At 38.5% G+C, this 144179-nt stretch overlaps 5 protein-coding genes across 7 annotated transcripts in view; 1 reads left to right on the forward strand and 4 right to left on the reverse strand.

Moving 5' to 3' along the window:
• Window positions 1–9224, reverse strand: part of elmod3 (ELMO/CED-12 domain containing 3) — an 18502-nt gene extending 9278 nt beyond the window's left edge. Inside the window, exons 1-6 of the mRNA XM_081349446.1 lie at window positions 9147–9224; window positions 7318–8013; window positions 4832–4903; window positions 4649–4729; window positions 4501–4570; window positions 4268–4330 (exon numbers count right to left, since the gene is read on the reverse strand). Of these exons, the coding sequence (XP_081205572.1) occupies window positions 4268–4330; window positions 4501–4570; window positions 4649–4729; window positions 4832–4903; window positions 7318–7353 (322 nt within the window). The 5' untranslated portion in view covers window positions 7354–8013; window positions 9147–9224. The remainder of the gene's footprint in view (window positions 1–4267; window positions 4331–4500; window positions 4571–4648; window positions 4730–4831; window positions 4904–7317; window positions 8014–9146) is intronic.
• Window positions 9225–12278: 3054 nt separating this feature from the next.
• star (steroidogenic acute regulatory protein) lies at window positions 12279–16099 on the reverse strand. The gene is made up of 7 exons (XM_081348219.1): window positions 15969–16099; window positions 15753–15860; window positions 14318–14445; window positions 13959–14117; window positions 13590–13774; window positions 13411–13504; window positions 12279–12928 (listed from the first exon to the last, which is right to left on the reverse strand). The coding sequence occupies exons 1-7, from the start codon at window positions 16030–16032 to the stop codon at window positions 12809–12811; spliced, it is 858 nt and encodes a 285-aa protein (XP_081204345.1). The 5' UTR covers window positions 16033–16099; the 3' UTR covers window positions 12279–12808.
• Window positions 16100–17514: 1415 nt separating this feature from the next.
• grk5l (G protein-coupled receptor kinase 5 like) lies at window positions 17515–81738 on the reverse strand. Of its 3 annotated transcripts, none has more exons than XM_081348393.1 (16): window positions 81009–81738; window positions 50704–50799; window positions 49329–49441; window positions 41889–41966; window positions 41697–41794; window positions 40347–40439; window positions 39416–39479; window positions 30402–30542; window positions 29952–30142; window positions 29808–29845; window positions 26493–26582; window positions 25629–25837; window positions 23795–23932; window positions 22759–22896; window positions 22174–22373; window positions 17515–20873 (listed from the first exon to the last, which is right to left on the reverse strand). In XM_081348393.1, exons 1-15 carry the CDS (start codon window positions 81058–81060, stop codon window positions 22185–22187), a joined length of 1728 nt encoding a protein of 575 aa, XP_081204519.1. In that variant the 5' UTR covers window positions 81061–81738; the 3' UTR covers window positions 17515–20873; window positions 22174–22184. The 3 variants fall into 3 exon arrangements, with proteins under 3 accessions (XP_081204519.1, XP_081204518.1, XP_081204520.1); XM_081348392.1 differs by having other exon boundaries at window positions 22242–22373; window positions 81009–81705; XM_081348394.1 differs by having other exon boundaries at window positions 17639–20866; window positions 22190–22373; window positions 81009–81705.
• A 1873-nt stretch (window positions 81739–83611) lies between these two features.
• Window positions 83612–86178, reverse strand: lsm1 (LSM1, U6 small nuclear RNA associated). The gene is made up of 4 exons (XM_081349365.1): window positions 85485–86178; window positions 85063–85131; window positions 84528–84643; window positions 83612–84340 (listed from the first exon to the last, which is right to left on the reverse strand). The coding sequence occupies exons 1-4, from the start codon at window positions 85528–85530 to the stop codon at window positions 84170–84172; spliced, it is 402 nt and encodes a 133-aa protein (XP_081205491.1). The 5' UTR covers window positions 85531–86178; the 3' UTR covers window positions 83612–84169.
• A 32-nt stretch (window positions 86179–86210) lies between these two features.
• On the forward strand, window positions 86211–101651 carry bag4 (BCL2 associated athanogene 4). Its single transcript, XM_081348288.1, has 5 exons — window positions 86211–86586; window positions 93866–93985; window positions 94074–94265; window positions 96238–96495; window positions 99058–101651. Exons 1-5 carry the CDS (start codon window positions 86449–86451, stop codon window positions 99535–99537), a joined length of 1188 nt encoding a protein of 395 aa, XP_081204414.1. The 5' UTR covers window positions 86211–86448; the 3' UTR covers window positions 99538–101651.
• The last annotated feature ends 42528 nt before the right edge of the window (window positions 101652–144179 follow it).

Genomic DNA, 144179 nt, shown 5'->3' on the forward strand with positions numbered 1-144179 from the left:
CTATAAACACGACATTGCACGATCATCAAACAGCAAAGTACATTTTGATATAAATAATAGCACACTCCCTTTATCTGTTGCTGGTTTGAGAGATGGGGAGTCACACGCTCATTCATTTAGCGAAGATGAAAAGAGACTTATGATGAAGATGAACAGTTTTGAGCAATGAAAGCATGCGCCTTAAAATCATTGTCATGTTAAAAAAAAAATCTCAAAATTTTTGGCTGCACTGACTGCCTGCTTCAAACATCATGAAAACACACTGCATATATGACACAGTAATTGTAAGAAATTCTTATTTTATATTTTAGAAAGTAGAATAGGGGCAATAGTCTGGAAACAGAAATATTTTTACGGTTTTCTTTTTTTCATATTATCCAGACTTACGGCCTGTTGCATAAACAGCCTCTATGTAAAGACTGTGTCTTAAGCTGGGCATACCCTGTGCGATTTTTATCCGATTTTGAGTCAAATTCCGACTGAGCGACTCTTTTTGTCACTGAAAGTACAGGAAATTTGTCACGCAGTGTACAGGAGGAAACGAGAGGCAATTAACCTCTCCCAGACATGACGGCTTAAAAAAAATCTGAAGTCATTCAACCCCCAGTCTTCAGTGTCACATGATCCTTCAGAAATCATTCTAATATGCTGATTTGATGCTTTAAAAAATATTTCTTATTATTATCAATGTTGAAAACAGTTGTGCTCCTAAAAAATGTTGTGGACACCATAAAACATCTCTTAAAAAAAAAAAAAAAAAAACTGATCCCATAATTTTGAACAGTAGTTTGAACAGTCAATTATGAGGATCCATATCTGTAAGAATGTCTATGTCGGGATTAGACAGCAAGTCAGATCACTGGATCTGGGAACAGTAAACGCTCCTTTAATTAGTGTTTGAAAACATATACATACAGGAGAGAGAAAAACAAAAACAAAGAGAGAGAAAACAGCTAAATATAGATATCGATATAGTGGTGTATGCAGGTACATTGGTAAGTAATGGGATATTTTAGTGATATAGGTGTAGATAGGTATAGAGGCAATTTAAGACAATCATAGTAATAGTAGTAGAGTTGTAGTGGAGGTAGTAATCATACTAATAATAATAACAATAATAATAGTAGTAGTAGTTGTAGTGGTAGTAGTAACAATGATAATATTCATGATAATAATAGTAGGATTAGCATTAGTGATTTATAATAATAGTATTAGTAATAATAATAATACATTTAGTTCAGTCAATAAAATTATTGTAGATTTACACTATACTCTAGGTCTGGGAGCTGCTTCACAACTGCCAGTGAGCACAAACAACAGACCCCAACATAGACACCTCCCTTCGATTCACTGATCCCCCCACCGCCGCCAGCGACACCCAACCCCAGCAGTTAAGCCTCTATGCCAGGGGTCGGCAAGTAACTTTGGCCGCGGGCCAATATTTTTTTTAGCCAGTAGATGGCGGGCCAGCTACACAGAGTAGGCCTATGGATACAAATTAAATACTCTTATATAGGCCTATAATTGCGGAATATGATGGGTCCGTCACCGTCCGTGGATCATTCATTCAATCGTTTTTTTTTTTTTTTTTTCAAATTAAAACCAAAAATAAAAAGATGAAAAACGACTTGTTTTTCCATTATTTATTTCCTAAACTGAAATGAAAAAAAAAAAAATAAGGACGGGTTTTCTGATTTTCTGATTGTGCTCAGATCAAAAATAGAAAAAATGAATTACTGGATTAGACAAATTTAAATTTTGATTTTTAAGTTTTAATTTAACACCTTATGCATATATCAAGGAAACCATTTTAAACAGATCAAGTAGGCTACTATTGTGGTAACATATTACAGCCATTTTAATAAAGGTGTGAATAGCAATCATGCCTCATTCCGTACAGTCCGACTTTTGAACTTTATTCCTTTTTTATTATTATTATTTATTCGGGGACACACACATACACACCTAAGGTTTAAGGAGGTCTGCGTGGGACTGTTTTTTTTCGTCCCGCTCCCACAAGGTTCTATTCAGCAACCGCTTAAAATACACTCGGTGTTCACCCGCTTTATTTCCCGACCTGACGGGTCCACAAAATTTAGATCTCGTTTCCATAATCTCACATTCAAATGTCTCTAATGGAAAGAAGGAGATTGGAGTAGCCTATAATAATTATAAATGCTATACAAAAATTGTGTTCGTGTCAGTATAAATATTAGGCTATTTTAACATTGTACTGTCAGCAGAGAAAAAAAATGTCACAGAAAAAAAATATGAAATATAAATAACATGAATTAAATAGGACAAAGCCTATCACTCAAGTTTCTAAGCAACATAAACGAAAATCATATTGCCCTACTGACGAAATGAAGTAGGCTATTTTCTGTCGAACTATTTCAAACATCCTTGCAAAAAAAGAATGTTGTTGACTGACAATGGTTTCAGTACCAAACAGCTCCTCAGAGCTAGGTGTACAGGCGGTCAGAATTAAGTGCGGATACGCTGTCAAAAGATGTCGGGAGTTGGCTATTGTCAGTCAGACCGCACGCTCCGTCCAAAGTACACCAGAGTTCTGACCGCTACTGTCTTTTGACGCGCGAATGGACACAAAGTGGTCAAGCGTATAACTAGACGCGGCAGGCGCGAATTTGACGCGCTATTCACGTCCGTTGTGAACGCACAGTTATACTTTAAAACGTAATCCCGCGCCGCATTATTCCCTATGGGCGTTTCACACAGTATGCGGCGGTGAAATCGCCGCGCGACTACGGCTTTTCTCAAGTAGTGGAAGAGTTTTGTACAGCATTTAGGACTGCCAAAATAATCCGGCGGGCCAGAAAATATTGCTGACGGGCCAGTTTTGGCCCGCGGGCCGCCAGTTGCCGTTCCCTGCTCTATGCTCTGTTGAGTCTTCCTCCACAGAGTACGCTAGGGCACCATAACAGGCACCTCCAAACCAAGCTCCCTTAGTCTGGTTGTGGTCTGACAGAACAAAATGTGATGTTTGGTTGCCCCCCCTTTTTTCTCTCTCTCTCTCTGTGGCTTGGACCATGGTGTGCACCGGTTAGCTCTTCAGCCAGAGACACCACATCCAACCCAGATATCAATCCAACAGTTATTTTACATGAGAGAAGGGATTAGGGCAAAAGTGGTAAAAGGGAGAGGCCAGTCAACCCAACAACCGAGTGTGTAATGACCATGCCAACAGCACATGCCAGTTGCACCCACCGACAGCACCTTTCTTCTAAGTCTCTAACTCCAAGTATCAAACCTTTTATTATTAATAAATTCAAAATCACCTAACATACAAACTACACTTAAACTTAGCTAAAAGTCTTTAGATTGGCTTAAAGAATCTCGGTAGGGCTGCATAATATATCGAAATTATCGAAATATCGCGAAATGCATATCGCAACAGCTTGCAATAACTGGGGTCATGAACAAAAGACAAAGAGAAAATCACTCACTGCTCTTGGCTGAATTACTTTTGTAGCTTTAATAAAAATCAGTATATATTTAATTCATACAGTGAAAACTAAGCAGTGCTTATTTTTACATTTGATTATTCAGTTTCTGTTGTTAAATAAACCTAATGTAGTATAATCTGAAACCCTAAACCCTGTGGTTTACACTGATGTTAAAATAACACTTCTTATGCTACAGTAAAACACTGATGTTCCCTTTCAGAAGTTGTAGGGGTGTTTTCTTGTCACAAAAAGAATGTGAGACACATATGTATGTTATATCATTTTAAATATATTTTAAAGATAATTTAACTTTATTTTACACACTTTGAGCATTATCGTATCGCATATCGCATTTTTCTTCAATATCGTGCAGCCCTAAATCTCGGTCACATTTTGAGAGTTTTAGAGCAGTTTATGGTTCAGTTTACAGAGCCTAAACAAGTCTGATATTTCATGACACCTTATTTACTGAGATCTGTCAGGGGACAGATATTTTGCTAAAATTATATTAAAATGTCTCATGTCATGAAAAGATTTTGGTCATATCACCCACTCCTATGTCTATATATAGTTATTGTGCAGTAAAATCATTGCCCATTTGTTGCCCACATATCTCACCAAGAGATGCTAATGCTCCAGATTGTATCTGACAGCGATCAGGTTTCGTAATGTATCTATTTTAGCCAAGGAGGTGATGCCATCTCTCCAGGGTAGGGGCGTATGCTTAGTCATGGTGATGTAATGTGCTCAGTATCCAGGCTGACAGGACGTTGTTTCCATGGTGACAAGGTAATTGGTCTCACCTGGTTGGATGCTCTCCAGGGCATCCCACTCCTCTTGTGCTCGCTCCACCTCCAAGCTCACCTCTAGACAGAAAAAAAAAAAAAAAAAAAATCACACACACACACACACACACACACACACACACACACACACACACACACACACACACACACACATATATAGAGTAAAGGATGTTGCTGAACTACTGACATCATTCTGTGTGTAAAAAGTTTCTGAGTGATGAAGTCTTTACCTTCTGTTTTAGTCTGATTGCCTCCTGCTGCCAGAGACTGTAAGAGTCCATTCTGTTTTAGTGCTGAGATCTACACAACCACAAGTTCACACCGTTACCGTTGCTATTCAAACCAGTAACATCATGTGACTTTAAGTGAAATACTCACTGGGACAGTTTTGAGATAAGGGTTGCCATTCACGTTGCCATTCTCTTTGATGCAATTACCTGGAGACAATCCATTTAGGATCTAAAAAAAAATCCAAAGCACAGCAACAGAAAGCAACCGTGATCCATGCAAATAGTGACAAGACCTGGTTTCACTGAACAAATTTTAGCAGTGTGTTCTCACAGTTGTGCATTTGGAGTGTCCATTGGTTAGGTCCTCTGTCTGTTTACATTCTTGTGGAAAACCATTCAAGCCCTAAAATAAAGAAGAAATTAAAATACATATAAATTTTTAAAAAAATAAATCTGTAACACTTTACAATAAGGTTCATTAGTTAACATTAGTTAACTACCTTAGTTAACATGAACTAAGAATGAACAATACTTCTAAAGCAATTATTAATCGTAGTTAATATTCATTTACTAATTCATTTACATTACTAATAGGCTACATTTACTAATACATTATTAAAATAAAAGGATGTATTTTTTAACAGTTAATGCACTGTGAACTAACATGCACAAACAATGAACAGCTGTATTTGTATTAACTAACATTACCAAAGATGAATAAATACTGTAACAAATGTATTGCTCATAGTTAGTTCATGTTAGTTAATACATTAACTAATGTTAACTAATGAACCATATTGTAAAGTGTTAACAAAAAATCTGTATTGGTAATATTATTCCTTTCCCCAATTTTTTCTGAAAAGCTGCCACAAATGTTTGAAATTCAGCTACATTTAAAATGTAAGTATGTCTGAAATGAATTCTATCATAGCATTTCCAATTGAACATTTTAAAAGGAATCGCAATGTCCATTTGAAGCTGCACTGATCAAGTCTAAATTATGAGCACTTTACAAATGCAATTACGACTACATTTGAACAGTGCTTTTAATTTACAATATATAATCTCCCTAGTCAGTGTGGTTTCCATGTTGTGAAATTCCCTCTGTATTGCCTGCTCCCAGAGTAAAACAAAGAGAGTTGGTGTAAATGATGGTATGCATCACCTGTTAAGAAATTTAAAATGCAGCATCAACTGGACATCTGTGTATATGCATGCCCCAATATTACAAAATCAGTCCTGAGCAGGTATACTATAGTACAGTATAGTTTGGCTTTTTCATAGATTAGCAGACTAAATGGACTTCTATGTTTTATTTCAGTTCTCAGTTTCGTTTAAAGATCTTTGACTTTCTTCATTAAAATCAAAAACACTTTGATCTTTCTCCAAAAATTCATTAGTAAACCAAATAATCTGTATAAAAATTTAATTAATACAAATTAAATTACTAAAAAATAAAAATTCCTTATTCCCAAATAAACTGTATAAAATTAGCAGTTCAGATTAGGGATGTCACAATATACTGGTATTAAAAATATAACCATATTATTTAAAGGAATAAATATTGATTTCATTTTAACACAACAGATCTGATAATATTGTAAACAATCTAGAGCAATTATCTATCTGTTTGTTCTCTCGCAAATATTTTGCGTCCCCCCAAGAAACCAGAACACACAGTTTCTCGTGGAACGTTTAAGTTTTTATCTCTTGATTTGTGGGTTTGTTATAGGTGAAAGTGCAATAATTCTGATGAAATGTAAAAATAAATTTCTCAAATGACAATGTGATTATAATTTTGAGCAAAATAATTGTGATTATCAATTCAACCATTATGCAGCATGACGAAAATGTGAAAAGTTTTCACTGACTTATAAACGTGCCTTAGAAAAAAACATCTTGAGACAAAACAATGGCACTGATATATATTAAGATATGCCAGTGCAAGTTGCTTTCATTTAAAACAGCTCAAACATGCATTTTTAGTCTGGGACTAGGTTTAACCCTTTGTTTGTGAAACCAGGGGTTAGTTGGCTAAAACTTCACCAAACAAAAACAGGACAAGACAAAATATGATAAAAACTAAAAATGACATTTAACACAGGACTAAGAATAGCTGACAAAACTAACACTAGTTAGTAGAGACACTGCACAGACACAGGTAATTCACACACACACATCTCTCTCTTGATAGGCTAATTAATTTAAAAAATATATATAATTCAATCAAATAAATGTAACCTTACCGCACTACTTTATTTGTCTGATTTAAAGCAGGCAGATGCTAGATCTAACAAGTCTTAGTTGATGAAAATAACCGTCATTTTAACCCTTGCCATCAAATTTAGCGCTACAAACATTAAAAACAGCGGGATCATTTATGGCTGGCTGTGCACGATTTTAATGCATGACGTGGATGCAAAGAACCAGCTAAACAATTTTTTTAATAGTTTTCAAATAAAAAAACTATCAAAATAAAACACTGACTTACTAAAAAATATATTTTATGTTTAAATGTCATGTGACCATTAACCATGAACATGCATTTGTGTAGTAAAATTGTTGAAATATTAAATTAAAATCTATATTAAGTAAACATTTTACATCTAAGAAGTTCTGCTGACAAAACTTTTGGGAACCCAACACTAGAAGAGACAAATGGGCCTTTTTCTTATGAGAAATATATATTTTGCTGTCTAATACCTACAGCTGAAATATTAAACAGATCTGATTTGATTTTTTGTTTTGTTTTTTACCTGTGGAAGTATAGTGTAGTGTAGTGGCTTGTAGTACTCTAGGTAAGGATGTCATACATACCTCTGTATGTACTGCGATAGCAAGAACCCCTTCCATGACATGAGTCCACTGTCTCGCTGTCCCCCTACTGTCCACCCATCCTGTGGACTAGGCCAATTGTAAACACTGCACACTGGACACACATGGTTCTAGAGCACTTTTAACGCTTTCAGAAGCACCTGCTCCTTGTCCTACAAGCGTGGATTAAGACTGAAACAGCAGAAGAGCTTTCAGTAGTGCATTGTTTAACCGTGCCACTTCTTGAGATTCAAAGAGGGGCTGGTAGAAACAGAGTTGGGCCAAGGAGCAGAAGCATAATTTCAGTAGTAACAGGCCTAAGGTTTTGTTCTAGTGGGACTGTGCAGCGAGTTGTGAATCGTGATGGCCTTGTTAGAGATGGATTTCTCAAGTCCGTCAAGTGCTAATTGTACCGGTTCAGTGGAACATTAATAGGTTAAAGTTAGGCTTGTTATAGGTCCACTTATGTGAGACTGGAGTGTTGCAAAAGGAGCAGAAATCAGGCATTGATTGGGTACAGCAGTGATGAAGCTGTATTTGACAGTGCCCGTGTTGATGACTCTGATGAAATTCTACTTGGAGGACTGAAGGCTTATTATGGAGATGTGTCGCTAAAAAGGGAGTTTAACGATGGATTTGAGGGTTACTAAGGGTCTCTTCAGAATCCTCCCTGTGGCCTTCTGATGTCAGCAACTGTCTCTGTAGGATACAATAATAAATATTAAAATATTAAAATATGCAAATTGTATAATATATAACATATTTCAAAAGGTATATACAACGCAAATATCACCGTGTGCAGAATATATAGTCATGATACACTCTCCAGTTTTCATTACAGAACAATGTAAAGGAGCGCTGCACAGAAAATAGGCATCCAAACGGGATGACGTCATCTTATCAAAACTGCATCCCTATGAAAACGAAATAGATGGAGTAATACGATCATCAATTACCACAGGTGAAATTTCAAACGGTTCTTTTCGTTTTGCAATGTCTTTAATGTGCAGACAGGCTTCATTCGGCGGATAACTGAATCTATTGCATTCATAAAAATAAAACGGATGAGGGGTGACGTCATCTATATCCTGACTCACAAAACCTGAACTAACTAAACATTATAATAAACATGAACGACAGACAACTCAAAAGCCAAAGTATTAATCGATAATTAACGCTAATTTGGATATCAGCGACATCAGATATGATGCATCAGTTCCAAATGCGGCACAGCATGAATGTATGACAGCATCCAGTGAACTGTCAAACACCTTTACAAAAGATACATTAACCATTATATAGATGCATGACGGTATTACTCTACACGTATTTTACTTCAGCAATCACTAATATAGCAACATATATCAAACATGAAAGATTTATCAGACGGCTAATCATGATAAAGACCAACAACAACAAAAAGACCAACTTACTCGCACAACAGTTAGGCTATTTCTGCCACAAATAACGGTACATTTCAGCCCCCTCCTCATTCTCTTCAAGTTAAATGAGCAACACGAAACGCTCACATTTACCTCAGCACTCAAAACCTGCCGTTAAGTTACTTATTTCAGTTTAAAAAATTGTTATTTAATGTCACATTTCAGTCAGTGACTGGTAACGCGTCTGTCTCGCGACCTGCTCGAGCTAACATTAAACTCAATCTTTTTGTACTCTCGCTTATAGCTTAGCTAACTTGCCTATAATTAGTCGTTTACAAGACAATGTACACCAAAACGTGCGAACAATGTAGCGTTGTCTTTCTTAGCTGCTAATTGCGCAATTATACCCTTGCTAGAATGATAGGTATTAAATATTAGTTTTATTTTTACCTCAGTTTCTCTCCCTCCAATCTCGGCTTCCCTTCCCCCTTTCCACAGTAACTGAAAACCCCGACGCCTTGTGGGAATTGTGGTTCTTCTACTGTAAATAGACTTCCGGTGCTGTAGGAGTGCTTAAATTCACGCTGTAAAGTTCTTTATTATTTTTTTTTAAAACATTTTTTACAGTATTTCAGCTAAAACAGTGACTGCAGTGCTTAATCTAAAAATATATAAAATAAAAAAAGATTTTTTTTTTATTATATATGGAATATATTTGTATTTACACAATAACAACAATAATAATGTAAATAATGGCATAGTTCATGCTTAAATGCTTTCGCCTCAACAGTCCTTCAAGTAACAGAGAAGTTCCTAAAACTATGCGAATGGCAAAACATAAAAAATCCACGCTTTTCTTAGTTTTTTTCTTTGTTTGTTTTCGTTTTGTTTCAAAGAGATAGCAGTCGGCTACTTAATCTGAAAGGATCCTTGTATAATTATGTTGTTTTATGACATTTTTAAGATTCAGCAATCTAAGATTCAATCAGTCCATATAAGTGCAGAACATCCAGTGAGTAGATGCAAACCAGATGGAATGAAGGCAGAAAAAGGATCCAGACACAAAACTGTAGACAAAAGCTATTAATTTTATTCCATCAAGGTCATCAAAAAAAAAAAATTGTGCCATACAATTCCAGTACACCTATGCATGTCATTTAATTTCTAGGACATTACTGTAACACAACAAATAAGGACGCTTATATATTTGTCATATGTTCAAGTGCCTATTTACAATCCATTTTCTACATTCTTATCACAAGTAAACCTTTATACCTTACATAACATAACAAGTTAATAAACAACACCTTTGGCAAACATGTAGGCCTATATCATGCCACAAAAATATTTTACAGAAAACAAATCATGGACAATTCATCATTCATTGGCTAGTCTAATATCTAGCCAATAAACATACCACGAGAGGGCATATTGATCAACGCGAAAACTTAAAACTACTCAAGCTCCATTAGCAAAATTGGCATGCCAAGTTGGCCTCTTTTCTAGTCATGACCTTGTCCACATTCTCCTCTTTCGGTTCTTCCTCTTTTTTTCAGCGCACTTATAAGCCACAAATGCCAAAGTGCGATTTATCTTGCACTATTTAACACTAGCGCAGACTGATGTCATTTTATTCCAACTTGTGTCATAGCCTACAATTCAATAGGTGTCATCATCGTACAGTCTACATACTGTACATGCAGTAGTACCCAAGTTTGTTAGATCCATGTCTAGCTCTGTAACAGGGGTTAGCCACTTTGGCCCTCAAGATCCACTTTCCTGCAGAGCTTAGCTCCAACGCAAGTCAAACACACCTAAACAAGCTAATCAAGGTCTTCAGGATTACCAGAAAGCAGGCATGTGAGTTTGGTCAGGGTAGGAAGAAACCTCTGCAGGAAAGTGGATCTCCAGGGCCAGAGTTGATGAGAAAAACTATGAGAGAAAAGAGGAGGATCAGAAAAAAAGTTGCACCAACCCAATCATTTGTTAATATATGCCAATGTTTATTATTATTATGCTTAATTTGTGTGGTGTGATGGTGCAAGTAATATAAGAAGGTTTATTTTTTTTGTCAATCTATGAGTTGCATTCCGCACCCTCTCCAGTGCATCATCCAAACTACTTCATAGGATATGCCCAGAGGAAACATTCCTTATATATTTTAACCTCTTGATATTCAAATTTAGAACATAAAGAACAAATTAGCTCTTCCAGTATTTGTTTTCCTACTATGGAAGTCAATGGGGTCCATCAACTGTTTGGTTACCGAACATTCTTCAAAATATCTCCCATTGTGTTCAGCAGAAGAAAGAAATTCATACAGGTTTGAAAATTAAAAAATACAATTTTCATACAACTACCCGTTTATCAGTACCAGCAAAGTGTAATGCAGCCAGACTTATAAATTACTTTTAAGTGGAAATAAAATTTGCATAAATCATTTTGGGTTTTGGATTTTGACACTCTTTCTGTTCCAACTGCTCATCCTTTTAAGGTTTAATTTCTGAATCCTATTTGCATACACATCTTTTCTTGATTACTGTCCAGTTACATTATAATGGCAAATGAGATAAAATGGATTTAAATTCAAAGAACAAACTGAGCTTGTATGTACAATGTCTAAGATCATAAGGTTGTTGGTGGAACCAAAAGTGTTCTGATCACACCTGGATAACGAATACTAATAATAACTTACTAATTTAAAGTCCCCCTGTCAATAATTGTATCATCTTTGATCACCAAAATTGGTGTTTGAAAAATTTTCTTCATGCCTTAAAATAGCTTGAATGTAACTCAAATTAGCCCCGCCTCCACTCACTCCACTCGTTGATGATCACACGGTGATGTGATTGGTTACAAACACCAGCGATTTCAAACCCCGTTTTTGAGACTGTCTTTGGTTCACTGCAGTTTTAAGGAGAAAATACTCAGCAATGGTGTTGACTTATGAATTTGTACATAGTTTGTCTCAAAGCATATTAAAAACACCACATAGGCATATAAACAACATATTCAACATGTGTCTTTCAGAGATCTCCCAATACCGCAGATGCAGAGGTCATTTACACAACTTTTGATTTGAAATTGATTTAATATAATCAGAAATGGCCAACTGCATCGGAAAAAATGAAAAACATTACAGAGGCAAATGTGGCCTGCCTTTGGCCAGGACATCAGTGTTGACCTCATTTCCTGCTTTGTGCAATGTTGGCTCAAACAGACCTTCAAGGAGCCGAGAAGTTCCTAAAACACATGTGAATGACCAAACACCTCCTTGCTTTGGCAAGCTCATGCTAATTCAGTCCAGACGACAAGACATTTTTATGGACTGAATATTCTGGCTTTAATACGAGTCACATTCCCTTTCCGGGGGCAATTTGCTTGAACATCGCTGAGACGCTAATGGGCATAACTGACTCAAAATGTTGTTTATGTAACTGGCTGAGTGGCTTGCCAAAGTATGTTGATGAAGCTATTTCCTGTATTTCCTTACTGCAAAGTCTGCAAAATGAGGCTTCAGTCATAATTTTTTATTTTTTCTTGTGATACAACCGTGAACAAAAAAGACTGATATTGTAGTTTGTCATTTTAATTGGTTTATTAAATATTCGTTTAGCAGACATCCTTTTCCAGGGTGAAGCAATAATAATATTAACTTAAAATAAATACTTTTTTTACACAAACAATGATAAAACATGAACTAATAAACCCATAAATTTATAGTCAGTGTGTTCAGCAGAAGTATACAGTATGAGTGAATAAAAGGAAGTTAAAGCCACAAAATGGAGGTGACAGAGGAAGTCAACTGAGTTTACCAGGTTGAAATCGAAACTTTCTAAGCCTCAATTACAATGACCCAGTAACCTACAGCATAAATGTTTTAGTTATTATAGTTCTGTGCATGCAACGTGAAAACATTTTAAATTGTGTGGCTTGAACAAAGAGCAGCATATTGCTTTGATGGACAATTTAACTTCTGTATCTGTGTGAAATGTTTAGGCCCACAAGTGTAGGCTGGAATGGGTGTGACATCTTTGGGTGGGAGGAGCTTGACCCTGAAAAGAATCTGCCTTTGCAGTGACATCTATGTTTTTAGGGTATAAATGTGGACATCAGCAGGCAATGGCTGCTTCCACGCTACCACTGGATGCCATTCTGTGCCTGAGGTGATTTGCGAAATCCACCTGGGTTTGCGAAAGTACCCGGTTGATGACAGTTTTCGGGATCCATCCCTGGAGAACAGGGACAAACCATACATTAGAACACTTATTAAGCTTATTTGGAAACATAGTGTGATACTACATTGAGAGTGACTTTACTTTTGTAGATCTTCCTTTTTAAAGACCATTTAAAGCATCAACTATCAATTATCATTTAAATTCACAGCTGCTTCAAAAGTAAACTGTGTCATTTTTAAAGCCATTACAAACACCAAATAAAACTGAAAAAATAACTTTAAAAATTGTTCTAACAAGTTTTGAAAACTCCCCCTATTGGTTGGGAAAGAGATAGTGCCGCCTCAGACTCATGCTATTGGTTGAATCAAAAACAGAGCAATGTTTTGATGGCACCAAAAGTGCAACTTTTCAGGGGAATCAGCATAGTTATGGCTTGCTTATACATATTAATCTGGAATAAGAGAAAGTAGGCTATTTAACATCCAAAAAATTGCATACTTCACTTCACCTTTTAACTGAGAGGGCAATTTACTTACCTTAAGGTCTAAACTGAGCAACCAGGTAAACTTTGTCTTATTGGGATCATCTGCACTTGGTCGCATCACAATACAGGTGGGTCCATTCTCAGCCCTTAGAAAATAAAAATGAATTTAATACATTGCAAGAGGTTTGTATTTTTATTTTTGGGTGGGGAGTGGTTAAAATTTTCACTTACCTAACAAATCCTTTCTTCTCAGGCATTCCAGGGTGCTGAGTGGACATTCCGGCAAGGAAGCATGTAGATCCCCTGCGCTTGGCACAGCGGACACTTACAAAATCTCGTGGGCCGACCACATTTCCAGGTGTTTCACCTGAAACCTCATGTGTGATCATAGTATCCTGACCGATCTTCTGAAGAATCTGAGAGGGACCAAAACTGTATTGAATACCAAATATCTCTAAGCAACAGTAGCTGTATGTTTTATTACATTGTGATGGAGGCTTGAGAGTAAGATATGAGAAGATAGGCAGTCCTTCAAAAGTGCAGTGACTAAAATGCATACAGCATAGGAATCTGGCAGTCAGTAGATCTATTTCTATCCACCTTGACTTGTTTGACATTGGGGTTCCACTCCCCCATTTGTTCCATGTTATTCACCAGCTCCTCATAAAGGTCATCTGTTTGCTGTTCAAGCATCACTTCCAACTTAAAAATCTTCCCAATGTCTGGTAATACTTTACTCATCACCTTATCTCCATTGAGCTGAGAGAGAAAAACCCACATAAAAAGACAGTTTTAATTATTATTATTACAGTATATGTGAGCAAAAAAATAAAAGGTTTGCAGCTCTAAAGGCCTTGGACACCAAAGTGCTGTATAAAACTGTATAGTAAAATATGCATGCATAAAAGGCATCTATACATGGCCTCATCAGAATGAATGATGATTATTATTATTATTACAGTTTCAATCTCAGTTTGCCAGCCGTCCTGGTCACTCAGGATGCTGATAGACTTCTGCAGAGCTTCCTGTCCCTGCTGCACATAGCACTGCTCAGCTTCACTGTACGTCTCTTCTGCAATCCGACTACCTGTGCAAAGAAACACACACATAAACATGATCATCTCCGTAAAGAAACAACAAATACACACTAGATTTATGAAGAAAATGTGCACTTCTGTGAATTTGATTCACCCCTTCTGCAAATTACATTGTTATGCCAGTAAGTGGCAATAAGAGACTGTCTTTATATGTTACTGAACCATTCACTCAAAAACACTGAATTATTTAGGAATCAAATAAGTGACTAACTGATAGCAAGAGTCCATCACTTGTGCATTTCGGAATCCTGTTGGCAGTAGTAGGTCTAATTCGAACACATGACTCATACTGTCAAATACTGTTTTTCGCCTACTATATGGGAAGTCGTAATATTGTGATGCAGAAACTCACTATCGTGTCGTTATGAGTGAGTCATTTAATCATTCACTCAACCAATTCGTTAAAAACACTGAATCATTCAGGAACAAAACAAGTGAGTAACTGTGTCCGAAATCGCATAGGGGTGAATTTAAGTAAATTGGGACATTTTTTCCCAGTCATCTCAATAGCAAAAAAGTGTCCCAATTTACTTGAATTCACCTGAGTAGGTACAACATATTATAAATAACTTCACCGTTAAAAAAAGTACATTCTTAGGTTGTAGTATGAATGAAATCCAGACATAGTATTGTACATCCACCATGTTGTCATTGTCATGTGACCTTCAACATCCATTGAGTTGCTTCTTTGCAGTCATCATATAAACACTTCATAATCTTGCCAGAAGTATTAGGTCACCCAGGTAAAAAAATGTTCACCTACTGTACTATATAAGGAAGTATGCAATTTCAGATGCTGTCTTTATGTCTTTATATTCACTAAACCAATTAATTAAAATACACTCATTTGTTCAAGAACGAAACAAGTGATTGTCTTTATGAGTAAGTAATTGAATCATTCACACAATCAAAATGCTGATTCATTTAAAACGATACCATTACTGTGTTGCTCACAGATGCACAATTCTGCTGTGGCTTTGTTCATAACTATTTTAGTGATTGAAGCAAACATAGATAAATAGCTGCAAATGCTGTCTAAATTGAAAGTTACTCACCAATAACTTTTTGTTTATATATCTTTTGTTCAAAAGCAATACCACACTCACTAATATTCAAAACAACAGCACACTGCTCCTGTAATATTGCTTAAGTTATATTTTGAACAGACAGTTAAACAGGACAATAACTGAGTAAATAATTTTAAGCATTTAGTTGGCTAATATTATTAGCTACTACAGCATCCATATTTATGTAATATAAATGTTGGAAGTTGTGAGGAAGTGAGGAAGTATCTTACTGAGAAGTGAGCTCCTTCTTCGGACATGGTTAATCCAAGCACCAGGTCCAGGTCCAGAAAGCTTTTTCAGCTCATGATGAATTGCAATCATCGCATTCCTCCTCAAACCTGATTGTGAAAGAAAAAAATATATATAAACTTGAATAAATACTATTTATTACTACTAATATTATAAATATATTTCAGAAAACCTGGATACATGAAACAGCTTCTTACCTGTCATGTTTCTCACGTGCCTGTAGGAAATGCCAGCACACAGTTTGACCGTTGCAGGCAACATTATACAATTTTCTAAACCGATGAATGAATGACTACACTTGAAATGTGGGCACGGTGAGTTAGAAGTGAAATCTGAGGAACAGCTGCCTGCTTCGCTCCCTTTATAGCCCCGTCAGACAAGGCCGCGTTCTCGTCACCTCGCAGATAAAACAGCACCATCACTCAAAGCACGGGGGTGACCCTGTGTGTCAAGGATGTGCATTGAACACGACAGCCTATCTGTTACCACTATAAACACGTTGTTACAGATAACGGCCAGTGCCTGAAGACTACCCACACAGAACACTGGTTTGTACACTTATGTTGTCTGTCTTTTTCAAGTCACAACAAACAGTGTTACCTATCTACAGATATATTTTAGCATATGATTAACCGGAAACTCTCAAAATTTCACACACGACTTGCTCTCCTGAGTCCTGGTTCCATTACAACATTAGTTCAGGAGGTCAAGTTTATAATGACAAATCATGAGCCAAATATTTTCAAAATCATCATCATCCTAACTCCAAGGGGTCAAATAAAATGACATCACCACCCCCCTCCCCCTCCTTTGTGTGTACTTTTAATGTGACTAATTATAGCTTTCAATAATAGAGATGTAAGCTGGGGTGTATTCTGCAAATCCAGGTTACATCTTATTACACGCTGTGCTACACAAACCCATATCAAAGCTGCAACGAATCCATTCTCAATCACTGACAACAATAAAAGGCCGATCTGGCAGCCTTGGACTCAACGGCAATGGAAACTTTCCTAGTTCTATGAAAATATTTGCTTAATGACTTGTGGTTTTCAGTTTGACGTAAAATCAACTTGTTCAAGAACATTGAAGCAATATCTTGTGGGGTAAAAGTGTCTTTATGAGTGAAAGCACCTTAACCCACAACCTTGTGTCCCTCAGAGTAATTTATACTTTAAGCCTTAACCTTTATCAGACAAACTTCTAATCAGGAGGTGTGGAACAGCCATGGACTGTTGAAATGATGCTGGAACAGGTGCAAACCATAGCTGTCAATGGATTACAAACTTTAATTGAATTAATTACATGATATTACTTTTTTTGGTAACACTTTATTTTAGTCCAACATGTACTTACCATAGTAATTATACTAAATTATGCATAATAACATGCAACTAACCCTCAACCAAATCCTAATCCTACCCTAACCCTATAGTAAGTTCATGTACTGCAGTTAATATTACTCAGTACTTAAATGTATAATTACATTATAACAATGACACCTTAAGTATAACCTTTTTTTTTAATTACTTATATTTCATCAATATTTCTATCAATTATATAAATTAATTACTATCATTAATTTATATAATTGATAGAAATATTGATGAAATATAAGTAATTCTATCAATTATATAAATTAATTACTATCATTAAATGTAATTTGTCTATAATCTCATTAATCTGAAAGGTTAAATTGACAGTCTTTTTAAAAAAAGTAAAACAATTTAAACCAAAATAATTCAGTTTTCCTTGCCATTTATTATTCAAATTTGACGTTTATTTATCGCTCATGATAATCACGTACGTTATCATAATACAAACACATTCACATTTCTAAAAGAACTACACAGTTATGTTCAGGCCAGCACAGGTTTTATTCAGAAGGACTCTGTCAGGTTTGGCTTCACATGCAGTCAGCGTAGTACAACACCTCTCTTTAAAACGTGTGTGTGTGTGTGTGTATGTATGTGTGTTTGTGCGTGTGCATGTTTACATTGTGTGAATGACTGAAGTGACAGACAAAGTGCAAACCGTATCATGAGCACTAACCTGGACTAGACTACTAAAAAGGAGGCACTTCATTGGGGTTTTCTATCTCCAGAATGACCTATACAAAAAATGAATCCAAAAGAAGCCATGTCCTCAAAACCTTATCTTCTCTAATTTCAGTTTTCACTTGCCAAATAAATATCACTTCAGTTCCCTAGTTTGGTCATTGTTTTAAAGGCAAAGTTCCCTTTTATGCAGCAATTACATATGTCACCACCAGTTCATTCATCACATTGTTGTACGTATGGAGGACATACAGGAAGTATACACAAGCAAAGCATTAACTCTTAGTCTGGGAAAAGTTCATTTTTCTAAACTTCCCAGCTGTTAAATTAGTTCAAGAGGATACTGTAAAAATATAAACCAATAAGTTTGAAGTTTAAACCACCAGGCCCTCAATTTACAACCCTTTTGTTAAATGAAAAAAAAAAAGAAAAAAGTGGCAAACCTTTCCTTTATGTTTCCATAGACCAAATCAACATTTACTTGCTGATATAGCACTTAATATCAGTTTAGATCAGTCCCTATTCATGATATAGAGTGCTAGAAACACTTAATGAACTATTACACAAATAATATGCAGTTTATCAATGCATACTTGGGGGGAAATTCTGCTTCAAATTCACTGTAAAATCAGTAACACGACTCTCAGATTCCAGAGCATCAAGTTAATCAAGTTTTATAGCAATTAATCAACTGTGGTTAGAAGATATCCCAATTTAGATACGCAACAAAGTGGCAAAAGTGAAGAATATTCCCTGTAATGGTAAATAAAGTACTTCCTAACAAACTGTCAAGATTGGTCACACATTTTTTTAAATAGGAGATATGCATTAACATGAATCTTTTCTAAATTTCACCTGAAAGTGACCATGAATCATCACAAGTATGTGGCGTATAAAGTCTCACCACAAAGAACAACAGCATGGCACTAGCATACACAGAGATCCGACCCCTAAACCATTAACCTTCTAACAGACACATTGGTCCCGCTTGATGAATAGTTGATTGACCATGCAGTGCAATTTATGTAACGTCATTATACAGTGCAATAACCAGTTATTACACACCCTTCAGATGAGAAGTTTGAAATGTTAGAACCTAAACTAAGTATACACTTTTTCGCTTTAAACCCTTCAGAGGGAATTTCTAGCAATGTAAATTAATGGCATAACTGATGCATAATTTGGTAAACACACATCAGTTTAATGATTGGAAATTACATGGCACTTAGCATACGTACTCGTGAAACAGCTTCAAGTCATCATTTTAATACACTTGATTTGTCTTGAGATTCTCTATTGAACTTTGAGGCATAAAAAAAACCCCTTGGAATGGTATTGTAAATGCAGGATTATGAGGTTGAGATTCATATTCTATTCCTTCTTGAGTCGCTCTGTTTGGTTACTTGTAAATTATCAATTTTTTTAAAGAAACATTTGAACACTCCAAAACTATCATGTATTCTCTATGCATGGGATATAAATGTATTTTTAGGGCTGTGTGTTCTGGATTCCCATGTCTATACAACTGAAATCCTGGACACTTTAAATGAGTACATTTACAGTTAGGGAAGATGAATGAAATGTCTTTCTACCAGTTGGCATCTGATTGGAAACTGCATAAATATGAGAAAACAGCTGCTGAGGTATGAAACTTCCTGTATTGTGTGTGTGTGTGTGTGTGTGCATAAAGGCTGAAGTGAAGTGGTGCAAGTTTCAGTCTATTAGTGGTTGAAATGTGTTTAAATGAAGGCATATTTACACACCGAATCTGGGAAAAAAGCGGTTTTGTTGTCCTAAAAAGTGAAAATGCTTTACTGTGTAGATGTATTATTAGATGGTCAATTCTATCTCCTCTTGGAGCTGCCGTGATACAAATTTTTAAACTTTTTCACATCAGCAAAATCTCACAGTAGCTCAGATTGAAGAGTCCAGCAATATCCTCTGATTCAATGCCAAATTGCCTCTGAAAAGCTGAAGTATTATACCTCTATTTTCTGCAAATCGGGTAAATGAGCCACTGAATAATGCGATGAAATGAGAAGAACTCCCTGACTGATTTGTTGTGCTGTGATTGGCTACCTACCCAAAGACCACGCCCACTGAGATGGCTCCGCCTTTCACTACAGTCAATGGTCTTTATGCACAAAGGAACTGATACTTTTAGCTTATGTTTGCAGACCATGTAGTGTCCGGCAAATGGAGCAGATGAGATTTTAGAGTGGACTGGAATAGGCGGAAGCTGCCAAATTGAGTTTGTTTTTCAGTGATATCACAAAATTTGCAGATGACATGGGAAGGAAAGAATATACAGCTCCAATGAGCTCCTATTTCCTTGTGCTTTTAGGCCTTTCGTCACTCTCTGCAGCGAAACATGGCAACGTTACTCAAATATGTGTCTTCCTGTAATAAGCTCTATCTTTGGCCTGAGAGGGTTGAGGTTGGAGGTGTTACATGTAGATGGAAAGATATAAGGGGTGAGTAGGCAGAACGAGAGGGATGGAGGAGGAAACGAGAGTGTGCGTGTGTTTGTGAGTGTGTGCGTAAGTCTCTTAAGTTCACTATATTAGCTTTCCTTTGCAAAAGAAAAATTAAAAAGCCCCCTTCCCATTCCCTGTGGAGGCCTCTCTTTGTCAATAAAATCCCCTGAATAATATGAGTTAATATTCTGTCATTGTCAGTGGCTCTTTAATGTTCCAGCAATCCTGAGGGAGCGTGAGGTGAAGGAATAAATGTTCTCCTTTCTGTCACAAAACGGATAAATAAATGTCTTTAAACAGGAGTTTTATTTTGTCTCCTGGCGGGGGCCGTGGATGGATAGTGTGGGCCAAGGCAAGGAAAACGGACTCTTCCACGCTCTGTCGACTGGTCTTTAAAGGGCAGGAGGAGTTCCTCACTCTTATTCTTTCCTCTCTTTATCGCTCACTCGCTTTTGTCCCCTGCAGTCCCGCAGCGATCTGTCCACTAGGGGGCAGAGTGTGACATGGAGTCAACAGAGTTGACACTGGAAGACGAGACCCGGCTTTGAGCGATGGTCACCTCTGGATGCTGAAGGATGAGAGAAAATGACAGAAAAATAATTCATGTTAGTTATGATTTATAAATTCTCTCTCACATATAGACATGTACAATCAGGGTCCAAAATTAACACTCGCCAGCAATGTTGGGGGGTAATGGACATTACTACTCTGTAAAAAATTATTTTCATGATTTGTTATGATTTGATTGATTTTGACATGATTTTGCTATCACAACTTTTGTCAAATCAACTTAGAAAATTAATGTGGTTCAGATAACAATATTTTGAGTTTCTATTTATTAAACCAATCTCTTTGTTGTATTAACTAAATTTTTTAATTTCAATTAACTCAAAAGTTTTAAGGCAACCAGGTAACTTAGTTTTTAAGTTAAACCAACGATAATTTTGTTGTTTTTTTATTTTGAGTGTACTGTAGTTATTTTTTCCTAAATCAATTGAAAAACTCTTTCTTTTCCATTTTTCTCCAGAAATGGGTGCTGAATGAAAATAAATGAGTGTGTTTTAGTTCAGTTGTGCTTGTTTATTTGTAGGCAAAATATCAGAATGTGGGTATTGCCTCACAACATAGATCTCTGCATGTGTAGCTGTCGTTTTGAGAATCACTTGCATCTTGGGCAGGAAAATACAATACAAAAGTAACTTAATGTATTGCTTTCCATAAAAAGTTATTAGTTATCTACGATGCCTAGTTATTTTGTAGTTTATTTACAAAACACTTACACTACCATTCAAAAGTTTGGGGTCAGCAATTTTTAAAGAAATAAATACTTCCATTCAGAAAGGACACATTAAATTGATCAAAAGTGACAGTAAAGACATTTATAATGTAACAAAAGAAGTGTGGAGTAATTCAGCTTTGCCATTACAGGAATAAATGACAATTTAAATTGTTAAAATGGAACAATGTTCCTTTGAATTGTAATAAAATATGCAGAATGCAAAAAGAGACTTAAATCAAAAACAAATCAAACACTTTATGATCCCAAACTTTTTGTGTAGTGCTTGTAGTGTATTTCTCACAGTAAAACAACAAAATCATGAGGTGTTAATGTTAGCAGTTTAACAGCTAAATATTACAATGTTCAATGTACAATGTACAAACTTCACTCTTTCTAGGTCATTAATCAAATAAGTAAATTTGTGAAACTGATCATGTGAATTCCTGTGTAGAGAGTGAAAACCCCCCATTACATTTTCTAAATCAATGTGGCAAAGTTATTTTTGGCCCCTGGGTACAATGCTTCAGTCTGATCCTTGCTGTTCTGCTCTACGTGTGTGAGCGTGTGGTGTCCTGATGGGGTGTTTGACCTGGTCTGTAGTTAACTATTGTGTTCTCTGGGGTGTTCCTCTGTGGTGGAGGTGGAGGGGATCCTCACATGTCTCCTAAAGATCCTGTCCAGCAGGCTACGCCGAGGAGGCTCAGGAGGCTGGTTCCAATCCAGGTCAGGGGGCCGTGTCCCCTGAGGCCCGAATACATTAAGGTCGCTGAAGCACTCTGTCTCGATCATCTGCAGGACAGAAAGCAGACAAAATAGCAAGAGACAGACAGAGAGACATACAGATAAACAAAAAGAGAGAAATGATGATAAGGAGGTCAATAATCCTTATTTTCTAACATCTTTACAGAAAGGACAATTATAGTTCTGGATGCTGATTGGTCAATACAGCCTTCCAGTCATGCTAATATACATTATTAACAGCTATTCACTATTAACACCTGCTATACACATAGGGGTCAGCAACCTTTTAATTTTTTTCTTGTTCATTACTGTGCCAAATGGAATATTAAAGATGATGCCAGGTTGAATGATTCATTATCGTGTTATCTGATTTTTTTTTTTTTTGTTGCCATATGGCATTACGTTGGCAGAAGATTTTAGCACAGCTTTATACCTCATTTTGCCATGGGATGGAGACGCTGCCAGTGGCAAACTTGGAGTAGAAATCATTGTCTGTTTGGTCCAGGTTGACACCCTTAACGGTGGAGAACTGCTCAATGTCCAGAACATCTTTACAGTAGACCGCCCTGGGCTATTAAACAAGAAAAAGAAGAGAAACAAAAGTGAAAAACAGTATAATAAGAGAATTCAACCCTATGCAAATTTCTAAAGCCTTGAAATGTTCAACATGTTCCTTAAAAACCTGTTATCTGATTGATAGTTTATACTTTTTTGTAAGTAAAAGGCCTTGTCGAATAATTGTAAAAAACACCTCCCCCCTTCAAGTTGTGGTTCACGTGTCTTTCTGCTGTGAAATCTTTCCTGATTTTTAAATGTAAATGTAAGAATAACTTTAATAGTGTAGGTAATGTTTCAAGGTAAACATTTGATTGGTTTTACTTTATTATCCATGCATCATTTTTTTACCAAAAATCATGTTAAAATGTGAGTATCAAATATGATACATCAGGATTTTGAGGAAGGTTTATTTAAACATCTCATGTTGAATGTCATTATATTGCATTGCATCATATGTTTTGCCCTAAACAACTACAGAGCTTTAATCATAAAACAAGGCATTTTAATACCACCTTACTAAGACTAATATTATTGAGCGATACAGAGTGACAACTGATATTTATATGTATTTTATAGTAGTCTACCATAATCTCACTGATTTACATCACAAGCTATTCGAATTTCATTTTACATTTTGGCCATATAAATATGAGCAACTGCACTAAATTTCATTTTTGGTCAGTCTGAGCTTCTGAATAAAACGGAGGTGTTTTTACCTCCTTGAGAATGAGCTCCATACCCTCCTATATGAGCCATTAAAGACTGATGTATCAAATGTGATACTCAATAAAATAAAATAAAAAGGTAAGCCAACTTTATCTAAATAAAAATGTCTAAAAGTTTGTATGACTATTATTTCATTTGTCAGGCTTTACAGTGTTAACATCAACTACATGAGAACACAAACTCACATCAGGCACAAAGGAAGGTTCCAGAATGCCGGCCTCCAGCCTCTTGAAGTTGATGTTCTTAAAGAACGGGTGGGCTTTGACTCCAGTACCTTCATCCGCCTGGCAGCCGAGCCTCTGCTTGGGATCTTTGGCTAACAGCTGTGGGACAAGGAGAGGAGAGCAGCCAGACAGACATTAGGAACACAGGTTTGTACATTCTTCAAGAGTGGAATGTAAGGGGCCAAGCTGGTCAATGGCTTCGAAACACTAGGAAAAAGAGCTTGTGTGCCAAATTAAGACATTTAAATGGGGCAAACATCCTAAAACTAGGGTCAGCAATCACAAACCAGACATCACAAAACCACACACAGGAACGAGTTAGGCTGGGAACTTTGTGAGCTAAGATGTGGAGGCCATTTGCGTCATGACGCACGCAACACAGAATTTCAAATTAAAATTGAAAATTGTAATCATTCACTTATCTTCATGTCATTCTCCAACAAAACAAGTACTCCATTCGATTCACTAGCTATTATTAAGTAATTTAAGTACGTTTTGCATGAAGACCAAAAGTCTCAAATCAGATGAGGGCCTTAGCTTCTTCAAAAAACTTTAGTTGGGTCACAGTCAGTTAACAGAAGATTTCAAGCTTCTTTTTTTGCCAAGGACTCCCAAATATAATGATCCACTTTTAAAAGCAGCTACACTACCGTTTAAAATGTTAGGGTCTTAAGATTTTTTACATGTTTTTGAAAGAAGATTCTTTCGCTCACCAAGTCTGCAAAAACAGCAATATTGTGAAATAATATCGCGAAATAATATTGCAATATAAAACATATATTTTCTATTTTAATATACTTAAAATGCAATTTATTCCTGTGATTTTCACCATCATTACTCCAGTCTCTAGTGTCACATGATCCTTCAGAAATTATTTTAATATGGTGATTTGATGCTTAAGAAACATTTCTTATTATTATTAATGTTGAAAACAGTTGTGCTGCTTAATGTCTTTGTGGAAACTGTGATACTTTTTTCCAGGATCATTTGATGAATAGAAAGTTCAGAAGAACAGCATTTATTTGAAATAGAAATCATTTTAACATGACAAATGTCTTTACTGTCACTTTTGATCAAATTAATGCATCCTTGCTGAATAAAAGTATCCAGTATGAATTGTAGAGTATACTTTCATGTAAAAAAAACAACCAAAAACATTTAAATTATACAAGTATAATAAGTGTGATACTGTAAAAATATTGTATGAAAAATTAGGCAAATTGTTAAAATATTCTCTGGACATAAGTCTCATAGAGCAAAATAAAAGTAATTTTATCAAATTTGGTGAATGTATAATATATATAAACATCTTAAGGGTACTTGCTAACTTTCAAATCCCTAAAAATATATTTAGTAAAATCTGGTTTAAAGCAAGGTAAGGATGATTAAATTACATATTTTAGTTTTTTGGGTGAACAGTCCCTTTAAGATTAGCAGAAAGCCAGTCGCATGACACAGCTCTAATAAAAGACAGCTGAGGTTCTTTACAATACATTTAGAGTATTAAACAATACTGAACTGAGCTGTTCTCAGAGAGCTCATTATCAGCTTCTTCCCCAGCCGAAAACATGCAATAGCAGCCAGAAAAATGAGCCAAAAGTACAGAATGGACTCGATTTGACCAGTTTTGTGCGCTCAATCAATGGACTCTTAATCAGCATCTATGGCGTGTTTGACTGAGGAGATAATGTAGCTTTGGATACAAGCTCTTAGTTGTACTCGACTGTGTCATCTTGGATTTTGACCAGCATAGAAACTTCATTCTTTGTGTGTGTATGTATATGTGTGGCCTCACCATCCTGCAGATGGCTTTGGTGTCTTCTGAAAACTTGTCGCTGTACTCCTCTTCCTCCTCCTGCACCCTCTTCTCCACTTCTTCCCTCTTCACTCGCTCTTTGCGAGCACGGAAAGGCGATCGACCAGCTGTCATCTCGTAGATCAGGCAACCCAACCCCCACCAGTCTGGACTCATGCTATAGCGCTCATTATTGATCACCTCTGGAGCTGTCCATCAAAACATATTCAGTTCATCAATCAATAAAAAACATTTCAATGCTTAATATTGCCATGAAAATATATCTAGTAGGACTGAGTGGTGCAGCTAAAAACAAAACCTGATATTTTTCAGCCTTTTGATTATAGTTGGTATTTACACTAGCATTCAAAATTTTGAGGTCTGTAAGTTTTTTTCATGTTTTTGAAAGAAGTCTCTTAAGTTCACAGTAAAAACAGTAATATTGTGAAATTGTATTACAATATAAAATAATTTGCATGAATTATTATCATGATTCTTCAGAAATCATTATAATATGCTGTTAATCTGCTTGTGCTGCTTAATATTTTAGTGTTAAAACCATGATACTTTTTTTTAAGGATTCTTCAATGAATAGAAAGTTCAAAAGTACAGAATTTATTTGAAATAGAAATATTTTGTAGTTGTAGTTACTGTCACTTTTGACCAATTTAATGCATCCTTACCATAAATAAGTAAAAAAAAAAAAAAAGTATTATTTGAATGGTACTGTAAATCAATACATTTAATACTAGTTAAATTGATTGAAAAAAAAAAGTTAAAAAAAAAAGTTATGATTTATTTATACTGTAAATGCCGTGCAAAATGCTATTTTGCTTAAATCAATACAGGTAAAAAGATCATTACCCATGTAGCCCACAGTCCCGACTCGACCACGGATCTGTTCTCCATCAGGCACTTTAATGGCCAGTCCCAGGTCTGAGATCCGGATATGACCTGTAGGGATAGAGAGGGAGTAATAGCAAACAAACAAGAACAAAACAAGTTAATGTAAAATTTATTTATTGTCCCATTTAACAATTTATTACACTTTCACTGACTGAATATTCTACGGAAGAGGATTAGGGCCAGGCAATAATAAAAAAAATAAAACCATCTCGAGATTAAAGTCATTATAATGCGAGATTAAACTCGTTAAATTTCGAGAAAAAAAGTCGAAATACAATCTTGAGAATAAACTCATTAAATATCGAGAATAAAGTCGTTGTGTTGCGAGAAAAAACTCGTTAAATTTCGAGAAAAAAGTCGAAATACAATCTCGAGAATAAACTCATTAAATATCGAGAATAAAGTCGTTGTGTTTCGAGAAAAAAACTCGTTAAATTTCGAGAAAAAAAGTCGAAATATAATCTCGAGAATAAACTCATTAAATATCGAGAATAAAGTCGTTGTGTTTCGAGAAAAAAAATCATTAAATTTCTAGAAAAAAAGTCGAAATACAATCTTGAGAATAAACTCATTACATTTCAAGAATAAATTCGTTGTGTTTCGAGAAAAAAAAGTCGAAATGAAATGTAGGGAATAACGCATTCGATCTGTGTTCATTAGCCTACTGATAGAGGACATGGCAGAGTTGGATCACTTAGTCAAGCTATATTTTAGACTTTCTTACAGTAACAAAGCCGTCTAGGTCGGCTAGAGGAGGAGCTGTAGCCTACTATCATGGAATAATGTCCACTTTAATGCACCCTATAGGCGGGTGAGAAACAGCGCCATGAATTATGCAGAAAATGCAAGACTGCTCTTTGTGCATTGTGTAATGCAGGGGTCAGCAACCTATGGCACGCGTGCCAACACTGGCACGCGGAGGGTTAATTGCTGGCACACAAGCAAATGCGAGAGAAGTGTATGTATTTTATGCCGTTCAAATGCACTCGGGCTCCCCTCCCATGATTAACATCGCGTAACATCAGCATCACACGGAACGCACATGTAGGAAACCTCGTGAATTACGTCCGTTTCACGCATATTTTTTTCGGCGTGCATGTTAATAAATGAGTGCATTCACACCGGGAGCAGGAGCAGCGCGTGAGCGCCCAACAGGAGCGTAGCGTGAGCAGTGAAGCGCGGGTTTTGCCGGCGAGTCTATTTTGTCTGCGTTGCTCACGCTCAATTAAAGTGAAAGCACACTTTTGATGGACAAAATAAATATGATTTCAAACAAAAGTGCCCAAAATGCACATAATGTGCATGTCTAGTGTGTTTTAACAAGAACTGGATTAGGTTATGTCAGAAAAGAAAATGAAGACTCAAAAATATTTATATAAAATTTACCCATTTAAACTTGTTTTATTATTCAGTTTGGGTAAAAGGATTTGGGTAAAAAATATATATAGAAAATAAATATTTGTGTGAGCTGTAAAGTGGTTAGAAAAAATGAAGTCGGAATCAGCTAAAATCGGTATTGGCAGGTCAAACTCAATGAAAAATCGGAAATCGGAATCGACCTAGAAATTTATAATCGCTGCATCTCTAGTTAGGAGTTATAAATACTATTAAATTGTCTATCTAAATCTAAAACAAATTTCAAGAGAAATATTTAAATTTCTGTACTATTTCTGTTTAAGCCATTATGAAAATGTACAATGTTTGTGTATTTATATGAGTGTGTGTGTGTGTGTCTGTGTGTGTGTGTGTGTGTATGTATATATATATATATATATATATATATATATATATATATATATATATATATATATATATATATATATATATATATATATATATATATATATATATATATATATATATAAATAATGTATGTATGTATGTATGTAGGCTATGTGTGTTGAGGCACAGTGATGAACTCGGAAACTTAAAAATGGCACTTTATGACAAAAAGGTTGCCGACCCCTGGTGTAATGTGTCAAGTTCAAAGCTTCATAAAACAATAATTCCACAGTAAAAACTGCTTAAAATTTGGATTTCGTTAGACAACAGCTCTTCTATAATGGGATAATGTCCACTTTAACGCACCCTCTGATGCGGCCTAAATGCACAACTAGTAGGAATGATGGCGCAATAAGGCGACTCTGAATTTGTTTGCCCCATTTAAAACTTTAACGGTCCATAAAAAAACCCGGTAGCCTACAGAAATTTGTGCCAATATTTCGGTTTCCACTAGATCAATACCGGTATATGCTCTATTACTCCCAGTCGGATTTAACGCACCCTTACATATGGCTGAGAAATGCAGAATTTCTTCATTCATTTCTAACAGCTTGGTGCGAGCAATGCCATACACACAGGGTGCTTAAGGAAGCGTTGCGTCATTTAAAGGGGAGGTCCGCGCGTCAATAACGAAAAAGTAACTGGATTCAGCCTCGTATGCAATGAACTCTGATCGAATGCGTTATTCTCTACATTTCATTTCGACTTTTTTTCTCGAAACACAACGACTTTATTCTCGAAATTTAATGAGTTTATTCTCAAGATTGTATTACGAGTTTTTTTCTCGAAATTTAACGAGTTTTTTCTAGAAACACAGCGACTTTATTCTCGAAATGTAATGAGTTTATTCTCAAGATTGTATTTCGACTTTTTTCTCGAAATTTAACGAGTTTTTTCTCGAAACACAACGACTTTATTCTCGATATTTAATGAGTTTATTCTCAAGATTGTATTTTGACTTTTTTTCTCGAAATTTAACGAGTTTAATCTCGCATTATAATGACTTTAATCTCGAGATGGTTTTATTTTTTTATTATTGCTTGGCCCTAATCCTCTTCCGTAATATTCAATGTATTTATATATGCTTTATATTTATATATAATGTTATTTATTTATATATATATTGACATTGGGGGTTTTAATTAAAGATGTATTATTATGGCAAACTTAGTCCTCAAAATCAATCAAATAAATTATGGTATTTATCCATAAATAAATAAATAAATAAATATAAACCTGTTACAAATGCTACACATTTTTGTATGCATACTCTTTTTTTTTCTGTCTTTTATAATGAAGTCATGTTTAGTTCGAGCTTTTGTGTGAACTGATAAAAAACAAATAAACAAATAAACTATTTAGACAGAAGCCAGTTTCAGCCAGTATCGGTACATCCCTAGACCAAATCCCAGTACATCCCTAGACCAAATTCAATTTAATGCAATGTCATATTTAGCTCATCTGAATGAAAAACTGATCTTCTTGACTTACCGTTATCATCTAAAAGTATATTCTCTGGTTTTAAATCCCTAGAGTGAAAGAAAGCAAGACAAAAATGTCTCAACCATAGAATTTCATTATTATTTTATGAGGATGGGTGCATTTGAGGATGGTGACACGTTGGTTCCTGCCCACCTGTAGACGATAGACTCTCTGTGCAGGTGTTCTAGACCACAGCAGATCTCGGCCCCATAGAACTGCACACGCTCCTTCTCGAAGCCCGGGGTTCCCATGTTATAGATGTGAAATTTCAGATCACCACCATTCATTATGGTCAGCACCAGACACAGGGCATCTTTGGTCTCATACGCGTACGCTAAACTAACCTGCGAGAAAAGAGGATGCCGATTCTCAAAAATACATTCTTTCCCCCTTTTAAAAGTATACAAGCTGTTAGCAAGCCTTTATTGGACAAAATATTGGACAGAGACAGAGATGTACTGAGGAATAAAGATTTGAGGCTTTACTGCCTGGCCACTTGTGACTGGATCACCCAAGATGGATGTTTAAACCAGGTGTAAACATGGCCAGAGTAAAGAGAGGAAAAGAGATGAAAGAACAGAATAAATGAATGAATCCACTTACCACAAACCTGCTGTTGACCTTCTCCAGAATCTGTTTCTCATTTAGAGCCATGGCCTCCCCCTTTCTCTTCTTTATCCTTTTCTTCTCAAGCTTTTTACAAGCATACATTTTACCTGTGGCTCTCACCTGGCATGCACACACCTGGGAAGGGATGTACATATATTATCACCACATATACACACACACACACACACACACACACACACACACACAGACACACACAGACACACACACACACACACACACACACACACACACACACACACACACACACACACACACACACACACACACACGCACGCACGAGAAGTTACATGTTGCCTTAAGGTTGGGTCACAAGGTTTGGCGGGCAAGAAAATTGTGAGTTGTCCATTGTCAGTAGTGTGCACAGTTCACACAATTCACTTTAAAACCAAGAAGCTTTTGTTGGTCAAAGCGGTGAATTCGGATGACCAACTTGAACACGAGTGATATCTGTGTATAGGTAACTTATTCACCTTCACAAGAAACTTCTGCTCACACAGATTCCTATTAAAATGACTGGATTTTGCTTGTGAAATTTCGCAGAGCAACGTTAAACGTCACTGCACCATTACAAGACAGCATCTTAACTTGAAAGTGACTTTATAAATTGTTCCCTTTCGAAAGGGAACTCGCACTACGTCGATTAACGCATTGGGGAACGCCTCAGGCGTGACGGGTGCTCTTCAGGATCAGCAGGAGATGGCTGATGACAATCAGAAAGATTCTGAACCCTCTCAGCCACTCTGCCCGTTGTATGCTGAACTGGTGGATGTTATGGATCGCGTTAGGGGAGAGATCGCTCACGGTAGGCTTGACGATTGGTTTCTCCCCGGCCATAAACCACCAGCTCAGGTGAGCCTTCCATTCCTTCCCGATCTTCATACTGAGATCGAGAGGGCATGGAAGAACCCATATTCTGCCCATATCCTCCGACATCAGCGGGCTAGTTTCGCTAATGTTGAGAAGATAGGAGAACATAGGTATGTGTCAATGCCGCCCATTGACGAGACATTTGCGAACTATCTCGCGTCTGAGCGGGCATCGACACTGAGAGCTCCAACCCTGCCATCCAAACCTTTAAAGGAGAACTCCGGTCAATTTTAACATTGAGCTCATTTTTTTGTAAATTTGGAGTGCTGTCAGTACAGAGAGCAACGACAAAAATCGGTGTTGCCTACACCTTGTTATCCTCTTTTTAAAAATTGCTACCTGTTGACTTCAATGGGGCAAGTTTTAAAAGTGATGTTAATTCAGCCAGCGCTCATACCTGTATTTTCTTCCTGTTTTCGGTCGAAGTCCACAGTAATCGATTGTCGAGTTCACGCGCATAGGTTTAGTTACCTATGATCACACGCGTGAACTCGACAATCGACTACTTTGGACTTCGACCGAAAACAGGAAGAAAATACAGGTATGAGCGCTGGCTGAATTAACATCACTTTTATTAATATCTTTCACATCTACTGCAGTCAGATTCACCCGTGTTAACTCTAAAGGAATCACTCACATGGCTGGGCACTTGTAATGACACATCAAGGATGTTAAGAGGCTAAAAGCAGGTTTAAAACTTGCCCCATTGAAGTCAACAGGTAGCAATTTTTAAAAAGAGGATAACAAGGTGTAGGCAACACCGATTTTTGTCGTTGTTCTCTGTACTGACAGCACTGCAAATTTACAAAAAAATGAGCTCAATGTTAAAATTGACCGGAGTTCTCCTTTAAAAGCAACATCGCGTTTGAATGGCAGAGCATACACGGGTCAGGCCGGTGCTGCCCTACATACCATGGCGGTGTTGCAGACGTACCAGGCCGATCTGCAGGGGGATCTCAAACAGGGGGCAGGGATATCTCCTGAGGCGGTTGCTGAGCTGCATCGCACCACGGATATTGCTCTCCAGGCCACTAAGCAAACTGCTGCTGCGATCTGCTAGTCGATGGCGGCGATGGTGGCCACGGAGAGACATCTGTGGTTGAACCTGGCCGATATTGGGAAGAAAGAGAAGGGCTTTCTCCTTGATTCGCCAGTTTTGCCCTCCAAATTTAGGTGGTGGTTGGAAAGTTCAGAGAGGCGAAAGTTCAGAGAGGCGGACCTGCATACCGCTGAGATCCGCTTCCAAGCCCAGACAAGCGGGAGAGCCTGGCCCATCATGGTCCGAGGACTGTAGACAGGGCCAGACAGTCAACGTCATCTCTCGTGCGCCCCCTCCATGGAAGAGTAGGTTGCAGAAGAGGCGGGACTCCCGCAGAAGAGGTATCTGAGGGAGGTGATCCAGAACAAACGCACACAGTGTTGGTGATGGAACACCTCCCTTGAGGGCGTAATTATTTCTTAGCCCTCTCCTCTAATCCACGACTACCCAGGCACTTCTTACATCAGGCCTAAGGCCGGGCCCATGATGAGCGGAATACAATATTCTGATGGCCCGCTTTGGCTTGGTTAGTGAGAGTGCCTCTTTAAGGCATGTATTGGTGGTAGACCCCAGGTTCATAGAGAACTGTGTGGTGAGTCTGCACTTGTGTGGTGTACAGACCATTGTTCCCTGTGTAGAGTTATGGGGTCATGTCACTGGTATAAGGTAAGGTATAGTATTATTAGGGCCCTGAAGTCCCCCTGTTAAGTGGCTAGAACGATAGAGAGAAGCACCAGTTATATGAGCTTCATGTGTGAGTATGTGATGGCCTTCCCTTTTTGTGAATTCACAGGGTGTGCCACCGCTCATTCTAGATGTACACTATGTTAACAGCTAGGCTTCATCTCATTATGAGAGCATTTTGAGACCGCCACTCATTTCTACTGGAATTTTAGCAGAGTACTAAGTGGCAGAACGTCATTTAAAAAAAGATGGAAACGTTGAATCCTGCCGCTTGGTTTATTGTCTAAATACATCTGTTTTAGCACTCAGGCTATTAGCCACCGCAGGGTGGAGTAGTTTGTCTCCTCTCTTAAATAATAATAAAAATAATTATTAGAGAGTATATCGATTTCTTTCTGGAGACAGAGCTTCAGATAGATCTTATGTCCGGCCCACGGGGCCGTCTTACATTTTCCTGAGTACATCGCTCCCTTGAGCTCTGTTTGGGTTTTTCATACAGGCTTAGCGGTTTTTGCAGCCTCTCATAGGATAAATCTTTCCCTTGAGGCTGTTGCTCCTCCGAGCCTCAGGTAGATCTATGCTTATAGGCTGGCCCTCACAAGGGATAGTGGAGGCGGTCTGCTAAAGCATTTCTCCCTCTGGCCTTTCACTATGTGAGTTTAGGCTGTTTTAGCATCCCTAGATGACAGCCTCCTCCCAATAGGGAGTTGTTTGGCCAAGACCCGCCCCCTTCTCTGCATTCGGGGGTAAGAAGAGTAATGTAGGTTGGTGTAGAGGCATGATTGATAAAGACCTAGGGTTAGGCCTCCAATAAGGCCTCCCCCAGTACAATGGGTCTTTTGGGGCAGGGTTAGGCCATCTTTCGCTCTGTGGAGAGATTGTTTTTGGTTTGCCCCACCATGCAGAGCTAGCATATGGACTTGGGCCTCCAGAGTAGGCTCCACTCAGCTCGCTGAGCCACTGCTCAAGCGATGGGTTGAAGGTGGCTGGCTTGAAAGCAAGTCCCACTCCCCTAGGCTGGGCGCAGAAAAATTTCTGTCACCTGTAAAGTCGCACCCTGTTAAAATCTCTGGGGCAGGTGGTTGGTACTCCCCTGCTGATACAGGGTAGTTCTGAGTACTCCACTCTCAGCTCTGTATTATTCTACCTCACACCACTATGGCTCGGGTCGAGTGGAAAGTTCTAACCTTCACTTCATTTTGGTTTTCGAAGTCAGTCCCTTGAAGACAGAGCATTGCCATGAGCTGACGCCCATGCGTATAAGATGGTAGGCCCCTCAATCTGGGGCCTCCATTGAGGCAGAGTGGCGTATGTTGTACTCCCCTTGCTTAAAGGGTGTTGCGTTTTTGCTGCCATGGGCAATGTGGTTTGGTACCAGGATACTGTAGGCGCTGTGTAAACAGCTTATCTGCCAACGAAGGCTGAGCTGTCAAGTAGTCGGCCTCACTAGGCCTCCTTGATGGGCAGCCCCCAAAAAGGGCTCTTTAGGCCAGCTTGCCTCAAGTGGTTGGCCTTAGTAGTTCGGGCAGTAGACTCACTGACGGGTAGTAGGCCCGTCCTCCTTTCTCCTTTCCTTTCTCCTTTCCTCGGAAGAAAGTCCCAACATTGTGGGACATATATTAAAGCTGCGACCAGGTAGCCAGCCTCAAGAGGCCTCCTGTGGGTGGCCCCAATATTTGAGTTGGTGTAGTATGGTTCCCAACAGTGTTGTGTTTGTAGCAGAATAGACTTGCTATGAGCTAGTAGGCCCCTACCAGGCCTCCCTGAAAGCGAATCACCAGCAGTATGGGTAGTTGACTGACAGCACTGGCGTGCCTCAGGCCGAGTAGGCCTCTCATGAGTTTTCGAGTGACGGGGTACACAGCCAGCAGATAGGGTGCTTGGCTGTTAAATTCACTGGCCAATCAGACAATTGGCTTCAGTGGGTCTCTCTGGAGGCGAGCCCCGATCATGATCAGCCAAATAAGATTTGCCACTGTATGGTTGGCCGTTTAGGCCTCCCAGAAGGCAAACCCCCAACAGCGTGGGTAGTTTTTGCCAGCTAGTAAGACCACTATCAGGCGGTTTGCCTTTTCAATTTACCATGAAGCAGTCGCCAACCTTACTGGTCCATGGCAGTCAGTTTCTTACCTAAGAAAACTTTCGGGAAGCCGTCCTCAACAGACCGCTCCGAGACTGAGCCCCAGGACTGGGCAGCTGGCCTTAGCAGGCCACAACCAGTTTTCTAGCTTGCTATCAGGTGGTAGGCCTCTCCAGGCCTCCCTGAAGGTGAGTTCCCACATATGGGCAACCGGACAGCTAGCCTGACTGGCTATAAGGTAGTAGGCCTCACCAGGCCTCCCTGAAGGAGAGTTCCCAGGTATGGGCACTAGGTAGCCAGCCTACTGGTTATCAGGTAGTAGGCCTCAGCGATTCCCAGCGATACTGGGTTCTGGCAGCTAGTGGGCACTGGCTATCAGTTCAGCTGGCCTTAGCAGGCAGCTTTTTAAGGCGAGCTTGCACCCTAGCACGATTAAAGTGTTCACTTTCTGCTACTGGTACCCTCTCTCGGAATCTCTTTTTTAGCCAACAGCCTGGTTTGCCTACCTTGCAGGCCATGTGCTCCCCTCACTAAGGGTCATTATGAGTACTCTGCCACCTAAGTCTGGTCAGACGGCCGTAGGCCTCTCGTGAGGCCTCCCAGTTAGATCAGTCCTTAGGCCTTTTCAGGCCTCCTCAGTGCTTTGAAACATAAGCGCTGGGTAGATCTGTGGATCGAACAGAGAAACTCCCCTTGCTGGCAAGGGTTGTAAGCACTTTTCTGAGTCATGCTCTCCTGGATATCCCGTCTCTGAGTGGTTCACTGTCAGCTTCGCAGTCCCTCGGGCTGGATGCCTTATCTAGAGGCAAGTGTCCAGAGGCTCTGTCTTCAGACAGACAGGAAGTTGGCCAGACTGAAATGTCCAATGTAAGTGACACCAGCTCAGGCCTTCCTGGTGGCATTTCGGGTGAGTGTGTTCCCCTGAATAGTGATTGGCTGGCGCTCCTTTGGGTTCCCTAGCCACATTCACTAGAAAGGACCCCTTCTAATTTGAAGCTGTGGTCCTAGGCCCTTGAGCAGACCAAGGTAGGCCTTTCATTAAACAAAGTTTATGGAGGTTTTCCTGTGAAACGTATAGCTTGGGCTATGACCGTAGGGAATGCTGTCACTGGCAGCCCAGTGTGACCTGAGGGTGAGTGGTTCTGGCATTTCTGGCAGTTGTCACTGCCAATGGGCACGCACTCCCCTTAGAATGGCGGTGTGGGTATATTGTTCCCCAATGCATCAATCTACGCAGTGCGAGTTTCCTTTCGAAAGGGAAAGTCTCAGGTTACGACTGTAACCTTTGTTCCCTGAGAACAGGGAACGAGACACTGCGTCTTTCTGCCATGCCTCGGGGCAAGCCTGCCAAACAGTCCCTTCAGACGAAAGGTGATTGTCCTGTTTGCAAGGCGCCCTTTTATACTTCTGGGTTGCACGTTAATGAAGTCAGCGGCTGTCGTCAGTCAATGTGATTGCCGTGATTTGATAGTGATTTCAGACATCTGTAACGCCTGAAGCGTTCCCCAATGCATTAATCAACGCAGTGTCTCGTTCCCTGTTTTCAGGGAACAAAGGTTACAGTCGTAACCTGAGACGTTACACTATTGACAATAGAACTTTTTTTAGCTAGCATATGGACTTGGGCCTCCAGAGTAGGCTCCACTCAGCTCGCTGAGCCACTGCTCAAGCGATGGGTTGAAGGTGGTTGGCTTGAAAGCAAGTCCCACTCCCCTAGGCTGGGTGCAGAAAAATTTCTGTCACCTGTAAAGTCGCACCCTGTTAAATTCTCTGGGGCAGGTGGTTGGTACTCCCCTGCTGATACAGGGCAGTTATGAGTACTCCACTCTCAGCTCTGTATTATTCTACCTCACACCACTATGGCTCGGGTCGAGTGGAAAGTTCTAACCTTCACTTCATTTTGGTTTTCGAAGTACGCTCCCTTGAAGACAGAGCATTGCCATGAGCTGACACCCATGCGTATAGATGGTAGGCCCCTCAATCTGGGACCTTCATTGAGGCAGAGTGGCGTATGTTGTACTCCCCTTGCTTAAAGGGTGTTTCGTTTTTGCTGCCATGGGAAATGTGGTTTGGTACCAGGATACTGTAGGCGCTGTGTAAACAGCTTATCTGCCAATGAAGGCTGAGCTTAGCTTGGCCTTAGTAGTTCGGGCAGTAGACTCACTGACGGGTAGTAGGCCTTAACAGGCCTCCTCGGAAGAAAGTCCCAACGTTGTGGGACATACATTAAAGCTGCGACCAGGTAGCCAGCCTCAAGAGGCCTCCTGTGGGTGGCCCCAATATTTGAGTTGGTGTAGTATGGTTCCCAACGGTGTTGTGTTTGTAGCAGAATAGACTTGCTATGAGCTAGTAGGCCCCTACCAGGCCTCCCTGAAAGCGAATCACCAGCAGTATGGGTAGTCGGCTGACAGCACTGGCGTACCTCAGGCCGAGTAGGCCTCTCATGAGTTCTGAGGCGTTCCCCAATGCATTAATCGACGCAGTGTCTCGTTCCCTGTTTTCAGGGAACAAAGGTTACAGTCGTAACCTGAGACGTTACACTATTGACAATAGAACTTGTCACGAAATGTCACTAATTTGACTGCACCTCTTCATAGGCAGCAACTCACAAATAATGCTCTTTATGTGAGTTAGACAGCACACTTGACTCAAAACTGATTCCTAAAGAGTTTGATGTTTGCATGTGTGGCTAAGGTGATAGCAACAACTGAATCAACAATTTTGGTTATTGAGTGGATTACAATGATAAAATCATCAACTATTCTGGGACTACCTGTGATGAGGATACATGCACTGCTTCGCTGTTTGGCCAAAATTAGACCTCAATTTGATCTCAAAAGGCAGTATGGTGTATTATTTCGATATTTCGAAACTGCCTTTGCTGAGCACACTTGTAATGCCCAAAATTACTGTCTAGGTCAGTGTTTCCCAACCACTGTGCCGCGACAGGTTGTAAGGTGTACCATGGAAAATGATCAAGTTCCAAAAAATACATAAAAATAAATGCTACAAATAAGAATATACTGTTGCTGTTGGGTGGAAACCTCTTATCTCTATATTTGGTCATTTGTTTTTTTATCTTTTTAACAAATGCATGTCATTGGTCATCCTTTACGTGGGTTTTACAAATAGTTAACCAAGAAAAACATTTAAAAGAGGTTGTGACTAAGCCTTGTAACTGATGCGTTGTCTTACATTAAACCAGTTGTCACCATATTCCGCTGAAATGACACCGATTGTGTGTGATGCAATTCTTTGTAATGATTTGCATGTTATTACTTTTTGTTTAGTTTTTGGTGATAACTCTTACACCCACTCTGATGTTTGCTTGAGGCATTTTTTGTCAAAGCTAACATGCAGTATTATAGACACAGACACGGTAAGCTAGGCTGAGTTTACTTTTTCCCGATGAGGGAAGGGGGTGACTCGTGAGAGGGCCAAGTTTCGAGAGTCACAGTTCACTACTGATATAAATACATTTAGACAACTTAGATTAGTGATTGCTATCAGGATGTGTAGAGACTTTCAACCAGAATAACACAAATTGTTCCTGGAACAAATCACCTACCTCGCCTTTAAAGAGTGGAGAATAGTCAAGTCTGGTATTTGCTGTCTAGTTGAAGCAAATATACAGTTAAATATCCTGTGCATAGTGCTTCATTTTTTATATCATTAGATTGCATTAAAATGTTTTCAACAAGAAAAACTGAGTGCCCAACCCATATAGCTACAATAAACCTTATAACCTGTAAGTTGTTGAAAACAGATACAGCTGACAATATATTTCTGTCATTCGCTGGTCAAAAACCTCGTAACTCCATTTGAGTGATCTTCATAAAATGTTAAAATTATAATGACACGTACAAGTGTCTGACCATATATAAAGCCACAATACCAACTTGACAACACAGTGTTTAAAAAATATGAGGTTTCCACCTGACAGGGACAATATGTAAATTTGTTGTATTATTATCATACAACAACATCATAGCTACCTATATGACCTTATTGTGTCCCTACTTGACTTAAACTCAATTTTCACTTTAATTGTGAGTACTACTTTTAATATTATATTCAGTTGTAATATGGCATTTAAAGTAATGCATTTTTATACAATTTTTTTTATATTTTAGTGCTTAGTGGTGTGTCGTGGGATTATTTACAAATCAAAATTGCCGTTGCAAAAAAAAAAGAAGAAAAAATAAGAGTTGCGAAATACTGATCTAATGTAGGCAGCTCACTAGTTTTTTATACAGAGCAACTGAGGAAATATTCAGTACACACAGTACAGGTCATCACTTTTTACAATACTCTTACCTCTCCAAAGCCTCCTTTCCCCAGAACTCTATACTGCCGAAATGTGTCTTTTGTGATAGACTGTCTGGAAACGAAACCACAAAATCTGATATCAAATCAGTGCAGACAGGAACCTGACATTTTAACATTCAGATCCATTAACAAAGCTAGGTGGAGCACAAGCTACATTACAAGTTATACACAACATTACAATTATAAAACACAGTCAATAAGAAACACATTTCCCACCTCATCTATGAAAAAAAGCCTTCACAGAATTGTGTTTGCAGAAAAAGAAAAAAAAATGAGAAGGAACACTTTTTGGTAAGACTTTAATTTAGGGTCCAGTTCTTACTATTAATTAGTTGCTTATTAGCATGCATATTAATAGGATATTGGACGTTTATTAGTTCTTATAAAGCACATATTAATGCCTTGTTCTGCATGACCACATTCTACGTCCTTAATCCTACCCAATACCTAAACTTCACTACTACCTAACTATTAATAAGCAGGAATTAGGAGTTTATTGAGGCAAAAATCATAATTAATAGTTAATTAATAGAGAGAATTGGACCCTAATCTAAAGTGTGACCAATGGTTCATAACTTTTTTTATGGGCCACTTAAATGTAAAATTGTTCAAAACAGTTTATATCTAGCATAGGCTTGGACACTGCAAAGTAACTTGAACGTTTCATGACCCAAAACATGACTGTTTGCTTTCATTTGTTGAGCTGTTAACAATTACACTAACAAATAATTTAAACGGATTAGTGTCTGTACTGCCATAACAGCTGAATATGATTTAGCCAAATGAAACAAAAGCAGGATGTCTAGATTAAGCAGGGCAAAGAACTTCCTCCAGCAAACTAAAAGAATGAAATACACAACTTTTAAGTAGATTAAAAAGGTAAAAGACAGAGGAAAGGGAGATAAAGCGTGTAACCAACCTTTCCAGCATTTTCCATTGGAGGAAGCGGTCGAAGTACATGCTGTTCTGATAGTCAGAGAATGGAGCACCACTTAAGTAGTCATGAAGAGTTCTGTGAGATTTAAAACAGCATGGAGACTGTTAGACCATAAGCAGCACTGTTAGTGCAGTTGACTTACTGTACTTTAGCTGAACAATGACACTATTTTCTTTTTGCATCATTGAATCATGTTCCTGTTTTCACTGTAAAACTGCTTAGAAACAATCTGTATTGTATAAAGTGCTATATAAATAAAGTTGACTTGACTTGTACACAAGACAAAATATGCAACGGTTCCAGAAGTATAATGTTTGCTTCTTTAGGGACAAAAATGCGTTAAATGATTAATATCTCAGAAAAAAACTACATAACACTTAATTCTGCATACTGTCGTTTCTATATAGTATTCAATATTAGGTTTACGTTTAAAATAGTACAGTATGTGAAAGGTGCCCAGATTGCATACAATTTTCAGAGGATTTTTTGAAGTATTTTGGGCTAAATTTGCCCTAAATGATTGTTGCAGCCTGTTCCAATTATGGCAATGCTTACTACATACTATACATTTCTTACTCAAAATCATACTGAACCCAAACTTTTTAACCGTAGGGTATTAGTTAAAAAGTTTGGGGTCAGTACGATTTTGAGTAAGAAATTAATATTTTTACTAAGCAAGAACACTGAATCAAAAGTTACAGTAAAGACTTTTACAATGCTACAAAAGGTTTCCATTTCAACTAAATCCTGTTCTTTTTAACTTTCTATTCATCAAGGAATCCTGAAAAAAAATAAAATGCATCATGGTTTCCACAAAAAATATTAAGCAGTACGACTGTTTTCAACATTGATAATAATAAGAAATGTTTCTGCGAATTTCTGATTTTGACACTGAAGACTGGAGTAAATATACAGCTTTGCCATCTCAGGAATTAATTACATTTTAAAACGTAGTAAAGTAGAAAACATTTATTTTCAATTGTAATAGTACTTCATAATATTGTTGTTTTAGTTGTATTGTCGATCAAATAAATGCAGCCTTGGTGAGAATTAGTAATGTCTAAAAGGTAGTGTACTTCCCATCACTGGAAAAGAACATATTTTAGCACATAGTGCAAGTACACAAACTAATATTAAACCATAGTAAAATCTTTACTTAAAAAATAAAAAAGTATTTATTTATATAACAGTTCATCAAAATAACTTTAATACAAATTTAAAAACACCACAATAAATGTGTAACAAGAACGGTTGGTTAAAGTATTTGAATTTGCTTAGGTTTAAGAGCAACAGAAGTCCAGGTGTTTACAAGCGTATTTGCATTTGTCTTACTGGCGACAGTCACTGAAGATCTCCTTGCAGGGGCTCAGTTCTAGATTTTCTCTGCAACTTTCAGCAAGACTTTCAGCAACATCCACACACTCAGAGGACTGTCAGAGAAACAACATGCTCTGATTACTGATGCCCACTGGGACATTCAATATCCAAAATGAACACACACAGTAAAGTTAAACCAAATCACACCTGCTTGGTGAGAAACTTCTTGATGATCTCATCTCCTCGACTCTTCCTCTTTTCATCTGGTGCCACCTCGTAGTCCTCCTAAATGACCAGATACAAACAAATTACTACAAGTTTTAACTGAACATTGAGACAAACAAGGTATAACATAATCCAAAATATAAATGACACCTTATGACACAATGCACTTAATTTAGAAATGTATGAAATAGTAACCAGCCTCAGAAGCCAGTCTGATTTATATTGCACATAAAATGTCAAATTGCAGTTTCTGGGAGTTAGGGAGAACAGGTTTTTAAATCAGTCGTCCACTGAGAAACAAAATTTGGTTTACAAGTTCCCAGCCCTTCCTGAGTTCCCATGGTTCATACCATGCAAGGGATAGGTCACCCAAAAAAGAAAATTATGTCATCATTTACTCACCCTCAAGTTGTTCCTTTATGAATTTACTTCGTCTGCTGAACACAAAAGGTGATATTTTGAAGAATGTCAGTAACCATACAGTTAATGGGCCCCATTGACTTCCATAGTGTGGAAATAAAAATACTATGGGAGCCCATCAACTGTGGTTACCGACATTCTTCAAAATATTTTCTTTTCTGCTTCACAGAATAAAGAAAGTCAAAAAGGTTTGGAACAGCTAGTAAATGATGAGAATAAATGTAATTGGCAATCAGTTGTACTTGTTGACTAAAGCTAAAAAAAAAAAAAATCTATTACAATTTGTTTCAAATAAAGCAACAGTAAAATACATTTTAGATGAAATACTTCAACTTATTTTCATTTTGGTTAGTTGCCACCAAGACAACATTTCTCATTTCTGTTAAAGTTTAAGTACTAAAATTCCTAAAGCTAAAACTGAATTAAAACTGAAACTGCAGAAACCCGATTTTTCAGGGGTATCCAATACAAAATGCTGTGCCATTATTTCTTTTCACACCACTCTATTATTTTTGTATAATCTATTTCAGAACACAAAGCATGTAAAAACAACTGTGGTAAGTCAAATTATAATGCCGGCGAAACAATCTCTTCCTGTCTAAGGAGGTTTTTATGGTCATTATTAGCTGCAACATGGACCAGACTTTACTGTATGTATTAGTCAAAGTTCTAGTCACATGAGACTAATGTGGATCAGACTTTTTGCGAAACTCACAAATCTTGAGCCTAATGAAACAGAGACAGACAGAAAGTATTAAGTGAACTCATATCACTTGTTCAACACTGGAAAAAAGAAACTACATCCAGTGACTTCACGATTACTGATGGTATCCATTTCTATATGCTGAATGAGGAAGAGGCATCATGTAATTGAGTCTGCGAGTGATTACACAATGAATGAGCTCCACAGTCTGGCACGTACTTTCCCTAAGGGCCAGAGATGTGCCTGTGTGTGTGTGTGTGTGTGTTAGGGGGGTAATACTTGATGACACCCTAATCAACACTCTCTCCAGCCCTCGTGCTCTGTGGATCCCATTACGCAAGACTCTCCATGACCACCTGCCCCCTCTCGGTTCCATCCCGAATGATGTAAACACATACACACAAGATCTCCCGCCCACAACGAAGCATATGTACCCACAAATAGGTTTTCGCACAAATCACGTGTCTGCACCCGCGTCACAGCCCGGCTGTAGAGTATGAAAAGCACATACACATATGCTTCGCGACCGCACACACATGCTTCATGAAGCCCACCATGTGTGACTTCAGGTTGCTTGGTAACCAGCCAGTCAACACGGCAGGATTCCATAAGGTCCTGGAGCGCCACAGCACGGCCCAGCAGCGTCACTAAATACATTGAACGTCATTACATAGTGGGGGATTTGTGTGTGTGTGTGTGTGTGTGTGTGTGTGTGTGTGTGTGTGTGTGTGTGTGTGCATACTGTGCCTCGACACATACAGAATGATTTCCATTCCCCTTAACACATTTGGCAAATCATCCATTGGAAGATTGCCGTGAGTAGTGGAGGAAAAGAATGTTACATGGAATGTTCAGAGTTCAATAGAAGTCAAGTTCTTTTGAAATAATTTCAACTAGTCCCTAAGTTAAAGGGATGGCTTCCATTGACCATATTTGATGAGCTCCATGTATGTGCATTGATCAAAGTTTATTTAAGAATTAAATCTGTTCATCATATAAAGAGATCATGTCTTCAAATCTAGATCAAACTGCTTAATTCATATAGATTACATTTATGATGTCTATGACTTTTTGAAGTGTAAACGTTTTGGTGGAATGGACTTACAATAGAGAGACAGAAATCTTTTGTGTTTCAAGGATGAAATAAAGTCTTAAAGGGGTCATATAATGCCATTTTTGTACAAGCTAATATGATTCTTTAGGGTCTAAATTAAAAGTTTGTAATATACTTTAATTAAAAATTCTCATTAGTATTGTAAGAAAACACTCATTTTACCTGGTCAAAAACAGCTGTTTTCAGCACTCCGTTCAAGTGCATGTGTCTTTAAATGATAGAGCTTTGCTCACCCCGCCCCTCTGTTCTGTGTGTACACCGTTTGTAACACAATAACCATAACGCATTGTTCATTATAAACGTGGGATTATGAACTATATTGAGAACATCGTACATAGAAAACATGCCGTAATGTACCTGAGTGTAAAAATAGCTGCATTCATCTGGAAGCGTGCAAGCGATTTGCAAATATTAATATAAAGCTTAATAAAATGTTACACTCACTTCAGTTCTTCTGGAGGTGCAGCAGGAACATGAAGTTGGTACCAATCCTTTTTTCAGAACAGCTTTTAGCAAAACCAGCTTTATATTGACCCTCGTTTATAAAGCAGTCTGGTGAAATGATTCGCGCAAACATGAAAGCATGGACGTTGATCGTGGGGAATATTCCCTTCGAAAACAAACTCAGCCACTGCGTCTTCAGCGGTTCGGATTTAGGAACATCAAAATGACTGCTGTGTTCGTTATTACACCAAAGAACTGAACACCACAACCGCTTAGACGCCATTCTGCTCATAGACAGTGCTCCAGCTATCAACAATGCCGGTCCGCGCGGGCTATGATTGACAGCTTGCTCACGAGCGAGGGCGGGGCTGTGTTGAAACGCTACTGTCAATCAACATTAGTGGGAGGGGCAAACAGCTTGATTTGAGCCAGGGGGAAACATAAAAGAAGATTTTAAAAAAACTACTGGATGGATTTTTATCATTTTATGATTGTTGTGTACAGGCACTGCCAACACACATTTCAGTACAATCAACTTGTAAAAGTGCATGTACCATTATATGACCCCTTTAAAGTCCCCCTGTAGTCAATATTTTTGTCCCTTAAAACTCATCTTTAAATCACCAAAATTTAAAACATATTTAAAAGTTTTTTCCTTGAAAAAAATGATTCATAAAATAGCTTGAACTCTACACCCTTGCCTCATTTAGTATACACGTTTCTATGAATATGCAAATTAAACCCGCCTCCACTCACTCACACCAGCTCAGAGATCCACTCGTTGACATCACACGTTGACCTGATTGGTTACAAGGTAGTTTGTGACGTCAGAAACACCAACGATTTCAAACTGCGTTTTTCAGACTGTCTTTGGTTCACTGCAGTTTTAAGCAGAAAATACTCAGCAATGGTGATGACATGAATTTACACAATCACTCATCTCTCCGACAGCAATCACATATATTGTTTGTGTTACAGGGCTTAAATTCCGCAGTGGGATTGTGCGTATTGCGCATAATTTTACTCATTCCTGCAGAATTTGTGCTCACACCCAAAGTGGTCACCAGCTCTCAGTACTAAATTGAGTTCTTTTTCGCTGCTTATTGCACTTAAACAGTCAAACACACAAAATAATGTCAAAATGCAAGTCTTGAGTCTTGGCAAGTCTTGAGTCTTGGTAAGTTGAGAACGTAAACAGTTGAGAAAGAAACGGATGTGTAACAGTATAATGGATCCGTGCGTCAGGTCTTAAAGTTACAGCAGCCTAATATACCTGCTGCCAAATGATGAGATAATATTAAAAATATCTATATATAGCAGTTTTCCCCCATGGTATCGATGACAAAATTGTGACCAGTAAAAGTTAATGTCAAGCCCTGCTAGTGGCTATACTTGTAAAACAATGTTTATTGTCATGTTTATTCCCTGGCTCCATGTACTTCCATTGTAAGCACTTTACTGGAACAGTAATTTTTGCTGGGTACGTGCCAATGTTATTTTTTGCAGTTATCCTACCACAAATGCTGTTGATTGAAGTTAATCTGTACCGAACCCAGAAAACATATTTTTATACTGACATGTTTTTATATTTTATGCTGCTGTAGATGATAGTCACATTAGGGAAAGGGACACTGCTTTATTTCAACTTTCTCTGCCATCTTTTAAATGGGAAATGATGGAATTTGAAGGGGAATTTGCTATGCCTGCATGTTAAAGGTCACCGCATGGAAAAAGGCAGCAAATACAAACACTCGAGATCTCACAAACACACATGTTGGGTTTCCATGATGTATGGGGACTTTCCATGGACAATGATTTTTATACTGTACAAACTGTATATTCTATCCCCTAACAGAGAGAGAGAGAGAGAGAGAGTGGTTTGAGAATAGACCTACATCAGCGGGTCTGAATGGTACAGTAGAGCTACCAGGCTAAAACAAATGGCGGGCTGCCTCTGACACAGAGGAACTGGGCCAATCTGATGTGTGAGATAACATCGGACTATTCCGCCTCCACCGAGATGGAAAAACAAAACCCGGACCAAGAAGGTCAGCTGCATACACATTTCATTTGTCTTTGTGTACACTCAGACCTAAATAATGTGTGAGGAGGTTTCTCACAATAAAGTTCTTGCGCTTCTTTCCTTCTGTCACACACACAGAGATCTCACAAAGAGTAGACACAGACAGTGCCGTCTAACTCGCCACAACAATTGAGATCCCGCTACTTTCTGACGTCAGAGCAGGCCTCAAAACCCCCCCGGGCTCTTTCCTTATGGTGGCTCACACAAATACGCAGATGCACATTTGCTGCCGGCAGAACATATGCGGACATACATCAAACACATTCAAGTATTTTCAGTTCAATGCATCTCTGTGTTTACATTCAATTCGTTATTCAAAGCTGAATCCAGAACTCATTTTGATGCATGCCAGGTCATAAAGGGCACTTTTTCTTCTTCTTCTTGACTTTAGAATACAGTTTAATTGGGTGAATCTCACAAAGCCAAGAGAATGCAGAGTATTTCACTCTATAAATCAAAACGCATATTGGAAAAAAAAACAAAAAAAAACAAAGACAATGAACTTTTTAGGAGCATTGGGACTTTTTAGGAGCACTCGCACTATTTTCATGAGAATTAGTTGAACTTGACCCTGATTCTCCTTACCATAATGTGTCTGGGTGCTTTATTTTTGAGTTTGCTTATAATTCTTTTCATTACTTCCCATGATCTCAGTGTAATGCAGTAATGCAAGTTATTCTGTTCTCATACAATGATTTTTTAAATTAAAATCAGCATACTACAATACATGTAAATACATATAAAAAAATGTAGATGATATACATTACTGTTAAAAAAAATGGGGTCAGTAAAATTTTTGTGAGAGTAAAGACATTTATTACGTTAAAAAATAGTTATATTACAAACATATGCTGTTATTTAAACCTACAATTAATCAAAGACTCCAGAAAAACATTAAACAGCACAACCATTCTCAACATAAGAGCATAAGAGACTTCTTTCAAAACATAAAAAAAAAAAATGTTACAGACCCTAAAATTTTGAATGATAGTGTTTATTTTATTTTTTGCCATTACAGTAATAATAATTGTGAGGTTCTATTTTATTTCTAATAAATTTTATTTACTTCCACATTAAGATGGTTTAAAATGAGTTAAATGGCATCTTTTACTAGTACTATGAATGAAGGGCAGTATCACTGATATTAATACTGAAAGCTCATTGCTTCTGCCTAAATGAATACATGATGTTATCTAAATGCATGATTGTATTATCTTAGAACTGTGCATTTCTGACATCATTACTTTTATATACTTCTGATAACGGATTACTCGAACATTTAATGTAGAAACTTGCATTTCCTGCAAAGCAGTTTTGAAATGACGTACAGTAAAAAAGCGCTATACAAATAAAAGTGGAATGAAATTTAAATGAAATGCAGGGAAGGAGAGCAGAGCCATTTTTGTAATGGATACTTTTGTGGGAAAACAGCTTATTTAATGAATCAACAGCCTATTGGCTAATGTTTAACAAGTTTGCTATTAAACATTTGTTTTGGATTGATCTATTTTTAGAGTTTACATAGGAAAAATGCTGTTTTATAAGAGAAGTCACAGACAATTTTGAAACATGTAGGATTCAGTTTACGACACATCTCAATTTCTATGGTATCCGCAGTGATTGACTGTCGCACAACTTGAAAGATATTCAATGACAACAAGGCTGTAATGTGATTGGTTATCAAAGCACACGTGATCCTAGTCAGCCATTACACTTTCTCCAATGGTAGAGCCACTTATTTAAGTACTTATACTTATTTTGAATAAATAATTACTTCGCGACCCCTAAAAAAAGTAAGTTCTATGTAGTATGAATGTAATCCGGACTACATTTGCCATGTTGTCATTGTCATGTGACCTACTATCACTTTACTATCCCATGAGGCCACAGGACAGGATTTATGAATGGCAAAGTGTCCATCGTATGCATACTTCAGAATCTCGCCTGGAAGTAGTAGGTCTTCCGGGTGCTTTTTGCATAATCTTTATGAGTACAGGGTATTTTGACTTTTTTTTGTCACATACTGTTTTTCGCCTACTATATTGTAGGGAAGCACGTATGTATGATTGTATGATGATTTTATGTTTAGGACATTTGTTTTTTCATTTGACTTTCAGACATTTGCACGAGTCTCTATAACACATCAGTAAAGCTTCCGCTATTCGGTTATACGGCGACACGGCACAAAGGGTTTTTGTTAAAAAAGAGGAGGGCGAAAGTTCCAAGATGAACACCTTTTCCATGTCCTAAAAAACACAAATATGCTGCCCCATGTTTTATGATGGTGACTTCCTGTCATGGGTTCAGGTTCCTGGGGTTCAGACTGTTTGGGGTCTATAGTGGTGTTAGAGACCAGACAATGGCCTCATTCAGTGACCAGATGCTGGTACTGATATTTTGGGCTTTATTCCATGCTAGGCAAGCTAGTCTTGTGGGAGGCCTGTTGTCCAGGCCAGTGGAACATTGGTGGAGGGGTTAACAAGAATCCTGAGAGAGTTTGAGCAGGCAAGAGATTTTGAGAGAAGATGAACTGCTTAAAAGAACCAGCAATTAGTGACTTAAAGCTGTTTTGATGATCTTAAACTAATTCTGTTTTCATTAGAACATAAAGCAGGTGCATTGAGCGTTGGAGACGTGTGTATGTGTGCCTTGACATACCATGGCATCCAGAAGTTGGATGCATCGCTGCATCTCCGGTCGGGTCTCACAGTAAAGGCGGAACAGAAGTCTCCCGATGGGCTGCTTCTCACACAGGCTGAAGTAGTCCCGCTCTAAGACACCAAAGAAAAGGGAAACTTTACAAAAATGTGCTTTGGTGGCATCATGGTACAGTGATTGATGGTGACTCTCATAAAAGATGACATTTTGTCCATACAATGAAAGCTAGCAGGGTCCAGTGTTGTTTTGAACACTGTTGACTTTAATTGCATGGACAAAACCGTTAATAATACTACATGCAGAAGAAGTCATACAGGTTTGGAACAATCTGAGGGTAAGTAAATTACATCATTTTATTTTCATTATTGAGTGAATTGTTAAGACAATAAGTAAGTATTGGAAACATCACACATGGACACCGCAGACCACTTTTTCTGCCAGCATTTGCATGTTAGTGTCAGCATCTAGCTAAATTAATTACTTACTAATTAACATTTCACAATACTTAACTTTATACATTAATAATTCTGATTTATAATATACACAACAGTTTAAAAGTTTGGGATCAGTTATATTTTTGTTTTTGAAAGAAATTAATACCTTTATTCAGCAAGGATGCATTCAATTGATCAAAAGTGACAGTAAAGGCATTTCTAATGTTACAAAAGATTTCCATTTCAAATAAATGCTGTTCTTTTGAACTTTCTATTTATCAAAGAATCCTGAAAAAATGTATCATGGTTTACACAAAAATATTATGCAGCACAACTGTTTTCAACATTGATTATAATCAGAATTTGTTTTTTTGAACAGCAAATCAGCATGTTAGAACGATTTCTGAAGGATCATGTGACACTGAAGACTGGAGTAATAATGCTGAAAATTCAGCTTTGGCATCACATGAATATATCACAATTTTCGAACAGAAAACCGTTCTTCTAAATTGTAATAATATTTCACAATTTTTAAAAATGTGAAAACTAAGTCTTGAATTGGTTGTTACTGTTAAACAATTGAAAATGTTGATGGATGACAGTCACTCCTCCTCATCTGTAGCTCAAGAAATTGTGCACAATATTAGATCAAAAACATGCAAGGTTGATTATTTTGCAAATCTACTGGGACAAGTATGACATCCAGGCACTTTTGACATACTACTGGAATCTGAGACGCACCAATGCTTATCTCACATACTATTTCTCAGATCTGGGATTCAGACAATGACAATGTAAACTCAGAGATGACTAAACAATGCTGAACTGCAAAATGACATCACCGTTAGGGAAATTTGGCCAGGAGAACACCACAGCTGACAAGGAGCATGACAATAACAGGAAGTTCATGAACAAGACAAAGCTGAGTGTTGATACTTTACCGATGGTTTTGCTCAATTCTGTGCACTGACTGATATGAGGAAAACGAAGAATCTCCCTCCATTTTTTACTTCTTCCTTTCCGTTTTCCTCCTCCACCTAGATAGGGGAAAAAAAAGACAAAAATGGTCATTAAAAAATTCTAATCAACATCAATGTAAACAAAGAAAAACAACCTTTAAATTATTAACCATATAAAGCCTGCTGTACCATATTTGATATGCAAGTTATTTCTAAGGCCTTTAAATTATCAACATGATCAAAACTTTGCTGAAAAACCTGTTGTTCACAATCATCTTCATGCCTTCTGCCCTCTGATTGATAGTTCATACTTTTTTAGCAGGTAAAAGGTCTTTTTGTATAATTGTAAAAATGTCCCCCTTCAAGTCATGGTTCACGTGTCTTTGTAGAGAAATATTTATTGATTTTTTTATATATATATATATATATATATATATATATATATATATATATATATATATATATATATATATATATATATTTTTTTTTTTTTTTTTTTATTAATATTTCAGGATTAACATTTACTAGACAGATGCAACTTACAGTAGGTTTACTCTATTCATATATACATTTTAACATGACTTTTAAATTTTTTTTTTAAATGTTTCGATCAAATATGATCAGGATTTTGAGGAAGGTTTATTTGAACATCTCTCAGTCATCATTGTATTGCACTGCATTATATGTTTTGCACCCACTATTAAAACTACTGAGCTTTGATCACAAGACTAAACATTTAAATATCATTTTAATAAGACATAAATATCAGTCACTCTATCTCTGAATTATACGTATAAATATATGATATATTTTGATATATAATAGTCTACTATAAACAGCTATCAGACAGCTATTACAAGCTATCATAAGTTTATCATAATGTTTGGCCATATATAAATAACATCTGGAACAAATTGCATATCACCTATTTCATACTATTTGTCATGAGCCATAAAAGCCTGATGTGTCAAATATAATACTCAACATAAAACACAGGTTTAATAAACTGTTCAATTTTTTAGAAAAAAATCAGACTATTATTTGATTTGACAGGCTTTACAGGGTTAATAACTGTGCATGAGAAAAGAAAAATCATATGAACCAATAATAAAATATCACAAATTCCAATCAAATCCCAATGAATAAGATACAGTTTTACAGGACAATGCGTTGCGAATGCCGTTTCATGCTGACTTTAAATGCCAGGATACTTTATGTGACCGCTAATTAGCTTTGAACCTCATGAAATCTCCTTGTGACTTTGAACATGTGCAGTGTAATAAAACATGTCAGCATCTGGTCTCTCAGCCTGAGAGTAAGTAAGCTAGTTAAAACGAGTATGTCATTTCTGACGTCAACACAGGTCAAAAATATGCATTCCCTCCCAAGAGAAAAGAGGAGTTTTTACAACAAACTATGTCACGCTCTGCAATAACGGTTTCCTTTTGAAACATTCAAACTCATAGAGGCCAATAAAACAGAGCAGCTTCTGCTACAGTTAGATACTGTTAGTTACAAAAGTGCTCTTTATCACTTCGTTCACTCTGAATGTAAGGAGAATTTGCTGTATGGTGCTCTGGAATTGAAACATATAGCATTTGACAATTCCAGCATTGTGAATAGTGCTGAATGTTTCCAAACACAAACAACCAGGAAACGTAAAGCCCAAGACTGGTCCTTAAAGACATTCATCTCACGTATATGACAGGCCTTGCTAATTAGCCACAAATCAAATCCTTTCCCACCAAACGGCAGAATTTTTGAAGGGATGTTAGTACTAGCCAGATTCAGCCACCTTAAATAAATATGAGAGGAACGTTACAGTAAGTTGTTCATACTTGGCAGGGTGATTTCGGTGTGTGTGTGTGTGTGTGTGTGTGTGTGTGTGTGTGTGTGTGTGTGTGTGTGTGTGTGTGTGTGTGTGTGTGTGTGTGTGTGTGTGTGTGTGTGTGTGTTAACAATTCTTTTAACGTGACAACAACCAATTTAAGACATTACAAGGAATCTGCAAATTATAATGCATTTTAACTTTGGTTACAATTATTTATGAAAATACATAATGCATTTTAATGTACAGTACATTATGCATACATGGTTTACATTCCCTTCAAATCTTGTTTATTTGCAGGAAATTCAGTTTAGTATATGCTCCTGCAATTTACTGGCTGTAAATACACATCAAGTGCGGCATTTGGGACAGGACACTTCAACTATGGGCACTTTTGGCTACACTGTATCACAGGACAATTCTGTAATTTTTCTGTAATGTCATTTTTTGGAACCAACCAATTTTATTCTTTTTATTTTATTATTGTATATTATTTATACAATTAAAACTTTACACCAGGTTTCAGTTGGTCAGTGGTGCAGACTGCAGTCTATTTCATTTCAGTTGCCTCAAAATAGCAACTAATGCGCCTGCACACACCTCGTTTTCAGACCAGCACGCCCATGGGTGATTTATTTTATTTTTTTGTTATTTAAAGCGACGGGTCCACAACACGTGTACAATTTGTCACCGTAGATGGTCTGCTTGCGCTCTTTAAACTCACGCATGAGCAGATCCGTTTCCTCGCTAGAGAAGCAGTAGTTTTTTTTCTGCTTGCAAATTCCGCTATGTAAATAGCGAATCCGCCATGGCGCGAGCGCAACTGGCTTTTAAAGGGAATGCGAGATGAGACTCTATTTGGTTTATTGCACGTTATGCCCAAAACACACCCATTACTCATTAAGAGAATAGGGGCAACCATTTTAGATCATGCGCCAGGCGTGCCGACCATTTTTCCTGTCGTTAAACTAGCAAAAGTGGATTGCGCAGTGCGCTTTAGACCATGCGCATAGATCGTTAAAATAGGGACCTAAGGGTACGGTCAAACTGATGAAACTTTGAGAAATTTTGCAAACAAAAAAGCTTTCTTTACGCAGCGAATTTGTGTGACTAACCCAATTCTCCCTCATGCGAAATTCCCAAACATGTGGATTCTTATTGAAATGCCGGGCTTTTGGAGAAAGTTACCTTTAAAAGTAATATGTTACAATATTGCATTGATCCCTAAAAAAGTAACAAATTGCATAATTAGTTCATTTTCAAGTGTTGCGTTACTTTTGCAATACTATTTCTCATGTGGACTGGGCTTGCTTGATTGTTTTTTAATTAAAAAAAAATGTATATGATGGCAAATGTAAAAGACTTTTCACAAAAAAAAGTGAAATGAATAAGCCTCAGGCTGAAGGAAATGCAAATTCCTAGCTTTTGTTGTAAATTTCAAAGTAATGCTTACTTGAAAAAAAAGTTATCTGATTATGTAACTCTTTGATTACTTTTAAAGGCACACTATGCAGTTTCCGTTTTTCCTCAAACAGCAACCCCTAGAGTCGCTGTGGAGTACTTGTATTTAACGTTACTGTCGTAAATACCACTCACGCAGAGCCGTCCCCACACTCTTCCGACCGTTCTTTCTTCAACGACTCTGCCATGATTCACGTCTGAAATGCGTGCTAGTGTCTTCCATAGAGGCTGCTTCATATGTTGTTGATGTATGTGACGTTGTGCCGTAAAGCAAGTCGTGATTCTCGCGAGATTTGTCGTGGTGCCACCTCTCAAACTTGCATTGCTAATTTTGCCAGCGGCGTCCCCCCCTGCTTTGCTATTGGGATGTTTCGCCCTACTACGAGTTTGTTTACCATCAAAATGATTTTGAAGCTGTTATATTGAGGTACAGATCTTGCATAGTGTGCCTTTAATGCGTTACCCCCCACACTGCTTAACACACACACACACACGCACGCACACACACAGACGTTTACATTTGTTAGTTTTAATAGAAACCAAGCCATGGGTCATACCAGTTTAAGTAATGTTTTTTATTTTACAAACCTTTAGATTATAAATGAACCCCAAAACACTGCTGAGGTCGAAAATAGAAAAAGACGAATACTGTAGACCATCTGCAACAAACAATGATCTGATCATGAGAATTTGCCAAAACCTTGCAGCTTACATAGCCTAATCTTTAATGCATGTGTGTTTGTAACAGATTAAGGGAAAGTGACGGCCACAGAAAAGAAAAAAAAAACAGATGCCAATCACACCAGAGAAGAATGTTTGCTTTATCTTCCTGCCAGAGGTCTGTTCAAGTCAGAGCACGCATCACGGGCCAGCTGAAGTCAATGCATCAAACAACGTAAAACACCTGGAAGAAAGTGGGTCAAAAAAACAGATGTAATTAACCTCCTTCCTTTCAGTCCATCTCAGAGCCAACTAGAAGAGTCAGATTGACAGCGAAGGTCAGAAGGCTTGATGCTCACTCATCCGAGTAATATAAACAAGAATCGAATTTGCTGAGAATGATATTTAGAGAGCTTGATGGAGCTCTTGCTGATTATTACAGCTGGAAAAGCGAAGTCAAAGCACCACCCTAATGACTGAAGCGGGATAGGGATCCGGTCTCAATATTTGGAGAGGTTTAGGTGGACGCAAGGCGTACACGGCTTTATGTAAATGTATTGTACATATGTGCTCAGATCAGCTCGACATGCATCAGATCAGAGGAACTGCAGTAACCATTTACTTTGTCTTTATTTTTAAATTATTGGGTCTCTGGTGTGCTTGACATGAGATGATGAAAGAGAGCATTGGTGAAATCTGCAGTGCTTCATCCACTTGCATTCCACAGCAACAACTACTCTCATATGTCTCCCTATGGCAAAACTATTAAAAACACTGTCTGAACAAACAAATTTAATCATTTACGAAATGACAGTGCAGATATTCAGTCTTAACAAATCAGACAGTTAGTCAAATCTTTCATCTTTATCATTCATTAGTGATGACTACAGAATTACTCCTCAAAAGTCAACAACAGGTCACACACACACACACGGCTAAGCTGAAAATATTATGAAGGAACACAGATCCCAGCGTTTAGCAATTACAAGTTCTTGGCAAACTCACTGTGTTGTTTTCATATTCAAAATGAGTGAGGATTCAGTCCAGGAATTCCAGTCATGGCACTGTGTGTGGGCCACAGCACGGTCAGGTGCTTGTGTGTATCTTTATTTAGGAATGGTATAAGCACTGTATTGTGCATTTTTTAGTTTCTTAAGAAAACAGCTTCAGTAATACTTTACAATATTTCCTGTACAAAAAAGTCTTTACAAAAAGTCCTGTAGGGCTTCAAACATGATCCTATTATATACAACAGAATTTATATTTTAAAATGTGTCCCATGATGGCTGACTAGCAGGGTTTTGGTGTTTTGAGAAGGTCCTGCAAATGTCCAAAAATTGTACTAGGATGTGCTTGATGTCATACACATTCACAATTTAAATAAAATCTAAAATCAAAGAGACAGTATTAACATAGAAGGTCTGGACATTGAGAGATTTCAAAACATTATTTCAATCTGTCTGGATCAGTCAAAAATTTGGACACACATTTGACTGAAAAAGTTAGTCTAAAAAAAGTCTCATTATCTTAAAAAAAGCATGCTCAAATGCTGAAAAAAATTGTATACCATACAATAAATTTACTTGGGTCGCCATATTTCATGGTTTTTGAGACTTAATTACTATTATTTTTTGACGATAACTGGTAACCTGTTTTGACAATAGATATCACAATTTGGGCAGCACTTATAAAGTACCCTCGATGTACATAGAGTGATCAATCCACTAAAACAAACACACCATAGAGAGAATGACAGGAAATCAATTGTTTGTCTCTCCGTGTCCTTACACACACATTAAATGTATTTCATGTCAGAGACCAGCTTTAAAAAAAAAGAAAAGGAGGCCATGTTATGTTGAAGAATTAGTGAGCCTGTTTTAATTTGTTCCACAAGACTCAGACTACACCCTTTTGTTTCATGTTCGTTTTTATAGATATGACCTAATGTGCACAATATAAAAATATGCTTCACAAGGGTACGCCATGCATCTGTCAGAAACATGGAGAGCAACGGCAGACACACGCATGACGGTAACAAGTCGTCATTTCCTGCACTGCAACTTTAGGCCGTTTTGCAGTTGATTGTTTTACTTGGTGATTCAGAGGTGTAAGTCTTTAGAGAGCACATTAACTACAGTTATATAACAATTAAAATAATGGGAAACAGAGTTGTTATAGGAACGACAACTGTAAAATAAAACACTACAGTAAATTGCAGAACCTGTTCAAGTAATTATGTTCACTCTTCTGTGAGCGTCACATTAAGGGTTTGTTTATTGACCGCAATCCACAAACTGAAGTACAACCCATTTACAACAATTTTACACCACCTCAGTATATAAAATCCAGGCTGCTGAAATGCCAGTGTAGTTTCAACTTAAATATACGTACCATGTATAATACAGAATCTACAATGCTCTGTATTTCATATAACGCCTCAAATGACTTTCTCATTGATTCTCAAATTAATTCTATGGGGATTCGGTGCTTGGTGCACTTCAACTTCACATTACGACAGCCATTCTCCTGATCTTGTGGATTCAGTGTAGCCTATATTTTCTTTTTCTGCAACAAGGGTGCTGGTGTTTTAGATGGTGGTGTGGTGAGACTATAACAGGTATTGACTCGACAGACGCGGAGTCATGGAAAAACTAGTAACCTAAGCGATTGCATGCAACACCTAGTCGACTTGATAAACAATCCACGTTCAACATAAGTTGTTTATAATGGATTATGATCAATTATTAACCTTTAGTCTTCATAGCTTGAAATCATGCCAAAATCCATTCTGCTAAAAATATTTTTCCTTTTAGGCTGAACTATTCCATAATTTACTCACTATCATGTTGTTCCAAACCCAAGGAAAACAAAAGCAGTAATGTTAAAAATTCAAACACGGCAAATTGTTAAACAGAAAAATGTATGCTCTTTTTGTGGCTGAAAGAATAATTAATATTAATCTAAGTATTAAATGAATGAACTAATTGAATTAATTTTTAGTAGCGTACTATTTTGCATAACTGACATTTTAAGTTATGATGCTCTTTAATACTTTGTTTTAAATTATTTAATTTAGTCAAAAATGATAAAACCAAAAACTAAAATACAATTATGATAATAATAAAATATGAAATATTAAAATACTATGGTTTTAATGAACATTGTAATTAAAATTCAGTTCAGAAAAATATTAACAACATAAAAACAGTTCAAGATATTAACAAATGCACTAACAACGTTTTAGAACGTTTTAAGAACTTACTCAAATAAACCAATCCAAACATTTTGCATATTACTGTATAAAAAAATGTTCTTTTTGTTAAAAAAAATTGTGTGCCACTGCCATTTTAGTAAAATTGACAACAAAAAAACAGTTTTTTTTTTTTTTTGCAAAAGTGAACATGGCAGAGCACGTCCATCACAAACATTTGGCTACACCTGTGCAAAACTAAACTAAAAGACTCAGGACTGCTTGAAAGATTCACGCAGTGAATTAAACGCGTGCCGTCAGCCATCACAGTTTTTTCAAAACCCCATAAAGCATTTAAAAGGTTTGATTAACCACACTTTTATCGTGACAGACTCGGTTGGAAGAGCTGCTTAAGAAATATTAAGGTGTGATAACACAGGAGGAAAAGAAACAGCCGACCAGCCACAACCTGGTTTCACTTTCTGAGAAAAAAACGGCACTTTTTTACTTACTCTGTGAATGTGTGAGCTATACCTCTAGCTAAATATACATGTGACTGTGTGAACCGAAGAAGAACCTGACCGCATTTTGATTGACGAGAAATCTGCAACAGAGCAGCACTGCTGTTTCCTTGTATGGTTATAGAGTCGATCTTTTGGGGAGAGGTTTTTCAATGATGTCTTGTAGCTCACATCTACCGCTACATCGGATATGGCAGAGGTTACAAAGCATGACAGATAAATGAAAAAGGCCTACTGACCTAAAACGACAGTTGACCCAAAAAATAAAAATGTAGTTATTTTGATATTTGATATTTGTTATATGTCATTTACTCATCCAAATGTCATTCTGACTAATATTTTTAAAATACTTTTTTTTTGTTCCATAAGAAAAAAAAATAGCATACAAGTTTGGAATGAAAAGAGGGCAAGTACATTTTTTTAATTAATAATAATCAATAATTGGTTTATACATTTATAAAATAATTTATATAAAATAACATTTAAAAATCATTTTAATTCCCTACTATTATAGCACATCATTTATATAGTAATTTATACAAAATTTAATTGAACTAAAATAGATGCATAATATTGCTAATACAATTCTGTTTAGTGGCGCGAGGTGATCTCACTGTCACACACATTAGATAAAAGTAATAGCAAATGACATTGATCCAACAAATCAACCATTTCCGATGGACAAAACCAAGTCCCTCCCCATTATTTCTTGTTCAAGAAGTCATTTCACTTGGATATATGTCTCAAGAAAAGAAAAGACTACAACAACTTCCGTTTCATGCCGACTTTATATGTGCAGGAATACTATAGATCTTTATCAGTGACAGATCACTCCTTTTGCAGAGCTTAGATACACAAGTGCATGCTTTTGCTGACTGCATTCTCTTGCTTAATCGTTCATCCACAGACTGTTCACCAGTAAACCACATCCTGAGGAAGGGAACAAATCAGATGAAAAATAGCAGGCCCATATCAACCAGACAAAAAAACTAACTGTACGTGCACTGTATTGTTGCAAACATGAGGTAGCAGGTATATTTTTACAGCATGGATGTTTTCTCTGAGGAGGCAAGAGACATAGCCTACATGAAAAAGAAAAAAATGTAAATGCAAAAAAAATGTAGATGAGGAAATAATAGACAATATACAAAAACTAAAATATTTATAAGAAATAAGAGATTAAATAGGTGTAAAAAAATTACACTTTTTTTTAAAATCCACTTTAGACTTTAAACTTTGCAACTACATGTCACTTAATACATATACAACTAATACAACTAATACATGTCAACTAATACTAGTGTTAGGTTAAAGGGTTAGTTCACCCAAAAATTTAAATAATCCCATAATTTAAGTCAAGTCAAGTCATCTTCATTTATATAGTGCTTTTAAAAATGTAGATTGTTCTGAAGCGGCTTTACAGGGATACAAGGATAGTTTAAAGTAACAGAGATTGTTTTGGCTTTATAGCAGTTCTTGAATAAAGTTATTTTCCAGCTAAAGTTAATTTGATTGATTCACTTCCGTCGCAACGATCATTAGTTATTAACTTAGGGGTCGCTAACACAACACCGTTTTAACAGGAAACTCTACACAGACTTTAAACGCGAAACCTGTGAGAACGCTGATGGCGTGCACATGCGTATTACGAGTTCAGTCTATTGGTATGCGCGTTTGAATGTGCGCAGGTTTGTAATTCCCTACAAACCAAGCCTTAAAAAACTACTTGTCTGGCCTTAACATTTTTTGATACAGAATTTTATCACTTCGGGGTAGATACGCGAACCGAATTCTGTAGAGTGGTAACTAATTTACTCACCCTCAAGCCATTCTAGGTGTTTATGGTTATCGCCAGTGATTATATTATCGATCGTCTATAGATATAAATATGGATATTTATTTTTCTTACAAAAATGCATCGCTCGCTTCAGAAGGCATTTCGTATGGATTACTTTTATGATGGGTGAATGTGCTTTTTTGGCTTCAAAACCAAGGTACCATAAGGTTAGGTGTTAGGGTTCAGATGAGTAGAATAAGTTGACATGCAGTTGCAAAGCAGTAGAATGTCTGTTGGGATCATTAAAATAAAGTGTTAACAGATATTAAGCAGACCGTCTACTAATACTCTAATGAAAGTTAGTTGACAACCACACCAAGTTGCTTCATTTGGCCAGAGGGGAACTGGCCCCCCGACTGAGCCTCGTTTCTCCCAAGGTTTTTCTCTCCATTCTGTCACCTGATGGAGTTTGGGTTCCCTGTCACTGTCGCCTCTGGCTTGCTTGGGGACACTTAATATTTGACAATATTATTGATCTAACTGCACTGACACTATTGTATGAGAACCGAACTGAGCTGGACGATGACATCACTGTTTTCTGCAGAGACCAAACTGAACTAATTTAATAATTGATTATTTTTACAAAGGAACTGAATAAACACTTAACTGATTTCAGATGAACAACAGTGACACTTTTTTTTTTTTTTACTTTTTAGAGCTCCTTTACAGCCGAATTGATCTATGTTTGCATTGTTGAATCATTATTTCCCTGTTTTCACTGTAAAGCTGCTTTGAAACAATCTGTATTGTATAAAGCGCTATACTGTATAAATAAAGGTTACTTGACAATCAATTGTTAAGTACTTTGGACCATCGAGATAAAGTGTTACCCATTTTTTTCCTGGGTAACCAGTAGCGTCTCTTTTGCCTCACTTTAAACTGAGAATGTAAGGGGAGAAACACAGGTGAAAAGTCTCATATGAGAAGGCAGTGTTTCCATGGCACTGTGATTGGGACATTTCTTCAACAATACGATATTGCATATCAATCATGGTTGCAAATGGTCTACAAATCGTCCTGAAAGGGTCACACTGGTGCTATGGTGATAGAAAGTCTGATTATTTTCTGCTAACTGGTTCTTTAGGACAGTTTAATTTCAATGAAACAGTTAAAAAAAAAAAAAACCTTAATGCTCTTATCCTGGCAGATGAAAATACATGTCAAAATGACCTTGAAATTATTTTAAAAATTAAATGATCAGTGAGTGGGTTAGTTTGGGGAACATTCAGCTCTGTAAAATTAAAACGAATTTTCATGACACCTGCAAGTGTTTACAGAGCATCTGAAGACTGTCATCAAATTATTATTTATATTTATTTTTTCATTTATTATAATAAAAGCTAAAGAACAGTTAATAATAGGTTAACTAAATAGCTACACAAAATACGCTTTTTATTTTGAAGCCATTTAAATGTGTAAAAGGCTTTTACTATCTTTATAAACCATTGCTAAATATTACAGTATCTGTTGCTTGTTGACAGTGTTTCAAACATTACATTCTTATCTAGCATCTCTTGTGCTCTGATGGCTGACAGCAGATGTCAAACAGGAAACACTGGCAACATTCAAACACACTATACCACAATAATAAACTCCATGTCAGAGATCAACATCAAAAGCACACATAAGCAAAATGGTGCCCGTTTGGTTTGCATGCACACAATGACAGAAAGACTACCACATAATCAAGGAATTGAAAGATGACGTTGATCACCATTAAGCTGCATGCAAACGCAGAGGTGAATGAAGAGAAAACAGACTTCTCTTGTGATGGCACCATGTCAATTTCTGGAAATCCATTTGCATTTACACCACACAGTCAAATAGTGCAAAATGCAAACCTCAGTGGCATGTAACATGCAAAAGCCTAGGGTTTTAATTTGTAGTGCTTGTTTGAATGGCATTCTTTTATTAACCTCAATGTCAACCCAGCTTCTTAAAAACTCATTGAAAGCACCCAAATGCAGACAAAATCTGATAATGTAGCACAACAGACTAAGCAACTACAATTTCAAGACTAATTCACGTTCACATGGTGATTGGACGTAACATAATGTGTAAGACTTCTGTTTTGGACTGGTTTTCTGTTATACAGTAACAGTTTCTTCAATTGTAAGCACTTTTGGCCCATGGGTTTTTACATAACAAAAAAAAAATATATATATATATATATTTAATTATTTGTTCATTAAAATTATAAATATTATAATACATCTATTTGTTTTAAATTGTTCAGTGGAAATGGACTCCCTTGATCTGGGATAAGGGAAAATAAAATCTATACATAAAAAGTATATTGAAAAAGCAGCATAACTAAATTAAGGCATGAAAATATATATATATAATGACATACAGTAAAAATGTGCTAATGGTTGAAGAAAAAAACAAATTTGTCAATTCCAACACTCCGTTCTGATGCTATGTTTTGCCATTTCTGTTTATTCACTATCATGTTTTAAGAATGAAACTACAGTCACTGAATTCACAGAGTTAGCAAAATGTTTGCAAAGCATTCACAGACTTGAACAAAAAAGGAAAGAAAGGAAAAAAAGGCCAAACCTGCCTTATATCAAGTAAAGAGGATCTTCCTGGAAGACAAGAGAGAACGCTGTTTATACTTATAATTATAGCATGCCCATTAAAAAGAGATTGTTTTTTTACAACGCTGTGTGTGTTTAACCGTCTGTGTAACACTTTTACAATAATGTCAAACAACTCAAATATGTAAAACATAGAGGTAAAACATAGCATCACTATATATACACCAATGTTCTGTCAATTGGTATTTTAGAAAAAAACAAAACAAAAATCTAGTTTTTTGGGTATGAAATGGTGGGCTGTGACCCGTGTAAGAAATTAACCAGGCCTTGGGGCAAAAATGCCCAAGATATATAAAATGTGGGGATGAAAATGCCCTCTCAGTGAACTTCTCTGTTTTTCATCCGTTATCAATGTTTCCTAATAATGTATACCAGGTGTATCTACCTAACTGCTGCTGGTGCTCATGCCGGAGCCATTTGGGGGAATCTGCGAACCACTATCAAAAACGTGACTTCCCATAAATGCAAATACTGCTATATCCAAAGTAATTAATTAACCAGCAAGGGCATAACTGCAGCAGAAGAAAGAAATTCATACAAGTTTGGAACAAATAATGACAGAATTAAAAATTTTAGATGAACAATCACTTTAAATTTATTGTACATTTGTACATTTTAAAATTAAGTATTTGACATTTACCGTTCAAGAGTTTAGGGTCAGTACGATTTAAAAAAAAGAAAAGAAATTAAAGGTGATGATACACAGGGCAACTTTTTGAGCAATGTGGCTGGGCAATCTTGCCAAGCGATTGTTGCTTGGGCACTTTCTCATTGAAAATGGGCAATAAATTTCTATCTGGATAATTTTGATCGATCGTGGGCCCTGCGTCTCATCTGGTTGCCCGTTGACGGCAACATTGCCCAACAACACTGCTCAAAAATTTGCTCTGTGTATCATCACCTTTACACTTTTATTCAGCAAAGACACATTAAGTGGATCAAAAGAGACAGAAAAACAGAAATTGAAATTGACAGAAATTGTTACAGAAAAATAAATGCTGTTATTTTGAAATTTCTCGTCACAGGAATAAATTACCATTTAAAATTCTTATAATATTTTTAAAAAATTACTGTATTTATGATCCAATAAATGCAACCTTGGTGTGCATAAGAGATTTCTTTTTTCGAAAACATTAAAAAAAATCTTACCTTCGATCAGTAGTCTAAATTGACTCAAGCTGTGTGTTTTTACATGTCTAGGAAAAAAATGCCCTTGAAAATCAAATTTCGGGGCAAATATTGTGTATCAATAAAAATAAAAAAATACATATTTGAACTTTGTTGTTACCATATATATAGAGTGATTTTAAAATCACCAAATTTTAAAATGTGTAATAATAAACAGTTAAAGTCATGGCTTTATCAGGATTTACATCAGTCCATGTCAACATAAGTGAGAACACACAACTGGTTTCCAAAAGACACCCAACGTGTTAGAAACTATCAAACAAAACCTCAGCATAGCTGGTGTTTATTTAACTCTGCTTTGCCACGGCGCGGGCTACTAACGGTAGCCAACACAGTCTGGGTACAGAAAATAAAAGTGACACGACTACCTGTGTTAAGTGAAAACAAACCTGCTCTATACATAGTTGATCTTCAAGTCCATGTGCTTATGTGTTTAAGGACTTCTCCAAGGTGTGGCCCTTCAAACTACAACAGAAGCCTTTGTGCCACAGGATGTAAAAAAGTGCCGCCTTTTCCAAAGGTGAAGGCCAGGACTATTGGAGGAAGAGGCCTTTTGTTGAAATGTTCCAGTGCGATGCGGTCATTTGTCTTTTTATTATTGCTTTAAAGGCACTGGCTTCAAACAGCTTTTAAAAGAACTCAAGGAGTCATGACCAAGAGAAACTTAGCAATCAGGCCATGCTCACTTTGGCTCAACTTAACAGTGCTTGCTTTGTAAAAGATTCAACATAAAGTCTGCGCCATTTAAAGGGACAGTTCACCCAAAATAGAAATGTTGTCATCATTTACTCACCTAAATCTGTAGGAATTTCTTCACGAAAGGCCATTTTTGGAAGAATGTAGGATGAGGACAGTCAAGCTCCAAACATGACAAAAAGCACCATAAAAGTATTATAAAAGCAGTCTATGTAATTTCTTTGCTTCCATGACTTCTGAAGTCATATGATAGTATGTAAGGAACAGTTAAAAATTTGAAACGTTTTCACAAAGAATCTTGACATAGGTCCAACCTCTTTTTGGCACATTCATGATGAACTATTAGAGATGTCCGAATCATGAACAAATCTTTCTTTTGAGTCATATCTGCTTTAACAAATATTCTGATCCAATCAGTTGAAAGACGCATTTACGAATCAGACCGACCCACTTCTCGAGACGCAGTAATCCAGATTATCTGTGATTAACAAAATTTTAGTCTGTTTTTCAAACAAAAAATTTCTATGGCTTCAAAAGTTACAGAAATATAAAGATTGTATGGCACTGTTGAGTACTTTTTGAAGGTCAGTCTTCAAAAAGTGGCCAGGATATTCTTTAAAAATTATATTTTGTGTTCCACACTGATTAAATAAAATCATATGGGTTTGAAACAATGTGAAGACAAGTAAATAAATGACAGAATTTTCCTCTTTGAGCCAATGACAGTCAAACATGAAACAGGATTCTTGCTGTACTCTGATAAATACAAATGGTGTCTTCCGTTTTCTACAGCTGTACAAAGATTTCAAATATTTGTAATATTGATTTTTGACATCTAGAGCATCCTCAATGTGTTTGTATCAGAACATAAACAGAACAACAGAAAGGCAGTTATTACAGGGTGTTCGTCACCAAAAACGTTTTTTATTGAAAGTTCAAAAATATTATGAAGTCACTATTCTTTTGTTGTCTGCCAGTATCACAGTAACACATGCTCAAGACTTAAGCTACAACTAAGTTAAGCATCACTATTACGATTACTTGTATTAAGGGTAAGAGGTTTAGAACAGGTTGTTGAGGATAGGTAGGCTAAAACTTTTCTAAGGGATCAGGTTTTTGCCTTAAAAACCAAGCCATATCTAGGGGAGCAGAATATTATAGAGACCATCGCTTCCTCTGAATATGCCTACTTCCCTTCTTTTTATATGTGAAAAGCAGTAAGTAAAATAAACAGTATGTCTAATGGGCAGAATTCATTAAACAGCTGTTAAAAAAAAAAAAACATCCATCCCAGAATCTAATACGTGCATCTGATAGACAGTTTAACTATCCTATGAGTAAAAGCAGCACACATGTAAGCCATTATGTTAACGCCTTAGCAATGCCATTAAATAAACAACACCCAGACTATCTTAGCGACTGCATAGCAATGCCCTGCCAACCACCCATAACAATCTACCATCATTCTGGCCTTAGAAAATTCCTTCTGAAAAACCGAGCTGCTGTTTTGTTGCTGCAAACCTGAATGCAAACTTTATGAATGCAAACATAATGCAAATTTTGAATTGTCTTTGTTTATATAATGCATGACTTTAACAAATAATCTTTCTTGCATTCTCATAACACACATTTGTTTAAAAGGCAGATTTATCCAGCATGAGCTCATTTCTAAATTCTAGGTCCAATATATAAGTTAAAACTGGTGTCAGAATAATTCGCTTGATTGGGCATTAATTTATTACACAACTAACATAGATGACACTACATTAGTGTTTGAAGCCATGCATACTTAATGTGACATTTGATAATTACCAGAATTAAAAATAGCTTTTGAGCTTGGGGGCAAAATCTGTTGGCACACACACACACACACACACACACACACACACACACACACACACACACACACACATCAGATGGGGTCTGTTGCAAGTACGTCGAGTGGGAACACAGTCGGTCTAGTGTGTGGCCTTAGAGCAACTCAGCAGTGATTGTGAATCAGGTTTAGTCCTATTGTACAAAAGTCAAACAAAACGTTCTGCTGGCCCAATGAGACCAGTGGTTCAGACAGTACTTCCCCCATCATAAATAAATATAATAAATACTACTATTCATAAACATAAATTTAAAACTCTTAAATTATTCCAAATCAGCATATTACAATGATTTCTGAAGGATCATGTGACACTGAAAACTGGAGTAATGATGCTGAAAATTCAGCATTGCATCACAGGAATAAATTACACTTAAATAAAATAGAAATAGAAAACCAATTTTTTTTTATATATAATATTTCACAATATTACTGTTTTTACTATATTTTATTCAAATAAATGCAGCCTTGGTGAGCATAAGAGACATCTTTCAAAAATTTTTTTAAAAATCTTAATTCTTCCTAACTTTTTTTACCAGTAGTGTATACTAATAAATAATAACTCTATAATAAAAACTCTAATCTACATAAAATATTGTACAATTATTTAAATAAAATATTGTAAAAAAAAAAAATCGAATATATAGAAGGAAACAAGTACTATAATCTATAATCGCTTTTTGAGTTGTCTGACATTATTATTATTTTTAAATCTATGTGTATACGTTACATATGCAAAATATTTAAAATATATATAGCATTTAAATGTACAATAAATAATTAGAATACATTTTTGCTGGAAAATTATGCCATATAGTACAAATAATGTGCCTCATTTATCAATTTAACATAGAAAGGAGTGCAGATCAGAGCGCAGAAATCATCTTACGACAGGGTTCACGTACGATTTATGAAACATTCGTATGCTGGCAATCCCATCGTACGTTGATAAATGTGGCAGCTGAAAACAATCGTCATTTGAATATCACTCCCCCAAAAATTCACGGTTTAGAAGCCTTGTCCCTAGAGTTTACGGCTTGAAGAAATGTAACCCGGCCAAGAAGATGCAGTAATCTCATGAAAGAGAATACTCAAATCGACAAGTAGGATGTGACGATACAACGTCGTATCAATGTATCGAACACAGCCCTAGTGGTGCATTCAACTCTATTTTGTAGACCTCGCGTAGCTGAACACCACTACGAACACATCTGATTGGTCAGATCAGATGAACATAAAACCAGCATCATTGTTTTAGGAATTCTTGAATTTGCATCAAAGGTCAAAAATCCATTGTATCAAAATATATAATAATAACAGAGTTTGAATTGGTTCAATAAAGAATTCAGCCTCTCTAAACCCCTCCTTCCGAAAGCCAACTCTGCTCTGAGTGGTCACATGTTCAAGTCTGTTGTGATTGGTCTACCGCTTACAGCGTATATCAAAAAACTAAACGGCCATTACCATCTCTGAATTTCAGCTCAGTAGGATTTCTCAGCTTTTCTATACATAGTGATAGGTTGGTTTTACCAAATAAATTCGAGCCTGAGTCCTCATCTTTTGGAAGTGCACGAGAAAAAAAAAAAAAAAAAAAAAAAACATCTTCTCAACATGTTGACAACGCGAACCAAACTCTTCCAGGCCTCAGCAACAACTGCATGTTTCAAAGTAGATGCCGTTCACAGGCAGCCAATGAAGAAGAGATTTGTTATAAACCATCGTAGGAAAGACTGGAATTACCGACGACTTGTTTCAGGCAGTTCAGAATTAGTTCTTTCTTTTGGGGGACAATAACAACATTTATCATGCAATTTGACCTTGTACAATCACAAACAGCTATATTACATGCTACATGAAATGAATATATCTGAAAACGCATAATAGGGGCAGTTTAATCAACTAGTTATTCAGGCAACCCACCAAAAAGTCAATTTTGATGAAATAATTTTGCACATTCCTAATTAAAACACATTTGCAAGATAACAAAATGGTGAACCAAAAGGGGCCATTTACACAGAATGTGTCTCTGTGTTTAAAAATGCAGGGTAGAGGCCCCTAACAGTTTTTTGTACCATATCTGTGTGTATGAAAGATATGCATTTCAAATTAACGTGTGTGGGTGTGTGTGAGCATGTAACTCTGTCTATGTTTAACAGGACCTGTAACACAAAGGAATCATTAAACTCTTCCTGAGACTTAAGCCAGGTGTCGTATCTCTCCTTGGCACTATATATAGCGACAGTGTGGAATGTGAGAAAGCATGCCGGTCTGACTGCCATCATGGATGCTTTGTGCTACAATTACATAACACACAAGCATCACAAAGCATTTGCACTCAAAGTGTGCCGCACAATGCTTTCACCGAGGCATCTCAAAGTCCACAGGAAAAGAATAGATAGCAATGGAGAAAAAAAAAAAGAAAAAAAAAAGAAAAAAAAAGTAGGAAAGGCCAGTTACAGTACCTGCCCCAACATGAAAGATCAGGGAGAGGCATATGGCATTTGATTATCTCTTATTCTTTCTTTTACACACAGGTCATTAAGAGAAACATAAAAGGCCTGTTGTAATCAGGGATGTTGCCTTAAATGGTTGCATGGAATGCCATCAAGAAATCTGACAATGCTTTCGTTATAGAACTTCAAAGCGGTGAAGCGGAAATACATTCGCAGTAGTTGTTTTGGACAAGGGGTCAAAGTGGTTTCGCTATTCCTCGTAGAGCCCCTAGCTTCCTCGCCAGCTGTTCTTGATTTCCTCTACACCACTGCCGCTCCCTCTCTTCCCCCTCAAGCTCCTCATATTCCACCCATGGACTCCACCTGACTGTTCTTACGAGTTCAGGGGTTTCTTGGCACATCATCACTGCCCAATAAGAACATCCTGAGCAAAAAAATAGCCAAGTTTAGTGCTGCATTCATTATGATCAGAGCATAAATCCAATTAGTTTTTTGCTATTGATCTTTTTCCTAACTGAAACCAAAAAAAAAAAAAAAAAAAGTGTTCTTCTGAATTGGAACAGCTGTTATTCAGCTCTAACCAAGCCCCACCCCTAATATGATCAGCTATTAAATATTTAGGAGAATTTGCTTGTGCTTTCAACTACTAAAAGGAGTGTGGTCCCTCTGCTCCATCTATGTCGTCCTCTATGCTAGCAGAAATGAGATAGAGGTAATATTAATACTCTTTATATGAGGACTGTTAGCAGTTAAAACTAAAAGAAAACATCTACAGTATACGGCCATAGAAATAAAATTTCTCCTCTAAAAAAAGTCCCCCACATTAGGGGTGAGCTGTGTCCTCATACTTTGGGTTTTCACAGTGATGCCATAGAAGAACCATTTAAAGAACCTTTTGTGCAATGGAATGATTCCATGGATGTTAAAGGACATTAAAAATACTCCAATGTCTTATTTTGCTGCACATTATTAAGTCTGTAAAACCTGACGTATGAAATAAATCTGAAAATTAAAATTTCTTGAAATGCAAGTTTATTGAACCATTTTCACAATTATACTAAAGGGTATACTAAACTATCAATCCAACGACAGAAGGCATGTAGACAATTATGTACAACAGGTTTTTCAGCAAAGTTGGTCATGTTGATCATTTAGAGGCCTTAGAAATGTGCATATCATATATGATACAGCGGGCTTATAGGCTTATTATCTGCATCAACCAGCCAACAAAAGATTCATTGTCCCACATATTTTAGTGTAGTAAAAACTTTTCAACATTTTGGTAAATTATGTCATACATTTAAAGGCAAAGCTCACAATTACTATTGGTAGAGCCACTGGCACAGCTTACCCCAAGGTATCTGGCACACTTTACCTCCACTGCTTAATTTATAACATATTTTAGCAATGGATTTATACAGTCAATTCATAAAAATTATTTTACCTGCCATGTAAAAACTTTACTTTGAAAGGAGAATTCTTTTTTTTTCGCCTTAATACTATTCATTTTTCTCATGTGCATCTTTCAGTCACGTACTGCTCAGTATGATGAAATACAGCAGGAAATAAACACTGTGAAAGTTTAAGGATGCCACATCTTATCCTACTTTTCTCTATACTGTAATATTAGAGGTTATTCAAATTTTGCATCAATAGGACACACTGTATTCCTTCGGACAAAGCAATATGCAAAGAATGGCTGCATGTTCTCATGGTTTGTAATATGCAAAGCAGAATTTCAGACATGTAATGAGATATTCTACCAGTCATCTGTCCTAAATAACATTCAAGGTTGACGCCATGGTACAGGGCTAAATCATATCGTTCCCACTTTTACCTCCAAAAGTAAAAGGCAAAAAAGCTCTAAAAGAAATCATTTTTAAAAAGCTGCTGATGAACAGGTGATGCATGGTATTTTTTACAGCCAGTCCAAATTAAGACTAAATATTTCACAGTTGGCTCTGTTCTCACTCTCACATAAACACAAGCAGGCTCTCATGGAGAGTGAGTGGGCTGAAGGCGAGGTTAAGACTTCATGATGATGGACCTTCCCTTCCATTAGAGTCTCTCTACTCAGAAGAGCTTTTAAAACTTTACTGCATTACGTCACACACAAAAATGAGAGCAAGAGACTGCATTTAAGGACAGGTAATAAAGTCTGTAAAAAACATTTAGAGGAAAATGTGGCAGATAAAAATGAAAGAAAACTCCCCTGCACTTCAGCAGGACAGAATGTGGTTGAAAGTTTAGCTGTTCTGACTCCAGCATTCTTAGCTTCATGTCAATGCCCTCACTGATGATGCAACCGCTGAGCTGTTCTTCATGGTGGAACATCAACTACAAGCACCCAAAACCTGTTGCGACATGCTTTAGTTTTATCAAAAGTTGTTCATTCTGTATTTTGATGTGAAAATGCAATGGAACTATTTTACACCTTTACAAGCCACCATCTAATTAGTCCCAAGTCCAAATTCTCTCCACTGTAGCACTAACCTTTACAGGAAACATTATTTAGCTTTTCTCTACAATGACAGGCAAGTAAACAGCAGGACAGGTGATACTCAAAAATTCACTATATTAATTTCTTAGGATAAAAAAATTAATGAGCAAATGATTGAGCAGATCAATGTCTAAATTTCACCATTATTTGTCTTATTTATTTAAATAATTTCAAAGAACCATTCAGTGAACGGTTTATAAGATAACCTTTTTTCTTAGTATGAAGAACAATCTTAAATATAACAAATCTTTTTCCACTATAATAACCTTTTGTGCAATGGAAAGGTTCAATGGACGTTAAAGGTTCTTCATAAAACCATAGATGCCAATAAATAGACATTATTTTTAAGAGTGTACATTCATTAATATAGTCCTTAAATTGAGATCAGATGGATTATTTTCCCCCTATTTTCCCTGATTGCACCTTGGCCCAGTACTTCTAGGGCTGTCAAAACCCAGTTCATGCCAACAATTATTGAATCATTCAGCAATGTATTCTATGAGTACCATGACAACTCAAGGTCACACTATCTTGACCTTTCCTTATGTTGGAACTCTGTTCTAGCACCTCTTCACCACTTCAGTGAGCAGTTCATAAAGTTCTTATTTACTTACATTGACATGACTTATTTCTACAATAACTCTTTGCAGTAACCATGTCAATCAATATCCAAAAAACACCACAAAGCTATTACGACTACTTTGAAACCATATAGCTTCATGAAAGGCCAGAAGCCAGAACTATGTCTTAAATACTGGTTTAGGGGAGGGGTGTAATTATGACATTTACATGAACTAAACAATTAAAGGATAAAAGGGATTTAAGGGAAGAAAAAGAAAGAAAAATATATATTTTACTATATACATATGGAAGACAATGGGGCCCATCAACTTTTTGGATGAACTATCCCTTTAACCAAATTCCTAATATGTTGAAAACAGCTGTTAATGTTTCTTGCCTTGTCACAGAACATTAAATTATGAATAACATGAATCGCTTAAATTCAAAATGGCAAAATTACACAAAAAGTCAAGTAGTTTGCCTGACTGGATATTACTGTTGTTGGTCATTTAACATTTCAATCATAAAACAGTTGTCAGATATTAAATGGTTAGCTAAATGTCTACAGTAGCTGATCTTCACATTCTTTCAGCGCTAAAACTGAAGCGTCACACTGGAATTCATGTTTGCCTTCTGTGAACAATAAAGCCCGCCTTCAAACATTTTAACATTGACCATGTTTACATACACACCGATATGATGAAAAACTTATTGAATTAACCCTTTGTCCTGGTTCACAAGCAAACAAATAATCCATCAACGCAAGTAAACTGTGTTTCCAACACATTTTTATAATATCTTGGGTCAAGAATTTCTTGGGTCGGAGCTTGCCATTTATTTCCTCCTCCCCTACATTGACCCACTCGCACTGTGTGGAGGTTACATATCACACATGCGCACTTCAATAAGCCGATAGATGGCAGGTTAATGTGTTTACAAGCCGGGCAAAATCGGGGTAAGAGGCAAAAATGTCGATTGGTTTATGCTTAAGCCATTTATGACCTTGAGGGTTGATGTTTTTATATAACCACATGCATTATTAGATTAGACAGATTATTAAGCATAATCAGGTTAAGTGTATGCAAACGCTCATTGACGAATGCTGTTAGACCACTGAAGTAGACCATCCTAAAAATGAACTTTTAAAACTTTCTGTCATTCTAACAATATACAGAGTGGTGCATAATAGAGTGCACAAGAGCAGCATCAAGAATATCAAATATTGTGGAGGGACAATTTGGCCCATATCTAATAACTAGGAAAGGGACACGTCCTTGACAGTGGAGGTCATACTTTTTCACATGTGCATACATTTCCCAAACACCCTGCTCTCTTCTCTTGATACATCCACATTTGAATAAAAAACATTGAAGTCTGACTTCAAACATAACCCAGTCATTTCAGTAGCACACGCGACTTTCCCTCGACCACTTCTAAATGTGACCAACGCCACAAGTCAGTCAACAAGTTAGTATGGATATTGACCGTGTGGAATTAGATCAGACAGAAATGACATCAGCTAAGGCAACAGACGTCCGCTCGCAAACCAACTGGCCATTTACAGCAAGTCAAATTCAATTTTCACGCCTATCAGTCTCGGCCCAACACAAGCTTCAGCACTTCTGCTACATATTTGTGCTGCTTGTACCACAACACATCCATCTAATGCGGCAGTCACTGCTAGACTGGGTGTGGATAAACAATGGTTCAGCAAAATGTTATGTGAGAATTATGTATGCCTGGCCTACTCAAAGAAGCAATAATAAAAAAATACAAATTTTAGCCTTTAGAAGACAGTTAATAAAATATATATCCCACTGTTGTATTCATATAACATTGCTATGAACCTAAACATAAATGATTATTTTTTTATTTGGAGAAATTAAAGATTCGTTTGATCAAGCAGTACAGTAAATACTTTTTATCAAAAATCTAATTTAGTCTAAAATAATCATGGTATATTTACAGTTTTTCACTGAATGAACACTGCCAAAAATTATGTTTAATAATTTCAGTTATGCTATATGCACCAATATATAAATAGGGCCTACATAGTACTTGGTAGTACTAACTAAAAGTAATGAAATATTTTCATTAACTACAAATAAATGGCACACTGACACTTCTATGATTCATTTCAGTGAATTACTTGAATTATTCAAAAGAATAATGGATTCACACAAAAACTTCAGCTTGCTGCAGCAAATGAAGATCAAATCATAAATATGCACATTTAATCATTTGACAGACATTTTGATCCAAAGCAACTAACACAGTATTCAAAGAACACGTTTTCATGTATTCTTTGAGAATCAGACCAATGCCTGTATATATATATATATATAAAATACTATTACTATTACTATTAGATACTATTAAATTATCTGTTTTATCGTAAAAAATAACAGCAACATTTAGTAGCTTAACTGTATACAGCCAGCAAAATCATAGCCCATGCCTAGATCCTTCCTTTAGCAAGAATCACCTATGATAGTGTAAAACTACATAAGACGACGCTTCTACAACAGAGTGCATTTTAACACTGGAAGCTGTGTATTAACAACACAAGAATGTAATTTCTCAACGCAGTGGCGCAACTTCTTAGCATCTGGCCAAAGCAGCAGCAGCAGATTTCCCGCTTGTTATGTGTGTGACACAATATTTCTTCTTAGTTCTTTCTCCTTTCGTTCATTGCCTTGCATTCTCTATCACTCTTTTTTTGCTCTCTGTACTTCAGTCTCCTCATTTGCCTCTGACTACCTCTTTACATGGGTCTGGATGGTGTTTATTCTTCAGGATTTCACACGGCAGTTTCCAGCAAAGAGGAGCAGTCTGCCAGATCCAGAGTTCTTGAATGGGAAGGAGAGCCCCCTCGTCCGCCGTCGTCATGGGTTACAACGTGCACTCCAAATCGCCTATGCTGTCTTTGGAGGCCAGGGTCAGATTACAGCCTTGCTTAGGAATTCACCCCCCACCATCTCTCAGACACAGTCACTCACTCACTCATTCTTTGAAAAGAAACCAATACAATGGTACTTCCATGAGAGAATGCCAAAGGATTTTTTTTAACCTAAAGTCCTGGTTAAAAGGGCTGCTCTTAGTTATTGTTCCATGGTACATTTACTGTAATTCTGTCATCTTAATAATAGAACAATCTACAAATTGGAATGGGTCAGGATTAGTGTTGCCAAAAGTACCGACTTTGGTAGTTGGTACTGAAATTTAAAAAATATGACGATACCAGCATTTTCCTCTGGCATTTTGAGTGATGCTGAACGGATTTTTTTAAACACCTCTGGTTGGCCATTGCGTTCGCGTGCTCAACATATATGTCTCTGATTGGCCATTGTGTTCACACACTCAAAATATATGTTTCTGAATGGCCATTGTGTTTACACACTCAACATATGTGTCACTGATTGGTCGTTGTGTTCACGTGCTCAAAATAAATATGTCTGTGATTGGCTACAATGATCAATGCTTCAAAAACATGTTGTCTTCACCTAGCGCTTAAACAGATACACACGGGAGCATTTGAAAGAAGGCGTTTATCAGTGGATATATTAGGGATCCGCTGATAGATGCCTGCTTTCAAACGCTATAGTATATAGAATATGTTTAAGATACGTTTGTACAATTTTTGCCTTCATAGTTCATGCATATTTTCTGCAAAAATATTTAACAAATAAGTCATTTGTTTCACATTTACACCATGTTGATCACTTCAGGTGTGGTGCACTTGGAATATAACTTTTTTGAAAAGATGGTTAATAAAGAGAATGTTACTTGAATCATATTGTAGTTATGTTTTTAAGTTGACTAGTTAAACATTTAAAAATAAAATCAAAATTGTGAAATCAACCCAAACAAACACACCCCTCGATTCATTGCTCAGCCCCCCAAAATGCACAAACATGCAATGCAAAGAGTGGATGTCTCTTTATTATAGCTGAAGCGAAGCAAAATAAGGCTTCACAAAAATAAAGAAAAGATGACGAACGGCCTACAAGGAAAAATAAAATCCTTCCTAATATTAACTAGGGTATTAAAGCTCATAAGCCTTCTTTTTCCAGTGATATTTCTCTGACCATTTCTCTTTTGTGTTATTTCTCTCAGCCATCTCTCTTTCTGTAGTCTTTCTTCAAATCTCCCTCGTTCACTCTCTTTCCTCCCTAGACATGCCAACGATGTATCACAGTAATGAATGTGCACGATATTGTTATTGTGGGCCCTTCAAAATACCGTGAATAATTATTTATTATGAATTATTCCGATTTTTTAGATTGCATTTTAAGAATACTTTTTCAACACAGCTGTATGCTGTGTCAAAGAAGCATGCACACACTCTTGTGTAAACAAGCCAAACACGCATGTGCACCATGACGGAACGGTGGCTGAATGAAAATGCACGTTCACTGACATCAGATGGAGCTGATGGAACAGCATAAATGCCTCCTACTGCTGATTGGCTACAAGTGTGTTGTGCTTGGTTCGATTCACTTTCAAAAGAGTTTTTCAGAAATCGCTTACTGCACCTTTCAGACTGACCAGTTGTCCAGAAAATGCACTGACAACAATCAATTGTCAAAGTTATGAAAACATGGGAATATAATAGTTTTTACACTGCATCACAATGCGGGTGTGAACAATTCTGCATAAAAACTAAATAATCTTATATTTTAAAAATGAAATAGGCTAATCATACATATTAATGTAATGTTTTGTTGTGAAATAAAGTACTCTTACCATACATTAATAAAATAAAATGCATATGTCCTTTGCCTATGCACTATGCACCTGCATCTGATGTTCACAGATAATGACTTCTTGAAAGCAAATACTTGGGCACATTTCGGTTTTTACGAAAAGAACATGCATTAAAAGAGAAAATAAAGTGCAGGACATGAGTTTATGATAAAAAGAGCCACAAAAAAAATCTGATCTGAATCTGATGTGTAACATTAAATTAGATCCATGCATTAGGTCTTAATATAATAAACCTGCTACTATCTGCATCATTAATGTTAATCAAAAAACAAAAGAAAAGAGGGAATCACTCACTGCTCTTAACTGAATAACTTTTCAGCTTTATATAATAACTTGTTTATTTGTAATTAATGTAGCCTAATTGTAATTATTTCTACAATTAATTATTCAATTTCTGTATTATTTCATACTTGAAAGCTTCAGATAAATAAAAAAATGTAAAGCACTTACACACGTTTCACACATTAAAGCACGTTTCTTTCTTGTATTTGTAGCTTTGTTATTATTTTTAATAGCAAAGATAAAAAAAACTATATTGTGATTATTTATGTAGAAATTATTATTTAAAAAAGAATAGGATGAAGCTCCATCGTGATATATTGAGCATTTATAATCAAATCATTACCCTCTGAACTGTGATCAAATAGAATGGTGAGGCAGGATAAGATTCACACCTATACTGAGATTTGATACTACAAATGATAGTAATTATTTTCCTCATAGATCTTTTACTGTTATTTGATTTACCGTTTATTCCACCTCCAAACCATAATTAATCAAACTGTTCACGAGGAAAAATTAGGGGTTGGATGGTAAAAAGTGGGTGATGATCCATAATAGAATAAAGCCAAATCAAATGAAAAATTGCTAAAATAATGCCTAAATAATAAATGTCATCAGTGACATCGGCTGAAAAGGAAAGTTGTTTCAGAGGAAGAGAACCTTAATACATTTAAGGATTATGAAGAAAAACATATTTCTTTGGAATAACATCCACCAATGAATCATTCACGTTGCATAAAATAACTAAACGGGGTCGGATTTGATTTCATGTTGACTTTACATCCTACTCTGAGCTGACCCTGGACTGAAGACAATTAGGCTATTTTTTATGACCTATCTGCCTGTATTGTCTGTCTATAATAATCACACCCGATATCTGAGGTCATGAACTTGGCTGATATGTTTCCCTTATGTCATCTTGATATTTCTCTATTTGCGAATTAACTTCCCTCATAAATCTAACCAATTCTTTCAGCTCATGTTTGTGGAAATTTACTAGGCTTAAAGAACTGCATAATGTAGGCATATGTGCATTGGGACTTACTATAACATTGGATCGCTTCACTTGATGAAGCAAGTTGCGCCGCAACAGCAAGAGGCTGTCTGTGTCAACACTGGACAATGCAACGTGACCCTTGCAAATCTATTTGTTTGGAATATGGAATAAGTCAGAAACAGAACCAGGCATCAGTTTACTGTTGGGAATTTGACGTGTCACGTCGCATCCAGTGTGGACAGAATCACTGATTATAATGGGTTCTATTGTATTTTGTCAAGTCACGCCGCTTGCGTCCGGTGTAGACACGGTGTTACCGTAGGAAATGATGTCACTAGTGGTGGCAGGAAAGGGTGATCATGCCCAAAACATACTGCAATGCTAGCTCAATTTAATGTGTCTGCATTCCAAAATGTTAGAGTGCAATTCATGATGTGACACAAGAAGTCCCTATAATATAGAAGACCCCATGCCTTTACATCTCACAGTTGAGTGGAGTGAGACATTTCTTTTTGTAAACTCTTTTTATCTTTCACTGGGCTTCAATATTATAATGTGCATTAGCACAACATGTTTTCTGAGCTCTGACTACGTCAAAGTGGAATGACAGATCAAAGAGAAAGTTAGTCAAACTGTCATAGGCTTATGGCAGGTTACATGAATAATTAAGAATTCAGTACAAATTAAGACTACACACAAGGGGCCTACCTTTTTCAATGTCTGCCCCTGAATATCTCCAAGCAGAATATCATAGCAGACGTAGATGGGATTTCTGTTTAGTTTGGGGCTGCCTGGCTCTGGCCGGACTCTCTAATGATTTCGGAAGCGTGGCTTCAGCCATGTAAACAGACTGTGCGGCCTGTAAACTCTGCTTTTCCTGTTATCTGCTGCTAGTCGAACATTTGGACGAGAGTCTTCATTTTCTGCTCCAAACACAGCGTGATAAACAAATTGGGGGGGCACACATATGGATATAGAACAAACAAAGCAGACCCTCACTGAACAAGTGCCCTCTCACACACATGCACACACACAGACAACTGCACACATCAATAAACACAAGACCACTTTAAAAAGACTGATTTCCTGATGTTCACTGTATGTTCAGAAGGGTTTCAACATGAATAAGAGCAGTAGCATGACGAGAAACATGTTTGTAAAAAGGCTTTTTTCAATATTTGTACAAAGTGTTGTGAAATGTTCCTTTAACTATTAAACTATGTACACTCACCCACATTACCGTCCACACAAACACTCTGCAAACCCTGTTGTCCATTGAGAGAAACTCTTTAGTCTACTATATGAAGTGTGGAAAAACAAAATAAACCAAGCTTCATCATTTAAAAAAAAATTCTCTACATTATTTGTATATAGATCAGCTAACATTACTGGCATAGGCTAGTGCTCTCTGTTCAACAACATAGTGAGGGTACACTGTAAATCTAACACTTGTCAAAACCTGGTCATTTATGGTAAACTCTGGGCTAAGGGCAACAATGAGCACAGGAACTGAATGTTTGGGCTTGTGCCTTCAGTCCACAAGAGAATTTGGGTATGGAGCCAATGGTGCAAGACATTTGTGGAAGCTATGGTTAACAAGGTTCACCAGCTCCATATTTTGCAATTTTTGCTGAAAAATGTCATAACTGAGCTCTGAAGTATCACGGCAGATGGCAAGAAACACAAGATGAATGACAGCACTGAGATGTAACTGGAGATCACAACAAACTGCAAGCGCAAAATTTGAATGAATGTTTGAATTGTAACTATAGATTGGGATTCAAGAGTTAGCAATTCACTTCAGATTCACTTTCTAAGCAAAAAAGAGAAGTGTGAAACGTAAATGGAATTGACATTTTAATTATGTTCCTTTTGAAACAGACAGCCGGTTCCATATCTAAAACAGGTTCTCAAGACCCATCAGGACTCCGTTATGTTTTCCATGATACACAGAGGTTCAAGAGAGCAGCTTAGCTAAATTCATTTCTCACACTGATTGTCAAAATGGGGAATATGTAAAATTAAAAACATTGCTTTATTTTATGCTAGCCTTTATCATCTGTCCTATGGTAATTCAATTCGTGGCCTGACAAAAACACAACACATACTAAAACTCTTTCTACCCTAGGATTGTGGACCAGCCAGGTTTACATTTGGTTCACTTTGAATCTAAATCAATTCAAGCTTCAGTGTAATAACGGTCATCTGGCGAGGACGTATATCAAAACACGAGCAAAGGAAGTAGCGGTTATTGTGGTATTCGCGGTAAGTTAACGAAGACAAGCGTAGTTCGCGTCGCCTTATCGACTGCTGACCTGGTTTGGCGGACCTACCGAGATAACATCAGTAGTGCGTGTTTTTGTGGAAAAACATTAAAAAGGTGGCAGCTGTAGCATACCATCTCCTTACACAGTGACACAGCTCACGTTATAGCCATACCTCACTGGAAATGAATTGTAGTAGCCTATGGAAAATACCACCAAAACGGGCTATTCAACGCGAGAAGTTTGTAGTATCTCCACACTTGCATTTTTAAAAATCACGACTCGCTTTTCAGCTCGTTAAACGGATGTGGGAAGCTGATGTTTTCGGGCGTTCAACCCGTAAACACGTACCAACTGTCAAAAGATACAATGTTATAGAATTATGACGCTGGCGTCATGACGTCGATAACAGATGAAAGAACCGCTGGAGGTGTTCGAAACAATGTTGCATGTCGTACTGGATAAATTCACACAGCATCTGTTTGAGATTACATCATCACAAAAGCTGCACGAGCAGCGGTTTCAGGGCTTTTCCTGGCTGTAAAAACTAGCAAACTACATACGATTAAAATAATTATAATACATCACATTTTCATTTTCCGTACTCACCCTCTCTTGCCTTTAAGAGTACCGTGTTTGCAACAATATTCTCCAGCTCCATCAAAAAAACACCGTGATATTGCCGTGGAAGCCGAAGAGTAGATAGAGCTCCTTATTGCTCCTCCCAGCAGAATACGCTATTTTCCGTCCTTATAAAAGTATTTAAATCAAAACCTAGGCATTTTAAATTATCAACACACGTATACACACGTAAAACAACGAATCGCTGACACACGCGTGTGGTTGTTGTAGTTTGCGCCACAAAAGGCGTAAGGAAGGCATTGCCTGTTGAAACACAGCGTTGTCGAGCCACTGGCGACAAGTCACGTTAAAACGTACATGCCAAAGACAGCAGGCCGAGGTCTACATCCTTTGAGGGTGCACGGCAGAAAACGGATCAAGTAGAGTACGGTCGATCATACAGGAGTTGTTGAAGTGCCGCTGTCACTATCAGCGTGCTCCCTCTCTCGGTGCGTAATCGAAGCAGGGTTGGGTTTCTGCTTTCAGTTGTAATTTTTGGCTGGGTCCCAAGCGGCTTTCCCCGTGGCTCCGTTCAGATTTACAGTGGTAGAGCGGTGTTCAAATGGCGAAGCGATGCGAAAGGTTGAGGACGCACGCAGTTATAACGGTGTAGGAAATTCATCTTTAGCGCTTGTCATGTTTCCTTGTCATTCCTATTCAACAAGCGTTTGAAAGGGGCGTGTTCAAATGCAGCTGTGACGCACGAGCCTTGAAGAACAAGCATGCATGGCTGTCAAAGGATATTTGATAGCAGCACATTCAAGCCGCTCCCGCTCTTTCAGTCTGCACTGAGCGCAATAATAGAAAGTGGGATAGCCCGGGATTGAAAGTCAAGGCCAATAAATAGCAAAGACGAATTACACTTTTTTTGTGTTTTCAATTAAGTGGGGCCATTTCAAGTCCATTTCTTAAGAACACGAGTTTTGTGTTCAGGCTAATGGACCATTTTGATGATGACTTATCACTATCAGAGATATCAATTTGATTCAATATGACATGAACAAGAATTCTTTTGAACACATGTTATTCAGCTGCTGGCTTAATCAGAGCCATGCTGATAATTAGACCGAACAACACAAATGTGCATTGTGGTATTGCTTTTCTAAAACAATTCAAGATATTAAACGGATAGTTCACCCAAAAAATGAAAATTAGCCCATGATTTACTCACCCTCAAGTTATCCTAGGTGTATATGACATTCTTTTTCCAGACGAGTACAATCGGAGTTATATTAAAAAAATGTCCTGGCTCTTCCAAGCTTTATAATGGCAGTGAATGGCAGTTTCTGTTTTGAAGTCCATAAAAGTGCATCGATTCTATCCATCATAAAAATGCTCCACACGGCTCGGGGGGGTTAATAAAGGCCTTCTGAAGGGAAGCGATGGGTTTGTGTAAGAAAAATATTTATATTTAATACGTTACAAAGTAAAATTCTAGTTTCCGGCCAAACGCAGTCTATTTGCGCCTGATGCGCAACTTACACAACGTGTGACGTCGCAAGTAGCATAGTGCGTGTCATGGCGTAGCATAAATATCAGCTGTACGTCGCATTCCCGCATAAGTTGCGCAATGGTATGTTTGTTTGGCCGGAAGCTAGTTATTTTACTTTATAGAGTTTTAAATATGGACATTTTTCTTACACACACTCATCGCTGCACTTCAGGAGACCTTTATTATATATGTATATTTTTGCTTCTTTTTCGTCAAAGCAACAAGCAAAGCATCAAGTATGGTGTCACCAAACAACGCACACATAGGCTACTGAAATCAGGACTGGAAATTTCAAAAGAAGATTTCACCTCCCAAAGGTTTTTCAATCACTCTGTTCCACTCCGGGTTTTCTTTTTCTCATTTGCACTTATTGTAGTGAAACTTTCTGGGAGTGAAACTCAACAAACATTAGCTGTTGTACAGTCCCCTGTATCATTGTGCTTTGTTGTAGTTATTATATAATATAATATTAAGTAATATATATATATATATATATATATATATATATATATATATATATATATATATATATATATATATATATATATAAGTAATATATTAATAATAAACACATTTGAACCCAATATAGTGAAATTTAGGGCATTTCTTCCCTTTTGCACATTTGATGTATTCTCATATAGCCTACTCTGAGCTTATTCATATGAAACAATCATTAAGAGCGTATACACTTCAACATCAAGATTTGGCATCAAGATAAAATGATTATACTCACTGTAATAAATTTAGTCTAATATAGTCACTGTAGCCATGACATGTCCTCTTCTCACTATGTGAAAAAGTATTGTTGTCTAATACAAGCTTTAAACTGTCTCTCCATGAAATATTGCCTCTAAACAGAACAAATGCAAAATCACCCCCTAGCTACCGATTGATGCAAGGACATGTTTCACATGAAAATACTTAAATCCCTATTGAGGGCACAATTGAAGCATATAATAAACTTCTGTAATTGTGGAGATTTTAAAATTAATTATAAAATACATTTAAATAATTATATTATTCATATATAAAAAATATAGTTTTTTATATAATAATTCTACTCTGTGTTCTAATCTACAGGTGTGTAAATAGTTACACCCTAATGTTTTAAAACACCATCCCTCTGTGTTGATTGGCTACTAAGAACATTTCTGGAGATTAATCCAAAAACAATACATCAAAATTATATTTGGTTTCTCAGAATCAAATAGAGTGACAATTAATTAAAAGCCTGTCATCAGTATAAAACAGGTTTAATAGAACAAAAATATTTTCAGTGTTGTTGCGTTTTACATTATACAGTACACCAACTTAACCATAGCGTCATTTCCATAACATAGTGAACACTGAAATAAACTTTTCTTGTATACATTTACAGTTGTTTAATTTTAAACTAAACGTCAACAAGTGCTTCAGTTTGGTCCATCCTTCATTTCACTATGGCATCAGCCATTAAAAAACAAAGATGGTAGGCAATTCTCAAAACGTGCCTTTACAAGCAACTAGTGAAACAAAATCTTGAGGTCATAATCTTGTCAGACTCACTCTATCAATGGACAGAATGATTTCAAAGTCAAGACAGACTGTCGTCTCATACCAAACAAAACCATCCAATAAAACAGAAATAAAATCATCCAAAAAAGAACTAAATGTTGTTTCAGAAATCATCTAACGTGTCAGCTTTAGGAATCGATAAACCTCGCTCTTTCACTGCCTGTAGCTTCAATCTCTCAGACTCCTGCTTGGCTTGCTGTTCTGTCCGCTGTTCCTCCAGAATTTCCTCAATGGAAACTCGCTGGAGGATTTGATCACATTCTTTATCCAGATCCTGGAAGGGGAAAATAGCGTATTATTCTATTATTATGGAAAATCCAAAAAAAGTATAAAATAAGCTAAATTTCTGATTTGTTACCCTCATGAAATGTTGTCTCATCATACGCCACATGGCTTGCAAATATTACACAAAGTCATAAAATCATCCCAAGGGTAGCAGGACGATGAAAACATGTACTTACTACTTCCCCAAGCAAGACGACATTTTCTCCTCTCACGACAAATATTCCACGAGGTATGTCACCAAATTTTTTACCTACGTGGATTCGTTCAACTGTTTGATGCAAAACTAAATTGGCTGGGGAAGAAAAAAGAAATCATGCAGGTTCAAATATAATGGCACATTTTACAATGAAAATAAACATTCATACTGAGCAATGTCAGTTTTTCTTTTCACATTACTACTAGTCTTAAAGACATAATTCAACCAATAATGTATATTCTGTCACTCTCATGTCATTCCAAACCTGCATGACTTTCTTTAGTGGAACACAAACTTTAAAATCCTATTTTAAAACCGTGGGGGTCCAAATAACATTGACTTTACGGTGTGGACAATTTAAAGACATTTTAGACATTTTTCTGCATTTTTAGTGTGTTCATTGAATTGCATACAAGTATGGACCTTCATGAGAGAGCGTAAATGAGTAAAAATATATTTGAAATAAAAAGAAAAAAATAGATGCTTGCAAAATTATGTCAGGCCACTATACATACCAAACTGATCTATGCTTCTAAGGATCCCAATCAATGTTCTTCCATCGCGAAGGAGAACAAGGTGTTTTTCTATTTTAAAAAAAGAAGAAAAAAAGGAGGAAATTAAAGCATCGTGAGTCACATGTACACTGTTGAACTTTGAGATTTCTGTCATTAATTCATGTTATCACACGAACACCTGTATGGAGGCAATTATTATTCACGTGAACTCTGGATTATTTGATTCATCAGACTAGCTCAGTTTGCGGAACAATAGCAAAGAGCAGCACTAGATTTATATTTTTTGCTAAAACATGTAACACCAACGTGACTTTTATAAATGCTTTTTATAAAAGCGTCTAAGCGAACATCATTACACAACGTCGAGTGTGTGTCTCGCCGGGGTGAATCCAATATATTGAATCATTTCGCAATTGACTTACTATCAATGTCCTCGATGAGGCTCGCAGTCCCTGGCATGTAATTCATGTTGCTAACATTTGGGAGTTTTTAAACGTAAAGTATCAAGCCATGGACCATTTCAAAAGTGTCTCCTTATTCCACAGGATGTAACACAGAAACAAGTGCTTCCGGTTCAATTTAACCCTTTAAACCCCACTCCTTACGGCTCGTTCCAAAGGTCCCAAGCGGGGACTTTTTTTATTTAATTGCTTTAAATGATATCTTTAACTAAAATGACAACCAAATGGCGCTAAAGTTATTTCTCTGTGTTTTTAGTTAGATTCACTGATGATCAGTGGTTAGATTACAAAATCTAACAGTTGCGATATCCGATTTATGGGAAAAAAAGCTTTCGTTATAGTCGTATCTTGTTAATGAATGAATGAATTGGACTGAAACTTAAGACATTTTCAGTCAAGAGATGTAAATGGATTAAAGTATTATTTAATGTAACTGAAACGTATATTTAGGTTCTAAATGATTGATGTTTTCATGAGTTCGACCAATTGAACCTGTGACATGTGAAGTTACAATAAAAACACTTTTTTAAACTGAATGAATCAAGTACATGTTGATATTACGTTGTGAAGTACTGAAACACATTTTAGAAAGAACCGATTAGAAATGGACTTCCCATAGAAACTTTTAACTTTGTCACATGGGTGTTTCGTCACCATTGTACTCGTCTCCTATTGGCCAGTTGAGTTGTCACTCAAGGCGCGTCTGCTGGCGAGTTGAACTGAATGACAGCGCCGTGCCTCAGCAGTGAATGTACCAAACAAAATGGGAAATATATCCAATTGACGCTCTCTCTAGCTACAGCATTTTGTGAAACGTGGTGGCAGATAATTGAAGGCCAGTTTGAGAAGACCTGTTTCATTCTAAACCAAGCTGTGATAGACAGAAGTGAACTTAAGACAAAAAGAGTTCGTGGTTTAGTCACGAATGGCTTTCGATTCAGTTGGCAGCGACAGAGTCGGAGGTGAGGCTGCGTGGATCATGCATCAGCAGATGCAGTCTGATCCCAAGTCATCTTGGCCTTCCAGCTACAACTCGGAGAACAATAACTGGAACAACGGAATGGTGAGTCTTTTGTCGTCTGATACTGGTAGAGGTCGCTAGGAGAAATAACATTGAAGCCGTTCTGACGATTTCTATCGCTCACACTGCAAAGCAATGTAACGTTAGCTGTACGCCGCTGATCAACAGTACGGCCCGCGGGGTTTGTTAGTAACGTTAACGTTAAATCAGGAGGCAAAACCACATGCTTTCTGTCTTGCATGCTCTGGTTTGAATGGACACTGGTTTATTGTTTACCAGCACAAATAAGTATGACTGCTGTAGAAACGCGCATTTAACGTGAAACTGTTGCAACGTGGATTTCATTCACAGCTTGTGTAATTCCTCTTTAAGTAACTGGGGTTTAAATACCTTAAAAAGACAGTGTTCATAAAGCTGGACTGTGTTCTCTGTAACTCTAGTTTATTCCCTTGATAACTTCTACTTGGGCCAGAGCATAAACAGTTACCACTCACTGGTTCGGACAAAATGTGAATCATTCTCATCAGAGGGTAACGTTAATAAAATTACGTGTCAAAAACATTGACCCTGGCATCTACTTCGAATGAATGAATTTAGACTACAGGGTGGTTTCAAAATGATTTAAAATGTATTTTCCATCAGACTGCATGATTCTGCACATCACACGTGTTAAATGTAGCTATTTGTTGTCTATGTTTGTTTTTCTGGTGTTGCTATAGTTACTCAGGGGTGGAAAGAGTACTAAAAAAATGTTCAAGTAAAAGTAACATTACTTTCCAAAAAATGTGGTCTGAGTAAAGTTAAAAGTACTTGAGTAAGTGTAAAAGAGTAGCTTATGTAAAAGTACTAACGAGTAGTGAATACTAAGCTGCGGATTCTACCCCTCATAATAAACACTGTTCACTGCAATTTAAAAATGTAGAAAACACCGATACTGTAATTCACATTATCTTTTGCTGTTTGTCAGAAAGAATATCTATATCCTCGAACTGCTTTAATTTTGACTGACAACTTTTTCAAATGCATCACAAAATTGATCTTTTCCCCAAACAATACGGAAATACCATTACAGAGATGAAAAGATTAAAAAGTTATTTTCAGTACACTCATCACCATTTTGAATCGTTATGCATGAAAAGATTAGATTTAAAATCAGTTGAAAGGCCTTGATGAACACAGAGCAAGCTATTTTTCCTCATAAAATACCAATGTTCAGAACAGTGCAAAGAATACAAAAACCCTCATGTGAGTTCAGCATCACACACCAGAGATGGGTTTAAAAAAGAAGAGATAGGTAATCTCTCTCCAGAACAGCGTCAGTTTTAGCATTTTGTGAAAAAGAAATGAGAATCACTAATATTATCAGTTAGCCTCACCTAATGCACTAAAATAGGCAAAGATAGTGAGATAACACTAATTCTATTGTAATTCCATATAGTATACAAATAATGACATTGCTTAAGCAGCAGCCCAATAATATCAGTGATGATGACCAGGGGTTAGCTGGGAGTTTGGAGTCAGGGTAACACTAAAATCCACAAAAATAATGCTTAGAATACATAAGTATTTTTGATTTATTTTTTTATGAATAGTATTGTCATTAGACCATCCCTTTGGTATGTAGAACATATTTTGGTAATATGATTTATGATAAACAAAGAGTATAGAAGTAACAAGAGGCGAAACTCAATACATGGGTTTCTCGGCGACGTCATCACTGCTTGCGCACGCAACCAAGAGGCAAAAGACCCGCGGTCTTCGTACCGGAGGCTAGTAACAAAGTGGTAGTGTTGTCGCTAAGTCAAAATGCCAAGGAGTTGTTGCGTAATTTATTTACATGCAGGCCTATCTGTTGTGTTTTATCTGCTTATTTAAATACGTGTTGTAAGTAATTCCAAATCTTGGCGAATGGAAGAGTGGGACAGAAGGAGGAAGTTGTATGTTATATTCTTTCTATTCATAATTTGACGAGCTGCACATGACCACATAGCACGTAGTTGTATGCTTCAAGGGACTTGTACGCTCTAATCATTTCTCTTGTATGCACACTTGGTGTCTGAATAAGATAATTATATATCAGGCCATACAATTGCTGGCCACTTCTTGTCATCCACAATCCAAAGATCGTCATGTATTGCGTAACGTTAGGGATCCGGCAAGATCTCACCATTGCTGAGATTAAGTTTTTTAATATTTATAGATTATAATCGCCACGGTCGGAGGTAGCCTACTAATGGTTCCCACATAATCCATCGTCAAATCTTTGATTTACAGTAAAGAAACGTTATATTTGTCATGAAATGTTGCAGGTCGTAAAGTAACGTAAACAAAGTTAACTTAAAAGCAAATTCGGGCTCTAGAGATGCTGCACTGCTAACATTGGCTATTACATTACTAACTTAGTCTAACATGATAATTCATACATGCATCACAGTATGTCCGGATTTTGATTCGTAAACAGTTGGACGTTTTAAATATGAGACACAAACAAACAGATCCAACTCTGAAATTGCAGTTTATTATTGAGTCAACAAGAAATTACAAACAATGCGAAATCTACGTTAATTACAATGTTCTTTTACAGAACTCTGCATAACAGATAGCGGTTTTCTGCCTCCTGGATGCGCGCGCATCCGGTATTGTTTGTATACAAGAAACCCGTGTATAGAACGTTCCATTGCAACAAACTCACCCATGCGCAGAATTGCAGCTCCGCCATCTTGGACTGAACGCAACACCGCTGTCATAGGATTGAACTATACCGGTTCAAATTCAACAGCGGTTAAATGAACTAAAAAGTAGTTTCTAGTTTTTAAAGGGGTGATGAACTGAGAAATCAAATTTTCCTTGAGCTTTTGACATATAAGAGGTCATAATACTATAATAATATCCTGTAAGTTTCAGAACTGAAAACTACCTTGTTAGTCCAATAAAAGCTTTAATAGACATCAGGCTCAGCAAACGACTCGTTTTTCAAAGTGGGGAACAATGACGTCAAAGAGGATAAAACACCGCCTCCACAAAAGAAGATCAACGCCTACTTCAGCACGGCCTGTTTAGCCCCGCCCACCGATTCGCCCAAACATGCTAAATAACATAGGACGACATGATGATTGCTAAACCGGATCGAGCTACTTCCAAGCAATAAACATGCTGTTTACTAAATATTGTGCGTGCCTGTTTGTGGAAGAAGACAGTCTGCATAAGCTTCCTTCGGATTCCAGCATGGTTAAACTTTATTAAATCAGTCAATCACAATTTCCCGACGGATCTGCCAGCAACATGTAAGTAACCATGTGTACTCTAATGCCTGATCTGCGATCAGTGATTTCTGATGTTTAATAATTCAAGTTCAGATATTTCTCTTAAAATCGTTCAATACTGTTTATGCATCAGTGACTAAACGATCAACTTCACATAATTTCTCGTAGTATTATGAAAATAATCTTTTTAAAACTGTTATTAAATTATATATAGAAAGCGATCAAAGAACGATCCCTTTCCATTCGCCCAAGCTGTCAATCAAACAGCACAGCGCGAGCCGCGAGAGCTTATCTGGACACTTACCAAACTCGTGATGAAATAATGACACTGTTACACTACACAACGAAGCTCTTACTGTGTATTCACATCGTGTTTGCATTGTGATTTGGTGTAAGCTTTTGTGAGAGTGCAAAAATTGCGTTGCAATGATAAGATCTTTATTCACGCGATCAACAGACTGTCTGTCATCTGCTCAGTGCTCATCATGCTGCAACCTTTCATGCGATGTAATAGATTTAAATATAATGCTTTAAACGATACTTTTCACGATTTGTTAATCTCGATAGCTGTAATAGTAAAAACGTAGTAAAAGTTTTCGAGAGAGTTCATGTAATACTAGCTATTTCATATGCAAGCATATCAGCCAATCACAGCAGTGGGCGATTGCACCGCAGTCTCACAGCAGACACGCCCATTAAAACGGAGCGTTCAAATCTGAAGCTGAAATCAGGCTTGGAAAAATGGCTTTTATTTATAAATTATGACAATTTTTGATGTAAAAATCATACTAACATTATAAGGGCACCCCAGGTAACATTATATAATAATAAAACAATCCAGTTCATGACCCCTTTAATATCTCTAGAGCAGACATCCCATGTCTCCCGGAAGATCCGGGAGTCTCCCGCATATTTATAGCGGCTCCCTGATGCCCGCAAATTAGCTAAAATCACCCGGAATCTAGAGCGAGCGAGCAAGAGCGCGCAGCTCCAAACCGTGTAACGTTAGAGCACACGGCAGAAAGGGTGAGGGAGCGAGATATCAACATATCAACCTAAAATGTGGAACACAACTTGTTCAGATTTTTTGCTTTCATTTTCTTGCAGTTCTAGAGTAAAATATATTTTGTAATATATATATATATATATATATATATATATATATATATATATATATATATATATATTATATAAAATATAAATAATTATATTTTAAAATTTGTACATTTTAATAAACTCAAACTTATGTAACTTTTTTCTGTTTCACTTTCATAATTTATTTCACTTCAACAATAATCTGACAAATTAAAACAAGACCAACCATAGTATTAACGTTACAACCATACTAACGTTACAACCATTTAAGTTTGGATAGTGATTTTCATGTTTAAGCGAAAAAAAGGTGACAGTTAAAGGGTTAATTTAGTGATAACAATGAATTAATAAAGCGGTCATTTGCCAGGTTAGGTGTTCATATATCTCTGAAAGTATGCGATTTAAAAAGCCCATTTCGAGTCTTGACAATTTCGACCAAATACATAACGTTAGCAAACTGTTACTGCGGTTATGGGATAGCTTACATTAACGTTACAGCACCTGTTATCGTTGACGTTAGCTCACTTTAAAGTTAATAAAACCTTTTCTACTTTACCTCTCTGGATCTTTGGGGAATCTATGAAATGCTAGTTGATTGGTTGTACACTGGTAGTTGTTGCAGTTGATGGCAGAACACTGTTTTCTTTGTTTGCAATTATTTTCAGACATAATGTTAATGCTGTACAGTAGTTGTGCTACCAGTAAAGCCGTTGGTTCAGTCCAAAATGGCGGCCGCGCTACCGAAGCGCCACCTAGTGGCTGTTGTCAAAACTGCAACGGAGTTTCGCCTCTTGTTACTTCTATACTCTTTGTGATAAATGCTGATATCTGTATTGAATTGATGCTTGATGTGCTTCCACAGCAGCCATGATTAATAGCAGTTAGCACCATCTGTGTTGTGGTAAATATTTTTCTATGCGCGATTTAATTTGACAGGAGTCACGAGACTGATTACTCTCTCCCTAACCAATTACGTTGATGGATAAAAAAAAATAAAACAAGCATGTGACAACCACAAAAGGTCTGCAAAGTTTTAACCATTTCATGCATGAATTATGATAACCTCAGTCAGGATTTTTTTTCCTATGTGTTTTTATTGCTCTTAGGGCATGAAAAACAAGATAAATTATTATTATTATTTTTTATACATATTTTTCAAAGACATTTTCAGATGTCCACTTGAGTGTAAACTATAAAATGTATAGGCTACACAAAATATAAATGTGAAATATTGCAAAGGCAATTGAACTTCATACAGGTTGAACTCTTTGATATCATAACATGAGAACATGATTCCATCAGAAATTTCTACAGCTTGTCAAGGTACAACTGTGGAAACCACTCTGATGCTCCCTCCATTGTACCAGAGTATATCAATTTACCCTTATTAGCTGATAATTCTGATTATGTTCAAGATGGACACATTTTTAGCATAGCTCTCCTCTAAGAAAACCTAGCGATCAGGTGTTTTCAATCTCATCTAAAATGAGCAGTGTTGGGAGTAACGCATTACAAGTAACATGCATAACACGATCAGATTACTTTTTTGATGTTACGAGTAAAGTAACGGATTACAAGTAACGTGCATTACGTAATCAGATTACTTTTTATGTTACTAGTAAAGTAATGCATTAAAAGTAGTGTGCATTACTCAACATCAAAAAGTAATCTGATTACGTAAAGTAATGCATTAAAAGTAATGTGCATTACGTAATCAGATTACTTTTATGATGTAATGAGTAAAGTAATACATTACAAGTCACATACATTATGTAATCACATAATTTTTTTTATGTTAATGCAAATTACATTCTAATAACACAAATACATTTATTTACAGTCAAAAACAGTATTTTCAAAAACAACAGTCACAGTAATAGTATGAATTGTCGCTGAAATATAGCCATGATGCATGAGGTCCACTGTAGTTGACAGATGATTAATCAGAATTTTCTCCCAATCTAAAATCAATACTTGGAAAATGTAACTGTGATGACTCATTAGATATTGCTTGACACTACAAAAAATGTTTTGCCTGCAAGAGTCTTCTAGGATAGAAGGAATGTGTTGATATCCGGAGCAACTTGCCATTTCTTACTGGCCATTGGCCATCTTGGTTTGGAGGGAAAAAATATCAACACTTGGTGTTGCAAGATATAGGATGATGCACCAGGGTCCACTGTAGAGGTTGATTTTCAACTATACCATCAAAACCCATGCAAATGCAAGAAAATGCTTTTTGAACAGCTGTCCACTGTAGTGACCTCTATGAATGAAAGTGCGCTATAAAAAGTTTTAAAGGAACATGCCGACTTTTTGGGACTTTACCTTATTCACCGTATCCCCCAGAGTTAGATAAGTCCATACATACCCTTCTCATCTCTGTGCGTGCTGTAACTCTGTCTGACGCACCCAACGCTAGCCTAGCTTAGCACAAATACTGGAGGTAAACGGTTCCATCTAGCCTACTGCTCCCAATAAGTGACAAAATAACGCCAACATTTTACTATTGCGTGTACAAACAACAAGGTCACATGAGACACAGCTATTTTCTAACCGTATACATACTGGGGACTATATTCTCAGAAGGCGAAGTACTGCTACTTGGCCGGAGTGATTTGCTCGCAGCACCTGAGAAGCCACGTGGTGAGGAGCAGAGAGTTCGCTCAGAGTTGGAGTAAATCACTCCGCAGAAGTAGCAGTGCTTCGCCTTCTGAGAATATAGTTCCCAGTATGTATACTGAGAACGAATTTTGAATGTTTTCAGACTCTTTGAGGAATGAAATGATGTGCAATGTATATTATGAGAGAATTGTGCTCTTTGATGTTAGATGCATGTAAACCTATTGTAGGAGATCTCCAAAACAAAATGAGGAACCTTTTAAAATAGCATAATAGGGGCACACTAATATTTGTCTGACCTCATCTATAACTGTATCTGCATGTACTCATTTTTATTTTAGGAATCTCAGTATCCTGGCTACTCAAATTATTGGTACCCCCAGTCACATGCAACTGGACCTTACAGCAACTCGTACCCCCCTGGAACAGAGGTCAACGGACAGGCATCATATAATCACCAGGTACTGCTACTTCATTCTTATGCAACACCCTCTGTCAGTCGAATACACAGCAGACTTATCCCACTTCACTCTGCTGTGCCCTTTTCAGGCAATGTCAGCCTATCCCAATGGGGTGTACAATCCAGGGCAATACTCCACGAGTATGCTACATCCTTCCAATCCATTCTACTGCAGTGACCAGGTTCCTTCAAGACCACCTCAGTATCACAGCCAGACCTGCCCTGAACAAAATGCAAGGGGCTCGGCTCCTCCCCCTTACCCTGTACCTCACTGCCAAGGGGTAAATTCAGTTAAATATAAACATAATATATGAACATAAATTTGGTTTTGCACCATGCACATTTCTGAATCGATTGCAAATAATAGTTTCCATGATAAAGAAAAATCTAGTAAAGGGAACATGTGTGCAAAGTTGTTAGCATTTAAAATACACAAATAACATTTTTTAAATTACATTAAAAATTAAACGTTTTGCTCAATTTGTTTTTAATCCCTGATTTTAGACATGCATGACAAATACCAAATGCATAATAGCATAAACTTTAAAGACATCTTTATAAATTAAGGAAATTAAACTTCTCAGAACGAAATGTCTACTCAGGTGATAATGCCGAAAAGAACGAGAAACATCAGACCTTTGTGAACAAGTAAGCCTATTTTATTCAAGACATTTTCTTCAACAATTCTCCTCACGAAACAAAATAAATTTCAACACAAATTCGATAAGTACAGAGTGTAAAATTATTAGCAACACCAACATAACAGCAAAGCTAATGTTTTCTGTTAGTTTAAGCACAAACTAATAAAATAAAAAACAAACCTTTAATGTTTCAATAATTAAAATGAAATAAAAAGAATCACAAGCTATCATTAGATAAATTTCAGTTCAACTGAACATGGTGTGTGTTTATGGTGTATATTGGCAGTGTTGTCTCTGCTTGGGTAGACGAAATAATCGGATATCGCAGTATTTTTGTAAGGTTGACTAAAACTATTAAAAATGCATTTTTTGGTATTATTTGTCTCATTATTATTATTATTATCATTATTACATTAAATGAAAAACTTAATGTAAACAAAAATGAGAAATGTTGCCTTGGTAAATAATGCTGGGTACACACCAAAAGAGATATTTTACATCTTATAAGATTTTCAAAATGTGATAGACCACAAACATGAGGACAAAAAATCCTAGATTTAACCGTTTTGCTCCTATAGTGTGTGGTGTGCCATGATGTGAGAAAGACAGGACACCACACACAAACAGATTTTCAACCAGAGTCTCGACTGTGAACACAGGAAATATCGCAAAATCTCGCGAGACCTCAGAATAAGCATGGCGGGCGATATGCTGGAAGAAATATCGATGATAGTGTTTGGAAAGGTTTTACACGACACGTATAAACATTTGTGCTCTTGCCACAAATCAACAAGCTGATCCTCCATCTCTGCTGTCCACATCAATTTCACTTTGTGCTGTGCCATGACTGCGTTTGTTATGCTTCCGTCTTCCATCATCTCACTTTCTGATTGGATATTGTTTAGTTTCACGTGATAATCTCCAGAGCGTGTGCACGTTTGTCCTCGGGGTTCCCCCCACACATCAGGATTTCTGATCATAAATATTAATCATGTTGAATATTTACGATTCGCAATCCGGCTCCGACGTTCTTCCGATTAGGTTCGGACACTCTTAACACACCAACGGAAAATCTGATAAAATAATCTGTAGAACCATCAAGATAATCGGGACATAGCTAGGATTGTCGGAAGGGGGGAAATCAGCCCAAAATCAGCCCGATTATCTTTTGGTGTGTACCCAGCATAACTGAAAATCTGAAATAAAAATAAATGAAAGATAAATAGAAATATTAAAAAAACACATTACTAAAACTTAAACTAAAATTAAAATGAAAAAAGCTAAATTCAAAATATTGATAAATACTATAATAGTAAATACAGTAAATAATACTAAAATAACACAGGTGTACACATTTTGATAATTATTTTCAAATTGTTTTTAAATATAATTTTTTGTTAAGTATTTTTAACAAATATCGTTAATTAATTCATAAATGTCATTAAGTTTTTGGGAATCACACTAATTTCACAAAATGAACTAACCATCTCATATTATCTAATATTTTAAGAGACTTATTGATCTCTGCAGAAAATCTCACGGTTTGGATTGCACCACCTGAAAAATGATCTCTCATTCTCACAGTTCTTTCTGGTCTCCTTTTTCCTCTTAGGCTCCTGGCTACCCAGCAGGATCTTACCCACACTATGGAGAAGGATGCCCTCCGAATGCCCCCTACCCCAACCAGCAGCCCATGCTCTCAAGAGCCCAGCATGAGGCCTGGACCCACTCTGGAGGGTATGGGCCTACACCGCCCCAACAGCAGTGGCCGTCCAATACCCAGACACCCCATGGCCCCTATGGCAACCATGTACGACCACCTCACCCCCCGCCGTGGCAAGGACCTGCACCGCCTCCATATGAACACAAGGTATTTGTGATGTTTTACAAACATGTATTCATGTTCACTTTAGTAGTAGTATAAAAGTTATATCACAAATATATAGTAAATGTAATAATATTTGATGCTTTTTCCTTAAGATGATTGTGACTCTTTTAAGTAAAATTAAATAGAGCACCTCCTCCTGCTTTTCCCTTTGTTGTTACTAGGCAACTAGCACTGGTGTTAAAGGTCATAAGTCAAAAGAAATTAAACTTTGACGTGGAGATGTTGAGGAAAAATGATTGAAAAGTGTTTTAAATGTGGTTGTGTCTGAAATGTGCTTTACAGAAGTATTATTATTAGTATTATAGAAAAATTACCATGGTGGTATAAACAATGGTAAATTGAGTCCTGGTAACTACATCACTGTAATTTTTTTAAATCGTCATGAAATGGAAATTCATCCTATCTATACGTTAATTTTTTTTAATAATTTTCTTATTTTTTTATGATAATGTCATAACTCAAATTTCCTGTGACAAAGACTTCTCCAATCATTTAGTCTGCTTACTCCTGCCCGTTTTTTTGTTGTTGTTGTTGTTGTTGTTGTTGTTGTTGTTGTTGTTGTTGTTGTTGTTGTTGTTGTTGTTGTTGTTGTTGTTGTTACAATTGACTGCAAGGTTGCATTCAGATCTTTTTCTTTTTGCATTTATCCGTTAAACTCAGATGTACGTCACAGTGCAGGACAAAAGATATCTTGCTATTTCCGCTCCATAACATCTTTAAATCATAGGATTATTCTTTATTTAGGAATAATTCACCCAAAAATGGAAATTGTGTTTCACTGGAAAAATAAAAGGGCATGCAGGCTGGGAACAACATGAGGGTTAGTAATGACTAATAATTTATAATTAGTAATAATTTTTGGTGAACTATTAAAAACTATGGTAGGTCATATAAATTACAATATTTCATGTTGGCATCTTAATGTTTGTCTTCTGAATCATGCTGAATTTAAAGACATTAAGTTCTATTACATGCAGGGTTATAATCGAGCCAAAGCAAGTTTTTGCGTTGTTGAGCTGCAGTGTTCATCTATATGTCTTAGTGTACATGATAGTGTGTATTTGAATATTGAATGATTAATACACATAGCGCGTCAGTTCTGTCTTTCAAAGCAAGCGCAACACCGAGGCCATGGCGAGGCCAAAATCGCATCTAAATTTGTTACTCAAATTTTAGTTGGACAAAAACACTTACATGATATTTTATAAAGACAAATTATTGCTTCAGCCTGCCAGATATAATTCTAAAGTGCAGGTAAATGTACTGACTGGCACTTTGGCAAACACGAAGTGGGAAGGCTTATTTAACAGTTAAGAGACTGCTGGGTTCACCTCATGTAACCCCTCCTTCTCTCCCAAAGCTGATTACATAAGACAGCTCAACTCTCCCACTTTCAGAATGTGTTTCTGTACATCACAACACTTTGATTTTCTGTTTTCAACTCACAAACACAGACGTTTAATACTTAAATAGCATGTTTAATACTTGTTGCGGGGGACTATATTTGTTGTGTAGTCTTATTTTAAAAGCAATTGCCTTTTTCCTGCAAGGAATGAAAGTGTCCAAATCATGTCTTAATTTGAGACTTTTAATTTTTCAAAAAAGACTACCTCTTGAATTTCCTGACCAAAAACCCAAAGTATACTTCAGTTTTGAAGCGAATGCTTAACTTATGTGGACAGCGAAAGTCTTAGACATGTGTGCACTAGAAGGTTTTATCCTTGTCCAGGGTCTGTGCTATTTCTCCAGAAGTTATAAGTAATAAAAATGTCTTTCTACTTATTTAAAACTGGATTTGCAGGTTTCTCTTAACCGCCTCACACAAATGCTTGCCAACTCAGGAGTCTATTGTTGTTGTCCATTAAGTTGTTTGTTGTTGTTCCATCCCTTTTTCGACAGTAAAACAATGGCCCAGGCCAGTGTTGCCACTTTGTGGACCAACTGAGTGAAAAAAAAAAAGAATAATCAATGCGCATGTGTGAGTTGAGCATTCAGAGTATGCACGGTTAGAAAAAAACGGGTTGTGATTTTCAGACTTAAAGGGTTAGTTCACCCAAAAATGAAAATTCTGTCAGTAATTACTCACCCTCATGTTGTTCCAACCGCGTAAGACTTTCGTTCATCTTCGGAACACAAATTAAGATATTTTTGATGAAATCTGAGTGCTGGATCTGAATTGTTTTTGCGCACAAAAAGTATTCTCGTCGCTTTATTAACTTAAGATTGAGCCACTGGAGTCACTTGGAGTATATTAACAATGTCTTTAATACATTTTCTGGGCCAGCAAGTTTTAGTGTCCATAAGCCTGCAGGAGGAGTGATCCAGCACTCAGATTTCATCAAAAATATCTTAATTTGTGTTCCGAAGATGAACGAAAGTCTTACGCGGTTGGAACAACATAAGGGTGAGTAATTACTGACAGAATTTTCATTTTTGGGTGAACTAACCCTTTAACACGTACAAAACCCGCTTTGTGGTTTTGGAATTGGTATATTGTGTAATATTGAGAATATATTTATATCTAAATGAATATCTGTCTCTTAGGATCCACCATATCACAGCCAGCCTCATATGCACCCTCGAAACCAGCCTCCAGGCTCCAAACCACGTGCCAGCACTCCAAACCCAACTCCACCGCTGTCCAAACCAGCCCAGTTCAGCGCTCCACCTCAATTCTACAGCAAGGGTCCCTCTGGAGGTGGAGGACCTGAGACCAAACCAGCCCAGAATGAACAACCTCCAACGTCTTCCCGCCCCACCCCAGCCCCGTTCAGTGATAATCCCGGCCTGGCTCGAGTTCAACTGGTTATGGCCAGAGTTCAGCTCCTCCAAGAGGACGTGGACGAGTTTGTGGGGAAAAAGACGGAAAAGAGCTATCGGTTCCTGGAGGAACTTTTGACAAAAGAGCTGCTGGAATTGGACTCGGTAGAGACCAACGGGCAGGAAGTCGTTCGACAGGCTCGCAAAGAGGCCGTTAAGAGGATCCAGGCCATCTTAGACCGCCTTGAGAGAAAGGCTTTTTAATAACAGGGTGGATTGATAATGGTTCTGGATGTTCTTTTGTTGCTTTTTCTTTTTAATGATCTTTTCTCATGATCAGAGAATATGATTTTCACAGTTTGCCAGTTAGTTGCATTAAATTTGTGGTGTTTTTGGGTCATGAATACTAATGACGGTAATGTATTAGTCGAAATACAGGCGCAAAATGTCCTAATCATTGCAGTGCCATACTCAAACCAGCCTTCTGCCATCCAGCAGTCTAACATCTGCTCATGTTAGATTAAGCTCAATTAAACACAAGTCTCATTGCATAACATGGACTTAAGAATTTTTTTTTTTTTTTTTTTTTTTTTTTTGTCTATTTAGATAGAAAGGATAAAACAGCTAATTCAACCACCTTTTTTTCTGGGCTTTTTGGTAGCACAACTTTTCATTAAAAAAAAAAGCCTCCATTGCTCATTTTGTACTTGAAATATTGTTTAGCACTGCTATTATACCAATACATTCATGATTTTATTGTAATATAATTGATTAATAAATAAAGGAAGGTCAGTTTTTGGTAACTTGCTCTTAATTTCACCCATTTTCTTTTTCTTTTGTATTAGTTTCTTCGTTTCATTGTCACCTTCTTCGTGAAAATGTGTTCTTCAGCAAAAAAGGTCCATTTTCAATTGTTAAAAGTGTAGCGATGTACGACCACTCACACAGAAGTCAACCTTGTAAATTTGTGTGAAAAATGTTGCGGGGGGAAATGTTCCGCCCTTATGCGAAACTCCCGATTGTGCGGATTCCAATTGAAATGGTTTGATGTCACTGGCAAAATTTTGCAGAGCAACAGTAAATGTGACCTTATCTGATTACACACGCTAGTTTTTCGTACACAATCATTGGTCTATCTTGTCCAAACTGAGTGTTACAAACCCACAACTTGGATGGATTTTAGACCAGCTTTCATTGCCATCACTGCATAGTTCCCCACTACTATTTTCCCAGGCCTACTTCTGAAGTTGAAAGAGACTTTTAAATTAAAATGGCTATTTTGTGGGTTTTACACCAATGTCAGTTAGCGTTGAAACCATCTACATGCTAATGTACTGCTAAAATTTGACAACCCTTCAGTACCACCTGCCTCTAACAAGCAATATTGAGTAGCAAATCATGATGTTCCAAGGCTGTGATGTAAACTAGGCCATTTCGTAAAAAGACAAGCCCTTTGAACTTGTTTTAGTATGATAAAAAAATGCATTCATCAAACCATTTCATGGGGTTTCTAAAATGTTCAATGGACCTGCATCTCAATGCACCTGTTCGACACGCCTGCATCTCAGTTCACCTTTTAGTACGGGCTGTGTTAACATTATTGCTTACATCCTGCAGTTTGGAGGACTTTTGGGTATTGATTTTCTTTTTCTTTGTGAGACTATTGATTTGTAACTGATTCAATGGATACATCTGCATCAGTGTTCAGGTGGCAGCAGCCATTGACATGGCTGATCTACAGGCCTGTTTACAGTCAAACAGGAGACCTTTTTTAAAAAGACAAAGGAATAATATACAGTTTCTATTTGAAAGACTGGAGTGGGGATGCGGACTATGGACAGACAGCACTTCTCTATGGAATAAAAGTTCCCTTTAAATTCACTACATTTAATACTTTGCACCAAAGTCACTGACATCACGGACCGTCCAACAGGTCTTCCTCCTACCACAAGGATCTTATGTCTGTTTTGTAACCAGGAAAAACAGTGCCATAATATCAGCAGGTGCTTTTTCATACCACAGCAGAGAAGTATCTCAAATACACAAAAAAAAAAGCAAATCAACTGAGCTCTGCATGAAGTCTCGGATTCCATGTTTATCTCTATTGTATGTGTTTTCTGTTCTCTCTCTCTGTAAATGACCTCATATATACCTGAAATTGGTTATTAGATTAATCTTTACAGGAAAAAAAAGTATATTTGTATAACGAATATATTGAAAACTCAGTTCCCAAATAAGGACCAAAACCTGCCTGCTGAAGTCCCCAATGTAATGCATGTTTTTGAACACAAGCAGGGGCTGTTACTCCATAATGTTGTAGGACTGAATAAAGGTCAACTGACAGTAGGGTCTCTCATATTAAAAATCAGGACATTCATATTATTGTGTATTATTGTTTCATTGGCTCATGACTACTTTACAGTAAACAATATGAATTTATTAACATTTATAAAAAGCTTCACTATAGTAGCTCAATTGAAAAAAATATTCTCACCGCACCTTTAGAGACACTTTTACCACATGCTGATTCTATACAGAACTGGAAGACAAATCACAATTCAGTATGCAAATAATTGTAAGAAGACCAATAGCAGTTCAGTATGTATCACTGATCACTCAGTGGTATACATTCAAATATTACAATAATGACATTTTGAATGGTGAACATTTTAACAATATAAGTCAGTTTACTTTATATTTCTTAATTGAAAAAGTACTCTATAATCTTTATATTTCATGCAGTGGCCCATTTTTAATAACCAACTTATGTGATGTGTCCACAATTTATTAATTCATGTCAATGTTGATATTAGTTATATTTTCCTGCATCACCATAAAAAGTTTTTGTGCATATTGAAATAGAATTGTACTGTTGATTAAAGCGATTAAAATCTGTCTGTAAATCATGGAGATGATACAGTATATTGTTACATTGCATGAGTAGCCTATGTTCTGGTGTGAATGTGCAGGCCCAATTTGAAAGATATGCTCCCTAGTCCTAAAATAACCACCTGCACTGAAATTCAAAAGACGGCTTTTATTCATGCAGAAAATGAATTGACAGTTTGAATAACTTTAACAGGCGTAATTGTCGTGCACTTAACTTAGATCAAAAGGAACAATGTCATGAGGCTAATATTGCCAAAAGCAGTGGACAACTAATAACACTTTACGTGCTATCGGAATTATCGTAAATAGCTGTGACGAAGAGGCTGAGGCAGTCGGATCCATCTGCAGTATTTTATTAACACAGGTAAGCCAGCAGAGATAAACAGTATCTAAATAAATAAACTCTAGAATAGAATAGAATAGAATAGAATGAGGCATTTATATAGCGCTTTCATATGGGGTTTCTCAATCCAAAGTTAGAATGGTCCACTCAGCCTTAGAAGGGGTAACGCTTCCAGCAGGTTTAAGCTTGCGCACCTGTTGCTATGACAACAAGTCTAGGATGAGCTTCGAAGAACCAAACAAGCCAAGATCATGCCAAATCGTCAACAATCAAATCCAGCTAACTGAGTTAGCGACGTACAAAGAACGGTTAGAAGCTCGATTTTTTTTTCTAAAACCACCTTATTTATGTTGTTCTGTCGGATTATAGTGTCGATTTCACTGAATATGATCAAATCATGTTCATTTAATGGTCAAATCATAAGTAATGTAATCATATTTATTAATATAGGCTATCAATATTTTATTAAAGCTTTAGTATAGCTTCTGGTGTTTTAAGGTCAATTCTGTCCTTCCAGATACCTTTGTCTAATAAAGAGAGGCAGAGATGGTTCAGAGCCAGGATAAACGCAGATGCAGAAGCTACTAGGGCTGAGTATGTAAAAACGAGAGCAAGGTATTATAGTGATGACTCAGTGGAATGATATTGTGTCAGTAACAAGCAAATTTGAAATATTAATCGAAATAGGTTCACACTCATTTGCAATAAGCCTAAATGTTTTAGCTGTATAATGTGTTGGACTATACCCTTGGCCATTGTTTATGAAGCATTATAATTTTACAGATTTACTGTAAATTTTACAGATTTTTAAACCATTAAAACTTGTCAGAGTCTCTTACTTTGTTTCAAGTTTGAGTGTTGGAAAGAAAATGATACTGAGGATGGTTTTTAATGGTAATCATAAAAAATATTGCAGAATGACCTTCCGTCTAACATTATGTCATTCCAGCTAACAATGACACAGGCAATTAAATTAACCCATAGCCTATTTGTGTGTTAGATTACACAATTCAGTTTTTTGTTGAGTTAATGATAAATCAAGTCTTATTTATTTTATTGGAAAAAGTTTTTAAACATTTCCCAGCTTTTTTTTTTATTTGGTTCTGAATTGTGAGTTATCAGCAGCCAAAAATGAGCCCATGTCTATATGAATATGTCTATATGTCTATTTTTTTTTTTTTTTCACATTTTGAATCCTTATCCATCATTCACCCACCCCCAAACCCTCTAACCAATGACGCCATTCCTCCAACGCTAACTTGACTGCCAGCAACTCTCTGTTACCAATGTCATAATTACGCTCGGCAGGCGATAAACGATGAGAAAAAAAACGTGCATGGGTGCATCTTGTCATCCGTGGATGAGCGCTGGGAGAGAACCGCTCCTACCCCCACCTCTGAGGCGTCAACCTCCACCACAAACTGACATGAGGGATCAGGGGCTATAAATGTGGGAGCTGAAACAAAGCGGCTCTTGAGGTTGGAAAATGCAGCTTCGGCTGCACCAGACCACCTGAACGTCGTCTTGGTGGAAGTCAAGGCAGTCAGAGGAGCGGCTAGTTGGCTAAAATTGTGAATGAAACGTCAGACAAGCTGAGCCATATCGCATTAATTATCGCGGACGTATCGCCTGTGATAATTAATGCGATATGGCTCAGCTTGTCAGTTAACTACGGCTCTGTGTTGTAAATGCCGCTCCATCTGAAAGCAGGTGATGGCAATTTACTACTAATCAAGGAACCGGCTTTACTGACGAGATGCGCCTAACAATGTCATGCGATATATCGCCCAGCCCTAACAGGAAGCATATCACTCCAGGCCGAGATGGAACCGTGGCCCCAGTCAATTCGGGGATTGTGCCGAAGCAACCAGGGGTGGCCCGGAACTATGGATACCGATGGAGACTCAGTGAGTAGAAACAATTGTAATGCAAATCGCATGCAAATACTGATGAGCCTAGGGGCAGTATTAAATGCGGAGGAGCGACAATTGTGTCAGAATCTTTTACTCCACTCTGCCATCACTGAAGACGCAACAGAAGAAGACGACAACATATACTTCTTCACCGCATCCGATGGCTTCCTTCTGCCTACTTTGTGCGGCCCCATTGACCCGCCGGACCCACACATGTACTGCATCGCCTGCCAGGGCCTGGCCCACACTGAGGCTGCTTTCACCAAGTCCAACTGTGGGCACTGAGCTAACCTACCGCATCGCGTCCTGAGGACTCGGAGGAACATTGCTCGTGGCCTGACAGGGACGAGGGACGAGGCCCGAGGCTGTCCACGCCTCTACGCAGGCCATCTTCTCCCATGTGTACGGAGCAGAAGCCCACGACTATGTGCGCATGCCCCCCATAAAGGAGACCATTGCCATGCATCTGTGCCTTTCCTCGGCCACGCTTGCCGCGGACCTCAGCCTGTCATTCAAGCCGTGCAGACTAATCCCCCACCTAAGATCCTGCAGTCCCTGGACAGCGGCTGTGTAGTCACGGATGCCGTGAAAGGCCTGCCCGCGGTGACGGACTTCACGCTGATGACAACAAAGCACTCAGTTCAAGCCATTGGTCGATCCATGGGATTCATGGTGGTCCTTCACCGGCCCTAGCTGATCAGATTTCTCTAGAATCCTTAAAGGATTAGTTCACTTCAGAATTAAAAAATCCTGATAATTTACTCACCCCCATGTAATCCAAGATGCTCATGTCTTTCTTTCTTCATTCGAAAAGAAATTAAGGTTTTTGAGGAAAACATTCCAGGATTTTTCTCCATATAGTGGACTGGTCTGTTAATTCTGAGGGAATTTCAAAGTGTCATCAGCAAAGGGGGCAGTCATGAGGTTTGTTTTTGCCAAAGAGGATTGTTCTTGCGCTTGAGGCACGCACGTTTCAGCTTCCGTTACCCATATAAGATGTGCTTTATGTGTTTATATGTAAAAAATGGCAAAATTAAAATTTGTTTATCATATAAAGTGGCCAGTCGCGTCTTGTTAGAAGACTTGGATTGAACCTGCTCGCTCCGTGTAACACTTAAGGTGAAGTTTCCTAAACCTTATGTTATACTTAGGAAGATGACAGTTAAGGGGCTTTATGCAACACTTATCGTTTTTAAGAGATTACTTAAGGGAAACATTTATACTTAAGGGAAATTCTTAGGGTGTATGATGTTTCACCAAAAGAAAATCTTGAGTAACACTTTATTTTTTGCAACACCTTTAAGTTTAAGGGAAACCTAAGGGCGTTCTTCAGGGAAAATTACATTTAAGGTGCTTTATGCAACCAGGCTCTGGGACTTACGGCGTCGGCCTCATCAGTTTGCCACCTGGGTCTTCTGCAGCGACTGCTGCAGTTATGGCTGAAAACTCGAGTCCTGTGGAAAGTTTGGTCGTATGCACATCTTGGTCACACACAGCAGCACCAACGCTCTGAGACCATGGCGCGACCTATACCCCTTTTCCACCAAGGCAGAGCTGGTGCTGGTTCGGAGCCAGAGCCTAGTTTCAAATCGGTTCTTTGTTTTTCCACCGCCAAAGCACCAGCTCCGAACCAGTAAAACTGGTTCTTAAGTAGCACCAAATCATTGCAGGGTCTAGAACGGAGCCAAGAAAGAACCGCTTGCGTCAGAGGCTGGGGGCGGGGTTACCGTGACCAACAAGACGAATAGAAACTTGTGACCGCCATTTTTAAATAGCAGCTAGTCGAGCTAATAGCAGCTCGATTATAATATCCGTCTATGTAAGTTACGGCGAGCTGCACGAACGCGTTGGATTCCGATGTATTTTTGCCAACCCATGAGCATCCATAGTATTGCAACGTCCGTTATTGTTGATGGCTTGTTCGAGATGCATCGGAGCGGCAAGGACCGATCGGAGCTGCGGGAGTGTTTGGAGAGCATACGACTCCTTGTGCTTTTAGATCGCTATCGCAGTGCTTTGATGTCATGCGGCGATCGATCTGCGAGAAGCCGATGCATCTCGAACAAGCCTGGCGTGTTTGTGTTTGGCGCTACCGCACTAGCGGTTGCTGGGCAACATGAGACGTATACAGTGACGTAAGATCTGGCTCTGTTGTGGCTCTCTAGCCGGTGGAAAGGCAAACTGGTTCTTAGTAAGCTCGTCAGTCGAACCAACTCTGAACCAGCTCTGGCTCTGGCTCTGAACCAGCACCCGGTTCTTGTTGGTGGAAAAGGGGTACTAGACATGTTCATTTGAGGGGATCCCCTCGGACTAGAGTCACAAAGCAAGGTCAGAGTCACAAAGCAAGTGGCACATAAACCGCTTGGAACTGAAAGCGGTGTCCTTAGCCCTGGAGGCTTTTCTGCCGCAGCTGGAACAGCGATGTGTTGATTCGCACCGACAATATGTCTGTGGTTTCGTACATAAATCCTATTGTGGGCGGATCAACATCTATTTACAACGCCCGCGTCGGCCAAGAGCCAGACTTTAAGTGTTCCCTCCTGTGAAGATTTTGCCTCTGGTGTTATACAAAAGAGGAGAGAGCGTCAGTGATCCTCGTCGCCCCGAGCTGGCCGAATCAGCCTTGGTTCCCGGACCTGAGAGAGATGCTGGTGGCTCCCCCTTGCAGATTCCCCTCAGGAGAGACCTGCTATCTCAAGCAAACGGTGCGATATGGCACCCCAGCCCGGAATTGTAGAGCCTTTATGCATGGCTGCTTCAGGGGTCTAAGAGGAGCTACCTGTAGGTACCCTGCCTTCTGGTGTGCTAGACATTGTGGTAGATTTTCTCCCTAAAACCTAACTATCTGGGTCTCGTCTACAAATCGATGTCCCCTGGGTCTCGTCTACAGTCGACATCCCCGAACGTCTATGACATTTAGTATAACTACCTGGGTCTCATAACTGACTTGCTTCCCTAACTTCTCTGCTGTGCAGCATAAATGACAGACAAACTTCAGCAAATGTCCTTTAAATGCTTTAATCACGGCCGGGAGAGTCCTTGAGAAATTCTCAGCCACATAGAAAAATACATCAGGTTTTATAGGATAAAGACATTACACATAAAAACACAATCATCGTGCCAAACTCATGACTTTAACATTGTCACCTTCTATTAATATGAAGCAAGCCCCCCCCCCCCCCCTCACCCTCTGTTAGTGGCCTAAGTAAAAATATCTCGGAACATAACAAAAACACAAGTAAAGGGTTAAGAGTTCTGTTGATTACTCAATATGTCATGAGACAAGAGAGACAGTATATTTTTGATATTGTTATGGTCAGCACTAGACAATTTTCCATAACGCAAATAGACAAAAACAGAACGTTTTAGTACAATGTGTTTCAGAGTGTTAGGATGTTAGCCCTAATAGGGGATGTAAAGTTTATGTGTTATTATTGTTAGAATAATGGTTAGTTTAAAAAACAGTTTACTATTTTATTCATTAAAAATCCATCACATTTCCCTCTCTGGTCATAATCACCACGACCACTATACCTGGATTTTTTAATTTGGAACATTACGGTAATGACTCTCCAGTCGGTCGATCGGGCGCAACTGTACTTGGTTGACCGGTTGCAACTGCTCATATTGGTGGTCTTCTTCTTCTTCTTCTTTTTCTTCCACAATGCCTCTGACCAACCTCCCCAGACTAGCTCAAATACATTTGATCAAACATCCAATAATCCAATCTAACCCCCATCCTATTGCTTTGTTCTTTGCCTGTTCATCCTGCCACAGATCATTCCGCACCTTCATCATATCGTCTAGCACCTTTGAAATGGTACCACCATCCGCATCATAAGCTGGAATGTAAGTACAGCATTCTTTGCCAATTTTAACACATGGTACCACCATCCGCATCATAAGCTGGAATGTAAGTACAGCATTCTTTGCCAATTTTAACACAAACTCCCCCTTCCTCCGCAAGAATTGCATCTTGTGCCATTCTGTTTTCCAGAGTCACTTGTCTTATAGCCCCCACCTCGCTTTTCAAGAGTGCTAAAGCCAATTGGGTGTCGTTTGCAAATCTGAATGATTCATAATGGATTCTATTAATCCAGTTCATTTAGTCAGTTACAGCATTATGGATCAGAAAAGCCTTCCAAAACTGAGAAGTTTTGGCAATTACAAGGATGTCAGAAATGTCATGTCTCCACCATGTGTCATCATCCCTCCTCTTCAAGGCCCTTTTTCCTCTTTTTTGCTTCCCCACATAGCCAATCCTAATTATTGCTCTGAGCTGAACTAAAGCACTGAGACCATGCCATGAAACAGGCAGACTGGATATGCAGTATGACCACACAACCAGTAATAGTCAAATAGGACGTAAGCCCCTCCTGCAAGGTGGTCACTCTTACCTGTGGGATCATAACAGCTAACTTCGTGGATGGTTTCGCATCCCTCAAGCATCCCCAAGAGTTGATTTCCCTCTCGTGACCAATAACACTCCTTAAATTTCTGCTCTGGCAAAGGCCAGACCTTCTTTTCCCCCTCTATGGAGAGAGAGAGTATTGGTGACGGAATAGTTACATTATCACATTCAGGGGGAAGTTTCTTACGGAAGATTTTCTGGGGACAGTCTGACCCCGGTCCGGCTATGTAGGATAAAATACACTTCAATTTTTGACCCTCTACTGGCTCTTGCAAAAGAGGATATGGATATGTGGCAGAAAAGGAGGCATGAGCACAGACATAACTATCTTTGTTAGGTGCAAGTATTTTAGCTGTGTAATCAGCATATTTCCAGAACAAATTTAACCCGTATTGGTTTTGGTCGGTGTCAGATGAGTAGTCATGATGAACAGGCACTTCCCTTTTCTCTCCATCCTGAGCACTTCTTGGAAAAAATCCAAACAGAAACAGTAACATGATCAAAAGCAACACACTTATGAATACAACAACACATATGCTTTTCTTAAACATTCTGTCAGACCACATTCGCTCCCAGGTGCGCTGGTCGTCCCGTCGGCCCCACAAACATCTGAAATGCTCCATTTTCACCCTGATGACTCTTTGTGAGCCGTAGCAAGGTCTTTCCCTCGTTGGTAGAGGAGGTACGTCACCAGTACGCCCTTTTTTCCCCTACTTTACACTTGATGGGGGTTGGTGGGGCTTACAATGTGACACGTGAACCCAGGTGTCACGCTTGGCAACCTTGATTGCTGTATTTGTTTGTTAGAATGATCTCGTATGGACCCAGCCACCCAGGGTTGTTCCACGTCTTGCGTCTGTGGTCCTTGATCCAGACCCACTGTCCTGGCTCGTAAGAGTGCTGCAGTTCTGTACCTGGAACCGGCAAGGCCGCTTTGACCTGCGAATGAATTGTTTTAATAGTTCTGGTTAGTGACAGTATATACTTTCTCATTTGCTCATCTACCCCTGGAGGTTTGATTCCTACTCGCATGGGCCGACCTGTAAGAATTTCATGTGGGCTGAGGGCTGTTCTTGCCCCTTTTCTGGCTTTCATGGCCATTAAAACAACGGGCAGGGCTTGAACCCACATCATTTCAGTCTCAGCCATAACTTTACACAGTCTTTATTGTCTGATTGGATCTGCACTCTGAGGCCTGTAGGAGCAGTGTTGTCTCAAATTTATTTGTAGCCCTCTTGCCAATTCAGTTATTACCTTATTTACAAAATGAGTTCCATTGTCACTAGACAATTTCTCATGTACTCCCCATCTGGGAACTACCTCTCTAATCAGAGCTTTTGCTACAGCTGCAGCATCAGCTTTTCTGCTTGGGAAACACTCAACCCACTTTGAAAACATGTCAATAATCACAAGACAATATTTATATCCTTGGCATGGTGTTAGTTCAATGAAATCCATCTGTAGATGCTGAAAAGGAAGATCAGAAAATAGCTTTTTTTACTCTGTCTTCCCACATTATTTGCAGCAAAGATATAGCAATTTCGGCAGAATTTTCCTGCCACTGATGTAAATCCTGGAGCCACCCAGGATGACTTATCAGATCATTCATAGCCACTTTTGAGGCAGGGTCTAATCCGTGAGCCCAATTTGCAACATTTGGATACAGTTGCTTAGGTAGAAATGGTTTGTTTGTTTTGGTATCTTTCCAGACATCTTAGTCATCTTTTACACCCCTCTCGGACCAAATTTTCAATTCTCGGTCAGTACCCAGTCTCTGAATTTCACTCAATGACGGTGGTAATTGGGTGCTATCAGTAGAAATGAATGTTAAACCTATAAAGTCAGTCAGTCTGCATCCTGTCCGCGCTGTGTTTTTTGCTACAGAGTCAGCAAAATTATTACCTTTTGATACTTCGTCAACGGCTCTCATATGTGCAGCACATTTGCAAATAGCAATTTCTTTTGGCATTAACAAATTCTCAAGTAATTTATCAATCAATTTTGAATGTGCCACCGGTTTTCCGTTAGTAGTGAGGAAACCTTGATTTTTCCAAACTGCCCCATGGTCATGACAAACACCGAATGCATATCGTGAGTCGGTATATATAGTGACTGAGTGACCTCTGGCCAATTCACATGCACGTGCGAGTGCTGCAAGTTCTGCTGCTTGTGCCAAATGATTCTGTGGCAAACATTCGGTCTCAACTATCTCAAATCTTGTGCAAATAGCATATGCAGTTGAAAGCTATCCTGTATGTGGATTTCGGAGACACGATCCGTCCACATAATAAACACAGGATTTGGTAATGGTGTGTCTAATAAATCAAGCCATGGTCTTGTCATTATTTCTACTACCTGCGTACAGTCATGGGGTTCCCCATTTTCCTCAGTTGGTAGCAGCGTAGAAGGATTTAACACCTTTTCAATGTGACATTTGACATTGTGAGCAGGACGTTTTGCCAATGCAGTGAACTTGCAGCAGTGAGATGAACTGTCCTTGACTGCATTAACAAAGCATGTACTGCATGGGGAACATACACTGTTAACTGATGAAAAGCCACCAAATCTGAACATGCCAATACTGCTTCGACTGCAGAGGCTAAGGAACGTAGACACTGTGGCATTCCCTGTGCGACAGTGTCTAATAGTTTTGAATAGTATGCAACCGGACGGCGGCGGTCCCCGTGAGGTTGTGTTAAGATGGCAGACATGAACCCCTTTTTCTCAGGGGGTTACACTTTCGTATAGTCAGCCAACCCTAGACTAGGCGCGGTGGTAAGTGATAACTTTAGTTTTAGAAATGTAACTTGACATTTGTCTGTCTAGGTAACTGGATCAGTCATTCTTTGAAGCTCATGAGCTGCCATGAGGAGAGGGTTTGAAATCTCAGCATAATCTTGGATACATGGCCTACAGTATCCCGTTACCCCTAGAAATTACATCATTTGTGATTTTGTAATTTGTTTAGGAATCTTTCGGATCGCCTCAATTCAATCTAGGCCTAAAGCTCGGCCATTTGCTGAGATAAGGTGGCCAAGATATCTCACTTCCTCTTTTACTAACTGCAACTTATTTTTAGACACTTTATGTCCATTTTCTGACAAGAAATTCAACAATGCACGACACGTGTGTCACATTCACAGGAGGCTTTGTCTGGAGAACAGATTAATAAATCATCAAGGTACTGAATTAATGTACTCCCCTTTGGTGGGACAAAACTTTCCAAATTTCTAGAAAGTTCTTCTGTAAATACAGTCGGAGACTCTGTGTAGCCCCTGAAAGTAAACGCCAGCCAATATTGACTATCTGATTGTACTGGGATTGAAAAGAATGCATTTGCCAAATCGATCATGGTAAAATGAGTAGCGTTGTTTGGTATTTCAGATAAATACCAAACACCTATACTTCCTCACAGGAAGTATGGGTGAATTTTTGGGTGAATTTTGACAAGGCACAATAGCACCTTTCTCAACCAGCGCAGCGTGTACTTATGAAATTCCTTCTACAGCTTCTTTGCTGAGAGGATATTGAGGCCTAAATGGCCTATGTTGAGTCATTGGTGTGATAACGAGAGGCATTGCATTCTTTATCTGACCAATATCAAATTTATCTTCAGCCCAAAGAGTTTCTGGAATTCCTGATAATAAATCAAAATAGTTTTCTATTGTATTAGGAATCATTTTTCTCTCCTCACTGCACAACCTGTGAACTGTTACTATCTGCATTGTTGGATATGCTCTTACCTCTGCATCAATTTGATAATACCCATCATCATGCCAAGTCCAACCCCCTTTCTCCACCTGAGACATGAGGCTGGACTTGCAACTGTTTAAAGAAAGCAGATTGAGAATGCGTTAGCCTTACAGTAAATGCAGAGAAATGCTGTACTATTAGAAGATATTCAAGAGTTAATTTCTCACCCAGCTGCTCAATAAACCATTTTTTCCTCATACTCACTATTTCTCTCGGGGCCCACAAACCACGAGGTACAATGGAAATGAGATGGCTTTTCATGGTCTGCTCGTAAAAACTCATACTCTGAATATGGGTCAAACGTAGGAGTTATAGCCCAGTTATAATACCAATTCGGTAACATTTGCGCAAAATTTCCATTCTTTGGTGTCACTGTTATCCCATCCAATGAAACATCAATTGTCATTTCTAATTTAGACATTAAATCTCTGCCTAATAAATTTAAAGGACATGTTTCAGAAATCAGAAATGGGTGTGTACATGTTTTATCCACATCTATCACTGTTAATGGCATTGACAATTTATCAATTTGTGCTAAACCTGATATACCATACTTTGTACGAGTCTGATCAGAAAGTGGTAATTTGTCAAACCTGGATGCAGTCTTGATTGTGAGAGTTGAAAAGACGGCTCCGGTATCTATCAGAAACGAAACTGAAAGTCCTTGTAAAGATATTGTCATCAGTGGTTTTGAATTTGGGTCTTTAGTCAGTTGTATCAGTTGAGTTGCTATTTGAGTGTCTCTCCCCTCATCCTATGCAGTCATTGACGGTGTTGATGGGGGCGGGTGGAATGAGGAAGTACTTTGTTCCCTGTAGTTCTGCTTTCTTGGCGGATAGCTCTGCTGTTGTTGTTGGTATTAGTTTGAGTACGGCTGTTTCTGTTGTTGAAAGTTGTCTGGACAATCTTTAGCCCAGTGACCCCTTTTTCCACAGTTTCTGCATATGTCCGCAGACGGCGATTTTCGGCCTGCCGCTCCCATCTTCGGAAGAGTGTCCAGTCAATCATTCTCTGTTTCTTTAGGGGCAAATTTTCAAGGAGGCGCTGTGTCTCTCCTAAAATTGACATGTTGAAAGTCCCACAATCAGCAAACTGTCTCTTTGTGAATTTTTACCACAGTTGAATTTGAGCAATTTGTTCCTCTCTCAAATTCAAATTCCTGCTCAACTCTTTCAACGGGCCCTGAATACTAGTTTCTTTAGTTCCTTCTTTACTACAGCAGTTCCCCATTTTTAGTTAAAAGCAGTTCTTCAATTGCAGAAAAATTGGCAAAAGCAATTTAATAGAAAGCAACAACAAACAAACAAAGAAAAAGCAAGTACTTCGTTGCGCAAAAGAAAACTATCTTATGAATTCAGTTTACTGGGTATATATCAGATGTATACCTCCAAGCCCAAATTTGTGGATATCTTGGAATGGTAGCAATAAGAATTAATCCCAATTCTCCTGTGGCTCTATTTATATAAGGTCTTAAATTTGACTTGGTAATTAAATATAGAGATGTTTGTCCTACTGGTAACTGGTTCTGCGTGAGGTTGATACTACGCCCTGGTGCATCCAATTTTTAAAACTGCAGAATCTTCTTCAAATATTTGTTCTAGCTGACCACTTAATCCCAATCCTATATGTCACCGTACATACGTATATCTTGTTAAATAAAAATTATATTTTTGCGTATTTAGTTGACTTTCCTCTTCTCCATAGGATAATGGGATACACCATTTAAATCTGGGTGTAGCCAGTGTCTTTCTTTCTTTCTTTCTTTCTTTTTTCAAATGCTCTGAATTATTATCTAATAAAATTTCACACTTTTAAAATCCCTCTTTTAAATTTCAGATAAACAGAAAATTAATTTTTTTACACATCAAAGGGGAAAAAACTAAGTCTGTATGTCCTACCTTACCCTCAAAGTTCTTTTTTCTCAACCCGTCTAGGATGGTCCATCCGTCGGTGTGGGATCTGCTGCAAGTTGGCAGGATTAAATAAAATCTAGTCTTATGGAAGTAAAATAATGTCAAATGTTTTTGAAACAAAAAGCCTGTTGAATTGCACTACTTGAAAAAAAATAGGCATTGCATTAACCATGCTTGCATTTTAATGCATTGTATTTTTAGGGCTTGCATTTTTATGGGCTGAAATTCAACATGGTTGAATATTTAAGCTGTGAATATTTCAATTAAAAACATTTCAAACACATTTTCATTATTAAAAATTCAATAATCCATATTCACCTTTCATATTTCACTTCCAAAATATTCAAACTGTTTAAAAATACAACCTATAATATTCAACAGGCGATTTTCGGTCCATTTTATTTCGCTTTGCAAAATTCGCTTCCACAAATTCAGTGGTTTAAATTCGACAGTAAATTCAACGGAACTGCAGGGAAAGCAATAGATTACCGAGATACTCTCCATCTGCTGTTAGTCAATCTCACCAGCAGGAGGTGCAAAAGCGCTTGTTGTTGACGAAGACCAGCAACAGTTAGAGCAAGCCATTCATTCATAAAACTCATTTAACAGCAATGCAAGTGTATTTGTGATTATTATGACGGCGGTTTTATGTTAAATTCAGTGTCTTCACGGTTACTTTCCCTGTGTAGCCTACAAGCATCTTTCTCTACCGTGAACAAGATTATAATGTTATTCCCCGATGCGGATATACAGATGCAATATTACATTTTTGAGGTTGACATATATGTCTCTTGGTTGTTTAGTTGCCTTAACTTTATATTGTGGCGATGTGCTGCATGCAAGCTATTAGGGTTTCCCTCAATACTTAAAGATTCCCCAGCTGGACATATAAAACGCTTAACGTAGCTTAATGGACTAATTACAGTGATATAAAAGACCAAACTCGCAGGCAAGCAGATTGACTCAGAATAACGCGCAAAGTTTAATGCTTAGCGTTTCCCCAGTGATAGACTGGCATTGACGTTGGACATTCGCACATTTAGGGACCGTCTCTAAAGTGTATACTACTTTGGTATACACGTTTCTAACTTCAATAGCATTTGAATAGAACGACTTACAGTCATAAAACCAACTGTAAAGTGTTCATGTAGTGTCAGGCATACTGCGCACCCTTTGGATTTTTGATATTTATTCAAATAAATTAAAGTTTGCTATTGAAGTTAGAAACGTGTATGCCAATGTTGTATGCAACTTTTGAGACGGTCCCTAAATGTGCGAATGTCCAATGTCAAGCCAATTTTACATTTATTAGGCTACATTTAGTCATTTATTTAGCAGACGCTTTTATCCAAAGCGATTTACAGTTAAACTAACAATAGGAGGACAACAATATGCAAGTGCTATGAATTCTTCCCAGTTTAAGCTAATGCAATACACGTAGGCATAGCCTACTATACTATACTATATATATACTGTAGAGAGAGAGAGAGAAAGAGAGAGAGAGAGAGAGAAAAGAGAAGAGAAAAGAGAAAGTGTTAGTATTGATCAAGTGTTGATTTTATGCCAGTAGCCTATATCACGAAACGCTCAGCATGAAACTTTGCGCGTTACGTTCATATTCTTAGTCCATCTGCTTGCCTGTAGCCTATATAGTAGCCTACATCCCCAATAAGGTGCGAGTTTGGTCTTTTATATCACTGTATTAGTCCATAAACTACGTTAAGCGTTTTGTCCCGACAGAAGGGGAATCCTCGAGTGTGAGGTATTGAGGGAAATCGATTATAATCCTGTTCATGTAGAGAAAGCTGATGACATGTAGGCTACACAGGGAAAGTAACAATGAAGTTATTGAATGAAACATAAACACAGCTGTTGTGTCTTTGTCATCTTTTCCTCATATATACTGACACAGCTCATTTTCATTTTATGAATGAATGGCTTGCTCTAACTGTTGCTGGTCTTCGTCAACAACAAGCGCTTTTGCACCCCCTGCTGGTGAGGTTGACTAACAGCAGATGGAGAGTATCTCGGTAATCTATTGCTTTTCCTGCAGTTCCGTTGAATTTACTGTCGAATTTGAACCACTGAATTTGTGGAAGCGAATTTTGCAAAGCGAAATAAAATGGACCGAAAATTGTCTGTTGAATATTATAGGTTGCATTTTTAAACAGTTTGAATATTTTGGAAGTGAAATATGAAAGGTGAATATGGATTATTGAATTTTTAATAATGAAAATGTGTTTGAAATGTTTTTAATTGAAATATTCACAGCTTAAATATTCAACCATGTTGAATTTCAGTCCATAAAAATGCAAGCCCTAAAAATACAATGAATTAAAATGCAAGCATGGTTAATGCAATGCCTATTTATTTTTCAAGTAGTGCAATTCAACAGGCTTTTTATTTCAAAAACATTTGACATTATTTTACTTCCATAAGTCTTGTGCACTTGTCCGGAAAGACTCCACCGACAGAGGGAGAATCCTTGGGCTCCTGCTGGCTCACCAAATTGTGGTAGATTTTCTCCCTAAAACCTAACTACCTGTGTTTCGTCTACAAATCGACATCCCCGAACGTCTACTGTCGACGTTTATTCTATCTGGGTCTCTTCCACAAATCGACGCCCCCTGGGTCTCTTTTACAATGGACATCCCCTAACGTCTGCGATGTTTAGTATAACTACCTGGGTCTCCTAACTGACTTGCTTCCCTAACTTCTCTGCTGCGCAGCATAAATGACAGATAAACTACAGCAAATGTCCTTTAAATACTTCAATCACGGCTGGGAGAGTCCTCGAGCAATTCTCAGAGAATCTCAGTCACATAGAATAATACATCAGGTCTTATAGGATAAACACAATCATCGTGCCTAACTCACAGAGAAAGTGCAACTATACAATAGTTCACCAAACACTACACAAGACCAATGCTGCAGACTGAGGAAAATATCATTTATTTCTCTCCATATACCCAAATCAGTCAACATCACGTCACAACAATCACAACAAAACATGTCCCAGTTTTCATGCTACTACAGTAGTGTGCATAACACTTAGCTCAGAAAACAGACAAACGTAAAATACTGTATCCAGTACAGGTTACAATTACAGTAAATAACAACAAACATAAAAAATTATCTGAAAAAAACATTGTACAGAAAATACTACAGTAAACATACTATACATTATCTATTCGCCTAGTTCGATCTGGCCAGAGAATTTCGTCAACATCACAAGCAATATCCTCATTAGTAAGACAACGCGGGAAGAACTGTCTTGAATGTCGAATCCATCCTTGCGCAGCTGCGGCATCGACTTGGTCACAGGCGTCCTCCATGGCCTGAATGAGGGGTACCTGAGCCTGGGGCTGGAGATCATAAACCTTCCACCGCCATGCAGAGAAAAACTCTTCGATAGGGTTTAGAAACGGAGAGTATGGTGGAAGGTATAGTACTGTCAACTGTGGATGGGGTTGAAACCAGTTCTGGACCAAAGCAGAGCGGTGGAATGACACATTGTCCCAGATGACAGTGTATTGCATCTGGTGCATTTCATTACCTGCCGTGACGATGTGGTGCAATCGGTCCAAAAATGCGCGAATGTTAGGTGTGTTGTAAGGGCCCATTTTGGTGTGACGGAGGAGAACCCCATGCTTTGAAATGGCAGCGCAAAGGGTGATGTTACCCCCACGTTGCCCTGGGACATTGATTATAGCCCTGTGGCCAATGATATTTCTGCCTCTCCTTCTTGCTTTTGTGAGGTTAAACCCTGCCTCATCAATATATATGAATTCATGCAGGATTTCCTCAGCATCCATCTGCAAAACTCTGAAATACAGTGAAAGACAAGATTGTGTAGTTCAGGATAGGTCTAGTATACAGTCAATGTAAAAAAGTCATGTGTGCAGTATGCAACATCACAGTGCTAAAGTGAACAATTCAAACCTCCACATACTCATGCCGCAGCCGTTTGACCCTCTCTGAATTACGCTCAAAAGGCACTTGATAAAGTTGTTTCATTTGAACCTGATGTCTTTTCAGGATGCGTGCCAGTGTTGACAGAGACCTGATGGACATTATTGACAATGACATGGTCACCGATAATGTTTGCTTGTAGTTCTCTGAGCCTGCATTATTGGCCAAAACCATGTTTATTATCTCTCTCTCTTGTTCTTGCGTGAATATGGGCCTCCTTCCTCCTTGTCGTTCCCGACCCTCAATCCTATGTAGAGAATACAGTATTTCACAATTGCTAAGACACATTTCTTGAAACCTTCACCCATATTCTCAAAACTTAAAACACAAAACCCAGTCTTTAAACTACATTCACAAAACCCCTGACTCTTCTGGCATCAAAATCAAACACTTGCCTCAAAACCATCTGATCTGTGCTCAAAATCAAACTATGCTTTCAAAACATAAACACAGCCAGTCAATATATAACCACTCATCAGCATTCATTAGACACTACATCAAAAAAATGAGAACACAGCAGAGAGAGTAGAGGGTCCTTTCCATCAAACTTTTGACAGGTTTATTGCTTTATGACCCTCTAAGCCCCGCCCCCTTTGACCGTGGGAATTTCCCACGCTAGCTCCTCCCACTTATGGGCTGTACGTACACACCGTGGGAAAATCGGACTTACGCCACACCTCCTTATGGGTTGAACATCTGAAGCGTGAGAAATTTCCCACGCTCAGTAGTTCTAAACAGTGTATATTTAAAACTTTTTTAAGAAATAAAAACATAGTCAGAGTGTGAGATCAGTGTTTTTTTATTAAAGAAGACAGATGTACATTCATCACTTTAAACGTTAAACTTTTAAGGTTAAAAAAACATTAAAACATTAATGAAATGAGTTGAAATTGCATTTTTTTTCTCTAAAAATAGTTATTAAAAAATGAGATGTTAAAACATTAAAACAACATTGACAAAAAGATAATTTTTAAAATGTTGACTTGTAAGCATTTAACTTTCACACAGTATTTTGTAAAACTTTTTACATAAAACACAAACACTGTTAAAAAGTGTTACGTTTTTACATACCAATTGTTAAAGGAGTCAGAGTTTAAAAGATACAAAAGTTTTTTGTTGTAGTGGAGCAGAGTGGACAGCGTCCTCTCACTCCGGAGCCCAGTCAGAAATGAAGCTCTCTGAACCTTCCAGAGAGACAGACCCAAACTCCGCCCCTATCCCACCCACAACAGATGTCATCGTGGGAATCTCCCACACTCCCTTCAAGCTCCCAAATTGAAAACACATCCGGTCATCTTGGTGGCCGAACTTAAATGACCAAAGAAAACCGATGCAACGGCTCGAAGAGACCACACCCCCTAACACACCCCTCTCAAAGCTGAGAGGTCAATTTTGATTTAAGGGTGTGTAAAAATGATGTCACGTGGGAATCCCTCCCTCCCTCCCTCCCTCCCTTCCCTTCCTCCTTCCCCACAATGTCACAGTCACATGAGATGTTTAACATTTGATTTTTATTCTTTTATAAAAACTATTCCATAAGGGAATATTTCACACACACACACACACACACACACACACACACACACACACACACACACACACACACACACACACACACACACACACACACACACACACACACACACACACACACACACACACACACACACACACACACACACACACTTATTTCTGCATCATTTAGATATTTTTTATTTCGTTTTCTAAATGTTTTAACACTACTTGTTTTTATCTGTGCTTTTTTCCTTTTCTAAATGTTTTAACTCTACTTTTTGTAAACCACTTTGAACATGGATATGAAATCTGCTAAATAAAGTTATTTTAAAGAATAAAACATATAGTTTTTAAAGTCTGTCAACTTTCATACAACACACACACACACACACACACACACACACACACACACACGGCGTCATAATGTCTACACGAGGTGTTATGACGTGTGATAACATCCTGGATATTTTATTTTTTCTCTTTTTGACGGATTTGTGTGAATTAGTTTTATTACAGAGCTTATTTGAAGACGGGGGGAAATTCGACATATGTTTTTTTTTCAGGTATCAGATTCCCTACCACATGCAGAGATAAAGGGTTTTCTTTGAAAATGAAGTAGGAAAAAGTGTTTTTTTAAAACGCGTTGTATCGTAATCTTTAAAAGGAGGTAACTGATTCATTCGTGCACCAAGTCAGCGAAGGAGACGCAACATTGAGTCGAGGCAATGGCTGAAAATAACCAAATTGGAGACCCGGATCATTATTTTGAATCAGAAATAGGAGAAATTCTTAATCATCTATGTAAGTATTTTTTATTCGTATTTTATCATTGATTATAAATTTACCCTACAAAATTGAAAAAGATATCTCAATAAATGGTTTTATTTACAGATGATACATCGTTCCCACAAGGGGTTTCAGCAGATGATTTTTTGCAAGGTAAGCGGGCTATATTTTCTTATGTCTTTTTTTTTTAAAATATTTACTATTTTAATATTTGTTTTAAAGAAAAAAATCAACTCATATACCTATTTCAACAGAGATTACAGCGGGGGCATCGTCTTATAGCCCCGCCCCGCCACCGGAGCCAGCTAACAACCCATTGGTTGTCGATCCAGCCCCAGCCAATCAGATTTACGAAGACATTACACCAAACACGACCCCTCGAACTGAAGCCTGCAGAGAGACAGAGAGCGTCAAAAGCCAGGCTTCACCAGAAGTCGAAGCTGTAGAATCTTCCCCTCCGACCCTATCTCCCCCATCGAAAATCACCGAAACGGCTAATATCATTGAGGGTCCACAGAAAGGGGTCAAACGACTTCGAGAAATTTATGGAAAAGAATTAATTTACCCGGAGAGAGGTAAAGGAAAAAAAGAAAACTATTTATATCATTTTACGCGTTGAATTTTTTACTCTATTTTCTACATAATATTGTTTTTGTTTTTTAGAACAAAACACTGAAAGTCCATCTGTCTCATCCACAACTCGAGGAAAAAAAACGATTTGGGAAATATTCTCATGAGAGTCCTAATTCTTCGGAAGAAGGTAAAGATATATTCCTTGTTTCATTATATTTTATCTATATTAAATAAAATCGTAATATATATATTTTTTTTGTTCTAGAAGAATCCCCCAACGAAAGAGAGGCCCAAGTGTTTTTTGAATCTCAGCAATCCGTACTGAACACCATCAACTCTGAACGGCGAACTTCAGATAGTAGCGATGAAGATGAGCGGAGCTTCAGTCCTCTATTCAACCCACGAGATCTCGCTGGCCTGAGTTACGCGACTTTACGAACGGCTAACAGAAGCTTCCAACGTGTTCTGGAAATCGCCACATTGCCGCTCACTTACCATCAGACAGTGGAAATAGTTTCAGGAGCCCAGAATGGTATTGTGGACCTACTGCATAGACTCATTGATACACAGAATCAACACACCACCGATTTAAGAAGTACGGTGGAATTTTTCGCTGTTTCCCAAGACCGCGTCTTGGAAGAAAACAGACAATTGCGTAACACGGTCTTATCACTACAGCAAGAGCTTTCGGAGGTGAGGAACGACCATTCCTTGTTAATTACTGTTCTGTCTTTAATCTCTGAAAGATTACATATTATGCAAAGACAATCGAGGGATACATGAGAATGGTTGACTAGTTTTAAAAAAAAAATCCATTTCACTGTTATTGTTTGAAAAGCATTTGTCTGTTATTTTTTATCTAGGTGTGTGAGATCTTGTGTTGTTTTTTTTTTTTTTTTTTTAGTTTTTAAAAAAAAAATCTATTTCTATTATTGTTTTTTTATTTAGGTGTGTATGTGTGTGTGTGTGTGTGTGTGATTATGTTTTACTGATAGTTATGATGTATACCATTAACAATATTATGAACTATATTTGATGGTACGCTTCTGTTTCACACAATTTTAAAAATAAAAACATATCAAAATGTTTCCTAAAAGGCAACGAATCGACTCAGAGTGTGATGAAATAACTCGCTCAAGATCAAATCCTAGGTCTGAGAATAACGAGAGACTCAATCTTTTAATACGTGAACAGTTAAGAGGTCTAAATAGTAATGATTTGTCTAATGCGGAAAGATTGAATAATATCATAATAGACCAACATGGCTGGATAGATGATGAAGATGAGAGTCTGCAAATGGGGGATGGAATAGGTTCATCTCAAACGCGTACGGAGTTAAGTCGTGGGCAGATAGATTCACTGATGGCTCACGGCGGGGTTATCGGTGATTTCACAATAACACCACGCCCCCGTTTCAATGGTTTAGAGTTGCAAAGATCGTTAGATCTTAGACAAATACAGACCACCGATTTTGTAGAATATAATTCACGCCTACATAATATCCTAAATGAGGTGGTTGACTTTTCACAACAGCTAGCTGGACAAACAGGGTTCATAAACATATCTCTGGCCGGAGAAAGTTTACCGGGATCCATAAATGCAGTATTAACGCCTGATAGCCACCACGACCCATCATCATTCATAAATCAGATTGAGCAAGTTACTCAGAGTAATAGTGATGTAACCAGTGATTCGACCTTAACATTACAAATCTCAATTGTGCGAGATAAAACAGGAGGAGGACGTAGAAAGATTAGTGACGTAGCTATAAGTGAGAGTATCACTCGTAATAAAATGCATTTATTTAGCCCCATTAATATCGATAATGAAATGTGTTTGAGTTACTGTCTAGCATATTTCTTTAATCCAAAATACACAGATCAAGAATTACAGGCCCCTGCGAAGGAGATTCATACAGGATGTGGTTTTAGGACAGATGAGGAGATAGGTCTCCACAATTTATCTGTTTTCGAAAATAAATTAGGCATAAAAATCGTAGTTCCCTTTCGTAAAGGGAACTCCCGCTGCATCGATACTCGATACTTTGGGGAATGCCTTCGGCATGAAGCGTCTGAAGTCAACTATGGAACTATTCCAATCTTGATTGGTGCAACGTCACCCGTGACGTCGCATGTGACGGTGATCCGGAAGCTACAAAAGGGTCACAGGAACCAGGAAATGTTAGCTTCTGGTCTTCAGCAAGCGCTCTATGTCATCTTGTCTGTTCTATTTGGTGTTGTTTGTCCCGTGAAAGGAGTATTATTTATGGCGAAAAAAAAAAAAAAAAAAAAAAAAAAGAGAAGCTATTCAGGCAGTGTGCGTCCCCTTGCCCACGTTATTTAAGCGAGGATGACACACACACGCTTTGTGTAGTTTGTCAGGGAGTGGAGCATGCACGGGCGGTGCTCGAGGGCGCTGTCTGTGCAAACTGTTTTCAATGAAAAAGCTCCGCTCCCGTTTGAGCTTGTTCGATCAATTAGATCAGGCTCGCGTTTCCAGTGCATCAGGTCCCGCGTCTGTTGAGGCAGCGCGCCGCTTGTATGCATGTGATTCGCACGTGGGGCTGGCATATGATACTGAGACGGTTGCGACCCTTTCTCAGTGTTTATTAACCAGCTCCACTGGTCTCGCGCACGGTTCGGAAGCCCGCGCTGCGGCTTCTTCCGACCGTGTTAAAGACACAGCGTTTGATTTATCTGGCTCCGAGGAGTTAGATATTATCTATTAACACTGAATCACGTGGATAGGGGGATTCGCCACCCCATATTCCCGTTAGTGAGGAGTTGCTGGAGGTTGTAATCAGGGCAGTGGTTAAATTAAATGTTAAATGGCCATATAATAAGCAGGAAGCGACTAAGAAAAATAAAATGAATGAGCGCTTCCTGCAGACCCAGTCACAATCTTCGTGTCAGAGCCTTCCCTTTTTCACTGATCTCCATACTGAGGTATCAAGATCGTGGAAAAAATCCATTTTCATCTCAATTATTTTCCCCCATGTATATATTTACTCATCCATTAGGGAATCTAATGAAAATGGTTATTAGGTGATGGCTCGGGTTGAGGAATATTTTGCGAAATATTTTCTCCCCGACATTGCGTCACCCCTGATAGCTCAGACACTTCCCTCCAAATCTCGTACATCGAATTTGTTAGGGAAAGCATATATGGCGGTGGTCGAGCTGGTGCATGCCCAAACACGATGGGGTTATTACAGGCATACCTGGCTGACCTCCTCAAGCAGGTGGATGATAACTGGGAGGTCTCACTCTATATTACTGAATATCGTAGAGTATCTGACTTATCTCTCCGTATTATTAAAGAGACGGCCCGTGCTATTGGCCGTTCTATGGCAGCACTAGTCGTCTCAGAGAGACATTTATGGCTTATTCGCTTGTGGATCAGGAAGAAAGACAGGGCTTTCCTTCTCGATGCTCCCCTTTCACCTTCTGGCCTCTTTGGCGACGCGGCAAGAACCGTTGTCGAGAGGCTTCAGGAGGCAGAGCGACAATCAGCTATCCCCAGTTGTCAGTCCAGGTCTCATGGGGTTGCTGCCAGGGGGCAGCCTCATGGGACAGCCGCCAGCTCCTCATATTTTGAGAAGGTTTCCTCTCGTGCCCCCCCGTATAAGGCTTGGGGCCAGAAGAAACATTCTCGCACGAAGCTCTCCATACCGAAGACAGGTCTGAGGACTGTCTCTCGGGCTAAGAAGGCTTCAACTAAGAGGTCTTGTAGTAACACGCAGACCCTTATGGGCGTTCCCCCAGGAGAGCGAGTACAGGAGTCTCGCCCCCTTATGCAGCCCTCAGGAAATCGATGTTTACTTCCCGCCGCCGATGGCGCTTCGGGACACATCGGCTTCCAGCGAACACAAATCGCAGTATCTGCCCGAAGACGTTGCGGCACTGTCGGGTTCGCCGCCTCTCAGGAGGTCTGTAGAGAGCATATTTCGGTTAGTTCCTGCCAGTTAGCTGCTTCAGGTCACCAAAGCCATTTGGAAATTTATAGCCGAGGCCAGTCTAGAGGGACTGGTCCCCATAAGGGCATATTTAGACACCCCGAGGGGTCTTCAAAATATAGCCTAGGGGGTCCTGCTTATGGTGGAGCTAATATACAAATATTATCTACTAAGGGTGGTTCACATGTCGGCCAGCCCCGAGCAGGGTCGGTTTTTGGAACAGGAAGTCTAGTCCCTCTTAACACAGGAAACCTCAAAGTGGGCTCTTCCTTGGTTACGGGAGCCCGGGTTCTACAGCTGGCACTTCATAGTTCCTATGAGGGGGGGAGTTAGGTCTTATTTTGGATCTCAGGGTACTGGATCAACCTCCGAGGGGGTTCAGATTCAAGTTACCGACTGTCAGTCAGACCAGCTCCGAGGACTGGTCTGTCTTGATAGATCCACAAGCTCCTTAACTCCTCTTTCCCTTCTAACCCCATCACAGGAAGTTTCCGAGATCCGCTTTTGGGGGGAAAAGCGCATCAGTTCTGGACTCTTCCAGTCGGCCTAGCCTTATCCCCTCGCACCTTCACCAAATGTATGGACACGGCCCTTGCTCCATTGAGACTTCAGGGGGTCCGTATCTTATAGATGACTGGCTCATTTGGCTCAGTCAAAAAGAACTAGCAATTCAACATCGAGATGTTGTTTTGCGCCATCTGAGGTGCGTGGGGTTGAGACTCAATGTCAAGAAAAGTTCCTTAACTCCTCTTCAGAGGACTACGTCCCTGGGAGTAGAGTGGGACTTAGTCACAATGCGGGCACAATTGTCTCCTGCTTGTATAAATACTATCTTAAACACAATGAAGAGTATTAGGTTAGGCCAGGCTATCACTGTCAAACACTTTCAAAGAGTTTTGGGTCTTATGGCTGCAGCTTCCACGGTAGTACCCTTTGGTCTGCTCCATATGAGGGCCTTGCAGTGGTGGCTCAGGAACAAGGGATTTTCTCCTCTGGGAAACCCTTTTCGTACGATCAGAGTTACGCGCAGATGCCTTCGTTCTCTTGTCGTATGGAAGAAACCATGGTTCCTGTCTCAGGGCCCGGTTTTGGGAGCACCATGTGAGAGAAAAACTCTGACCACGGATGCGTCCCTCACGGGCTGGGGTGCGGTTATGGAGGGCCGTTACACCCGAGGTACTTGGAAAGACCATCATCTCACATTTTATATTAATCGCTTGGAGATGTTGGCTGTATTTTTTGCCCTGAGGCACTTCCTTGTAGACCTCAGAGGCCATCATGTTCTTGTTAGGACAGACAATATGTCGGTGGTCTCTTATATCAACCGCCAAGGAGGTTTGAGATCTCGCCCTCTTTGTAGACTGGCGCATCAAATTCTTCTTTGGTCCCAGGACAAATGTCTCTCTGTCAGATCTATTTATATTCCTGGGGTTGAAAATATGGGAGCAGACATCCTGTCGAGGCAGGGGCCGAGGCCCGGGGAATGGTGGCTCCACCCTGAAGTGGTTGAGCTTATATGGAGAGAGTTTGGCCGGGCGGAGGTTGACCTGTTCGCTTCTCATGAGAACTCTCATTGACCGCTCTGGTACTCTCTCTCACATCCAGCTCCTTTGGGCTTGGATGCCAGGGTACAGATGTGGCTAAGGTCACATCTGTACGCTTTTCCCCCGATCGCTCTGCTCCCTGGGGTTCTAGAAAGGGTCAGGAGGTATGGAGTGAGACTACTCCTTGTAGCTCCGTACTGGCCGGCCCAAATTTGGTTTTCGGACCTTATTAGTCTCTTGGAGAGTCCTCCATGGAAAATTCCTATTAGGAGAGATCTTCTGTCTCAGGCTGATGGTATATTATTTCATCCCCGACCAGAGTTATGGAGACTATGGGTCTGGCCCCTGAGGGGGTCCCACCCATAATTAGGTTGCCCTTTCCACCGAGGTGGTCAGGGCATCCATACTAGAACCCCACTCTACTAGGAACTAAACAATTAAGTTAGGGAGGGCATTGAACCCAGTTTATTACTGCCCACTGGCTTCAGTACTGGTGTTCCATCCCGCTCTCTAACGGGATCTCCTGTTCATGCTTAGGGCCTCTGTGGCGGCCTCAGTGCCCTCCGCAAGCCTCTAAGGGTGTTCTCGAAAGGACGTTCCCACTGAAACTCCATGTTCCTGTAGATTGGAGGATGAATCCTGTCATCCAGCCTATTGGCATCAGGCTGATGGGTTATCCCTGGCACCCATCATGTCCTGTGGGTGAGGTATACAAATATATATTTGAGATATATAAGTATGTATAGGAGAATCTATTGAGTCTGCTTCCTGCTCGTCTTACTCCCTGGAAGAGTGGTGGTGCTGCCCCCTCTTACTTACTAGCGTGGGAGCCACTCAACGTTATTTTTGCCCGGTACTGAGGTACTTGTAGGCAATGTTAAGATTCTTCAGGTATTCCATCCTCCATCGCATGTGTCGGATGGTCAAGGTCGTAGCCTTTGAGGTTCCTACATTAGGACTCAGGCTGAGAGGAGTCAGTCCATCTAGTTTATGCATCAAGGGTTAGGAGCTATTCCCTTTATTAAGAGTACAGTTGGTTATCTAAAACCACTCATATTTGAAGTACAAGGTGCGCTTCTGCCTTCACCTCTCATCTAATATTTTCTACTGTCTGGGGCTCCCAGCCATGAGGTCAGTCGAGCCTCCGGCTCCAGACCTCCCCTTCTTGCACCAAATCTTATGACAAGCTAGTTTGGATCTGCCCTCTACTCATTCTATCGTCCGTGAGTGTACCAGATGCTTTATACCAGGGCGTTTTTTTCTCTCAGTGTGGCGGCGTGGGGATTCGTTCCCCAAAGTATCGAGTATCGATGCAGCGGGAGTTCCCTTTACGAAAGGGAACGTCTCGGGTTACGTATGTAACCCTCGTTCCCTGAGTAGGGAACGAGACGCTGCATCCCTCGGCCACACTTTTCGCGCCCCTGAGAACGACTTGCTTTGACCAATTAGAAGCTAACATTTCCTGGTTCCTGTGACCCTTTTGTAGCTTCCGGATCACCGTCACATGCGACGTCACGGGTGACGTTGCACCAATCAAGATTGGAATAGTTCCATAGTTGACTTCAGACGCTTCATGCCGAAGGCATTCCCCAAAGTATCGAGTATCGATGCAGCGTCTCGTTCCCTTCTCAGGGAACGAGGGTTACATACGTAACCCGAGACGTTTTTCACAGAGACTGCGGTGGGAAGCTACAGGTCTACAAAAACACAGACGAATTACACCTAAAGACAGTCCATCTATTTCTCCACGAGGGGCATTTTCATCTAATAAAAAATTTGAAAGGTTTCTTAGGCACAAGCTATGTGTGTGAGTATTGTTTCAAAGGCCATAAAGACAAAAAAACACACGAATGTCAGTTTGTTTGTAAGATATGTATGAGATCCGAGTGTCGTTCGTATACGAGAACAACAAGACACTGTGCAGAGTGTCTCAGATTCTGTAAAAACAACTTCTGTTACGAATCACATAAAAAATCACAAGCACCCGGTGGACGATCTCAATGTAAATCTGTGAAATTCTGTTCAAAATGCCATGTCGTTTATAGAACGCCAGCTGGGGGTGAAAAAATAAAACCTCACAAATGCTCTCCAGAGCGTTGTGTACATTGTTACGAGATTTTGACTAGTGGAGGTACTCACGAATGTTACATTCAGCCTCTAAAACCTGAACCAAAGGACGATAAATACATTTATTATGATTTTGAAACATTCGTTCAAGATGGCAGACACATAGCAAATTATGTTTGCGCCATCACACACGCAGGAGAGACGTTTGAAGCCGGGGGTTGGATTGTGTAGCACATCTGATTAAACACTTCAGACGTCCTAAATATACAGGATATACGTTCATAGCCCATAATTCGTCCGGCTTTGATGCATATTTACTCCTCAATTATCTTGTCGGGGAGGGGTTGACTCCGAAAGTTATTATGCAGGGCTGTAGAATTCTATACATGTATGATCATGTGTTTAAACAGCGTTTCATTGACTCATGGCAATTTATCCCATTCAAGCTTGCCAAAATACCAGCGGCCCTTAACTTAGATGTACAGGAGAAGGGGTATTTTCCGCACCTTTTCAATAAACCACAAAATGCAGAATATATCGGTCCCTATCCTGCAAAAGAGTTTTACGGTTATGAGACAATGAGTGAAGCTGAGCGTGTCAGATTTGACACATGGTATTCACATGTATGGGGTGATATCTTTGACTTCAAGAAAGAACTCGCTTTCTACTGTAGGAATGATGTAATTATTCTACGCGAAGCGTGTACACGCTACAGAACGGAATTTATAAGTTTCACAAACATCGACCCGTTCAAGTCAATAACATTACCAGGTGTGTGTATGAAAACATTCAAAACAAATTTTCTCTGGCGCGACACGTTGGCTCTAACACACAGCCATGCCTATATTAAACAACACAAGACGTTTTCAAACGCATCTATCCAATGGCTTGAATTTCTCAAGCTAAGTCAAAGTGTGGAGATAGAACATGCACTAAACTATGGTGAGCGGGCCATCGGCCCATATCACCTTGATGGTTATTATGAGGATGCTAATGGAATAAAGACAGCCTTTGAGTACTTAGGGTGCTTTTTTCACGGGCATTCTTGTAGATTTAAGCCAGAAGAAATTTAACCTTTATCGAAAGTGACTTTTGGTGATCTCAGAAGACAGTCGGATACAAAACTAGAAACCCTCCGAAAAGTGTACGGCTTGCGTGTCATTTCAATCTGGGAGTGTGCGTGGGAGGGGTTAAAACAGACAGATCCTGACGTCAAACAGTTTATGCAATCTTACGAAAGAGCCGAGAGGCTGAACCCTCGTGATGCCCTATTTGGCGGACGCACAAATGCCTACAAATTGTATCACGAAACAGCTGAAGATGAGAGGATCGACTACTTTGATTTCACATCGCTATACCCGTTCGTTCAGTCGAGTAAAACCTATCCTATAGGTCATCCTAAAATTATATTCAAGGACTTTGAAGGGATAGAGAGCTATTTTGGCCTCATAAAGGCTGAAGTCCTTCCACCGCGTGGATTGTATCATCCGGTTCTACCTTACAGGTGCAGGGATAAGTTGATGTTCCCTCTGTGTAGAACCTGTGCCGAAAATCAGATTCAGGACACACAATGCTGCCACACAGAGGCTGAGAGATGTATTGCAGGGACTTGGGTAAGCATTGAGCTCCAAAAGGCAGTTCAACACGGCTATCGGATAATAAAAATACACAAGGTCTGGCATTACCCACACACGTCCGACACATTATTCACAGAATATGTTAAAACATTCCTTAAACTGAAACAAGAAGCCTCGGGGTATCCGCCCGATGTAATGACAGAGACAGAAAAACAATCTTACGTAGCTGATTACCTGGAGAAAGAAGGGATCCAGTTAGATCCGTCTAAAATAATAAAAAATCCGGGAAAAAGATCCATTGCTAAGCTTATCTTGAATACACTTTGGGGGCGATTCTGCCTCAGATCTCACCTCGCACAGAGTGAACTCGTGTCAGACCCAGAAGAATTTACTCAGCGTCTCTTCAGCCACGCCCATGTAATACGTCATTTCTCTTTCGTATCTGATTCAGTGGCTTTGATTCAGTCGACTAGTTTAACACAAGACCCCTCTCCCACGCGTGATGTAAATATTCTCGTGGGTGCTTTTACCACCTGTTACGGACGACTTGAGTTGTATAATCTTTTGGACAAATTAGCCGAACGAGCGATTTATGCCGATACAGACAGTGTGATTTTTGTGTCAAAACCCGGTGATTGGACGCCTGAAACAGGGTCATATCTTGGGGAGTTAATGAGCGAACTAGATTCTGGTCAGCATATTATCCAGTTCGTGTCATCGGGCCCGAAATCTTATGCCTTTAAAACAAACACCGGTCATTCATGTCTTAAAGCTAAAGGAATCACGTTAACAGCAGAGAATGCTGAAATAGTTACACTACAGAGCCTGACCGATCTTGTGCGAGCCTATGTCGAAACAGGTGTCAAATTACACCTGTCGGCAAAAACAGACAGCATCACACGAAATAAGAGGGGGTTTACATTGCACAATAGGTCAAACGTGAAAAAATTTTCACTAGTTTACGACAAGAGGGTCCGAAGGGTTTTCATCCGAAGTTATGACGGTATTTGTATTCCAATTATTCCGGATAATCTTGTGGAGTAGGTTAGATATTCCACATTTAACACGTGATTTAAAGAAATATTTTGTAATCCATGAGGTAGAGCAGAAGTTTCCCATTTTCAAACCTGTGTGATTTCCGGATCTTCAGATACAGCAAGTTTCCATTTATCCACAGCCGTGTAAATTATTTCCTCGCATGATTCGTCGATTAATTTCTCACGGATTAAAGATAATTGTTCCACTATGTACATTTCATCTTTGAGGCCGTATAAAATTACCTCAACAGCTCCCTCAATCCTCTGGAGATGAGGTTTGCCTCCGTACTGACTCAAGGCCTGAGCCAATATGTTTTTTAATTCCGGGGTGTGAAGTTTCAGACTGATTTCTCAAAACATCCGTAAAAATAATATGCACAAGGTTCAAACAAGCAACTGTGTCTTGTCTTCGAAGGATGGTCCACTGTGCAGCCGAGACAGTCTTTCTTCATTTGTTTGTCAATCAAAATTTCCAGAATGACAGCTAAAATAGCTTTGATAATCCGGTGACCTGTATCCCCAAGACAGCCATCTGTCTCATCGTTTGTTGTGTCTGGGGTCTCGCTCACGGGAGAGGGTGTTGAAACTCCATAGTTTCTGAGGAAAGCCAAATTGTGGTATCCGAGATCTGTACAAAATTTATTTATCCAATCGATGCTTTTGTGAGGTAATCCATCTGTACCATCCGGTAATCCATCAGTAGTTCCAATTAGTTGTGAAGAAGAGTCACTTCCTTGAGACATGATGCGTGAATGAGGTAAGGTTTCAAGAGACACCCCTTTTAAAGTTTGTAGATTGTGGGTGGAGTTATGCGGGAGCCCTTCCTACACGGGACATCCCACTCTGGGTGAAAGAGCTTCACTTTGATGTTTGTGTAACGCTCATATGCATTGGTCCAGTGGAAAAGCTGATCTACCTTGGAAAAAATCTTAGCCATCACAGGTTGATCTTTCCATTGGAACATGAATTTGAGATCATATAATTTCAAATGATCTTTTTCACATATAGGCCATTGAAATTCCAGATTTGCACCACAGTCGCTACAGAGAATAAAAACATAATCGTTCGGGTGCTTGTTAATCTGATCCCCTAAAATTCGGTATCTCGTACCCATAATTAAACCACTCCATTCACCGATAAAAAGAGGCGTGTCCATACCTTCTTGTAAATCCGGCCACACTTTTGAATAGAATAAAACCCAATCTCTTTCAGTGAATTTTAACGAAGGTTCATCCGTGGAGTTTCTGGTAAATCTTTCGTTGTTATCCACGTTAAAAAATCTGACTTCTCTGTTGATTTTGTCATAATCATATGTACACACACGTCCATCTGACAAGTGAAAACTATATATCACAGAATCTTCCGGCTCGTGAAGAAATTGCGTTAAGCATGGCCCATGCGTTCCTCGTTTTTTTCGTGGAGCTAAAGTCAAATCTTCCATAGCTTCAGCAATGTTTCTCTCTGGAGTTTTCGGAGGGCCAGCCGTTGCCATTGTAGATTATCTTGTAAAATCACAGGTACTATTTCACTGTAAGTTTGCGCTCCTTTTTAAACATCTCATATGACTGTGACGTTGTGGGGAGGGAGGGAGGGAGGGAGGGAGGGAGGGAGGGAGGGTGGGGGATTCCCACGTGACGTCATTTTTTACACACCCTTAAATCAAAATTGACCTCTCAACTTTGAGAGGGGTGTGTTAGGGGGTGTGGTCTCTTCGAGCCGTTGCATCGGTTTTCTTTGGTCATTTAAGTTCGGCCACCAAGATGACCGGATGTGTTTTCAATTTGGGAGCTTGAAGGGAGTGTGGGAGATTCCCACGATGACATCTGTTGTGGGTGGGATAGGGGCGGAGTTTGGGTCTGTCTCTCTGGAAGGTTCAGAGAGCTTCATTTCTGACTGGGCTCCGGAGTGAGAGGACGCTGTCCACTCTGCTCCACTACAACAAAACACTTTTGTATCTTTTAAACTCTGACTCCTTTAACAATTGGTATGTAAAAACGTAACACTTTTTAACAGTGTTTGTGTTTTATGTAAAAAGTTTTACAAAATACTGTGTGAAAGTTAAATGCTTACAAGTCAACATTTTAAAAATTATCTTTTTGTCAATGTTGTTTTAATGTTTTAACATCTCATTTTTTAATAACTATTTTTAGAGAAAAAAAATGCAATTTCAACTCATTTCATTAATGTTTTAATGTTTTTTTAACCTTAAAAGTTTAACGTTTAAAGTGATGAATGTACATCTGTCTTCTTTAATAAAAAACACTGATCTCACACTCTGACTATGTTTTTATTTCTTAAAAAAGTTTTAAATATACACTGTTTAGAACTACTGAGCGTGGGAAATTTCTCACGCTTCAGATGTTCAACCCATAAGGAGGTGTGGCGTAAGTCCGATTTTCCCACGGTGTGTACGTACAGCCCATAAGTGGGAGGAGCTAGCGTGGGAAATTCCCACGGTCAAAGGGGGCGGGGCTTAGAGGGTCATAAAGCAATAAACCTGTCAAAAGTTTGATGGAAAGGACCCTCTACTCTCTCTCACAGCGTCCAGGGCATGTAGTTACAGATAAAAAAAAATGTTTATTGCATATAGAAAATAATTTTGCCATAAATAAAAGTAAATAATTCACATCTCAGTACAGCAAATATATTGCATACTGTAAGTACTGCAAGTAATACAGTATTGAATGTCTGTATTTTCAGTATAAAAATAAAGTAAGCCCAAAGAAGAAAGACAACTCTAAATGAAAAGCGTATTACACAAAATATTGTGCAATTGCTAAATCAAAGTCAATGAGAGCCTCTTGCTGTTGGGAGAACAAAGGAGTCCTTCCACCCTCATTTGGTAGTCTTGCAATTCTACAAAAGGGAAAATGCTCTTACAAATGTATACATACAGTAACAATAGTAATGGACATCACATTCATATGTAAAATGTATTGTAAATCTTTTTTTCTTTTTTTCTCCAGTCCCCTGACAAACTGATGTACTGTATCAAATGTGTACAGTAAACTTTGTCGCACAAATTAGAAAAACAATACATTTACCTGTTCTCTTCTCTGAATGTCCTGATTATGGTGGCCACAGAGAATCTGCTCAAATTGGGTTGTACTCTTTGTCCTGCTTCCCTCATTGTCATTCCATGAACAAGAACACGGTCTATCACAGTTGCCCGAATTTGATCTGAAATAACTATTCTTGGTCTTGCTCTTCGTTGTCCTTATACTCCTCCTCCTCGTCCACAACCTCTTACACCAACTTGTCCTCCTCTGCCTCTCACACTTTTTCCATCCATTGTTGGAATCAACATTCAACGTACCTGGGCCCCCTGTGTACTCTGAACTGGCTTATATTCTAGACAACTGATTTGATCACATCATTAGAAACAAGTGTGAACAATTTTGAGTTGCTGTGTGTAAACGATGACAGCGGTGTTGTAGTTGTTTAACTTTTGCCACATGTATTTACCATTTTTGCAACACAGTGCAAAATGTGTTTTAGTGAGTGAGAATGTGTTTAGAGTTTTGCAAAAAGAGTGGATGAGATTTGCAAACAGTGTCTTAACTACCTGAACTTGTTTAAGGTTTTGCCTACAGAGTGACTGATTCGACAAATGGGTTTAGGCTACTGAGCATTGGGTTCAGAGAATGGGGTTTAGTGTTTTAGCAATTGTGAAATACTGTAATACATGTAACTTACTGTACAATGTCACAGGAAGGGGTATCACAAGTGCTGATATGGTGCATACAATAAGCGGCTGATTACTGAAACTGTAGACAGATCTTCTTTTACCTGTTTACCTGTCGAAAAGTCCTTATGACAGATGCCTCTGTATATCTGCTAAGATCTGGCTGAACTCTTAGTCGAGCCTCCCTCAGCGTCAATCCGTGGTTTACAACATGGTCCACTAGTGTTGCACGAATGTCATTTGATAAGTTCTCTTCTTCTTTGTGCACGTTCTCCTCCTGCTTCAGGTCTTCCTCGACCTCTGGCTCGGCCTCTGCCTCTTCCTCTTCCTCTTCCTCCTTCTCCTCCTCTGTTTACTCCTCCTCTCACCCTCACTCTTCTTCTGACTCCTTCCATTTTGGTTGAAGGCAGGTGAACCTACCTGCTGCATTTTTATAGTGCTTAAACCTGATTGGTGTGTTTACAATTTAGCAATCATGTGTTTGTGCACCTGATGGCTGTGTTTAACAGATTGGCTCATAGGTGTGGTAATTTGACAGTCAGTGCTTTGGAATTGCAAGGAAGTGACATCATGATATACTTCTGTGTCTGATGTATACAAGTGTGTTTAGTGTTTTGCAAATCACTGTGTGTAATGTTTTGCAAATAGTGTGAAGCTGACAATGTGCTTACAGTTGTGCAAATCTAGCCTTGTGTTTTGCTCCTTGAGTGTAAGGTTTTGCTAATTGTGGGAAAAGTTAATTTTAGTGTGTAAGCAATCGTAAAAAACTGTAATATGAAAAGCAAGCTTGCCTCGGCTAAGCGCATAGGAAAATTGTTTTCGGTGGACAGCGATTGTATTCGCTTTGGACCTGGTTACTACAGTGTCACTCTCTGGCCGAGACCGGGTTACGTGCCTAAGTCTCTACTTCCTTTAAAGCGCAGGTCGTTTCTCTATTTGCCTTGTTTTCGGAGCCATCAACCTCGCAGGACGTTGACGCTCAGAGTGCCTTTTGCCCTGTCAGGGCTTTGCAGAGTTACGTAGACTGCTCGGCCACTTTTAGACAGTCGGACCAGCTCTTGGTTTGCTACGATGGCTGTACTAAAGGACATGTAGTTTCTAAGCAGAGGGTCTCTCCTTGGATAGTCAACGCTATCGCTTTGGCTTATGCGAGCCAGGGACATGAATGCCCCCTCAGCATCAGAGCTCACTCAACGAGGGCTATCGCCTCTTCATGGGCCTGGTCTAAAGGCACGTCTGTTTGGGATATATGGTGTGTGGCTGGCTGGTCTTCACAGAACACTTTCGCCAGGTTTTACAAGCTGTCCTTGGTGTCTCAAGTGCTTTTGGTGAGTAAATAACCTCTCTTATTGCTTGGGTTTTCTTACTAAGACAATTTTTCTTACTAATCTGGACACAGTTTGTTACCCGCTTTGGCTGATGACACTGTGTATGCCCATGTACATTCATATGTGCTTACTGTTGTTGTTGTTGTTCTGCCCTGTATTCAGTGCAGTCCGCTCACTTGAGCAGATCTGACATGCTAATTTAGGTGTACCTGAGCTGGCTGTTCATTGGTCTAGCTCCACCTATCAGCTGTGAGCACTCCCAGTATCGGTTGAATTGTGTACTATTCTACTCCTTGTTTGGTGTAACTTTAGCCCTGTTTCTTTGGGCTGATCTTTGCCACTCTGACGGCAGGATTGTATACTGTTCCTGCAAAAATTGCTACTCAATGTTGAAGTGACCGCTCTCGAAAGGGAACGTCTCTGGTTACTGTTGTAACCTCAGTTCCCTGAGAGGCGGGAACGAGACATTGCATAGGCTGCCGTGTTCGCTCCTCGATCAGCTGTGCAGCGTTCAGTCTGATGCTGACGCAATTGTCTCTCCTCTGCATTTTATTCTGCCCCTATCGTCAGTATTTACAGAATATACATAAGGGGAAGCGTTGCTACGCATTTGGTTGTTTCTCAATATGCGTTCTTAAGCAATCTTGCGTCCTTGTGTTCTCATACTACATCATCAACCACCGTCGAGGTTAAATTCCAATTCTCAATAATGCCAGTACATTGGACGCATGAAAGTACCCGGATGTGTTCTTGATATTAGAAATGCTGGGACAGTCAGTTCAGCAACAAGATCGCATCACATCTCAACTCTCACAAAGATGCACTCTGTGTCCTCCCGAGTTTGTTCTTTCAGTACAAAATATGACCGCCGCTCAGGCCTGCACTGGCTTTCCACAAAAATAAATGACGTGGAGTAATTTGGCTGTATTGCGTGTTTATGTATATACCTAAAAAAAGTAGTAGTATGTGCATGTCTGTCTGTGTGTGTGTGTGTGTGTGTGTGTGTGTGTATGTGTGTGTGTTTGTGTTTGTGTATGTGTGTGTCTGTGTGTGTGTGTGTGTCTGTGCGTGTATGTATGTGTGCGTACATGTGTGCGCGTGTGTGTTTGTGTGTGTGTGTCTGTGCATGTGGATTTGTATGTGTGTGTATGGGTGTGTGTCTGTGCGTGTGGATGTCAGTGTGTGTGCATGCTTGCTTGCGTTTGTTTGTATTCCTGCATGTGTGTGTGTGACAGTATCATCCTAAACCAGCAACCCTTCGCTCAACAGCACCATCTACAGGCCGATGAGTGTACAGTCACTAAATGTGCACATAAATGAATTTATTTTATACCCCCCCATGGATGAAATTCTACAAAACTTAGCAGAGGATACCCCCAGAGGATGTCAAGTTAATCATACACATGAAATATGGTGCAGTTCTGAACATCTCCACTGAAGATAGGGGCGATCAAAGCAGAATAATATTGCATTTTCATTTTTTATGGGAGGGGCGCAAATCACAAATGAGTGATTATGGGCTAGGTTGATGTGGGCCCTTAAGAGCAACATACCATAAAAATTTCTTCATCCTCGGTGCCACGGTTCAGGTAGTTATTTAGGAAAAACTGCATTTTTTGGGGGTTTGGGGGGGCCCAGCGCGGGGGGGGAGTGGTCCCCGGGGACCAAACTAAATTTTTCCGTAGAAGTCTAGTGGGGCTACATGCCCACCAAATTTCATGTTCCCCGGTGTTTCGGTGTCCCTGGTATCGTTGACGAAAAATTTACGGGGGCCCCAGCGCAGGGGGGGAAGTGGCCCCCGGGGACCAAACAAAATTTTTCCGTAAAAGTCTAGTAGACCAACATACCATAAAAATTTCTTCATCCTCGGTGCCACGGTTCAGGTAGTTATTTAGGAAAAACTGCATTTTTTGGGGTTTGGGGGGGCCCAGCGCGGGGGGGAGTGGCCCCTGGGGACCAAACTAAATTTTTCCGTAGAAGTGTAGTGGGGCTACATGCCCACCAAATTTCATGTTCCCCGGTGCTTCGGTGTCCCTGGTATCGTTGACGAAAAATTTACGGGGGCCCCAGCGCGGGGGGGGGGGGGGTGGCCCCCGGGGACCAAACGAAATTTTTCCGTAAAAGTCTAGTAGACCAACATACCATAAAAATTTCTTCATCCTCGGTGCCACGGTTCAGGTAGTTATTTAGGAAAAACTCCATTTTTTTGGGTTTGGGGGGGCCCAGCGCGGGGGGGGAGTGGCCCCCGGGGACCAAACTAAATTTTTCCTTAGAAGTCTAGTGGGGCTACATGCCCACCAAATTTCATGTTCCCCGGTGCTTCGGTGTCCCTGGTATCGTTAACGAAAAATTTACGGGGGCCCCAGCGCTGGGGGGGGGAAGTGGCCCCCGGGGACCAAACGAAATTTTTCCATAAAAGTCTAGTAGACCGACATACCATATAAATTTCTTCATCCTCGGTGCCACGGTTCAGGTAGTTATTTAGGAAAAACTGCATTTTTTTGGGTTTGGGGGGGCCCAGCGCGGGGGGGGGAGTGGCCCCCGGGGACCAAATGAAATTTTTCCTTAGAAGTCTAGTGGGGCTACATGCCCACCAAATTTTATGTTCCCCGGTGCTTCGGTGTCCCTGGTATCGTTGACGAAAAATTTACGGGGGCCCCAGCGCGCGGGGGGGAGTGGCCCCCGGGGACCAAACAAAATTTTTCCGTAAAAGTCTAGTAGACCAACATACCATAAAAATTTCTTCATCCTCGGTGCCACGGTTCAGGTAGTTATTTAGGAAAAACTGCATTTTTTGGGGTTTGGGGGGGCCCAGCGCGGGGGGGGAGTGGCCCCCGGGGACCAAACAAAATTTTTCCTTAGAAGTCTAGTGGGGCTACATGCCCACCAAATTTCATGTTCCCCGGTGCTTCGGTGTCCCTGGTATCGTTGACGAAAAATTTACGGGGGCCCCAGCGCGGGGGGGGAAGTGGCTCCCGGGGACCAAACGAAATTTTTCCGTAAAAGTCTAGTAGACCAACATACCATAAAAATTTCTTCATCCTCGGTGCCACGGTTCAGGCAGTTATTTAGGGAAAACTGCATTTTTTTGGTTTTGGGGGGGCCCAGCGCGGGGGGGGAGTGGCCCCCGGGGACCAAACGAATTTTTTCCTTAGAAGTCTAGTGGGGCTACATGCCCACCAAATTTCATGTTCCCCGGTGCTTCGGTGTCCCTGGTATCGTTGACGAAAAATTTACGGGGGCCCCAGCGCGAGGGGGGGGAGTGGCCCCTGGGGACCAAACGAAATTTTTCCGTAAAAGTCTAGTAGACCAACATACCATAAAAAATTCTTCATCCTCGGTGCCACGGTTCAGGTAGTTATTTAGGAAAAACTGCATTTTTTTGGGTTTGGGGGGGCCCAGCGCGGGGGGGGAGTGGCCCCCGGGGACCAAACGAAATTTTTCCGTAGAAGTCTAGTGGGGCTACATGCCCACCAAATTTCATGTTCCCCGGTGCTTCGGTGTCCCTGGTATCGTTGACGAAAAATTTACGGGGGCCCCAGCGCGGGGGGGGAAGTGGCCCCCGGGGACCAAACGAAATTTTTCCGTAAAAGTCTAGTAGACCAACATACCATAAAAATTTCTTCATCCTCGGTGCCACGGTTCAGGCAGTTATTTAGGGAAAACTGCATTTTTTTGGTTTTGGGGGGGCCCAGCGCGGGGGGGGAGTGGCCCCCGGGGACCAAACGAAATTTTTCCTTAGAAGTCTAGTGGAGCTACATGCCCACCAAATTTCATGTTCCCCGGTGCTTCGGTGTCCCTGGTATCGTTGACGAAAAATTTACGGGGGCCCCAGCGCGGGGGGGGGGGGGAGTGGCCCCCGGGGACCAAACGAAATTTTTCCGTAAAAGTCTAGTAGACCAACATACCATAAAAATTTCTTCATCCTCGGTGCCACGGTTCAGGTAGTTATTTAGGAAAAACTGCATTTTTTGTGTTTGGGGGGGCCCAGCGCGGGGGGGGAGTGGCCCCCGGGGACCAAACGAAATTTTTCCGTAGAAGTCTAGTGGGGCTACATGCCCACCAAATTTCATGTTCCCCGGTGTTTCGGTGTCCCTGGTATCGTTGACGAAAAATTCAGTAAGGTGACGAAAAAAAAAAAAAAAAAAAAACTTTGACAATCCCTATATGACCGCTTTCGGCGGTCATAATTAAATACACTTCTGTAGTTTCTACTGGCTAGTTGAAAAGTTTTTTTAGTCAAGTTATGTATTTTTTTATTAACATTTTAACAAACATAGGATAAAATAACACAGAAACACACTTTTAGACAATAAACAAGTTATCAATATTCAACAAGAGAAATTATATAAAGAAGCCAAATTAGCCTATTGAAAAATATTTCTCAAGAAATGTAAAAGAAATAAAAGGGGGAGGGCACAAAAATGAATAAAAGCATATTACGAAAGAATATTAAATGACACAAATTCTAGATATATTTATAGCTTTCTTATTAACAGACATTGAGATTATATTTAAATACAAATTCAGTTCTTGTTTGAAGATGTTCAACCAGGGTTTTCTTTTTTGTATATTTATATTTATGAATATACAACTTTTCAATAAATAAAATAAGATTTATACAAAAACTTGCTTTGATTAGATTCTTCCCAAAAAGGAGTCCCCACTTTTAGTAAGAATTTGTTAGTCTTACTGTTATCTATAAGCTAGTGTGCTCCAAAACAATAAAAAAAAAATCTAATTTAGAAGAAACTAGATGTACCGCATCGCGGTACAAAATATGACCGCCGCTCAGGCCTGCACTGGGTTTCCACAAAAATAAATGACGTGGAGTAATTTGGCTGTATTGCGTGTTTATGTATATACCTAAAAAAAGTAATAGTATGTGCATGTCTGCCTGTGTGTGTGTGTGTGTGTGTGTGTGTGTGTGTGTGTGTGTGTGTGTGTGTGTGTATGTGTGTGTGTTTGTGTATGTGTGTGTCTGTGTGTGTGTGTGTGTGTGTGTGTGTGTGTGTCTGTGCGTGTATGTATGTGTGCGTACATGTGTGCGCGTGTGTGTTTGTGTGTGTGTGTCTGTGCATGTGGATTTGTATGTGTGTGTATGGGTGTGTGTCTGTGCGTGTGGATGTCAGTGTGTGTGCATGCTTGTGTTTGTTTGTATTCCTGCATGTGTGTGTGTGACAGTATCATCCTAAACCAGCAACCCTTCGCTCAACAGCACCATCTACAGGCCGATGAGTGTACAGTCACTAAATGTGCACATAAATGAATTTATTTTATACCCCCCCATGGATGAAATTCTACAAAACTTAGCAGAGGATACCCCCAGAGGATGTCAAGTTAATCATACACATGAAATATGGTGCAGTTCTGAACATCTCCATTGAAGATAGGGGCGATTAAAGCAGAATAATATTGCATTTTCATTTTTTATGGGAGGGGCGCAAATCATAAATGAGTGATTATGGGCTAGGTTGATGTGGGCCCTTAAGAGCAACATACCATAAAAATTTCTTCATCCTCGGTGCCACGGTTCAGGTAGTTATTTAGGAAAAACTGCATTTTTTTGGGGTTTGGGGGGGCCCAGCGCGGGGGGGGAGTGGCCCCCGGGGACCAAACGAAATTTTTCCTTAGAAGTCTAGTGGGGCTACATGCCCACCAAATTTCATGTTCCCCGGTGCTTCGGTGTCCCTGGTATCGTTGACGAAAAATTTACGGGGGCCCCAGCGCGTGGGGGGGGGGGGAGTGGCCCCCGGGGACCAAACGAAATTTTTCCGTAAAAGTCTAGTAGACCAACATACCATAAAAATTTCTTCAGAAGAGAAGAAATATGGATCAATGTGGGTTTTAATATTTTTAGGGCAGTAACTTTGTGCAACTTGTTCATTTGAAATGCATTCGGTCAATTTTCCTGCTTTGTACGGGTCTTTTCCATACACGGGTTTCTTGTATACAAACAATACCGGATGCGCGCGCATCCAGGAGGCAGAAAACCGCTATCTGTTACGCCGAGTTCTGTAAAAGAACATTGTAATTAACGTAGATTTCGCATTGTTTGTAATTTCTTGTTCACTCAATAATAAACTGCAATTTCAGAGTTGGATCTGTTTGTTTGTGTTTCATATTAATATAACATTATGTAAAACGTCCAACTGTTTACGAATCAAAATCCGGACATACTGTGATGTATGTATGAATTATCATGTTAGACTAAGTTAGTAATGTAATTAGGGTGACCACCATCAAACAAACCAAATGTGGGACGATTATAAGTTTGTGTGGGACAATGTGGGACACCAACACCAAACCATAACCTGAAACTGTTATATAATGTTTATCTAGTTTACTAAAAACATTTGTACTCTGCCTTTCAGCTGATAAAAAAATCTTTGTTCTTTAGTTCCTTTCCTTCCAGAAAACACCATTACATCACTATGTAACATAACATGTCTTTATTTTACATGTCATTTAAATTCAACATCACTAAGTCCAAAGGCAGCAGGCATCATGCGCATATATATATATATATATATATATATATATATATATATATATATATATATATATATATATATTTTTTTTAACAGTTCTGACCAACTCCAACTAAAACCCAACAAAATAAACAATGAACAAAATATAAAACATGAAATTAGATCATTAGTCTTATATATTAAGAATATATTACATTTTTTAGAAAGGATGTGATTTAAAACAACCACAGTAGGCAACAAGTTGATAAATTCTGTTAAATTTAAATTTACCAAATTATCAGGAAACACATGGAACGAATACACCGCTCCACATTTTGATTGACAGCCGTCACAACCTACTAGTGACCGTGTTTACTCCTTTCCTTTTAACCATTGGATAGGATTTAAAAAACGGCTGTTGTATTTGTACTTCTGACGAAGCGCTGTTAAATATAGGTGAAAAACTACGCCGCAAAAAGAATAAATAAAACTTACTCTCAGCAATGGTGAGATCTTGCCGGATCCCTACGCAATACATGACGATCTTTGGATTGTGGATGACAAGAAGTGGCCAGCAATTGTATGGCCTTATATATAGCCATAATTATCTTATTCAAGCAAGTGTGTATACAAGAGAAATGATTAAAGCGTACAAATCCCTTGATGCATACAACTACGTGCTATGTGGTCATGTGCAGCTCGTCAAATTATGAATAGAAAGAATATAACATACAACTTCCTCCTTCTGTCCCACTCTTCCATTTGCCTACATTTGGAATTACTTGCAACACGTATAATTTAAATGAGCAGATAAAACACAACAGATAGGCCTGCATGTAAATAAATTACGCAACAACTCCTTGGTATTTTGACTTAGAGACAACACCACCACTATGCTACTAGCCTAAACCCTTTACTCCGGTACGAAGACCGCGGGTCTTTCTGCCTCCTGGATGCGTGCGCAAGCAGTGATGACGTCACCGAGAAATCCATGTATTAAAATAAAGTTTAAATGAACGTATTAAAATGAACATACCTGACAACTTTTTATCTCTCATGCTTTTTTTTTTTTTTTTTTTTTGCTGAATAGATGTACATGCACACATACACTTAAGTTCAAATGCAAATATTGAACAAATACCAAATATTCAATTTAGTATAAAGTACAATATTGT

Source organism: Scardinius erythrophthalmus (assembly GCF_964197995.2).
Source record: "Scardinius erythrophthalmus genome assembly, chromosome: 20".
NCBI lineage: Eukaryota > Metazoa > Chordata > Actinopteri > Cypriniformes > Leuciscidae > Scardinius > Scardinius erythrophthalmus.

Bases quoted from the DNA above. Each gene is read 5' to 3' on its own strand.
- bag4 (XM_081348288.1), top strand. From the start codon at position 86,449: ATGGCTTTCGATTCAGTTGGCAGCGACAGAGTCGGAGGTGAGGCTGCG. The intron at 86,587-93,865 runs GTGAGTCTTTTG...TTTTTATTTTAG, and splicing joins ATAACTGGAACAACGGAATG to GAATCTCAGTATCCTGGCTA. The intron at 94,266-96,237 runs GTAAATTCAGTT...TTTTCCTCTTAG, and splicing joins CTGTACCTCACTGCCAAGGG to GCTCCTGGCTACCCAGCAGG.
- star (XM_081348219.1), bottom strand. From the start codon at position 16,032: ATGTTGCCTGCAACGGTCAAACTGTGTGCTGGCATTTCCTACAGGCAC. The intron at 15,861-15,968 runs GTAAGAAGCTGT...TTTCACAATCAG, and splicing joins GCACGTGAGAAACATGACAG to GTTTGAGGAGGAATGCGATG. The intron at 14,446-15,752 runs GTAAGATACTTC...TTCTTTGCACAG, and splicing joins AAGAAGGAGCTCACTTCTCA to GTAGTCGGATTGCAGAAGAG.
- grk5l (XM_081348394.1), bottom strand. From the start codon at position 81,060: ATGGAGCTGGAGAATATTGTTGCAAACACGGTACTCTTAAAGGCAAGA. The intron at 29,846-29,951 runs GTGGGCAGGAAC...CTTTCACTCTAG, and splicing joins AGAGAGTCTATCGTCTACAG to GGATTTAAAACCAGAGAATA. The intron at 25,838-26,492 runs GTAATGATCTTT...TTTGATGGACAG, and splicing joins CGGGACTGTGGGCTACATGG to CTCCAGAGGTGATCAATAAT.
- lsm1 (XM_081349365.1), bottom strand. From the start codon at position 85,530: ATGAATTACATGCCAGGGACTGCGAGCCTCATCGAGGACATTGATA. The intron at 84,644-85,062 runs GTATGTATAGTG...TTTCTTCCCCAG, and splicing joins TAGAAGCATAGATCAGTTTG to CCAATTTAGTTTTGCATCAA. The intron at 84,341-84,527 runs GTAAGTACATGT...TTCCCCTTCCAG, and splicing joins TCGTCTTGCTTGGGGAAGTA to GATCTGGATAAAGAATGTGA.